The sequence below is a fragment of the Desmodus rotundus genome, chromosome 5 (genome assembly GCF_022682495.2).
Source record: "Desmodus rotundus isolate HL8 chromosome 5, HLdesRot8A.1, whole genome shotgun sequence".
Classification (NCBI taxonomy): Eukaryota; Metazoa; Chordata; class Mammalia; order Chiroptera; family Phyllostomidae; genus Desmodus; species Desmodus rotundus.
This window is the reverse complement of record NC_071391.1, coordinates 49,720,125-49,842,020: the sequence shown is the minus strand read 5'-3', so window position 1 is coordinate 49,842,020 and position 121,896 is coordinate 49,720,125. Positions and strand designations below refer to the sequence as shown.

Here is a 121,896-nt window from a genome sequence, read left to right as displayed (position 1 = left end):
CCCCAGGGCGCACTGGCAGAGCTCTCCGTGCCCTTCCCCAACGATGCTCACCCCAAACGTAAGTGGCACGGTTGTTAGACACTAGGCTGTGAGGGCCATAAGGCGGGGTGTCTGTCCTGTTCTCCAGTGTAGTCGGAGCACCTAACACTGCCATACAGTCCCCACATACAGCCCCCACAGTGCCATGTAGTCCCACGTAGCAGGGCTCAAAAAATGAATCCTCTCTTTTTATGCTTTCTCCACATATTCCTTTGAGAATCAAGCCCTGTTTGGGACGAGGCCCCCTACCAAGTGAGGCAGGCCCTTCTTTCTTACCTAGGTAGACACATCATGCTTTGCAGTCCGGGGCTGAAGCAAGAGAAAAAGGTGGAAAATACCTCTGACAGGCCGGAGCTGAGCCCAGAGTTAAGATCAATAAAACTTGCTCCATCAAATGATGCATGCCTGTGGGGGGGGGGGGGGGTGTGGCAGGCAGGGTGGCACTAGAAAAGTGTGTCTGGTTCACAGGTGGCATTGAAGCAATCCCAATTCCTTTGTAGTTGTCCAATTTATAAAGCACAATTCAAAATGCTTTGCAAATTCACTTGTGCTCCATCAGGCCAGGGTTGAGCCAGGCAAGGCTGCCCCTCTCTGAAACACAAAGGAGGGACTAGTGGAAGAATCTGCCACATAGTCAGTCAGCAGTAACGGAAACTACCCATTCCAGTGGGCTTGGGTAGAAAAGCTAATATTTAAAAGCTGAAGTTTGGGTACGGAGGGAGGAGCTCACCCAAGAAAGACGGTATGGGAGAGGGACTCAGCACAGGGGTCCTGGTGGCTGTCCCTTCAGCTCTCTCCCAGAGCCACAAACCCAGTCTCTCCTCATGTGACTCTAGTTGGCTCCCCCCACCGCCCCCCTCCGCGGTCCAAAGTGTGCGGTGAGGCTACATTGCCTTCCTTTTCTTAAACACAGGGCAACCTCTAGAGGCCTGAAGATAAACATCCAGGGGAGACAATTCTCTGTAAGAAGCTGCAACGGCACCACCATAAGCAAGGCTGGCAGAGGACTTGGCTTCAGAGGCTCAGAGGAGAGTGATGGATGGCCATCTCCCAGGAAACTGGCCAAGGTGCCAGCAGCCACTGGCTCCATCAAAACCAGCCAGAAGCACAGACCATAGAGCAGGGTTTAAGGCTGCAGTCTGAAGAGCTTGGAAGATACACTGGCAAATAATTATTGTCTCGGGTCTTGCAAAGTTCCACGTCCATGTGAAAATTCCTGATTCAGGTTGATTTGTCCAGTGACTTCTTTCCTCCCATTTCAAGACTACAGGTCCTTTAAAAGCAGCACTGCAATAATCCTCTTGGACCAAGACCACTCCTCCTGGACTTTAGATACTACGAAGTTGAGATATTTTCACTCTCCTGATTTCATCCCTTTCCTCGTATCCCAGAGTCTCCCTGATCGTCTATTTCCAGTAGACTCAATGAACCACCGGTCCTTTTGTTTTAATTTGGCTTCTCCATGAGAACCCGCCTGCAGAAATCTTTTGCTCCCTCTAGGATTTGCAGATCTCACGTCAAGGGCAGACACTCTACTGAAGTTTCTATCGCACACACGGTGCCACTCTCCTGAGAAGACGCATCTGATAAGAACCACTTTGCAGTTTCTTTCCTGAGCCTTCTGATGGCTGAACGTTCCAGACCAGGGGATAAAAGACATCCACATCTACAGTGTCCCCCTGAAGGGGACAGACACGCTTTCTCAGATGTTTGTAACCAAGAGTTAAGCTTACGTATTTCCCAATCCCCTGCTTGCACGGCTAACCTCCCAACCCTAACGCGATTCCAAGAGAATAATTTACTTACTGAGCAGGAGGAGTGTGCCTTGGGAGTTTGGAGGGGTCAGAGCACCTCACAGTCTTTTCACCTGCTCTCTTCCCTCCCTGTCTCAGCTCCAGAGCCCCTTCTAATGTCACCATTCACATACATTAGTGGCAGCTCCTTGATGGCCGGGAATGGGCTGGAGCGGGTGGATTCTTCAGGGTTTGGGCTGAAAGCATCTCTGTGGGAAAGTGAGCTAACTACACGATAGTCTCCGATACTCTCCAGGGAAGGGAGTCACACCAGGGGAGGCTTGGAGAGGGCAGGGAGAAGCCAGGCGCAACGGCCCTCTGTTGCATGATCTTATGGCCCCTTGTGGAGACTACCTGGGTGTGGTCTTTCAGGTTGTCCCTGCGAGGGGGCAGGCAGACACACCTCACCTCATCACAAAGTATTTTCTCAAAAGGATAGCCACATTAATTTGGCAAACATTTTTGTTCTTGTTATTTTTCAAAATTTATAATGAAGACAATAGTCCCTGATTAATTTTTCCTCATAGAATTTTACAGAACTTTCTCATAAACTTTCATAGAACTTTAAAAAAAGTGGCTTGGAAAACTAGGTGAACTACAGAAAATTCTGATTTGTTTTAAGTCTTGTAGATGGCACTTTGGGCACTGCTGACATATCTGACTTGTGCAGTAATTTTTGTCTGTTTCTGATCTGTCCCCGCCTAATCGTGTAAAGCTGGAAGGCTCGTGCATTTACTCCAGAGCTTCTAAAGTTGAGCACACTTGGTATTTATAGATCATACTGTTTAACTGAAAAGTTACCAGCTTTCCACTTGGGAGCTCCTTTGCTGAAGGTCTAAAGAAGGGAAGCACACTCCCAGAACCAGAGGGAATCTTTGAGACTTTGCGGTCACATCCATCTCTTTTTCATATACTTCCCTCTCTTTTGTTTGAAACCTTGTAAATTACCCAGCTTGGAGTTGAAGGTACTGCAGTATAGTCTCAGACTAGTAACAGAAAAATCCTAGCAGAATTACTGAACATGCTTTCCTATGAACAGGATGGCCGCTGGCCTGCACGGTCCCTTCACTCGGAAACTGGAATAGGGTGTGTGCTCGGGTGCAACCCTACCAAGGCACATGCCTTGACAAGCTGAGCAGAGGCTAGATTTCAGCCCCTTAACCCCCGCCCCCAACAGACTGACCTTGTGCAGTGCACGAAGTGTGCAACTATCCACAGTGCCCTGCCTTTATACAAACATACTGTGCATTAAATGTAAACCAGGGATAGGACACTGCCAGAAGTCTGATTTGAAACAGCATCCTTTAATACTGTTACCAATAGAGGGGCAACTGAATGCTGAAATATAGCCTAGATTAGAGCAGATTAGATAAATATACAAAATGCTACTATCTCCTAGAAAAATGATTGTGGCGTTGGCAAATCAAATGGAAAAAGTGAATAAGCAGATGTGAGAGCACTTGGAAACGCTTAGTTCCTTGTACCAGTTTAGGACAATCTATGTTTATTAAATAATTGCTAGTAGAACAAACATCTACACCAAAATGAAACTAGGAAACCATGTAATTAACTTGAATAGTTTATCTGCTGGTCACATTGATAAATGACTCAGAAATATTAAAAGTATGAAAATGCTTGACAATAAACAATGCCCAATCAGTACATTAAGCAGAAATTGATAATAGCTGTTTCTTAAAGTAGACTCATGTATGAATAGGCACTAAACAATTGAGCTCCTCAAAGAGCCAAAAAGAAACAGACTACTTGTGGAAAAAACTTTGAATTTTCCTTTTGAAAGGAAAGTGTGCACACGACTATGGCACAGCTCATCAGTCCCTTTGCAACCACTGCACGGCACGTTTTAAACGGCGTGAGAAAAAATGGTCTAAAGAGCTCAACTTCCTGGAAGTCAACCCAAAAGATGAACGCGACTAACATTTCTGGACTTTACAGTATGGAGTGGAATTCCCTTTCTAACAAAAACAAAATCATGTAATTTTTTCAAAGGTTTAGGCACTTCACAGCAGACTGTTGCCAATCTAGTAAAACTGATACAAAGAAATAATTTTATAGTGTAAATATTTAAACACAAATCATACAATTACATTCAACAAAGAAGTGAGAGATTTCAAATGTATGAAGTATTTCATTCTGACAAATGCACACCGAATCGCCTTGCAGAGAAGGGCAGTACGAAGTGCTGCCGGATTTCCACTGTGGAGCTCACTTGCTGAAGGTCTCCCAGAACCAGAGCGCGAGCCGTCGAGGCTTTGCGGGTCTTTGTCTTTTTGTATGTTCAAACAACACTTAGAATGTAAAAATCATTCTTGCTTTTCAGTCCGCACTGCTGCAGACTGGATTTGGCCCCGGGGGCTGTCATTGGCCTACCCCTGTTCTATGGCCATTTGGTATCATAGAACATTTGTATCATTTTCTTTGGGGCGAAGATGACCTCAGAGTGAGTACTTACAGGGATATATACATGCTTAAAGATTTCTCTAATACGCGCACCCCGCTGCAGCCTGAGTTACCACTGTAAACTCACCTTAAAAGCGATGATCTGCAGATCTAACATTGCCGTGTTTCAGAACCTTATGACGATTTGGTGAATATTCAAATTACCAAGGACTAAATATAGTTTAAGTATCAACACTGCGTTCTTTAAAGCAACGAAGCAGGTTTTGTTAACGAGGCTGACAGGAACTGTGAGCAAAGTGTGCCTGGTGGTTGATGGCGTACTAGTGCCAGCTGCTGAGCTAACCAGAGTGGGGCGATTTTAGGTCATGCGCATGCCTGTAATTGAATTTCTTGAGTTAGGTTTTAGGGTTTTCTAGTAGGAAATGTTCCTGTGATCATTTTCCACATTAGCTACCAATCAAAACAGATAGTAACTTGCTGAATTTAATGATAAATGAAGGTCTTGTGAAACAACACTAGGTATTTAAAGTGTATTAAAACGGGGGTCAGTACTGCTTCTTCCAAATGGCTGAACGTGCACGAACAGCAGGAATTCTGCAGCTAATAATTCTGTTTAAACTCTTTTCAGTGACGCCTTCTCCTGAGCTGCTCTGATGGCCTCCTGGGGGAAGGGCTGGCGTTTGAAGTTGTTACCCCTTACGTTTTCCACCTCTCCCTCCACGATGTCAAGGTTTCATGACCCAAGGTGAAGGTTTATGGTCCCAAGCCAGAGTTCTATCTTCAGTTTGAATTTCAAGTGAAGCAGTATCTGTATCTGGGTCTAGGTCACTTCCAAATAAGATAAAATACTGGGTCGTTAATTACTAAACCTCAGTTTAGTACTGCTGTTCTTTAATCTTCTATTTTCCAGATTCAAGAAACCCCTTTAACTCTTTTAAGCTATCTATAACTTACAGAATTTAGATTATATCTTTGCAAACAAAAAGAAAACATTTATCTTTTCTCCTTGCCTGATCCCTCCAAAATTTGGAAACTCTTATCGAATATTCTTATTTTTATGGCAATATAGTTATTTGAGTATGTCCAAAAAGAGTTGGTTCTCCTTGTAACAGGACACAACTGGAAGCACTGTTTTATTATGAGGGCTTTGACTAGAATGTCATATTTGAGAGGATATGTGTCGAATAAGAAATGACTAGTTTTAAAGAACTAAGGTTGACTTACAAGGAGCCAGCGCTTACAAAGCTCCCCTGGAAAACCGGCCTGGCAGCCTTGCAGGGTTCCCAGCCTTACTGGTGAGCAAGGAAGGCCACTTCACGGCAGCCCAAAATGCTCTGAATATTTTGGGGACCCTGAGAAGGAGGAATTCATCCAAATCTGCAGGTACTGCAAGTGAAGCCTGGTGGTGAGTTCTTGGCTTGGCTCCCTAGCTTTGTGGCTTTAAAATGTCCAATCTGAAACTCCTGGTAAAAGTCCCAGCAAAACAAAGATTAAAAGGCCGATGTCATCAATTGTGATTTTTGTTGCACTGAACCTACCAGGCTAAGCTTGATGAGACTAGATCTGTTTTGCAATCAAAAATAGTGACTGTCTATTACCCTGACTGTCTTTGATGAAAATGAGGGTGAGTAGAGAGAAATTTTCTTTCAGTGGAAAACTAGATTCTAGTTCATTCTCTGTGAGTTATTTTCACCTGTTTGTAAGCTGGATCCTGCCATCTTGTACATTTTTTCAGTGAACATTTCCAATTTTCTCCCACTCCTGACTTGGTATCACTAAGAATTAAAACTGCCCTTTTCCTGAAGCCGAAGCTGGACGACCTGCTGTAACTTTAAAGGATTTATCACTACGACAGCTCCTGACTCTCAGGAAGTTCACCAGAACACGGTTCTTTGAGCTCCAGGAAATAACCATGCCCGACACTGCCAGTTCCTTACTCCACCACCTAAAGGCACTTCAGGACCAGCACCTGGAGATCCTTGCGGCTGCCCCTGGACTCAAAGACTCAGTTTATGATCTGCTCCAACAACTAAGTTTTGTTTTTCCTTCTGTTTCTGTGTAAATCTATGTCTTTTCCTTTGCAGGTCTTTTACTCCCCAGCTTGTAACACACATCTCTCCACAGCCACTAACTCAGCTTTTGGTTAAACTTTCTGGAGGCTTTAGACGGGAAGAAAAGGGGTGCAGAATATACCACTGTGGCAAAAGAATTATTCTGAGCTGAAGGCATCTGGGAATGAGCAGATGCAGGAGGAAGCCTTTCTTTTTCCTGAAGTCCTTTTATCTGCCGAAAAGTAGAGCCTCCCAAAGGAACTCATCGGTCATAAATCCTCTCCCCTGGGAGTTTCGTCCCCACCTGAACGGACACTGTCATGAAGCTATCATCTCTTCCACCTATTCTCCTAAGGCCCCATTATCTTTCCTAAAAGTCATTTGTTTTCCCGTAAGTGCCCTCTGTCCCCAGCCCTTTTCCTTATTAAGCCCCAGATTCTTCCTCCTTGCGGCACGTTTTTCGCTGAACTCCCGTGGAGGTATGTGAGTAAAGGTCTGCCTTTTCCCTTGCTAACCTGTCATTTGTCAGGCCCCCAACTACTGAATCTAAGAGGACGGGAAAGATTTCCCCTCTCCAACAGGAGAAAGTAAGGCCAGGGGCACGCTCACATAAACCTCAGCAATACTGGCAACTTATTCCCACCCAGCCACTACAATTGGACACTAAAATAACAAAGTTTCCTTATTCTTGAAGGAAGTGCAACAGTTTAAAAAAAAACAGCACTGAATTTCTCCAGTCAGATGGGTCCTGACCATTCTTTTTCTTTTTCATTTTACAGCTCCCCAAAGGGGTTTAACTACTTTTAGCCAAATTTTAGTCATTATTTCCAAATGTTTACAGCACAGTGAACAAGCTGTAATTTTAGACACTAAAAAGCAAGACAAAGTTATCAAACTAGTTATACTATGGCGCTGATAGGATGGGAAATGTGGACAGAGGTAGATCTGCAAATCACCACATACTTGCAAATTCCAATTACAACTGGTTCTCTTTGACATTTCAGTTTTACACAACTGTTTATCCAGCAGCACATCGCAAACCACAGGGCTAAAAGGATTTCTTCTGTCACGTAAATGTGGAATTGAGAGCTAAAACTGTACGCTTCGCGACAAATGATTTGTTCAAGAGTAAAGTAACATGGAACCCATAAAACGTGTAAGAAAACCTTAAATTATTAAACGCTTTTAGGGACATTGGCTAAATTCAGAAACTGTTTGCATTAAAATGGAACTTTTTGCAGGTATTTAAGGACTTTCATGCATCGTGTACCTGAAATTTTTTGTCTCTTGATTTTCTTTGACTCATCCCTCCTTAGTGTAAGAAAAACCCTCTTAGTGTAAGGAAAGCCCAGATTAACAGTCCTGGCAATTCTGCAATGAGGTTTAACCATAATATCTGACCGAATTCTGCTGACCCACATACCACTATTTGGATCTCTTGTTTGCAGACTATTCAAAAATGATGTTTCTCCTGTTAGTGATCAATTTATATACTACCACAAGGATCAGAGAGATGGCTTCCGGTGGTGGCAATGTTGCACTGACGTAACAAGGTGGGGAGGCGCGGACAGAATGAACAATCTGATTAACACAACCACCTTTCACCTAGTTTTTCCTTTAAAAAAAAAAGTATAATTGTTTTTAATTTTCTGGAGTGAAAATGGCAGCACAGGAAGGATATTAAAATGTGTAAGCAAACTACCTCTTTCACATCCTCATAAAGTATTAATGTTTTCTAAAATATAATTTGCTACAGGGCTCACAGAGGCGCACCTTTCACATCAGGTGATATGCAAACAAACCATTATTTGTTTAGCCATAAAGAGGATTTTGTTTGTTGTCTTTTTTTTTTTTTTTTGTATATTCTAGTTAACAGGAAGTCTTCCAAGAAAATAAAGGGAACAGAGAGGGGAAGTAATCCAACCCTATAATGCCCACCCAGAATCCCAGAAGGAAAAAAACAAAACCATTGAAATAAAGGCCATTTAGCAATGTCCTAAAGGTTAGTGGTATTTCCAAAATACTTGCTGTGGCACAGATATAAAGTCTTGAGTGTGCTAATACTTAGGTTGCCAAAAAGAGAGCCAGGTGGGGCAAAAACTAACTTGGAAAATGAAAGAGACTGGATTTAGTCTCTGCTTTTTGCCCAACACTTGTAAAATAGTTTGATGCTGTCTGTTTTCCCTGATGGAAACAAAGGTCTTTGAAAAATTGGCCACACGCTTCTCCAGTGCGATGAGGGGCAGCTTCATTAACCAGTGGCGGCTGCCTGCTCACCTGCCAAACTGAAGGGCCTCTGCGAGGGTGTGCTCTCCACTCACTCAGTCTGACTTTAATACTGCAGAGTCTCAGTCTCCCAGGGGTTAGCAGCATTATCATGAAGGGTGGGCCTATTTCTATATATAGATTCTCTGAGCAGAAGTACATCTTGCGTGACAAGTACAAAAGACAATGGTGTGAAACAAATGGAACTCATTAAAAAAGGTAAGATGGCAGAGAGCCTAGGTAGCTGCGCATGAAATGCAGCCAGAAGTCAGAATCTTGTGGTAAAGGACAGAACAATCTCATGGGCTGTGTGTCAGAACTGTTTAGTTTCATGTTTTCCTAAGGCACGGCCACAGTTCTTTGACGTTTATGTTTGGCAAGTGCTTTTCTATCTGGAGATCACAAAGGTAGGCCGAAGTACCCGCCTAACGGCATGTTAGCATGCTAGGGTAAGGAAAATACTATTTGGACTAAAACTAAGGCAAGTAGGTGAAAAAAGAACAAAATTTGTATTGGTTTCAAATTTGTACTAAGGCTACTTACTGAATACTGGAAAAATGACAGAAATGTTTGATGCCTTTGCATAAGAAAAAATGAGCTTCCTTTTGAGGCTCATAGCAACAATCTGAAGTTTATAATAATGTATAAGCAAGAAAAGTCATAAAAATGCTAATGGTGTAAAGTTACAAATATGGTAATACACAAGCAAAGGGATCTAATTAGGTTTTTAAACCTAGACAGGTGTTATGTTTGTGAAAAGTGATATAATTTGTTACACATTCAAATCCAAATCAGCACTAGCTGCCTTACAGTGAGATTTCACTGCCATTTTTCAGCACTTTATCTTTTGGGAGTTCTGTTACAAGTTCAAGTAAGTTAGAGCTGTTCCCAACCCTTAGATCTATTTCCTTCAGAAAATGAAGGAGCAGGTATTCTAAATAGTAAGTTTTATGTAAATAGGATCCTGATAATTTAGCTCTAGTTAACCCAACACATTGTCTCTGAAAACCGGGAAATATTGCATAATTTACAATGTCAGAGTATAATGACATTCACTGGTAACTTCAAACGAGTTATGCCAGGAGGATGGAATATGAGTAGACCAGACCACGCTTCCCTAGCCATAAAAACAGTAACGACCTGAAGATCTGAGAAGATCAAAGGAAATGGAACACCCGCCTTCAATTGTCTGCAGACCCAACATTCTGCACAGGTGTCCTCACAGCCCTCGGAAAGGCTGCAAGATGCGCCCCCCACCCCACCCCCCGGCCCTGACTGGTTGTGGCCACACACAGACAAGCCAGAGCTGGGATGTGACAACCCAGTGGCGGGCCTGAGCTTGCTTACACACCCTCTGATTGGCACAGAGGCAGACAGTGAAAAACTACCAGAATCCCACTGATAGCTCTTTAAACAAAACAAAACAAAAAAACCTTGGAAAACCAACTGTCATGAGGTTACTTGGACAAAAATACAAATCAAGGCTGACACAGCTAAGTGCTAGCTCAGAGCTGGGCTTCTGGAGATGGGGTGTTGCCAGTATAGTGATTTCATTATTTAACCAAATATTAAGAAAGTATAATTCACATGCAACCCTTGTCAAAAAAAGAGGAAATGGTAAATTTCCTATGATCAGCACAAACTGTTAACCTTTTAAGAAGAGCCCAATTTTTCTAGCATTCAAGTATACATAGACATATCATGTCTGTTTCTTTTTAACATCTTAGAGTGAGGGGGAGGGGGAGGGGGAGGAGGACATAAGCTAAACATCCAACAAGCCCCATTCCTCATTCTCTGTGTGGCTGGCAGCATTAGTCAGAGTCACTCCTTAGCTGTGATGGTCATGATATACTTGAACGTGAAGATCTTTAAGGATCTTCTTATTCCTTTGACCAGGCCTATGGCAGATGCTTTTTTGTTTTCTTGTGGAATAATTTATCTGTGCTTCCTGAGAGGCTCCAACAGGATCATTGGCCAGATTCCGAAGAGAAACTGTTTGGAAACAAGTGAGGACACAATGAAAGAAGATAAAAGTGTTGCATATTATCCCTGAAAAAATGAGAAAGAACCCACGGGCTATGCCTACAGTGCTTGGCAGGTTCGCTAGTGATTGTCTGGGTAGAAGTACCCGAGCGCAGCATATTTTTTCAGATTTGTACCAGATTTCAGAAACTGTGTTTATTTAATTTATTTAAATGTATTAAGCATCTATTTGTCAAGCCTGGAGCTGGGAATTAAAATAATCTCAGATCCTTAAAACAACTCTGCAATGTAGCTATTAACAGGTCCATTTTATTGCTGAAGAAACTAAGGCTTAAAGAGAAAAGTCTTGCCCAAGGTCATAGTGCATTAAGTGGAAGAATTAAGATTCAAGAGTATCTGGTTCTGAAGCTTGTACTCACTCCCCTACCTCTCCACCCCATCCCTTTCTTCCACTCTGTCCCATCTTCCCAATACCCCCTCTCTCCCAACACACACACACACACACACACACACACACACACACACACACACCCCTGTGAAGTGGACTTACCTTCACTTTTGGTCTACATCTTAGGTAAAGTGTTCTTGTATATACACTGAAAGAAAAGGGGAGAGGAGAAAACTCTTCATACTGATTTTTAATCCATGCAAACTGGTGTACTGACAAATTTAACCATAGTGTCTATGTATATATAAAGAACAAGCAACACTGGTACATCTTTTGTTCTTTTAGCAAACATATATATATTTAATCCTCACCTGAGAACATGTTCCCATTGATTTTAGAAAGAGAGGAAGGGGGGAGAGTGGGGGAGTGGGGGAGTGGGGGAGAGAGGGAGAGAGGGAGAGAGGGAGAGAGGGAGAGAGGGAGAGGGAGAGAGAGAGAGAGAGAGAGAGAGAGAGAGAGAGAGAGAGAGAGAGAGAGGGAGAGAGGGAGAGAGACACCGAAGTGAGAAAAGAACATTGACGGGTTGCCTCCTGCATGTGCCCCAACTGGGGCTTGAACCCACAACCTAGGCATGTGCCCTGACTGGGAATTGAACCAGCAGCCCTCCAGTGCACAGTACAATGCTCCAACTGAGCCATGCAACCAAGGCTTAGCAACCTTTTTTTTTGAGCACCTACTCTGCACAGGGCACTTGGCAAGATGCTAAGGGAGACAGAGAAAGGATCAGCTCTCAGACTGTGACCTCAGGATGTTGGTAGCTCACTAGGGAGCATTTCACTCATGCTTCATAGGATTCAGGTTACGGTTGCTAGTTTCCTCTCTGAAGATATACGGCAGCAAGGATTGGAATATTCTTAGAATATTTTGGAAATGGTTATATCAGCTCTACAGGATTATAATACAGATATAAAATAAACAGAAAGTTAACAGGTTTTCATAGCATCCTTTAAAATGAATCACCTCTGAAAATATCAGATTCTAATATCAGTGCATACAGCAAAGGTAAATTTAGATTTACCCCTGAAAAATTCATTAAAATGTTCATAACATACAGCATACGTAGTTTTGTGTATAGCACACTATTTAAATGTATTTGAATAATAACCTACAGTGTATCATATCTGCGCATATGTAAGACATAATGTTAGAGTGTGAAAATTTTTCTCTTTTATTTAAGATTTTATTTATTTATTCTTAGGGAGGAAGGAAGGGAGAAAGAGGAGGAGAGAAACATCAATGTGTGGTCGCCTCTCAAATGTTCGTCACTGGGGACCTGGTCTGAATCCCTGACTGGGAATCGAACCAGTGACCCTGTGGTTCGCAGGCCAGTGCTCAATCCACTGAGCTATACCATCCAGGGCAAATTTTCTCTCTCTCTCTTTTCAAAGATTTTATTTATTTATTTATTTATTTATTTATTTATTTAGAGGGGAAGTGAAGGAGAAAGAGAGGGAGAGAAACTTCAATGTGTGGTTGCCTTTCGCATGCCCCCCACTGGGGATCTGGCCTGCAACCCAGGCATGTGTCCTGACAGGCAATCGAACCTGCAACCTTTTGGTTTGCAGGTCCGTGCTCAATCCACTGAGCTACCCCAGCCAGGGCCAAATTTTCTCTTTAAGAGAAGGAAAAGGCGAAAGAGCATGTATAGTTGAGTTTGTGCTATTTCATGTGGCTATAATGTCACTCTACCCAAAACCAGAACTGTAAAGACAAGCATCAGTATTATGAAGAATACTCTACTATCTTAAAATATAACCCCTCTGACCGTTAATCTCTAAAGGAAGTTGCCACCTTTTCCCTTTTCTTTAGGAAAGAATCCTGAACTGGGGCACAGAAGCCTGGATTCCAACTCTTGCTGTTACCTCCACTGCTCCCAACAGTACCTGCAGCAGTGGGGCAGGCACTGGCCCAGAGCTTTCTTCTACACATTTAATCCTTAAACAACCTACCAGGTGGGTATTATTGGTCCTGTTTTGCATGAGGAACGGTCTCAGAAAGGTCAAATATTCCATTCGAGGTGCCACATCTAGGAAATGCTTGAAACAGGACTTGAATTCAGGTTCTGGCTCACTGTAAACCCATATGCTATACTCTGGCCAGTGACCTTGAGCAAGTCACTTCTCTGGGCCTCAGTTTGCTTTACCATCAAATGAAGAAGTTGTATTAGCCAATTTCTAAGGTTTCCTAGACTGATTTGGGGAAACAGAAAAACTCTGGGCTCAAATCCAGGCAATGGCACTAAGACCCTGTGTGAGGTGCGGGACGGGACTACTCCGAGCTGGTCTTTCCTCACGTGTAAAACAGTACCTGCCCTACACGACTGCCATGTAAGGGCTAAAGCAGGTGATATCTCCCAGTGCCTGGCCCAGCTGGGGTTATGAGCTTAAAGGTCAGACTTTTTATTATGGAACATTTCAAACATAAATAAACGTACCTATCACATAAAGTTGTTAAAAAGTCTTATCTTCTCAAATTTGCAGCATCCGTAATGACATTTCCTTTTACATTCCTGACACTGGTTATTTATGTATGGTCTTCCTCTTCTCTTCTTGCTTAATCTTACCAGATATGTTGGTTATTAAGGTACTGTACCTCAGCCCCAAATCCGCCCTTCTAGACTCTGTTTGTGAGGCAGAAGCTGAGGATACAAACCACGTTTCTGCCCTGACAAATGCTCCCTGACAGGCTCTTCTGATAGAGGGCACTCAGGAGAGACTGTAAAGCTGGAGGAGAAAGAAGGGACTTCTTCCTTCCTGTTTTATTTGCCTTTTTTTAAGTACTTGACCAGAACTGAATCCACTACCCTTTAGTTACAGAATGATGCTCCAACCAACTGAGCCACACCAGCCAGGGTGTTCCTGTTTTATTTTCATGAGGGGCTGTTCCTGTGGTTCCTGTGAGCAGCATCCTGACAACACTTTGTCACTGTGGCAGCAGCTCTTCATTCCTGTAGCAGCAGCACCCTTCTTAAGGGGCCTGGGTTCCCTCCCATAGGGGTCTCTCCTCTGAGCTCACATACCAGCACCAGCTGAGTGGTACCTCCTTTTCAGACTTCAGTGTGGAGACCCTAAAATCTTCAGTATTCCCCCCATCATAGGATCTATGTCCCTTCTATTTAAATTTGTGACTTTGACCAAGAGTACGGAGAAAGCGACACCATATGTACTCTGAAACTAGGTTATAAAAGGCCCTGCTGCTTTCTCCTCGTTCTCTTGAGATGTTCCCTCTGGGAGAGCTCATCTGCCAGGTATGAAGGCTGATTACACTGAGGAGGAAGAGACCACGTGCAGGCAGCTCTAGTTTATAGCTACAGCTCCTAGATGACAGCCAGTGTCAAATGACACCCATATAAGTGAGTCATCTTGTACACCTATCCCACCTGGAGCCTGACATCTGACACCAACGCAATGAGAGACTCTATACGAGGACTGCCTAGCGGAGCCCTTCCAAACTCAAGACCCACACAACTGTGAGCAAAGCGACCTGGTTTATTTTAAACTGGTAAGTTTGGGGTTGCTGTATGACATTAATACCTGAAATATGCCATCCCCAAATTTTTTCCTGGAATTTCAATTATTCTCACTTTATTTTCCATTTCTCTTAACCTCAATTCCATATTTTTGTCTCTGCTGCATGTAAGTAATTTTCCTGATCTTCCACTTCACTAATTCTCTCCAATTGAGTTTAATCTGCTATTAGTCATGTATACTGAGTTTTACATTTTCGTTACTACAGTTTTTATTTCTAGAGATTCTTATTTGGTTATTTTAAAAATTTGATTGAAAAAGTTTCCTTTCCCTTGAACTTACTTTTTAAGTTTGATATATTTCTTCAAGCATAGGAATCGACATTATTTTTATAATCATTGATAATTCTAATATATGATTTTTTGCAGGTCTCTTTCTATTATACTATTTCTGTTGGGTTCTTGCTCACAATGTCTTATTTCCTTGTGTGCTTGGTTATTTTTGTGCACTAATTACTTTTCTTAAAAATAGCTTTGGAAAGTTCTTTGGACACTGTGATGAAAAAGTCTTTCTTCAGAGAGGTTTGGTGTTTGCCTTTGCCAGACACTTGGGGGAATGATGCAGGTCTAAGACAGCCTTCGCTGAAGCTCAAGGCATGAGGTTCTCCTGTTCACTTAGGTGGACGGGCTGCAAATCTTTGTAAGAGATGGATGATGGCCATGACTTCCTTCTTTTTCTTGCTCTACTCCGTACCAAAACAATTTACTTTGCAGTCAGTTGACGGTGGAGTATAAAGTAAGTTTACTCCTGTTTCACCCAGCTTGACGTGAGGAGGTCTTCCATCACTCTCTTCCTTGAGCTAGCTCCTTTCTTTTGGTTAGCCCTAGGCCTTGATTTCTGTTCCCTTTGTTCCACGAAGCCATAAAAATCAAAGCTTACATTTGATGGACTGTCAAAAATTCTGCTGGTCCAAAGCAAGTGTGGTGGACCTTTTTAGGTACTTCTTTCTCTTAGACTTTGAATTATGAATTTCTTTTAATCTTGCCAATCTTTGATGCTTTGAATATTTTATCCAACACGTAGTTGTTTTTTAGGAGAGTATTTGTCTAAATAACCTAGGCTGGACTTACTGCAAGAGGAACTCCTATTCAATGTAATAATTTGAATAATCTATGGAGTAAGCAGTATTATTCTTATTTAGTCAGTAAATTGAGGCTTAGAGCCAAACAAATAACTTTGTTAGTTCAAGATCATTACACAATTATGAAGTGATAGAGCAAAGATCTGAACTCAGATATTTTTATTCTACTGTGTTAACTGTCTGAAACAAACATTTGTACAGTAGTTAAGTCTTTTTCTAAAAAAAATATTTATTTATTTATTTTAGACAGAGGGGAAGGGAGGAAGAAAGAGAGGGAGAGAAACATCAATGTGGGGTTGCCACTCACACAGCCCCTAGGGGGGACCTGACCTGGCCTGCGACCCAGGCATGTGCCCTGAATGGGAATCGAACTGGCAACTCTTTGGTTTGCAGGATGGTGCTCAATCCACTGAGCCACACCAGCCAGCGCTAAGTCTTTTTTTCTTTTTTCTTTTAGTTGAGATATTATTTTATTTTATTTATTTTTAGACAAGAGGGACAGGGAAGGAGAAAGAGAGGGAAAGAAATACCAATGTGTGGTTGCCTCTCGTGTGCACCCCATACTGGGGACCTGGCCCGAAACCCAGGCATATGCCGGGATTAGGAACCAGGGACCCTCAGGGTCACAGGCCAGTGCTCAATCCACTGAGTCATACCAGCCAGGGCTGAGGGCTAAGTCTTAAAGGGCACATGTATTATACTATTATCAAATCATCCCATTGAAGTAAATATTATTATTCACATTCTCCATTCCACGTACCAAAATTTCCATCAAAATGACTAACATTTAACATCCATTTTTTATATTAGTTATTTAGGATGGAATATATTCTATTCTTTCCTTCCTCCTTTAAAAGTCACAGTAAAAACACTTTAACATTAATAGAAAAAAAAATTAACTCAAAACCCTGCCACCAAATCTAATCAAAATGCTTCAATTTTTCTGTATTTACTTTAACTGTTGTCAACATGCAAATTAATGTTTACACAGATGTAAAAATTACATATATAATTTTTGGTTGTTTCACTTCAAAATCAAAATATCTTTCTATGTTGCTATACACTTTCATATGTATAATTTTAAATGGCTGACTAAAGGACATACTATAGTTTATGACTGCAATATTGGGTGGTTTCTTTTATTTTTCTTCTATTATTGTTATTATTTTAAAAAAATTTTTTTTAAAGATTTTATTTTATTTTTAGAGAGAGGGGAAGGGAGGGAGAAAGAGAGGGAGAGAAACACCAAATGGTTGCCTGTCACATGCCCCCAACTGGGGACCCAGCCCACGACTCAGGCGTGTGCCCTGATGGGGAATAGAATTGGTGAGCTACACCAGCCAGGGGTATTATTGTTATCATTTTGTTAATTAAATAACATTGTGATCATTTCTTTTGTGTTTATACACACATGTTCATCATTCTGGGTTACTTCTTTAGGATAAATTTGGAAGATTATAATAACTGGGATAAAAATATAAACATTTTATTTTCATTAATACATGTAGTATCAAATTTCTTTCCAAATAGGTTGCATTAATTTACACTGACGAGTGATGTGTGATCATACCATTTGCACTGCAACTAAAGCATATCTAAGGGAACTTCGAAATACTGTGTGGATATAAAGGAATCCTGTTACCAGTTAGATGATCACTTTTCTATTTGCTCTTTTACTACAAATACCTAAAAAGAATGATCTGGAGGCCTGGCCTTATCCCCCACCTTTTTTTAATTTAAAAATAGTTTCAAACTTACAGGAAAGCTGCATGATTGTTATGAAGAATTCCTGCATCCTCTTCTGCAAGATCCCCAATTGTCATCATTTAGCTACATTTGTTTTATACACACACAAACACACACATGTGTATATATGTGTATCTATACCTTAGACAGTCTTTGTACTACCTGATGCCCACCGTCCCTGAACATTCCACTGTGTATCACAACAAAACAAGGAAACTCTGCTAAATTACCACAACACAACTGTTCCAAACAGGATACTAACGTTAACATAACACTACCCTCCAAGTCAAGACTTCATTCACATTTCGCTATCTCAACAATTTCTCTTTCTTCTTTTTGATCCAGGTTTCTATCCAGAAACATACATTGTACTTAGTTTTCAAGTCATGTCTTTAGAAGTCTTTCGTTGTCACTCATGTACAAGTACTTCATGGTCTTAAAAGAGGACAGAATTTTCATTCTGCAGAAGAACCTTCAACCTGGGTCCATTAATGTTTCCTCATGTCCAGACCCAGGCCCTGCACTTTCGGCAGGAATACTACAGAAACGATGCTGAGCTCATCTCAGTGCATTATATCAGTTCACCACTATATCGACCTGCTCCATCACAGGTAATATTAACCTCAAATTTATTGTCAAGTTGCTTGCTGCCAGTTTTCTTCACTGTAAAGTCACTGTTTTCCCTTTTGTATTAGTATGTCATGGGAAGACATTCTGAATTATGCCCGTATGTGTTCCCCATCAAGCTTCCACCCACCAGCCAGAGCATCCATTGATAACTAATGCCTATCAACTATCCCTAAGATCGTTGCCGAACGGTGATTATCTGTTTCCACTGTTCCTTCTACATTTGTGAGTTGGTGTTCTTCTTTAGGGAAGAGCTTTTGCTTCTCCTCATTTTTCATTTATCTATTTACATTAGTAAACACTCATGGATTCCCATTTTATTCAATAGGCTGTAATTAGAAACTCTTGCTATTTAATTCTGATACTCAAATTATCTTAGCTTTGGCCAATGGGCCAAAGTTTGCTGTCAGTTTCCACAGAGGACACAGCTAGGTAATATATGCATGTGTGAACACAGGTATACATACACATTTATAATACACACAACACATATACATCTTTTTCTATATCTGAGTGTGTGTGTGTGTGTATATATATACACATACACACACAGGGTGGGGTGAAAGTAGGTTTACAGTTGTTCAAATGGAAAATAACACATTAATAAATAATAACAATTATGTGTATGTATGTCACACATTCATCAGTTTATACCAATACTTTAAATTCTAATCTTACCCCCTTAGAGTTCCTTCTAGCTTTTTCTCTTTCATATTTGTAAGTCCCTTCTGAGACTGGAGAAAATTGGCTTTTGTTATCCCAAATATATTCACTTATTGTTAAACGAATTTATTTCCCATCTCCAGTCACCTCCTCCTTCTACCTCCTCCACACACCTTCTCCTCATCATCCTGTTTCCTTGCCCTACGCAGCAGCCCCTTTCCCGACACCACCAAATTTTCTTGGAAGCTCAGCATGCTGCTACCACTGACCCCTTTTCCTCATTCCCTGTTCCTTGGACGTTGAATGCTACTATGTCTGCACAACACTTCTTCCCCCTCAGTGCTTCCTTGAAGGGTTTCCACACTAGGAGGAGAGAGGAAAAAATGAACGGAAGGCAGAAAGGAGAAGGTGGAAAAGGAAAGGGGAAAGTGGAAAACTCTAGTCTTTTAAAATAGAATATAATGAGAATAATTTCATCTCGTCCTGAGTATTCATTATAGACTGTACTGTATTATACTGTGATAATGCCCTTGGGACTTCTTGGGCAGTGTTAAGGTGCTAGGTTTTTAATTCTTGGGTTTGCTTTATAGTTATTCTTGTTTTTGCTTTTCTATCCTGTCAATTTCCACAAGCATTTTCTCCTATATCCTTTCCCTTTTAAATTAGATATTTCTCATATGCTATGGGCTGAGAATCCAAATAACCAATGAAGTAAGAGGTTGCAAAAAGTGAAATAAATACGCTTAGAGCCAGAGTTTAAAGAGCTCTTCCATGATTAATAACCTTGAGCTGTTAACAGCATGAATTCAGTGATTCCTATTGAGCTGCACAGATGTTTTATTTATATAATCCCCAGGTAGTTAAATTTTAGATAATTCAGGTTGCCTAAACAAGTTATCTCCAGATAGGTGAGATGCAAATGCTATTTTGAAGAGGTGTTCTAAAAACCCCACTTAAATCAGAACTGCACCATGTTTTCATTCTGTGATCTTATCAAGATCATGTCCCTGTGTGGTCCAAGTTAAATATTTCTTAATCTAGATTACAAAATCAATTAGGGAATGCAAACATGAGATTACCATCATATCAACAGTAATACAGACGAATCAGTTTTATCAATTAGTTGATAAAATCAGCCAGGCTACTCAAGTAAATTTTCACATTGGCTCAAAGTAATAATTTCTTCCCTTTTCTACAAATATTTCAGCTCTCTCAATTTTTGAGAAGAATTTGAGATTAAGCAGCCTGATCCCCTGGTAAAGAGATCAATATGTATACATTCACTCATTAAATCATTTAACAATACATACCAAGTGCTTATTACATGACAGGCATTGTTCTATGCATTTGGGAGTGTAGCAGTGAGTAAGATAAAGTCCCAGTTGCTCTCAAGGAACTTACAGTCTAGTTGGGGGAGGTAAACGATTAAATAAATGTATAACTGATTATAAATGCTTTAAAGAAGAATACAGCCCTGGCTGGTGTGGCTCAGTGGATTAAGTGCTGGCCTGCAAACCAAAAGGTCTCTCTGGTTCAATTCCCAGTCAGGGCACAGGCCTGGGTTGCGGGCCAGGTCTCCAGCTGGGGGCGTGTGAGAGGCAACCGACAGATCTACCTCTCACACATCAATGTTTCTCTCCCTCTTGTTCTCCCTCCCTCCTTCTCTAACAATAAATAAATAAAATCTTTAAGAAGAAGAAAAATATAGCCCAATAATAGGAGAGAGTGACATGGAAGTACTGTTTGGATAGGGTGATCAGAGAGAATCCTGATTCCGTATTTGCTGTAGTGGCTGACCTCCAACAGACTCTTCATTAGGGAAGCAGGCAAAGAAAAATGGCAACCAACTTATTTCAGGGAGGGAGACAAATTAAGCGGGGGACTTCAGATACTCATACTTTTCCAGGCCCCCCTACTCAGGAGGTCTGAGTGCTTTTCTTTTCTCCCTAAGTTTATTATTTAATGCTGATCAGTAAGAAATGGAAATATTTATATCCTACTTTCATTAAAATGTAGATCATGTGTCAGAGGGGAAGGGACTTGCACAAGGTCACCCAGTGGCCGAGACAAAGCTGGAACATAAGTTCCTGATTCTGTCTCCAAGATCCTATTTGAACAATATAAAAAACAAAACAAAACAAACAAACAAACACTCAAATACTAGGGTTAAAAAGTCTATTTCCTACCTGAAAAGGATGTGAAGATAAGAACCAAGGCCAGTTAAAATATGCCACCATGCATGAAACTGTGTGGTAACACCTATGATAGGCGGTACCTTCTTTCGAAAGTTCCTGTGAGGAGAGAGGGAAAAAATCACCATTTAAATGTTTTTAAATATTTAGTAACTAATGCTGACAGTCTTAGGGCATTTTGAAATACCGTTCTCGAATATAGCAATTATTTAATTTCCTCAAGTCTGCTGTAGTCTGCTGTACTGTTTTCCAAAGTGCATTGTAAGGAATAGTATTCCCAGCAAAAGTTCCATGAAGAAATGACTCTGTGGTCAATGTAAATGTGGGAAATAGTACAGAGTTTATTGCCCTCTTGGAGATCTGTGATGCATATTAACAGATTAAAAACTTTGAAACGTCCTACCAATAACTGAAAGAGTTTATCTTCATCTTTTTTTCCCCCAGGTAACCTACTTATCCATGGAACCCATCATTTAGGTATTACCTTATTAACACCATATGGAACAACTGTTTCCTGGAGCATACTTCGGGAACCACTGGTCTACTTAGCGGTTCATGCAACTAAGGAACTAGATATATGCTTTGCCTATGCCGTGCAAACAACCTTCATGTTAGAAGTGCACCACACAGACTATAAAGTCCTGTGAAGTCCTTTTGCACTTCACAGTGAATCTCGGAGGTGGCTATTATTAGCTTTGCCTTACAGATTAAGAACCTAAAATTCAGAAAAATTAATTGAATTGTCTAAGTCACGCTGCTAGTGGCACAGCCAAGTCTAAAATGCTAGATCTTTTAAGTGTATACCATATTAATATTCTCATTTGTTAGGAGGAAAAATCAACATGAAACACTACGTTACTTTCCTAGATACCCCCATGAATTTTTGAGGTAATTACCATCTCTAAGAACCTACTCTGTTTCTCACTGGCTCTCACCCAGGGGACGATGACTTACTTACCTTAGCAGTGTAAAAGCTCTAGTGGGGTTTCTGGTGGGTATTACCAATTCAGAACCACTCAATTAGATTGCAGCTTTCTAAGCAAGCTGTATTACTTGCTTGCTTATGTAAAGTCTACATTTACTGATCTAACTTTGTATTAAGAAGAATTTCAAATGTGTAAAAGTAGGCAAAATAATAATGTACCCATTATCGAGCTTCAACAATTGTAACTTATGGCCAATATTGTATCATCTAAATTCTCAGCCACTTCTCCCCATCACCCTCTATTATTTTGAAGCAAGTCCCAAATGTATCATTTATCTCTAAATATTTTAGTATGTGTATCTCTTAAGGATTAAAACCTCTTTAAAAATAATCATAATACCATATTCATATCTAAAATATTAACAATAATACCTTAACATCACCACATATTTAATTATCAAAGTCCTAATCATCTCAAACTTTTAAAAAATATCATTGCTAACTCATTTCAATTTTAAAATTTTTTTATTTATTTACTTTTAGAAAGCAGAGAAGGGAGGGAGAAAGAGGGAGAGAAACATAGATGTAGAAGAGGAACATCAATCAGTTGCCTCTCGCACACCCCCAACCAGGGGACCTGGTCTGCAACTCAGCTCTGTGCCCTGCCTGGGAATCAAACTGGTGACCTTTTGTTTCACAGGCCAGGTGCTCAATCCACTGAGCCACAACAGCCAGGGCTCCATTTTTCTTTTCTTTCTTTCTTATTTTTTTACAGTTCGTTTGTTTGAATCAAAATCCAAAAAAGGTCTACACAGTACATTTGGTTGATATATCTCTTGTGTCTTTTAATCTGTATATTCCTTCTCCTTTTTTTTCCTCCCTTCTGCAATTTATTTGCTGAAGAGACCAGGTCATTCATCCTGTAGATTTCCCACTGTCTGAATTTTGTTCATTGCCTCTCCATGGTTCTGTTCAATATAATCCTCCGTCCCGTGTTTACGCAAAACCATTAATTCACAGAATTTTAAGTTGGAAGGACCCGCTATTTTACATGTTCATTGTAATAGAAATTCAGGCCCAGAAAGATAGTGTTTTAGTAACAGACTACAGTCCAGAGACCCAAGATGCAAACTCCAATCAATACATAATTGCTGACAAGATGAAATACGTGCCTTTCTTAGAAAATAACATTAAGCATATTAAAGTACAAAATTATATACATGTATTTCATATCCTTATTTCAAAGCATTCTAATTTCTCCAGTAAAGCAAACTGTGCAGATTTCAAAGACCCAGTCAACATTTAATTAAAAATCCCTACAGATGTTATAAATTATTCTTAGGTCTAAATTTTTAATTTAAACAAGTCTTCCCAGAATTTAACATTACTGTATTGTACATGTCTTTTTAACTTCAACAATGGCAAGAATTCACTCCGGGGCACTAATAATTCTATATGCCTATGAAACTCTGCTTAATAGATTGCTCCCAAAAATATTTCTCAAAGACTGAAAATACATCTTACCTCAGTGAATCACAAAAGATGTTATCTATGTTCCATAATAAAAATCCCAGTAAGAATATACCCAAGGATGTATAACCCAGTCCTCTCAGCCACGGATAAACCCTATGAGAAAATAAAAGAGCACAATGAAATTTTGTCAGGTCACGTAATGATCAAAGCTTGAGGTCATCACGTTCATGAGAAAGGGAAGGTTTTTGTTAGTATTAAATGCAAACCTATTTATTAAATTCTCTAATACACCTGGCTATTACATTTAGCCATTAAAAGGTATGGAGAGAGAATATACCTCTAAGACTTGGCCAGATGTATCAAGGAGGAAATCTGAAAGCCCCTGTAACTTCCAGTCCCATGGAAGTCTCATGCAACAGAATTAACACTGAGTCACCTGTTCTGTGTCAGGCACTGGTAAATTAGACACACGCCACACACACACACACAAACACACACACACACACGTAAAATCTTCAAATAAACCCTGTGAGGCAGGTATTGTTCTTTCATTTCACTGATGAGAAAACTGAAGCTTGGTGAGTTAACCAAAATATTAACAGCAGCTTTTACTTACACCCCCCCACACTTTATAGTTGCAATGAGGTTTCATTGACTTACATTAAAGTGCATACATTTAAAATGTACGTTCGATGAGTACATCCTTATGTACCCATGAAACCAACATCAAGCTCAAGATGATAAATATATCCATCACTTCCAAAAGCTGAGTTTGCATTTCTCTTACAACGTGACATAAATTGAATAATAAAGTACATCCAGTTTATTGTCTGTTTTTTTCCACTTGGTGTAATGATTTTGAAACTCATCCATGTAGTTACGTGTATCAATACTTCAGTACTTTTTATTACTGAGTAGTACTCTACTGTACAGATATACCGTAATTTGTCCAAATACTGATGGACATTTGTGTTGGTTCCAGTTTTTTTACTATAACAAATAAAGCTGCTATGACCATTCATACATATACTTTCATTTCTCTTGGGTAAAAAGCTAGGAGAAAAATGGATGGCTTGTAAAGCAGGTGAATGTTAAACTTTCCAAGACACCACTAACCTGTTTTCCTAAACAGTTTAGGAAAATTATATCATTTTACACTCCTACCAGCTGTGTGTGTTTGTTGTTCTACATCCTCACCAACACTTGGTATGACATCAGTCTTTTTAGTTGTTCAAGTAGGTGTGTGGTGTTATCTCACAGTGGTCCTAACTTGCATTTCCTTAACGACTAATATAATTGAGCATCATTTCATGTGCTAATTTGACATCCATATATCTTCTCTGATAGTTTGTTGAATCTGTGTGCATTTAAAAAATTGTTGTTTGCCTTATTATTGCATTGTAAGAGTTCTTTATATATTCTAAATATAAACCTCTTGTTGGATATATATTTTGCAAATATTTTCTCCAACTGTGTGACTTGCCTGCCATTTTCTTAAGTGTCTTTTGAAGAACAAAGTTTGCTATTTTAATGAAGTTAAGTTTATTAATATTTTCATTACAGTTTGCATTTTTGTGTCCTATTTAATAACTCTGCTAACCAAGCCTATAAAGACTTCTATATTTTCTTCTAGAAGTTTTATAATTTTAGTTTTTACATTTAGGAATATGAATCACTTCTAGAAATTTTTTTTTACCTTTTAGAGAGAGGGGAAGGGAGGGGGCAAGATAGGGACAGAAACACCAATGTGGGAGAGATACATCGATTGGTTGCCTCTTGCATGTTCCCAGCTGGGGACCTGGCCCATAGCCCAGGCATGTGCCCTGACTGAGAACTGAACTGGCAACCTTTTGGTTTGCAGGCCAGTGCTTAATCCACTGAGCCACACCAGCCAGGGCCACTTCTAGTAAATTTTTGAAATGGCATGAGTTTAAGATCGTTTTTAAGTAAGAATATCAAGCTATTCAGCACAATTTGAAAAGATTATCTTTTTCCCACAGAATTACCTTAGAATGCTTACTTAAAATCCAGTCAGTATGGATGCATGGGTCTATTTCTGGATGTTCCATTGATCTAAATTTCATTCTTACCAGCAATACCACATTGTCTTAATGTAGCACTGGGTAAAACAAGTAGTATAAATCCTCTGACCTTATTGTTCTTTTTCAAACCTGTTTGGCTATTCTAGATCCTTTGCCTTCCCATGTAAATTTCAGAATCAGTTTCTCAATTTCCCCCCAAAATCCTGCAGAGATTTTGTGATTGCGTTGAACTTATACATTAATTTGGGAAGAACTCATTATCTTAACAATATTGAGTTTCTATCCATAAAATGATACATCTCTCCATTTATCTAGGTCTTATTTAACTTCTCAGCAAAAATAAAAAACCCAAAACCTATGTTCATAATTTCCAATGTACAGGTTTGCATAAAATTGCTAATTTAACCCCCAAACATCTGACATTATTTGATGTCAGTACATAAATATATAATTTGTGAATACTGACTTGAATCTTGTGACCCTGCTGAATTCCACTTACTGCTTCTGTGTTTTGGTACATGTCCTGTGGTATTTCCTGTACATGATCACGTCATTTGCAAATACTATGTTGGATGGGACTCTCACCAGTATGTTGTTGAACAGTAGTGGTGATAATACATACCCTTGTTTTATTCATGACTTTACAGAAGTTTTTTTTAACATATAATGACTAAAGGAGTTAGATGCTGTAGAGTTTAGAGCTTAGGAAGTTCTCTTCTGTTATGAAGTGTGTAAAGGGTTTTATTTTGTTTAGTTTTAGATCATAAATAGCTGTTGAATTATAAAAATGGTTTTTTAAAATATATTGTTATCATGTAGCTTTCCTTTTTTTAATATGGTGAATGATAAGGACAAATTTTCTCAACTATTTTAACAGTAAGTGTTTGTATGTAAATTAATGGAAAAGGTAATTAAAAATCATCGGGAAAGCACAAGTCTGACTGTTTAATGAAGGTTCTCACAGAAGGTGAGGTTAGGAGAATCATAATCTGTCTTCAGCTTGTTTCAGAGGGTTTATCATAGCCCCGTTTGGGGGAGGCAAGAATGAGTTCCAGGAAACATAAGGTATTAAAACTGTGAAGGCATCTGGCAGGGTTGTAGTGTGGACCAGTGCTGAGACGTGACAGGGTATGATCAGTAAGAGCTGGATACTATTGCGGCTTCCAAGCTCACTTACCAGGGCCAATCTTCAGCTCTCAGCATTAGTTCAAAGCAAAATTCTTCTGTGGGGTGAAATGCATGTCTGGTTATCTGGGCAGCAGGGTGCGCAGGAGAGCAAGAACTTTATCAGCACATGGTTCATGCGAGCTGAGTACAGATATGATTCCGGGGACAGACAACCCATATGCTACCAGGTGTAAGGGTGTATAATACAAAAGGCCCTCAACATTTCTGCCTGGAGTTACACTGCTTCTTTCTTGACTGGCTGCTGCCTAATGTGTACCTAACACCTGACAAATCCTTTCCCTTCACCTTCACCTTCACTTTGGGAATTGGCTTCACCTATCTCTGTGTTGAATTTTCTGTCTTATATACCATGTCTTCCTCTTTTCTGGTTTATTCTCTTATTTTGCTCAAAGTTCCTCAGCAATAGTTTATGGGATACACTTTTTTGAAAACTTGAATGCATGAAAATGTATTTTTTCCCCATATTTCATTGATATTTTGGCTGGCTATTGGATTCTAGGTTAGAATTCTGTAATTCCAGCTTCCAGTTTTGCTTTGGGAAGTCCAAGGCCATTCTGATCCTGATTCTTTGTATGTACATCTACTTTCTAACTGTATAAACTTATGAAATCTTCCTTGTCTGGAATTCTGAAACTAAAATGGGTATACTTTCTCCATGATGCCGGAGAGCCAAAGGGTTCTTCCAATTTACTGACTTACATCTTTTAATTAGAGAATATTTTCTTGATTCATTTCTGGGGATAATAACATCCCTTCTATATTCTCTGCAGCCACCCTTCCCCTTCTGTTGGTACTTCTATTCTGGCCCAGTAATATTTCTACAGAGTTTCTTCTGTTCTTCATTTCTTTCTCATCACCCTGATGGCCCCAGGGTGTGTGTGTTTGTCTCTCTGTCTTTGCTTCTGTTCTTTCCACAGTGAAGCCCATGGACTTGAGGAAACACCTTGCTGTCTCTCCACAGCAGTGGTGGAGAGTGAACCCGAGGGTCCCGAAGTCTTGCTCTGTCGTGTACCATGGCTTTAATGCCTGTCCTCTGGGTGGGTGCTTGCTCGTAAATGGGGTGATGGGGGTGATGGGGGCTGGTAAATGTGGGAGGGGGTGATGGACTATAATGCATTCACAATGTGTGTTCAGAAAAAGGGATTCCAGTGGCTTCTGTAGTTGTACCTTTCAAACCCTTCACTACAGTTTGTTTTATATATTTAATATTTTGGGGGAGGGATTATCTGAATGTTCCTTTTTAATAGCATCTTACTCTTGATACAGTACATTTCTAGAAATATTAATGAATATTTGTTCGTTTTATAATTTTTGAAGTTTTTTCCTTCATGCATAAGTTGTTTCCTCTGTTGATTTTTCTTATGTGTTTTGGCCTCTATCTTTCATACTGCATGCATTCATTATATGTCTGACACTGTTGCCTTGTTCCTAAGAGTGGGAAACTGAAATGGTGACAACAAGCTTTAAGCATATGGCCAAGGAATTTGGACTAATATCCTTCACTGCAGAGTTACTTTGCTGGGCCCACGGTTAGTATCTTTAGGTCTTCCAGGATGCTCAAATTCCCTAAAATAAGAATGTTCCAATTTTCTGCATACAGGTCTTGGCATTCAGCATTCAGAATGCATAAGGTCACCCAGTTCCCCTTATTTCAGTATGGTGTTCACATGCTCAGTTGTGCCTGGTAAAATTGAATCTAGAGACATTGTTCACCCTCCAGAGAATAAACCTCCAGACTTTTGCAGTTGCTCAGTGATATTGAGTGGGTGAGGAGACCTGGTCATTTAACAGTTTCTTAAAGCTTTTAACCAATCCTCTTTATTTTAGATCTCTGCTCCATCTCCTTTTCTAAACTGCTTGTTGCTGTTAATGACTGATACTTGAGAAAATCCTCTGATGAAATCGGGGGTTCTTGGCTTGAGATTTGGCTTTCTTAGGTTAGTTAAGGTAGTTAGTAATTCATTTACTTTCCAGCTTCTGCCTTTATTGGTCTCATTCTTTATTTATCTTTGGGTTTATTCTGTTGACCTATTTTCTAATTATTTAAGCTGGATGCTTAGTTCATTATTCTCGAGCTTCTTTGTTTCTAATGTAAACAACTAAGGCTATAAATTTCCCTCTAAGGACCACTTTAGTTACATTCTACTTTGAGTGTGTAGTATTTTCATTATGGTTCCATTCTAAGCATTTTAATACTTGTATTATGATTTCTTTTTCTACTTCCATTGAAAGTGTCATTTTAAGTTTCCGAATATATGGGCTATTTTGACTAATCCTGTTTTAAGTAACTGTATGACAGTCAGAGAACATGTTATGAAAGATACCAATTCTTTAAAGTTTTTTAACCTGTTTTAAACCTAGCATCTTATACATTTATAATCACTTCATGCACACTTGTAAAGATCATGCATTCTTTAATTGTTGACTGTATTAGATCATTCTGTTACTATGTTACTCAAATTTTATCTATATTCTTGTTTATATTTTTAAAAATGTTTGATTTATTTATTTTTAGAGAGAGGGGAAGGGAGCAAGAAAAAAAGGAAGAGAAACATTTATGTGTGGCTGCCTCTCACTCGCCCCCCACCAGGAACCCAGCCCACAACCCAGGCATGTGCCCCAACTGGGAACCAAACCAGCGACCCTCTAGTTCGCAGGCTGGCACTCAATCCACTGAGCCACACCAGCCAGGGCTTGTTTATATTTTTTTATTCTGAGTTACTGTGTTAAAATATCTCAGCATAATGGAGCATTTATTTCTTTTTTAATTGTGTCAAATTTTTCTTAAAAATTTCCATACAAATTTAAGACTTCCATTTTTTCTAGTAAACTGGATTTAATAATACAACGAACACACATTTTAAATGTCTTAAATATTTTTGTCTTTTATTAAAATGGCTAGTCCTTTTTGTCAGTATTTGTGTAGTATATTTTTAATAGCATTTTCTTTTAAAATTACTGTCTATTTGTTTTAACCATGTGTCTTATGAATAGCACATTGCTGAATATTTTTTCCTGTTTAACAGTCTTTATCTTGTAATTGCTTAGCTTTGTCCATGGATATTTACTGTGATTACTGATATAACTTGAATTATTTGTACTTCTTTATTTTCTGCTTTACATCTGTCCTGACTTTTCTTTGCTTCCCTTTTCCTGCTTCTCCTGATTTCTTTTGGCTTCCGTTTTCATAATCCCATTTAATTCCTTTATATTTTTTAAAAGTTATTGTAAAATCAATCACTGGTTACCAAAAATGGGCATGTAAAATCTAAAATTAATCACTGTAGTACCCTCTTCCCAAATTAAAAAAAGACACCTTAAGAACTATGTAGCTTTAACTATGTAAGATTATCCTCTTGTTTCCCACATGTTATTATGTCCACCTTTTAGTTCCATTTTTAAAATCTTGCAAATTAGGTATTACTTTAAACAGTCACAATATTTTGTTCAGAAAGTCCAATAGGTTACTATTTTTTTTTCTTTCACCATTTTTTCTTGTATCTCAGATCTTTCTCCTAAAAAAATATCTTTTAGGTCTTTTAGTGAGGTGTATTGGAAAACTTTCATTTTTGTTTGTCTCAGAACGTTTTTATCTTACCTTTGTTCTTAAGAGACATTTGGGTATACAGTTCTAGGTTGATGGTTAATTTCTCTCAGCACTTTGAAGGTAAGTCTACTGTGTGTTGACCTCCACTGTTGCTGTTGGTAAGTCTGCAGTAGACTATTTGTTGTTCCTTTGTTGGTAATAGGACTTTTATCTCTCCACGTTTTTAAAATCTTTGACTTTGGATTCAGCGATTTCAGTAGTTTCAATTCCAACAGAAATGCTGAATGAGCAAGATTTAGGCTCTCCAGGAGTGATTTATGAACAAGACTACATAATTATCTTGCCAAGGAGCTTTTTTCCCCTCACATTTAGGAAGCTGGAGAATTGGGAAGCCTCTGGACCAACCATTGCACCGAACATCATACCCTTTTAGCTATAATTCACAGGTCAGGCAGCTGCCATCACACCTGTTTGTTCCAGAGCCATAATATGCACACACTAGGTACACAACAGTAAATGGATGCCTTTCATACTACCTCTTCTCTCCCCCAACTTGACTTGTTTCTGAATCCCAGTCTCAAGTGAATACATGTAAATGGCAGAACCTGAATGTACCTGGAAACTTACCTGCAAAGGAAATATTGGAAATAAACTTTTAGCTCACTAGCATCTACATTATAAGAAGGATGGAATGATGCTGAGGGAACTCATCTATCACATTTGCCATACCTGGGAAAGATTTCTTTTCATTTATCTTGCTTGGAAATTATTCTTGAAGCTGAAAAGTCATGTCTTTTATCAGTTCTGGAAATTTCTCACCTATTATCTCTTTATTTCTCCAATTTTGCTACTCCCTCATTTTGGAACTGCAGTTAGAGGTGTTATTTCTCTTTGATGCTTTCTAGATTATTTCCATAGACTTGTTTTCCAATTTAATTAATTCTCTCTTCAACTCTACTTTTAACTTATCTATTGAGGGTTTTAGCTCAATGATTTCTTAAATGTTAGAAGTTCTTTAATTCTTTTTCAAATCTGGAATTTCATTTTTGATAATCTACTGTTCCTTGGTCACCTTTTCATCTTCTCTTTTATTTCATTAAATATTTAAAAATACTTATGTTTCAGCATCTGATCTGGAGAGTTTATTTCTTCTGTTTTCTGTTTCTGATAACTTTTGCTTACGGTAGCTAATTTCCTCCTCCAGATTTGGAATTACTGATTGTGCGCACATGTCTGATCACCAATTTGTTAAAATCCCAAGAGGCATACATCAGGGGTACATTTCTTGGAAAATAATTTGCTTTTGCTTCTCTAAGGTATTATGGGGTTTTATGAAAGTTGGATCAGCCTGAGTTAAGTTTACACTTGGAGGTTTCCCAGACAATGAAGGTTACATTTGAATCCCAAGTTTGTCTTAATACTGAATAGTGATTATAAATTTTCAGGAAAGTCATTTTTTCCTATCTAAAACTGAGGATGAAAGACCAGTTACTAAAGGGTGTATTATTTTCTAACCCAGCCTTTCACTAACAGTTTATATCTTTGATGGTCCTGGCTTTAGGTCTGCACGTGTGGTGGTGGGGAAACAGTTCCAACTGCCCATGTGAAATATGCCAAAAGCTTTGTCTCCTATCTCTCTTGAAGCTTTTCAACCTAACACTGATTTCCTGGTATCTGCAAATGATTTCAAGTTGATCATGATCTCAGAACTCATTTGTCAGCCTAGTTTGCAGCTCCTTCTTTAGATCTGATGCTCCAGAATTTTCTTTATGTTCTTTTGAGTTCAGCTATGCATTTAAAAGCACGTTTTATAATTTATCCAAAATTTCTAGATGTTTTGTTACAAGAGAGATTTACACATATCTTATCAAACATATCGAGAAACGAAAGTTTTAGAGTTTCAATGTGACTTAAGAAATCTATACTAATAAATATTATTCTGAGTTCCAGGGGTTGCCAAGATAAACAAGACTTCAAGAAACTTACAATCCAGTTGTGCAGACAGATAAGTACTCAATGAACAGTGCTAAATGAAATAATCACCAAATGGAGATTTAAAGAAGGTGTGGCAAGGCAGATGGAAGAAAGATGTTTTTATTTAATAGGATTTACACTGTTACATACTTTCTATAGGTCTGTCATTTGTGTTTCTAAAAGTATTGGTATCTTATCTATCAGATGTGATTTTAGACAAGGACTATTTTGTTTTGTTTTTTTGCTTCTTCACATTTCCCTAAGGTGCCTAGATTCAGTACATAATAAACTGGGGACTTCTGCTTCTGCGAAGAAAAAGTTATACTTTCGCCTATTCTTCCCACGAAGTACAATTACATATAAATAAACATAAGGCTCTGAAAGACGAAGAGAAGAAGGTAGACTGGTTAGGGACTCTGGACCTGAGTAACACTACAGTAGTAAGTTTCAAGCATTTCATTTTTGCCTCATATACCTCAGAGTTAGAACTGAAGAAGCAAGAAACCCAGAAATGCCGTAAGACACAGACAAAAAACCTGTTTACTCTAGCCAAAGGACCAGGAAAGAGGCAGCTTAGCAAGACAGAAAATTTACTTGTTCTTCTATAGCGAAATGCCACAGAAAAAACTATGGCCCCACCACCATCCATGCTGCAATGTCTGATTGGGAACCCAGACTTCCCTCCTTATCAGCTATAAGAAGGTACCCCAACCTCCTTCCAGGCTAAAGCCAAGCAGGGTGGGGCTTGGGCTTTCACCCCCATCCTGCAGTAATGAGCTCCCCACTCCCTAGAGAGTCAGTGGAGACCACATGGGGAGCCTGGACTTCTATCCTTATATGGCAACAAAGGGTACTTCTCTCTCACCATTGTGGTATGTCAGGGGAGACATTCTGGAGAATCAGAACTTTTACCACTGGCCAAATGTAACACGGTCATATCACTGAGGTGTCAGTGGAGGCCACATGGTGAGCAATAATTAGGCACTCCTGCCTCTCCCAACCAGGGTGGTATCAGAAAGGCCCAATAAAGAAATGGGAATTGTACCCCAGCCCAACAGTAACAAGAAGCTCTTTCCCCCACTGTGTACCCACAGAGGCCTAGGAGGAACCTGGACAGCTATCAGTATTTGGCAGTAATGGGGTGGCACTCAGGGACCTGTGGGATTATAACAAAAGACCAAACATTCATGCTATTGGTGTCCTGGAAGGAGAGGAGAAAGAGGGTATACCTGAAAAAGTACTTGATGATATAATGGCTGAAAACTTTCAAATTTGGTCAACACCTCCCACTCCCCAAAAGAACAACTATTAAAAAAATTATAAACCCATAGATTCAAGAAGTTGAGCCAACCTCAAACAAGTTAAACTCAAAGAAATCCACATCAAGACACATCATAGTCAAATGTCTGAAAACTAAACACAAGGGAAAAAATCTTGAAAGCAGTGAGAGAGAAAAAACACCTAGCCTATGCTATAGCTGAAAAACACTTTGCATGACAGGGCTTCTTATTACAGAACTTGAAGGTCAGAAGGAAGTGGCGCACCATTTTGCAAGTACCGCAAAAAAGGAACTGTCAACATAGAATTCTATATCCAGTGAAAATATCCTTCAGGAATGAAACAGAAATCAAGACAGTCTCAGATGAAGGAAAACTAAGAGGTTATGTTGCCAACATATCTCCCCTAAAAGGATGGCTAAGGAAGTTTTCTAAAGGAAATGATGAGAGGATGAATCTTGAAATGTTCAGAAGGAAGACAAATGAAAAGAGTAAAAATATCAGTAAATACAATATATGTTCCTTCTCATTTGGAGTTTTAATATTATGATTTTTTATGGTTAGGGCAAAAATCATAATACTATCTGATGAGGTTATAAATGCATATAGAGAAAATATTTAAGATAATGTATTTTAAAGGAAACTGGGAAAAGGCACTGTTACAGGTTGAATTTTTCCCCCTCGAAAAAGATACACTGAAGTGCTAACCCGCAGTGTCTCAGAATGTGACCTTATTTGGAATTAGGATCACTGCAGATATAATTAGTTAAGATGAAGTTACACTGGAGTAGGGTCGGCTCCTTACCCAATATGACTCTTGTCCTTATAAAGACATGTGAAGACACAGAGACACAAAGAGAACACCATATCATAACAAAGGCAGAGACTGGAATTACGTAGGTAGAAGTCAAGAAATGCCAAAGACTGACGGCAATCCACCAAAAGCTAGGAAGAGGTAAGGATGGATTCTGATACAGGTTTATACAGAGGAAGCATGGCCCTAGTGACAGCTTAATTTCTGACTTCTAGCCTCCAGAACTATATGATTTGAGGAGGTATTCTATAGCTACAGTAAACGAGAGGGTGGGATTGGTGAAGAAATAGACACATAGATCAATGCAACAGAATAAAAAAACCCATAAATAGATCCACACAAATATACCCAAATAAATTGTGAGAAAGATATAAAAGCAACTCAATGGAGAGAGGATAGCCTGCCTTTTCAACCAGCAATCCTGGAGCAGTTGGGTATCCACAGGTAAAAAACACATTGACCTATGCCTCACATCTTGAACAAAAACTAACTCAAAAGAAATTATGAACTTAAATGTGGAATGTAAAACTATACAAAACTTTCAGAAAAAAACATAGGAGAAAATCTAGGATTTGGCACAGAATCCTTAGACTTGACACCAAAGGCATGATCCATTAAAAAATATTGATAAGTTAGACTTCATCAAAATTAAAAACTTCTGTTCTGTGAAAGATCCTGTGAATAGGGTGAAAAGACAAAGTACAGACTGGAAGAAAATATTTGTGAGCCACATATTTGATGAAGATTTAGTATCTAGAATATATAAAGAACACTCAAAATGGAACTGGGAAAAAAAAAAGACAGAAACAATCCTATTAGAAAATGGGTAAAGACACAAATAGACATTTCATCAAAGAGGATATTCAGATGGCAAATAAGCACATAAAAATACTTTTGACATAATTAGAAATTTAGGAAATGAGAATAAAAAGTACAATAAAGTATCAGTACATACACTTAAGAATGGTTAAAGTAAAAAACAGTAACACCACCAAATTTTGGTAAGGATGCAGAGAAACTGGGCCACTCATACACTGCTGGTGGGAATGTAAAATGAGAGAGCCGCTCTGGAAAATAGTTTGGCAGTTTTGAGAAAAACTAAACATACAGTTTCAATACAACCTAGCAATTTCATTCTGGGCATTTATTCCAAGGAAATGAAAATTTATATTCACATGAAAACATGTAAACAAATATTCATAGCAGCTTTATTTATTATAGTAAAAAACTTGAAACAATCCACGTATCATTTAACAGGTGAATGGTTAAACTGTGGTATATCCATATCATGGAACACAGCTCAGCAATAGAAAGGAATAAAGTATTGACACATTCAACAACTTATATTAATCTCCAGTGAATTATGCTATGTGCAAAGATCAATCCCAAAAGTTACACATATTATATGATTCAATTTCTATAACATTCTTGGAATGAATACAAACTAGAAATGAAGGACAGATGAGTGGTTGCCAGGGGTTAAGAATAGGGGGTGAAGAGATGGGCGGCAGGGAAGTAGATGTGACCATAAAAGGAAAACACAGGGATCCTTTTGTTGACAAAATTATTCTGTATCTTGACTATCAATTTCAAACCCTGGTTGTAATATTGCATTATAGTTTTGCAAGATGTTTACCATTGGAGGAAATTAGTAAAGGATACTAATTTCTTTAAAATGCATGTGTTTGCTTCTATAATTACTCCAAAATAAAAATTTAATTAAAAAAATAAACCCATAAATCATACTATTTAAGGAGCACCTACTGTATGCACAGGCCGTACATAAAGTACTCAAATGAATATATTATTTAATCTTCATAAACTCTATACAGATTATATCTATTTCCTAAATCATTTTTCTGGAACACTGGTTCTTTGTGACATTAACAACCTTCTTTGAGAGGTGTTCTATAAAAAGGGTTTCTTAGTCAAGTAGTTTGAGAAACAAAATTTTTTTTAGTCTAGGATTTTTTTTAAAGATTTATTTATTTTTAGACAGCAGGGGAGGGAAGGAGAAAGAAAGGAAGAGAAACATCAATGTGTGGTTGCCTTGTGTGTGGCCCATCCTAGGGACCTGGCTGGCAACCCAGGCATATGCCCTGACTGGGAATCAAACCAGTGACCCTTTGGTTCACAGGCTGGTGCTCAATCCACCAAGCCACACCAGCTAGGGCTAGTCTAGGATTTTTTAAAGCCTTTAATATACTAATGTACATTACAAACAAAAGGAGGCCATCACATATACTTTTCTTCAACTTTCTCTAATTTTAGAACTCTTGTTTTCACATGATGCTTATTAATAACTTGCTTAAAGTAGTATTCCTTGTAATTATACTATAATAAATGTTGGGTTATAGTTTTCAATCAATATCCCTGCTGGAGTTTGGTTTTATCTGTTATTTCAATTTAGGCTATAGACTGCCTGAATATACTCTAACCATAGTGTTGATGATCCAAACCACTTACCATGTAACAATATAAATAGATCGAAGTACCAATGTGAAGACCAACATTCCATACATGACCTAAATAAGAAAGAAAAAAATGGAGTTAGTAAAATCATTATTCCTTGGCAACTAAAGTATATTTTACCTACAGAAATAGCCCTCCCAATTAAATGTAAACATTATCTTCATTATGTTTTAAAGAACAGAATTTTAAAAAATATGTAATTATATAATTAAGAGTCATGCTAACCTTTGAGGAAAAATTAAGAGCCTTCTTATGAATAACTAGTATCAGAAGTTCTATGTCAATTTAAGTATCTGCTGAAACCCGAACAAATGCTAGGATTTTGCTTCACACTCCCTGAATCCTTCCCTTCTTTTTAGCTTCACTTACAGCAAATGATTGTACTTCCCATTTTATAACAATATAAATATGAACTCTCTTAAACTCTTCTTCCAAATGTTTCTGCATCACAAATGTGTCTTCTCCCTGCTCTCTTTTTCCCATTCCAAGTCTGTAAAGAAAGTGGTGTCCATTTCTTCTTAAGTTAATCTAATTTGGGTTCTTATTCCATGTATACACTCCCACATATTTCTAGACTTGGCTCCATCAACTAATCTCATTTCTCTTCTATACTGGGCCCCGTGTAAGTACTACTACCTGGAAAACTGAACCTAGTGGGAAAAAAATTAAACTTAAATGTGTGAAATAGTAAATGCAAAAAAGTGCATAGAATACAAGTTACATGTACACTTAACAAATATTTACAAAGACAATAGCTGGGAGAGTATCGTCAGGATCCTGGTTAGCACCCAGAGTGCTCCAGGTGTCTCTTCCCAGTCCAATCCTCCTACCCGCCTCTTTAGAGAAAACCATCTTCCTGCCTTTTATAATAAACATTTTCTTGCTTTTCTCTACATATTTACTAACTTAAACTTGTCTCCTAAATATGCATTCTTAGTTTGTTTTTTGAATTTCAATTGAATTTGAATTTACAATAGAATACTGTAAATAGACACATCTTTGTTGTCTTTTAAAATCCAATTATGTTGTATATGTAGCTTTAGCTCATTCATTTTTGATGCTATAGACTATTTAAGTCACTAATATAAGTCTCTCTGACATGATAAGGTTGGTGTGTCCTATAATAATTAAATGCTAGATTAAATACTAATAAGCTCAATGTAGGTATTACTTCATTTAGTAATATAACTATAAAATAAATTCTCATAAGGCAATGTGGTCTATTAGTAAAAAACATAGTTTTTATAGAAATTCAGAGCTGGTTTAAAACCCTAATTCTGCCCCAAGCATACAGCTTTCTAATTCATCCTACATAAAAGTGCCAACATTACCTGAAATAGATCTTATCATGCCATGCCCATGTCAATGGCCAAAGTGTAAGATCCAAACTTTAGCATGACATCCTCACAATTTGGGTCCAGTCTTCCTTTCTCTTCTCGTGTTCTGCAGGATTTCATATTTTAGCACAGGATTCCCCAAATAATGGTCCCCAGAATAGTACTGTGCTGGGAGATGTTGAGAGATTCTATAAAAAAGAATTCTATAGTCCAAAAAATCGTGCTCAACTGGCATCTGCTGGGTGAAGCCTTTCTGAAATCCTTCTATAGATATTACTTCATCTCTTCTTACTACCAAAGTACTTCACTCATATTTGACTTTGGGCAGTTTTTAAAGTTGATACCTGAATTCTGGTTTGCCTGCAGCACAGGTGGCAACCACAAGGCCTGCAGGCCAAATCCCGCCCCCCACCTTGTTTTATCCAGCCTGGCACCTTGTTTCTACCCAGTGGCAGTGCCGAGCTCCTCGTCCCTAGTTAAGGAGTAGTTACATCTATACAGTCCTACAATTACATTCGGCCCTTTGAAGGCAACAGCAAGGCTGCTGTGGCCCCTGGTGAAAATGAGTTTGACACCCCTGAGTCCTAAAGTAAAGCATAGCTACACTTCAGTTTTACATATTCAGTCTTTACATTTTTTTCTAATAAATTCATCATCGCACTAAAATCTACAATAAATATGCACTAAATTTTAAATAATGTTTTTTATTCTTTCTAATAACATATCTTTCTGATAATAAATTAGATTCCACAGTATACTGCTACAGGGACATCATCACATCACTGAAGACATATGGGCTTTGAAATTAAAAAGACCTGAGTGCAACTCCCAGCTCTGCTGCTAATTAGGTGAGAAACATGGGCAGATTACTTAACCTTTCTGACTCTCAGTTCTCACCTACAAAATGGAGATGATAATTTTATACAGTTTGTTGATAGTTTTAAGATAATAGGTAAGTCAATCTATATAAATTATATGAAAGAATATATAATACTTAGCACATAACATATTTAAAAATGTCAGCTTCTTTTGCTTTTATTCCAAGTGTGCTTATGTATTAATTTCCTTACATCTCTAATCTGTAATAAAATGGCACAAATGAAACATAATAAAATTTAAATAAGTCTGCTTACGTTTCTGCTTTTCAAACTGTTTACATAGCGTGTCCTTCCTTAAAAACCATGAGGGCCAAATTAGAAGGGAGAGTTATAAAATACTGATCTGTCCCGTCTAGAAACAATCTTTAGGAGACATCTACTCTGGCAGGAAGATTTTAAGCCATACCACTCTTTGAAACATTGCATCTGAGATATTCAAGTACTGATTTGTCAATTAGCTGCTCAAAGAGGGTTCACTAACTTCTTAAAAGCTCAAATGCCCTTTTAATCTAGTCTCATATATGCTTTTTTTGTTTCCTTAAGATACATTGCTATTTCAATTGAATGTGGCATATTTGTGTATTGTACCCTTGGCAGGGCTATCAAATTAAATAAACAGCATTTGGCTCTCTTTGGGAGATGTCTGGATCACCTTATATTTAATATAGTAAAGCAGAACTGTTATCAGTATCTTCTCCCTCTGGGAAGCTAATCTGATTAGCAAGGCAATCATCCTGGTTGTGGCAGATCCTTTATTAACTCTTTCCTTCTAATAGCTTGTCACTGCTTATCTCTCTAGGCCCAACTCTAAAATCTCCTTTCAAAAGCTTTCCATGATTATCACAGGCAAAACTTCATGCATGTCATCTTACGTCTCAATATGTACTTTTAGCATCACACTGTATTGTTTATTTTTGTGCTTTTGTTATCTTATATTAATTATTTTTGTATTACCCTTGTGAAATAACACTTCTTTTTTTTTAACATTTTTATAGATGAGGAAATTGAAGTATAGGCACAGTGAAATTTGTTCATGGATAACAAAGTAGCAAGAAATCAAAAGGATAAGAAATCAAGATTCCTTCAATGTCTCTGGTTATATTTTGTTTGCTTTTTTTCTTCTGTTGGGTGGAGGGATGGGGAGAAAAGGCATACAACTGTAATTGAATAACAATAAAAATAAATAAATAAATAAATAAATAATTATAATTGCAAAAAAAAAAAGAAAGAAATCAAGATTCCAAACTCTCGAGACAGAGCTCCTTTAGACAATATTGCTTTCCCCTCCTTTTCCATTATTTTCAAGATCTTGAAATCTTGTCACAAACTCCAAAACAATTTTCCACTTAAGAATTCCAAAATAACTTTTCTCAGTTTCTGTACATAAGAACATCAGCAGTTAGAAGCCTGTCAGCTTAGTCTCCAAGCAGCCTCCCTTCCTCCTGCCATCCTGGCCCAGCCCCACAAACATTTTCTATGTTTGTTGCTGCCTCTCTGCCTACTCTTCTCCCAGATGGTCTCAGGCACTGGCCTTCTTATGGGTCTATTCCACAGGTATCCAGAATACCAATGCGCTGAAAAGGGAGGGAGGGACCTGCCACTTTCCCCCATGCTCACTCTACACTGGGATTGAAGGCACCTGTTACAAAGGGAAGGCCAAGCGTTGCCTCTGAGCTGGGAGCCATGGGATAAGACCAGAAACCATGTGAATTATTTGTAAGCATTGTTTTAATTTTAAAAAAGACATTTAAAATAAAAGAATACCAACAGTTATATGAAAGAATAAAATCCATACTCCAAACTTTGACACATAGAAAAATCTCAGAAAATGCAATTTTCTTTTAAGAACAATACCTTTGGTTTTTTTTTAACACTAGAGTAAGTAATAATTTAGTTATATGCAATAGATGTACCTTGTAATTCTCTCTTGGGTCATCTAAACAGACAGATCATGCCCTTGTCTATATCAGCACTGCTTTTACATATTTACTACAATACAAATATACCACAAATATTACTTTACAAGCCTGTTTTCCTAACGAGGTAGTGAGCACCTTGAGACCAGCAGCTATATCTTATTTGCCTTTGTATATCAGTATTACTTAATGTTTTCTGAGTGTTTACTAGGTGCATTATTATCTCATTTAATCCTCAGACAACTTCAGGAGATTATTATACCAATTTTAGGTTGTATAATAAGCTCCTTAAGAGCAGAGACCTCTTTATTTCATTTAGTAATATATCTCCTGTGCCTAGTACAGCACCAGACACTTAAAAAGCTCAAAGTTCTGTAACTTATCGGAGGTTATACAGATAGTAAGAGAAGAAACTAGATGGGAATCCAGGTCTGCCTGACTTTAAAGTCTTACTTTGATTTCAACTTTCAGCTCAGAATTTGGTACTGAGAAGGTACGCAGTGGACATTCGATGAATGAATGAATGTGTTCTACCTTCCGGTTGCTTATCCACTTCACCGTAGCATTCCCCTACTTCTTCACTTCTCTACCCTAATTTTTAATCTCTAAGCCCAGGATATAAGTCATAGCTATAAGCTTTCATTCTGCCTCCTTCCCTGTCAGCAAACATTACCATTCTACACAGAGAAGAAAATATTTACTACTAGAAAAACACATGGGAATTGCAGCATAGGAAATTATATGAACAGCTTGTTACTTTTATTATATATTTTATGTCAAATAGGTTTAAACACAAAATGGAAGACTGATGATCATAAACTTACAAAAACTAACCTCAAATTTCCAAAAATTTTTTTGGTAGTTGATTTTCCTTTCTTATAAAGGCAATTAAAAATTTATAAACACTGAGCTATTTTTTTAAATAAATAAACTTACTTGATTTTTTTACACTGTATCAATAAATCTTTCTAAATAATGACATCACTTCAAACTATAATAAACAGGGAAGTGAGCTGGGGGTATCCTCTCCTGTAATATCTACTTTAGTATGTCTATTTTCAGCTGGGCAAAGCACAATAATGTGGTTTTGGTATTTATTTAAAAAAAACGATTTCAGCCCTGACTGGGTAGCTCAGTTGGCGGAGCATTGTCCTGATACACCAAGGTTATGGGTTCAATCCCCACTCAGGTCACAAACAAGAATGAATCAATGAATGCATAAATAAGTAAAACAACAAATCTCTCCCCCCTCTCAAAAATATAATCAATAAATAAATGTATACATTATATCTGTTTTAAAAAAGAAATAAAAGTTATAGAAACATTTACTTATTATATAAGCACAAAATATTCTAAAAACTACAAGGCCTCTGATAATCCTGAAGTGCGTTGTAGGGTAAGTGGAGGCAGTCTGGCTTCCTCACCCAGGTGTCTGGGTAACTAAGGGGAGCAGAGTTCCCATAGTTTGGGAGGCGCCTGATAACCAGTGTTCTCACAGCCTTGAGACTGGGTGCGATAAACTGTTCCTACAACAGGAAGTGGGCTCACATGTGCAGGTATGTTATGTTATGAAACTTTCTGGCATCTTGCTGGCTTTGTTCCCCTCTGGTACTTAAACAGGTAGGGACTCCCTGCTGGGGGCGATGATGATGAGAGACACGCACGGGGACAGGTACCACGCTGGGGAGCAGGGGCCACAACATGAGACGTGAAGATAGACACACAGCTTGCAGCGTGCGTGGCTCGTCCACCCACGAATAAGGCATGCCAGACATCCCAACGGCTCCGTGAATATTTTCCCATCTTTAGGAATACCATGAACCTGCCTGGCCTTTAAGGGTGGCAACACATGGGCGCTTATTTATTTCTTTATTTTTATTTCCTAGTTTGTTAAAAGAATGGTGACAGGAATTGAACAAATCTAGATTACAATCCTCTTGGCTCTGCCTCTGCCTCTTAATAACTGTGCAACCCTGGGGCAAATTACTTAATATTTTTAAGCGCATTTTCCTTATAATGTGGACAATCCCTAATTCGCAGGACTGCTGGGAAGATTAGTCTGTGTAGAAATGAGCATAGTGCCAGGCACACGGTGGCACTCAACAGACAGATAGCTGCTCTCTTTAGTTAGAGTCTGCTACTCTATTTCATTCTGCTTTCATTATGGGATGCATTTAAATCATTATTTCCTACAGCAAAGTTTCCTGTGTTTGCTCCCCTCAATTTAAATAACCTTCCACCTCAAAAAACTTATTAAAATATGTATTAGGGGGAAAATATTCAAAGACTTTTCAGTCTATCTTTCCTATAAAAGAATGTCACAAAAAAGACTTTATATATATATATATATATATATACATATATATATATATATATATATATAATATGCATATATGCATAAGGCTTCCTGGTTTTTTTCCTGCTTATAAGAGCAACGCTGCACCTGCATTACTGACTCCCAATAGCCGGGTGGGCCTGGGCATTGATGGGCCCAGGTGGATTCCTGTTTCCTACAGCTGGCTCCTATAGGCACTGAGTTTTCTTTGGATATCTACCATTTCATTTTCAAAATTTATATTATTTACCAGAAAAGGAAAACACAAGGGAGGCAAGTATGGTTAACCAATCAAATTTGTAATAATTTTTAAGAATTACCTGATGGAATACAGGCTCCTTTACCTTAAGGTAAACCTGTAAAATATTAAAACACATGTAAATGAAGCGCATTATGGAGGGGAAAGAAATCCTACTGCAACAATTCTGCCTATCCCAAACCTCTCCTGCTCTCCTAGTCCTGTCACTTAGACCTGACCCCAGCCGTATAAAACCAATCAGATTAGGTGGCATGCCACAGGAGGGCTAGTACCTACAGGTGAGTCTCCCCCAGTACTAGCTCTACCATGGTAAACTACGTGTTTCTAAACTGTTGTGGATGACTCGGGCCTCTTGGCCTCTGCATCAGCATCAAGGAAGGACAAAAATGCAGATACTCATGACGGCTAAAGGGGTTATGTCTAACAACCCTGTTCTACAATAGAAAGAACAATGGCCTTAGAGTTAGAGACATAAATTAAATTTCAGACTCTGCCACTCACTTGCTGTGTGCTTTTGCAAGTGTAAGTAGCATCACAGCCAAAAGACTAATTTTCCCTTATCTGGATAATGGGAATAATAATGGTAAGAAATAAGAAGGTAAAATACATGAAAAATGTCTAGCATAAGGTGCTCTATAAAGTGAAAACATCTAAAACAAATTTCTTGTACTTCTGCTTCCCAAAACCTCTAACTCAACCCACCTAGATGTGTTCCCAGTTACACAGACCCTCGTTTTAGGCTGCAGTGTCATGTGAGTGGTTAAGATCAATGCCTATTCAAGATTTAGCATGCATTTATTGCATTACAGGAGTGAGCCTTTCAAATGACGTGTTAAAGAATCAAAATTCAAATCATAATGTTGAAATGACGCCCATCACTTACAAGACAAAAGTCTAACTTTCAAAGCCTTCCATGGTCTCATTCCTGCTTTCTGTTTCACTTCACTGCTTTCTTCTTGTTTCTTTTTCATCCTAGGCGCCAGGAAGCACAGTGCTTCCCCAAATGTGCTATATTCATGTTTCTGTATCTTTAAACACATTGTTCTTCACTTTGTTCAGAAATCCTCCCCTGCTGGCAAACACTCATCTTTCAAGATTCAATTCAAACTGCACCTCTTTCTTGAAGCCTTTTCTGGCCCTCGCTCAATTCAACAAAAGCAACCACTCGTTTTCCTCTGTACCCTCACTGTGCAAGTATGCACGGTTCTATGCCAATAGACAATGCCATACAGTCTATTTAGAAATGTTTCACCACACTCTTGCCCAAGAGCCTGGCGAACTTCCAACTATCAGTTAAAACCCAGCTTAAGTGCCTTTCTCTGGAGCATTCCTTGACCCACTCAAGCACTCTTCATTGAATACTCCTTCATTTCATCCTTATATAACTCGTTTTTGCCTCTATTATTGTAATTTATCATCTTTTGAAGCAATTCATCATTTACATGTTTGACTTCCCTATTAGAATGTACTATTAGAATGCTCAAACAAAGCAACTGCTTCTTAGACATCTTTGTATTTTCTACTGCCTGGTACAGTAGGTCTGCAATGAAAGTTTGTTGAAATGAGTCTCTCTCTATACAAAATGCAATTCACTTGAAGGGGAAAAGAAGCTATCTTAACTTATTAGGAAAATGTTAAAAAATAGACATATTAGGCTTAATAGAGCAGATCTAATCTCTCTTTTTAACAAATAAGAGGTAATATATCTATGAGAAAAAGTTTGTTTTTCCATTGCTACTGAACATTAGCCTTTTGATTTTTTCCCCATTTTTTTTAAAAACCAGAGTTTAAAAAAGTTGTTTCAACTTTTTTTGAGAACTAACACCTAAACAGGAAATAAAAAAGCAGTATCTGTGAGTTTTCTGTAGAAACATTTCAGTTTGAACAGCATGAAGCAAACACTGGAAGCAAAATGTGGCAAACTTCATAAATGCCTAGTTCACATGCTTAATCTGTTAGATGAAACATGACTTACTGTGGTTACTATTAAACTGAATAGAACTAAGGTAAAAAGCAGGTGGTAGTTTACTGAGTTCTTGATCTTGAAACATTCAAACCTTAAAAACAGAAAAAAAAGAAAATGTCTTTAGAATATATAACTATGAAAATAAACAAAACACTGTTTTACCACCTGCACATGAGCCTCTGAGTCTACTGATGCCATCATTTCTTCCATCCATACTCTCATCTTAGAGACTTGTACTGTCTATGGCATCCAAGAGCTGGGGGGACCAGGAGAAGGCACCTCCCTTAAACACGGCCAATGAGAGGCTCTCCCCTGAAAATTTGGAGTTTGGTAGCGGGACTAAGGCATACTATTATAGAAAATATCATTCTACTATAATTGTCTCTTTATTTACCTGTCTCCCCAACCAGACCATGAATTCCTTGTGTGCAGGGATAAAATCTTTTTTCCATATATCTAGTCACTAGGATAGTATATTCAGTAAATAAGTATGAACAAATACATGGCCATCAGTAAAGCATCCCATATTTGAACCTAATTTTCAGTACAAGCAGCAGGAGAGTCCTCTCAGTTTACTAATTAATTGGCTGTGGGAATTGGACCCAGCTCCTATTTCCTTACCTGTAAAGAAAGGTGGTGGCCCAGATGATTTCTAAGATCTCTTTTATCTTTAAATTCTAGAACTTGATGACTTAGTAACAAGAGCTCATCTGAAAGTATTTTTTCTAGATTAGGGTAGCAAACTACAGCCTGAGGGCAATTTCTCAGCCTAAACCTGTTTTTTCATAAATATAATTTTATTAGAACAGTCACACCCATTTGTTCACACATCTCCCATGCTAGACAGCAAAGTTGAAGAGTTGCAACAGAGATCATAGGCACACAAAGGCAAAAATAATTACTATCTCACCCTTTACTGAGAAACATTTCAGAACTCTTTTTTAACCATATATTCTTTGAACTATTCTGAACTTTACATATCTTTAGAAGATATTCTTGAGCTAGCAATGATAATCATGTTGAAAATAATCAGATTGCTATCACATAAGGGCCTCAGAGATGTCTTATGGATTAGTGCTAGGGAACAGAACATACACTTAGAAGGTAAAGCTACTAAACTTGTAGCTCAATTTCCAAATCTGACACTTACTAACTACATGACCTTAGGTAAGTCATCTAAGGATAAGTTCTGCTTACATCTGTGAATGAAAAAGGGGTCCTATGGAAAGTAAGTTCATGGGGGATCTAGTCATAAATTCCTAAGTGGTCAGGTCATGGTGGATAGCAATGCCCTAGGCACATAACTTTTTAGCAAAAGGTTTATTTTTGCCATAAGCAAGCCCTGTCCATTGTTTCTGTGTTAACCTGCATCTAGGTTAACATACCTTCGAAATAAGCTTAACCACACTTAAGAAAGCACATAATCTTGTAAACTATCCAATCCCTGCCTTGCTTTCTCCAATCTTCACGTAATCTTCCTTAGTTCTCTCTTTAATTACAAATGGCTAAAAGGAACTGCAAAACTGTCATTCTTGGAGCACTTGAGATCTTGCTTTCCAGCAATTGTCATCAGTTTGGGCTCAAATAAACTCTTAAAGAACCTCTTTACAGGTTTGGACGTTTCTTATATCAATATATCCTTAGACCTAAATTACTAAATCTGTCTGTGCTTTACTTTGTCACCTATAATATGGGAACAATACGCATTGATCTTACACAACTGTGAGAATTAGAGATGACTTGGTATCACTAGAACAATTACAGGTACAAAGTACATAAATATTATTTTTATGGTATAGTATATAAAATATTTATTTAAACATGTATACATTCATAACTCAAGGAAGGGCAAATGATATAAGTCAAACTTAAGTAAGAGTCTATCTAAATTGGCTGTAGGGTATTGAGAACAAAAGTTAATAAACAACATTGTAACTTCCCAGAGACTATACTCTCTATATCAAGGTCACAAATATCATAATCTACATTATTACAATCTCTCAGTAACATTAACTAAGTTAGTTATATAATTTAATTTGCTAAGAGGGCAATATGAATTTTAAAATATATCAAACAACAGAATTTTAAACTTAAATACTTACATGCAGTACACAAATATACAACAGCTGTAAATCATCGGGAGTTCATCCAATAGCTGTAAGAAACAAAGGCAAATAACAGGACACGAATATTGTAGAGCTGTAGTTATATAAATCAAAATAACATGATTAAAATGGTCACCTCATTATCTATTACATTTTACTATTTCTTTTATATATTTATTATTGTCTAATTTACACTGTTTTAGTTCATTGTTTTTAAACATACAAGCTTATCCACCCATCTACCTGCCCTAATATACATACCCAGGTATAAAGCGGGACTCACGGGGCAGCTCAGATCATTTGGTATCACAAACTATAATATCATACTTTCAGGAAAGAATGATGTCCACCGCCTAGAGGTCTGTGGGTCCAACCAGTATTCCTTTGCATTTCTGCCCTTTCCTGTAGCACTTAAAATTGGTAAAATGTCCACTAACATACATAAGAAGAGGTATGGATGGGCAGGGAAGTCACTTAATTAATCTAAGTAACCTATGTCTCAGAAAAATATTATTATTATTGGCAATAATAATTGTAGCTATGATGTATTAAACTAGTGTGAGACACTAAGCTAAGTGTTATAGATAAGTTATTGCTAATCCTTAAACCGATCCTGAACCCAGTCGTATGTGTGGGGCATGCTCTGAAGGGAGAAAGCATAGACGCGGGAGGAGCAGCCACGCAGTTACAGCAGTCCAGGCTAAGGAAAGCTGCTACTTGAATTAAGGTAGCAGAATTGGGAACAGATGTAAGCGACAGGCTTGAGAAATATTTAGGAAGTAAAATAAACAGGGAGTTGTGGTTGATTCTATACAAAGGTGAGGGATGCCAACGATGACTCCCTAGTATTTTGCCTACCATCTCAGATGATGGTAGTCCAGTTTACTCAGATTGTGAAAACAAAGAAAATTATAAGAACAATTTTCAATATGTTGAGTTTGAGGTGCCTGTGAGGCAGCCAGGTGATAGTGCCTATCAGGCAACTAGAGACACAAATCTGTAGTGGAAAAGAAAGGTCTGGACTCCAGATTTTGACTGCTTGTTTATTTGTTTAAATTGAACTGAGTATATATGTTTAGTATGTTCAAAGAGCACAGATTTTATTTTCATTTTTTAAAAGATGTTATTTATTTATTTTAGACAGAGGGGAAGGGAGGGAGAAAGGGAGGCAGAGAAACTTTATGTGAGAGACCAACTTGGATCAGTTGCCTCTTGTCCACATTCTAACCCGGGATAGAACCTGCAACCCAGGCATGTGCTCTGACCGGGAATCACACTGGCAACCTTTTGCTTTGAGGGATGACGTTCAACCCCCCTGAGCCACACTAGTCAGGGCAAAACAGCACAGATTTTAAGATATGGATGATACAAGTAGAATAGTCTTATTTCAAATCCATAAATAGCAAAATTACGACTGGTAAAAGAATACAGAGTTCCAGAGTAGGATGAGGTATGGATCTGAACATGAATCTGGAGAGATAGGCAGGGGCCAGATCACAAAGCCTGAGGTTCAAATTTATAAGCTTGAACTTTTTAAAAGTGACATGATGGGAGAGCAGAGACTATATTTTACATATCGCATCCCCAGCATTTAGACAAAGCCTAGCAAATATTGCTCAAAGAATGAAAACAGTTAAGTTTGGTTTGCAGGAAGAGTTACTTCTGTTGTAGTGTGACAAATGGATAAGGAAAAGTGGGAACACCAATGATAGGAATCTGGGTTGGATGAGGGATTCAGGTAGCGGCAACACAGAGAGCCAGAGGCAGATGTATCCGAGAGCTATGCGAATTCAATCAAGAGGTTTTAGTGGTTGTAGAGGTGAGAAAGTAGGAGAAATTAAAGATGAATCATAGGTATTTGGCTTGGGCTTTCAGTGTGAGTTGGTTTCATTCACTAAGATAGGGAACAAAGGAAAAAGATAGGTAGTATTTATAACTAGAACATCTGTTGTTTATAAAGTCTGAATTAGCTTACATTACTACCTAACATTTAAACTATTTTTATTTTTGTATTATAAATAAAATTATAGGTGAGCAAGCATTTTCCTTTGGTTTTATTTTCTAGGATAAGTAAATTTTTTTAGTTATGAGAAACAGCTAAATGCATTCATTTTTTTACTAGCATTTATTTTTTCTAATATCAAACATATTACATGTTCATTATAGAATACTTGGAAAAGGCAGAAAAACACAAAGAAAAAATTAAGAAACTGCCTTTAATTTTACCCTCCCCAAGATTATCAATAACTGTTTATTTTGATTAGTGAGTGAAAGCAAAAAAGAATGAGTTGAATGAGTAAGTAAATGAAAAAGGTCTGGGAGAAGACTTCAAAAACTTAAGATCTTTATGCTCCTACCACACTCAATACAAGACACCGTCCTAAGGCAGATAAAGGAAAAAAGAATACAAAACGGAAGTTGGACCCTAATCTTGCCTTTAACTTCCTGTGTAACTTTAGTCAAGTCGCTTTCCTGTTCTTAGAAGACTATTTTTCATTTATAAAATTTGTAGATTGGACTAAATTTTAAAAATCTTTTCTAATATTAAAGCTCAGTGATTTTAAATTGTCCTTTGGTACCTTTACCCCTTGATTGAAGGCTGTCTATTCACTCTACCCCATCTCCAATGTTTTCCTCAACCTCATCTCCAAATGCATTGCTATTGGCTGGCTGCCCCAAGAACGTAACCCATGAATACTGTGGATGGAGTCAGTCATGCTTAAAATGTTACCTTTCACAAGGGCACACGTAACTTAATAGTACTCAAAGGAGTGAATCACTAACAATGGATCAGTAATGGTGGTGTTCAGACTGGCTGAAGAAAACTGAAGGAAACTATTATTTATTAAACATTTATTTACCAGATCCTATGCTGGTATTGTACTTTCACACATGCCAATCAATTGATCCTCTTAATACTCTTACCAGGTATTATTAGACCCATTAGATAGATGAGGAAACTAAGGTCCAGTAAGATTAAGTGGCACATCTACACTCAAACAGCTAGCAGAGGGGTAGAATCAGAACTGGAACCTAAGCAGCCCCCTAGACATCTGAAGAAAATACCATCCATGCTCTAAATCATTCTCAAGACAGAACTGTCAATATTTGCTTGAGTTCACTTCAGGCAGAGCTGGGCCCCCAATATCTCTACAGCTACAACAAGCTAAGTCCAGGCTGGCAGAATGGTTTACTGATCCCCAGAGCCAGGTAAGTGGCAGCCCTGTCATTTCTTACTCTTCTTCAGTGACTGTGCATAACAAATGACGGCCTAACATAGCCGAGTCAAATTTATTCTGAAAGGAGGCAGCACAGGGAGCTATTAAAGAGATGGAGAAGCCTTTTGATATTGATGATTCTACCCTACTCCTCAGTCACTGGGAAAATGGGTCATGTCATTTCTGCCCAGTCAGACAAGCACATAAAACCATAACTTTGTAGTCCAAAAGGCGAAGAAAATAAGGCATTTGTATAATTTGCCCATGATAAAGTAGTATTATAGTGATGACAGAGCACAGAATCAAAGATCTCAGGATCCAAGGCCATCTTGTCCATCCAAACGTGTGTTATCTTGCTAACAGCCTTGCCAACAATCAAGTTTATATGCCAAAGTGTGTCCCACCTCTGCTCAAAATCCATTAATGGCTCACAGAGGATAAAGTCCAAGAGGCTTAGATCTGCCCTCCGGTTAGTTTCCCAAACTGCACCTCCACGTAGTTCAGTGCCTGTCCCAGAGCAGGTACTCGATAATTTAATACACATTAGCTATTACTACTGGCAGCACTACCATCATCATCACCATATACTTCCAATTCCATGGCTACAACCATGATGTACTACTTGCAGCAGCCTGACGTAGCAGCCACGCTCTCACATCTGTGCGTTCTAGTTGGCCTGGCAAATTCCCATCCATCTTTGACAACGCAACTCAAAACATGTGTCTGAGTCATCTGTGTGAAACGCATTCTCTGATCTTCCTACCCTAAATAATTCATTTCTTTTCTATTTCCATAGGATTTGTATGGCCCTTTATCACTGCATTCTATCTTCACTCCTAGACAAACGGCTCCCTGAGGAAAAAACATCATCTTTACCTGTGCGCACCTATTGTCCAGGTACCAAATACAAAATTTTGAACTAATTAAAGTGTTTGTTCAGCCTGTGCTTGGGCACCTCCAAGGACAGAGGACTCAAGCTCTCCCAAGGCAGTCTTTGCCATTCTACCAGCTCAGACAATTCTTCCCTATGCTGAGCAAGACATTTCTTTATTTTTAATGCCCCTAGGACCACACGGAATAGACTTACTACTCTTCAATGAGTCAACTCTTAAACGCTGATTCCTAAAACATTTATGCAGGGCTATATGGCAACCCTGTGATATAAACAGGGGATACATCAAGGTCAACCAGAGAGTCCCTGCTCTTAGATAACTCGCATTTTGATAGAGAAGTCAGACACATACATAGTGTATTTATAAAACAACACTGATAAGAGCAGTAATAGAGATGCACAGAGTGTTATGGAAGAACAGATGAAGAGTACATATCCTTCCCTGGGGCCATGGAAGGCTCCCTTGGAGGGGCTGCCACCATGCCTGAGACTTTGAAGAATGAACAGGAATTGTCCATGGGAGAGAAGAAAATGTAATAGGGCCAGGCATGAACAAATGCGCAGAATAGAGAGGCTAGTGATTAGTGTGGGTCACTGAGCATGTCTTCTCTTCTTCTAGCTAAGTATAGTCATTGCTGACCACATAGTGACATTTCCCTCCATCATGGAATGAATATACAACAGCGGTCCCATAAGATTATAATGAAAGATTAAAAATTCCTATGACCTAGTGATGTTGTAGCCAAAGTTAAGTCTTAGCACATACATTACTCCTATGCTTGTGGTCATGCTGGTATAAACAAAACCACTGCACTGCCAGATGTATAAAAGTATAGTTCACACAATTACAGTAGTAGGCTATACCGTCTAGGTTTGTGCAAGTACCCTATGATGTTTGCACAAAAATGAAACTAGCGCATTTCTCAGAACATATTCTGAAGTTAAGCAGCACAGGCGTGTATTCCCAGTTCCTTCCCTCAGGCATCACGACTAGGCTTTCAGTGCTTTCACCATTCTGGTGTCTTTCAGCTGAACAAACGCTAGGGTAGTCCTCAGAACTAATGCAATATTCTTGCCACGATCTGATCAGCACAGAGTAGGCGAGACTTTCCCTTTGCTCACTCAGATGCCTAGTCTTGCCTGACGTCTTGTCTTAGCGTATTTATCCAGGTGTTTCTTCATATATATGAGATAAATAAAGAGATAAAATGGGCTTCAGCAAAACTGAAAACTTTTTTGCTTCAAAGGATGCTAGTAAGAAAAAAACAACACACAGAATGGAGTATTTGTAAACTATATATTTCATAATGGTCTAGTATCCAGAACAGACAAAAAACTCTTACAAATCAATGAAAAAAAGCAAGTATCCCAATTTTTAAAAATCAGCCAAGGGTCATCTGAATAGATATTTCTCTTAAGAAGACATAGAGATAGCCAATAAGCACATGAAAAGATGCTCAACATCTTTAGTCATTATGGAAATGCAAACCAAAACCACAATAAGATACCACTTCACACCCATGAAAACAGTATAATTAAAAGGACAGACAATAACAAGTATTGCTAAGGATTTAAAGAAATGGCTGGTGGGAATGTAAAATGGTACAGACACTTTGAAAAACAGTCTGGCAGCTCCTGAAAAGGTTAAATGTAGTGTTACTATGTGACCTAGCAATTCTACTGCTAAGTATCGTACACCCAGGAGAATTGAAACATACATCCAAAAAACTTGCACATGAATGTTCATAGCAGCATTATGCGTGAAAGCCAAAAAATGTAAATAACCCAAATGCCCATTAATTGCCAAATGGATAAACAAAATGCGGTATATCTAGACAATGGAATATTAGCTAGCCTATAAAAAGAAGGTAGACACAAAAGGTCACATTTTGTAAGATTCATGGCTAAGAAATGTTCAGAATAGGCAAATCCATAGAGACAGAGAGTAGACTAGTAGTTGTCAGGGGCTAGGCGGAAGGACTAGCAGGGAGTGACGTCTAGTGGGTTTCTCTTTGGGGTGACGAAAATGTCCTGGAATTAGATTCTTTTCCAATGTCTTCAACTTTTATAGATTCTTCCCAAGCTCCTCATGTTGCCATATTTGTACTTCTTTAAAAATAATTTTAGTATTTATAGTGTGTTTTCCTAGCCAGAAAACATAAGATTTTTCTGTGCTTCATTAGGTCAGACCAGTGTCTTATCATTTGCATATTCTCCAAGCCCAGCGTGGCATGCACAACAGACATGACGCTTTCTTATAAGTATGTGTTGAATATTAAAATGAATCTAAGAATTCTTACACATTTAATATAGCTATAATTAATAATACATAGACTGCTGTATATACAGACCCTTCCAGAATTAACACTGTCCAATATGAGCCTTATGCTGCTACTGAGCACTTGAAATAAACCTAATCCAACATCCACTGAAACTATGAAATATAGATCTGATTTTAAGGTGCAAAGCATTTCATTAATGCATTTTTATATTAACTACAGGTGGAAGTAATCCTTTGGGTATATTAGTTTAAATACATTATGAAAATTAATTTCACTTAATTTTTTAATGTGTTTTTTATTCGTGTGGCTACTCAAAAAATTTAAATTATGTATGTAGCGCACATTATATTTCTACTGGACAGTGCTGTTCTAGACGTTTCTGGGTTAGCAATGGGGAAAAGAGAGGTCAAAGACTGAGGACTAGGGCCCCCTTAGAGCAAGGGCAGTAAATAAAAGTGCTTGCGTGGCTCTAAAACCTTGCTAGCTAGAAGAACCCGACCATTCAAACAGAGTCCGTAAGAGTGAAACGTGAGGGAACGCAGGCATCTAAGAATAAAAATATATTACTTTGACGAACCGATTATGTCTTTTTCAGATGTCTCTATGGGACTCTACTCTTTGATCCTGCTCTAAAACTGCACACCTACACAGAGGTGATCAAACATTTATACCCTTCACTTGTGGACCACTTATTTGCTTGCCTCTTTACTTCACTTAGTCAATCTGGATCCTTTGGCCTGAAGTGAAAACTCCAGAGATTACTAATTTAATTTTTTTTTCCAGTCTCTTGTCTCAATCATCCTCTAGTAACATGATCTTTTCTCAAATTAGAAGTGTCCCTGGATTAAGAGAAATAAACATTTAGTCAATTTTGTCGTTACTGACCTGCATTTCATATTTCAGAGTCATGTGGAAGCACCAGGATCCCATGCCTACCACTGAAATTAAAACAAACAAACAAATACAACAATTAGCATTAAATTCTTTGGAGGTGGCCAGAGTGACTTCAGAAGACAATAAGACAATTCAAAGCACTAAGCTGTGTTTTTTTTCAATTTTATTTATTTTTAGAGAGAGGGAAAGGGAGAGAGAAAAAGGGAGAGACACATCCATGTGTGAGAAAAACATGGATCGGTTGGTTGCCTCTTGCACGTCCGCAACCAGGGACCTGGCCCATGTGTGTCCTGACCAGGAATTGGATCTGCAACCTTTCGGTTTGTGAGAGGACATCCAACCCACTGAGCCACACCAGCCAGGCTCAAAGCACTGAGTTTTAGGGAGAACAAAGTTTATGAAATCTGTGGCAAGATACAGTAGGCTGTGTATAAGCTCTATAATTAATGAAATTCTGGCATAGAAAAAAATACAGTGTAAGTTCTCTTAAATTCCCTCCAATACATGATTTACTAGTTTAATCAATATTCTCCATTCTTTCTTTAAAGTATATTACCCGATGCTCAGGGTACGCTTTAATGCCATGAATGGTTAGCTACTCTTCAGTACTTTGCACGTCTGATCCAAATAGCTGAAATGTATGCTTACTAAGAGCCAGTCAGCTATGTTCATTCCCAAACCTGTTTAATGCCACTGTATTTAGTTATCAGAACTATGATTGCAAAAAGAGAGCTAGTGTTTCTACAAAAACTATTTTAAATGCTTAAAATACATTCAATAAAAGTTGCTAATAAAAATTGCTGTTGAAATTAGGTGTGGGTAAGATATCTGTTACAGATTAGGAAAAATAGTAAAAATCTAAGATTCTTTATTCATGTCTCTATTTTAAATAAACTGCTTTCATTTTAGGGTTAAAAAATTGTTTTTTAAAAGACTAAGTAGAACTATAATTAGAATCTTATATTCAAAGGTCATGCCCCATATCATATAATTGTCAAAGTATGATACAACTATGTTTTAATTAAAATAAACCTTGAAGATGGGTGTATATATATAATTTCAATAATTATACGCTTTGAAGTTTTAAAAATCAACTTACCAAATATCGGCCCCTATCACACGTGATAATTGAGCTTCCAGCCTGATTCCTTAGCTTCTGTTAACAAGCATTTACTAAGTACCTCTTTTTGCCAAAGTCAGTTACAGATGCTGAGGTACAAAGATAAGGCCCAGTCCTTGGCCTTAATGCAGCATATAGTCTAATGGAGGGTACAGGCTGGTAACCGGAAGAGGCCAGTACATGGAGATATGATACGGAGATATGCAGAGAGTACCATGAGAGCACAGAAGAGGGGCACTCATGAAGGAAGTCAGACAAGTGTGGCTACCAGGAGACTTAGCCTTAAAGATGTACAGGAGTTAGCCCAACAAACATAGTAAATGTGGTGTCACCAATAATTTGTACAAAGGCACTTGAAAAAATTTTCAAAATCTATTACTCTCACTTTTTTCAAAAAGAAAATCACACAGGTAATGAGATTATTTTTACTGCTCAAAATGAGACAAGAGAAGTACAGTGTTATTGTACTTGCTTTATTAAAGAAATGGGGAGGCAGGATGGTTGGTGTCTTTTTGCAACAAGAGAAATTGGAAGGTGCAAAGGGAGGTAAATTAATGGAAGGGGAAAAAATAAACCCTGTGAATTATTTAAAGTCACACAATATACTATGAAGTAAAAAAATGGAAATAAAGTGGGATGACTGCTCATCCCAAAAGGGAGACTGGCCACTTAATCATGCCTCACTCAAGAAATATTTTTATCCGAACCTTTTCAAATGTTTTTTTGGTACTGTTTATATATAGTGCAAAAGTCTGATTTTTTTAGAGCTCTATAAAATTTCTTTCTTTTCAATAACCCACTTAAAATGCAAAGTAATGTAATAAAATAGTATCACCTTCCTCCACACAATATTTTATATTTTGATACTTTAAAGCAAACCACCAATATTTGCTAAAGTTTATCAGCTTGATGGAGATACAATTTACATACTATACAATTTACATAGTACAAAATTAATTTATTGAAAGTGCACAATTCGATTGTTTTTAGTATGTTCATAAAGTTGTGCAGCCATCTTACCTAATTTTAGAACATTTTCATCACCCCAAAGTGAAACCTAATACCTATTAGTAGTCACTATTTCTCCTGATTATCCCCTTCTCAGCCCTAGAAAACCACTAACTTACTTTCTGTCTCTACAGATCTGAACTTTTCATATAAATGGAATCATACAATAGGTAGTCTTTTCTGTCTACTTTCTTTCACTTAGAATAATATTTTCAAGGTTCATTCATGTTAGAGCATGTATCGATAACTCATTCCTTTTATGGATGAATAATATCCCATTGCATGGACATACTACATTTATTTATCCATTCAGTAGTTTATGGACATTGTTATCAATTATATGTTTGCATCCCCCCTAATTCCTATGTTGAAGGCCCTAACCCCCAACATGATAGGGTTAGGGGGTAGGACCTTTGGGAGGTAATTGGGTTCAGATGAGGTCATGAGAGTGGGGCCCCATAAGGATTAGTGTCCTTGTAAAAGGAAGAGAAAGGACTTCAGTCTCTCGCACCTGCATGCAACAAAAACAGGCCACGTGAAGACACAGGAAAAATGTTCATCTGCAAGCTAAGAAGAGGGCTCTCAATAGGAACTGACTAGACCAGCACTTGTAACAAAATAAATGTCTACTGTTCAAGCCACCTCGTCTATGGTATTTTGTTATGACAGCTTCAGCTAAGACAGACATTTAGGATTCCACATTGTGGCTATCATGAATAATGCTGCTGTTAACATTCATATACAGGCACACCTCGTTTTACTGTACTTCACTTTATTGCCCTTCACAGACATTGCATTTTTTACAAATTGAAGGTAAGGCCCTCCACCAGTGAAGACTACAAGTCACTGAAGGCTCAGATGATGTTGGGTTTTTTTTAGCAATCAAGTATTTATAAATTAAGGTATGTACATTTTTTTTAGACATAATGTTATTGCACACTTGATAGACTACAGCACAGTGTAAACAAAGTTTTTATATAATGCACTGAGAAACCAAAAAATTTGTGTGACTTGCTTTAATATGATACTTGATTTACTGTGGTGGTCTGGAACCAAACCCATAGTACCTTTGAGGTATGACTGTAATCTAGAGATGATTTAAAGTATACAGGAGAACTGGGGTAAAGACAGTTTATCCCATAATTGTTGCTGGAAAAACTGAGCAAAAACATGAAACTAGACTACCTTGCACCATATACAAAAACAAACTTCAAAATGGATTAAAGACTTAAATGTAAGACTTGAAACCATAAAGCTCCTAGAAGAAAACATAGGCGTAAAATCTCTGACATTTTTCTTAGCATTACTTTTCTGCTATACATCCTTGGCAAGGGAAACAAAAGAAAAAAGAATAAATGGGACTACATCAAACTAAGGTTTTGCACAGCAAAGGAGTCCATCAACAGAACGAAAAGAAAACTTTCTGAATGGCAGAAGACATTCATCAACGATATATACCTGATAAGGGGTTAATACCAAAATTTATTAAAAACTGATACTACTCAACATCAAACAAACAATCCAATTAAAAAATGGACGGAGGACTCAATAGACACTGACCTAAATAGGCATACAGATGGTCAACAGACACATGAAAAGATGTTCAACGTCACTATCAGAGAAATGAAAATTAAAGCCACAATGAGACTTCACCTCACACCTGTCAGAATGGCCACTGTAAAATAACCATAAGGCTATAGCCCTGATGTGGCTCGTTGGGTTGAGTGTCATTCTGCAAAGCAAAAGGTTGCCTGTTGGTTCCCCTTCAGAACACATGCCTGGGTTGCAGGCCAGGTCCACGGTTGGGGGGATGGGGGAGGCAGCTGATTGATGTTTCTCTCAGTTACATATAGTTGTTTCTCTCCCTTTCTCCCTCCCTTCCCCTTTCTGTAAAAATAAGTAAATAAATAAATCTTTAAAAACAACCATAAAAACATTGTATAATAAATACATAAACCAGCAACAGTCATTTATTACCAAGTACGACAGCCGTGTGCTGTATTATACAACTGGCTGCACAGTAGGTGTGTTTATGCCAACATCAACACAGACATGTGAGCAATGTTTGCGCTGCGTTCTGATGGTTACAGTGTCATTAGGCCTAGACGACAGGAATTCTCCAACTCCACTGTAATCTTATGGGACCACTGTCATACACGCAGCCTGTGTTGACTAAAACATTATGTAGAGCATGGCTGTAAAAGCATATAGATCCAGGTTCAAGGTATGTCTTCATCATTTATTAGCTGTGTAATCTTGGTCAAGGTACTTCTCAAATACTGTATTTATAAAGTGAGATTAAAGAGTTCCTCATAGGTTATGAAGAGTTAATATAAATTAATGTACTTTCCACAGAGCCTGATATATAATAAATGTTCTATGAATGATAACTACTGTTGTCTTTTCAAACTCCAACAAATGTTAATAGCAAATTTTATGGCCTCATAAAAATTAAGGACTAAGCCAATATCACACGAAGCTTGCAAAATTCTAAGAGTCCAAAGTCAAACACTAAATGTTAAACATGAAGATCCAATATGGAGTCACTTGTGCTAAAGTAAAGCCCCACCAAGACTTAATACCTAACCTAAATGCAATTTCAGCCTCTCCCAGGAGTGGAATTTTAAACCTATCAGTCTTGAATTTCCAGGTCAGCACCACTGAGGTAATCTGCCCCATAAAACACCCCCTGCCTTCCCTTTTGGGAAGGTGACTTTGCCTGAGGTAATATATTCTTTTAACTTTCTTGTCCTCCCCATGACCATTTCTGTCTACAAAGCCTTCATTTTGTGCAGCTCCTCAGAACACCTCTGTATTTACTAGATGGGATGCTGCCTGATTCATGAATTGTTCAATAAAGCCAATGAGATACTTAAATTTACTTGGCTGAAGTTTTGTTCTTTAATTACCGTAACCAGAAAGGCAGAATTTAGCTCCAAATCACTTGTCTCTGCTTTCGATTTATTGTCCCAGTTTTATTATGGACCAAGGAATAATAAACTCATTTGAATTCTTCATCATATTTCTCTATATATAAGCAGGAATAATTTTTGCTGGTTTTAAAATGTTTACTTAGCCCTGGCTGGTGTGGCTCAGTGAGCTGAGTACCAGCTTGTGAACTGAAGGGTCGCGGGTTGGATTTCTAGTCAGGGCACATGGCTGGGTTACAGGCCAGGCCCCCAGTAGGGGTCATTCGAGGGGCAACCACACATTGATGCTTCTCTCCCTCTCTTACTCCTTGCCTTCTCTTCTGCCTAAAAATAAACAAATAAAATCTTTAAAAAATGTTTACTTAAAACAAATATTAGGTTCTTATTCCTTCTTCAATTTAATAGCAAACTACTGAGACCTATTAGAAAAATAATCCGAGAAGATATCTTTGATTCTTCTATTGATCTTTTATGAGGATCTCTTTCTTTTATAAAGTGTGCATATCTGGGATATAACACAGTAGAAAAATAAACGAAGAAGAAGAGAAAGACAAAAGGATGAGGTGGTTTCAAAGCAGCTATAACGGATGGTGAATGAAGCTGAAATCATGCTTGCTGGAAGAACCGGCAACTGCTCTGGGACACAGGGTGGGGAAAAATGCGGAAAAATGTTTTTAACTCTTAATTTCCCTAATTCTTCCTCATTCCTCAAATTGAACCATTTGAGAATAAGTTTCAGGGATTTTGACCTTTTTACCCCTAAACACTTTATAGCATGTGTCTCCTAAACAGGGACATTCTCTTATATAATCACAGTACAATGATCAAATTGAGGAAATTTATCATTAATGCAATATTATTATTTTATATACAAACAGGTCACTTGTTTCATAGTGCCCTCAACTTGGGTCTCTCTGAGTTTTTTCTCTTCGTCTGATTCAGGCCATGCACTTTCAGTAGGAATACTGCACAAATGATGTTTCCTTTTCAGTGCCTCACTCCAGGAAGAACCAGCTAGTTTACACCATTATTAATGATGTTCAATTTAATTACTTAAATAAAGTGTTATTGGCCAGATTTCTGCATTGTTACCATTTTTTCATTTGTAATTGATGAGTCATCTGTCAGGAGATACTTTCAGGATATGTAATTATCATGTAATTATCAATCCACATACTTTCACCCCAAATTTTTAACATTCACTGATGACTTATCTGAATCAATTACTACGATGGTAGTTGCAAAATGGTGATTTAAAAAAAAAAACACCCTGTCATTCTGTTTATATTTCTTACTTGGTAATTCTCTTTAAAACATGCTTTTCCTTCTCACACTATTTGTTTGTCGATAGTTAAAATTAAATTGTGGGGGATTTTTATACCATGTGTTATAACTTGATACTGTCATTTTTCATTCGGAAGCTCAAATTATCCCAGTTTTGTCAAACAGCCTTCTGTGTCATTTTAACACCACACCCTCATTTTTTGAGCAATTATGTACTTTCTGGCATGACAAAATGTTCTAGGCTCATCTTGTACTTTCCCTGCCTCATCCCAAGAATCAGCCATTTCTCCAAGAAAACTTGATTCTTTTTAGTGAGGGAAAATGTTTAGAAACCAAGGCCTGGACACTAGATGTGTTCATTGCTACTTAAGCCTCATTGCTTCTAGGTCCTTTCAGAGTACAGAATATGTGAAGTCTTCTTTTTTTTAATCATCTGATATCTCTAATTCCAATTTAATACCACAGAGTTCTTCCTGACCTTCCTCCAACCAAATTTATCTCCTTTCTTCCTCATGAGAAACAGCCTTCAACAGTGTCAGTACATTTCCTCATTTGCTTAATCCTAAAGTGCATACAAAAATAACTTTAGAATTACTATACTCATACCACCAACAACAATAACTGTACAGTAAATAAAGTTAGAAAAGTAAAGTTCAAGACTTCACTGAATTTCCTTTTGTATTCAAACTGGAGACAAGTAATGAGACTACCATTCCAAAGTTAATTGAATTAATACTTTCACTTTCTCCCATGTGGTTATGTTTTCCATTTGATAAACAATACAGTACATTTTTATCAAGATTTTATATTTTTAGAGTTGTTTTTAGGTTCATAGCAAAATTGAGCGAAAGATACAGATTTTTCCTTATAATCCTTGCACCCCTCACATGCATAGCCTTCCCTATTATCAACACCCCCCACCACAGTGGTACATTTGTTACGGTTGTTGAACCTATATTAATACATCCTTGGCCCCTAAAGCCCACAGTTTGCATTATGGTTCACTCTTGGTGGTGTACATTCTGTAAGTTTAGACAAATGCATAATGACATGTATCTACCATTATAGCACCATAAATAATAGTTTCACTGTCCTAAAAATCCTCTGTCTCTACCGCCCCACTAACTCCTGGCAATCACTGATCTTTTCACTCTCTGCATAGTTTTGCCTTTTCTAGAATATCATATAGTTGGAATCATACAGTATGTAGCCTTTTCAGAGTGTCTTCTTTCACTTGGTAACATGCCTTTAAGGTTCTTCCTTGGTTTTTTCATGGCCTGATAGCTCACTTCTTTTTGGTGCTGAATAACATTCCATTGTCTGGAGGTACCACAGTTTATTTACACATTCACCTACTACTGGAAGCAATTACTTGGTTGCTTCCAGGGTTTGACAATCACAAATAAAGCTACTATAGACATCTGTGTGAAGGTTTTTGTGTGCACATAAGTTTTCAACTCTTTTGGATAAATACCAAGGGGCATGCTTGCGGAATCATATGGTGACTATAAGTTTAGTTTTTTCAGAAACTGCCAATGCGGCCACATCACTTTGCATTCCCACCAGCAATGAATGAGAGTTCCTGTTACTCCACATCCTCACCTGCATTTGGTGTTTTCGGTGTTCTTGATTCTGGCAATTCTAATAGATATGCAGTAGAATCTCACTGTTATTTTAATTTGCATTTCCCTGATGACAGTTGATGTGGAGTATCTTTTCATATTATTTGTTACTCATATATCTTCCTTGGTGAGGTGTCTGTTACTCAGATTGTTTGTTTCACTATTGTTGACTTTTACATTTATATTTTATACACAAAAAGTTTTGTGCATATTTGGGATAATAGTCCTTTATCAGGTGTGCCTTTTGCAATTTGTTTTTCTTTGTATCCAAGTTTCAGATCCCTCCCTTAATTTCCCCTACTCCTATTCTGGTTGTTCTAATTAAATTTTTTGAATACATAAAATCGTAACATGGTTCCAAAAAGAAAAATAATACAAATGTATACACAGAGAAGTGTGACTCCCTCCTCTATCCTCTCTATACAGCCCCTACAGTAACCAATTTCATGATTTTGTGGTTCACCTTTTCTATGTCTCTTTTTGAAAAACTAAGAAATTAAATATATTGAATATTTAATAAGGGCTATTTAAGAAAGGCAGAAACACAAGATAATCAAAATGAGATAAAGGAATAAAAAGGGTCAGAGAGAAAGGGACTGAAATGGAAGACAAGCAAAGACTTAATATACATATAACTGGAGTCTCTGAAGAAGCAAAACAATGAAACAGAATTTATATTTAAAACTAATTCTAGAAAATTTTCTGAAAATGAAAAAAGACCAGAATCTACATATTGAAAGGTCCGTTTCTGCCTTATAAAACTGACTTGGAACGGTCAACTCTGAAACGCAGCCTAATAAAACTACTAGATTTTAAAAGTGAAAAAGTCCTCAAAGCTCTGGGGAAAAAAGATCGGATTACTTCAGAGTAGGAAGATTAGGCTCCCTGTAGGCCTCAACTGGCAACATACAAAGAAAGGTACCCGTGGAACAGCATTTTTAATGCAAGCCAAGGACTTTATATTCCAACCAAGTTTAATCAATTCTAATTTTACTTATTCAGGGGAGGGGGATGATATATCTGTTATTAGTTTCTACATTTTTGATTTATTTCTTTGTTTGAGGCTATTTAATTCAGAAGTATTGTGATATAGTTTCTTTTTGCTTTATAATTAGTTGTGGAGGAAGAATGTCCATGAGTCAAAAGGTTTTGATTCTCATTTTCTCTCTCTCTTTTTAAAAATTTTGTATGGATGTAAACTGCTTTATTGGGGTCCATTTTGTGGAAAGAATGAAGGTTTGGGTGGCTTTAAAAAATCTGTAGTTTAAGACTGCCCCCTTCTGTCAGAATAGTGAGGTTCAGTATCCTTTTTCATATCTGTATTTATCGGTTCAGGGTGTGCGTAGGGGAAGGGTCTGATGTATTTTGTAGTTCTTTTGTTTCAGTAGGATCTTAACTCCTCCCTCTGACTTCCTTCTTTCCCTTCACTAACCCATCTCCAAAGGGTAACTCCCCTTTTCTATTTATCTCTTCCCCAGATGTAATATATTTCCCCAATTGTCACTGTAGGTCTCACATACTTTCAGGACTCTTGCCTTTAGCCAGTACTGTGATCTATCAGGTCTTAGACTGTTTTCAGAAATTTCATATTTATTGTGAAGCTTTATCTTTCTGTTGGTGTTTTTGTCAGACTTAGGCCCTGAACTCCTCTCTCCTCTTTTCCATGTAGTTTTCAAATCTCCCTAAGTCTAAAATATCAAATATAGTTCTGTTAAAATGTGGTGTTTATTTCTTACTCAAAAACATTTGAAGTTCATAGTCTTCTTTTTCTCCTAGGAAGGCTGGAAGTGTGGGTTAAGTATGGTTTAATTTACATTATTTCTCTTTTTTTTAATTTATATTATTTCTTAACCTGTATGGTTCTTGGGGAAAATGAGTGGACAAATTCTAACTTAGGAGGTCACCATTATCCTATGACAACCTGGAAATCTGTCAGATCTTTTTATTCCTATTGTTGTTACTGATTGTGATTGTGGTATTTTATAAACATCCTTAACATACCCCAGGATTTAAAGCAAAGGGCTAAATTTGTGGACAACTCTTCCTTTTGAAGAAAAATCAAGTAACTTTCTTAAAACACCATGCATAGACAAACAGATTCAGACATCAAAGACTCTCATATCACCCTGACCAGCATGGCTCACTTAGTTGGGCACCCTCTGGCAAAACAAAAGGACACAGGTTCAATTCCCAGTCAGGGCACATAAAACAGGCAACCAGTCAATGCTTCTCTCTCACATAGATGATTCTCTCCCTCTCTTTCTCCCTCCCTTCCCTCTCTCTAAAAATAAATAATAAAACCTAAAAAAAGTCTCTCATATCCAATTACTAATCTAGTATAGTAGAATCTGATATGATATACTATAGCTTACAACTTTGTGGTAGTTAGAAGTCCTGAATGCTCATGTGTAAATAAAACCTAATTTGAGCTTGTTTAAAACAAAAGAAATTGTGTTTAATTTAGAAAGTTATATAAAAGAAATAAACTAGAATCAATTTCTAGTGCTAGTTCTTTGCTATTTTTGTCTTTATGATGATAAGGCAATAACATGACAATGATTTTCCCATCTGGGGCTCTAATAAAGTTTATTCGTCCATCTATCCAACATTTATTGAGGACCACGAAATTGCCAAATAACAGGGATACAAAGGTAACTAAGACAAGCCCTTGTCTCACAGGAAATAGAGGAATATATAGAAGTTGCAGAAGATTAGATACAGTACAGTGTTCTTTACAAAAAGTCTAAAAATACATGAACCATACTATATATACTTTTAACAATATATATACACCATATTTTTCAGACTGTAAGATACACTAGACCATAAGGCGCACATAGGTTTTAGAGGAGGAAAATAGGTAAAAAACCCAGCTCCACTGCCACTGCACCACCCTCCTCCCCGGCAAGCCAGGTAAGGTACATTTGGACTGTAAGACACATCCCCATTTTCCTCCCAAATGCGGGGGGGAGGAGTGCATCTTATAGTATGAAAAATACAATATGTAGTAGAAATACAAAGATGAGGGAAAATGATAATTAAATTCAGTATAAAAGTTCATTCTGGGAGGTCGAAGTGGGAGAATGAGGGGAATAAAATCAGGTAGGAAAATAAAGAAAGCTCCAATTTTATCTATAGTTTGTTTCTTTGAAAAAGAAAAAGTAAGATCTGAAACAACTGCAAAGAGCTAAGATACAACAAAGTCAATAATAAGATACATGGGTTACCTGTTACATTACCTCTAGTGTTTTCTGTATGCTTAAAATAGTTTCTGATTGAACAAATGTGTTCAACTGGTTCTGGGCAAAATACATTCAAAATTCCAAATAAATGATTTTTCAACATGGGAGCTTAAGTCAAGACAAATAGCAAGATTTGTGAAGTTTTAATTCAGAAATTTCAGAACATGTTCAAGTTGTATAATAACACAAAATTGAGAACCAATATTAGGAATGAGAAAAACAGCCTGAATATTGTACATCATTTTTTAAATGAAGCGCTATACATACCTGTGAGTGCTAAATAAGAAGCAATGTACCGCTTTTCCAGTCCATCTCGAACACTTTGAATTGCACCAAAAATTGGAGGTATAATCATAATCAGGTTACTCACTGTATTCCCTGTAGGAGAAAACCACAAGGAGATAATTATGTTAATCAATACTGCTTTAAATAAAGATATATACACTTGGCCCTCAAAAATAATCAAAGAGGTAACTTCTCAGAAAGATAGTGGAATCATATTTACAAGGTGGTAAAAGAAAATTTCTTAAAAGAATGCAAGTAAAATAAAGATACCTTCAGACAAAGGAAACTATGAATTGTCAACCTGATCATCCACTAAAGGAAATTCTAAATTCTAAAGGTATAAAGAAAAAATATCTCAGAAAAAACCCCCTCAAAGATACAGCAGAAAACTGTATGGAGAAGAGTTGGAGAAGGTCGTCTACATCAATGCCAGTGAGAGTGGTCCCTGAATACAGTATAACAAGATAAAACACAGGATTGAGTTAGTTTTGTCTACCAAATTAAACAGCAACAAATCAGGGTTTGCATTTTGCATTTCTTTTTAAAATGTCATTTTTGTGGTAATGTTTTTAGTTTCTAATTTGTTTCTAGTAAAGCATGAAAGGCAATGAATCTTAATCTGATCTTTGTTCTTGTCTTTACAAAAACAGAGCTCAACCATGAATAGCAAAGAAACAATTAAAAAAAAAACCCAATGCCAAAATAAATAGTAAAATGGGGAAGGAAATGGCTAATCCATTTTATAAATTGATTCTGGGCAGAATAAGTGGCACAATACATTCAAAATTCCAAATAAATGATTTTTCAGCATTGGACCTGAGGTCAAGACCAATAGCAATTAATGGACATATACAAAACACTCTACCTGAGAGTAGAGCTTATAATCTAGAGCTTATAATAATTTGTTAGTGAATACACAATAAAAAACAGGTAAACTGTGATATCGAAAACCTAAAAGGCTTGAGTTTTAGTATGGAAAGTTCAGTTATCAGCATAAAAGAGACCGTTACATGTCAGCAACAAGGTAACCACAAAGCAACAAAAACCTATAGTAGATACACAAAAAATTAAGAGAAGGAATCAAAGCATGACACTACAGAAATCAACTCACAAGGCATCAGGTGAAGAGAGGTGTAAGGGAACTACAAAACAACCAGAAAGGCATTAGCAGTCCTCAGTAGGCATTAGTAAATCCTAACCTATTAATAATTACTCTAAATGGCCCTGGTTGGTGTGACTCAGTGGGTTGAGTGCCGGCCTGCAAACCAAAGGGTCACCAGTTTGATCCCCAGTCAGGTAACATGCCTGGGTTGCAGGCCAGGTCCCCAGTAGGGGGTGCACAAGAGGCAACCACAGATTGATGTTTTTCATCTTCTTTCTCCTTTCCTTTCCCCCTCTCTAAAAATAAATAAATAAAATCTCCAAAAAAAGAGAAAACTTGGAGGTGATACATATGTTCACTATGTTGATTATGGTAATGGTTTCACATCATATGTCAAACTTAATTTGTACACTTTAAATATACACATTCTATTGTATGTCAACTATACCTCAAAAAGCTGTTGTTTTTTTTTTTTTTAAGTTTTACTTCTAGAGAGTAGAAATGGAGGGTAGAAAGAAAACAGTCATGGAAAGCACAGCTTTCTGGATGTACCAAGTCTTAACACTAGCTGGATTTTTATCTACTTTTTAATATCTTACTTTGATAAACTAATTAAATAAATCTTTATGAAAGGGCATAAAATAGTTGCAGGTAGTTTCAGAGATGTGAGAAGATTTGAGCTAGACCCTGAAAGGAGTGAAAGGAACTAAAATCTACTGAGAGCCTATTAAGTGCCAGGTACTAGACCTCACATTATACCTGTGCTAACTTATTTGCTCTTCACGACAACCTCGTGACATAGTATTATCCCATTATACAATAAATAAAGTCAGGCTAAGAGATTATATAATTTACCCAAGTTCTCACAATAAGCAAATGGCGGAGCCGAGCTTTCATTCCAGGTCTATCTGTCCTTACAGCCAACGTTGCTCCCCCTAAATGCACTAGCACAATGTTTACACAAAAATGTCCTTATTAGTATGTTTTAAATTACATCAAAGAGTATTCCAAATTGTACAAATAGCAAAGTGATTTGCCTAGGTGGAGTGTGAAAACATAAGGTGTGGACCCAGATAGATTAAAAGGTACGTATACAGCCCTGACCAGTGCGGCTCTTTGGCTGGGCTTTGTCCCACAAAGTGAAAGGTCGCTGGTTAGATCCCCAGACAGGGCACATGCCTGGGGTGTAGGTTTGGTCCCGAGTTGGGTGCAAGAAGCACCCAAACGATCTCTCTCTCTCACATCAATGTTTCTCTACCTCTCTTTCTCTCTCCCTTCCCCTCACTCCAAAAGTAAATAAATAAAATCTTTTAAAAAAAGTTATATATCCAAACAATAGTTATCAATGGCTTTAAGTAAACCTGTAGAACACAGGTGGCAAACAAAGGCTCCTAGGCCGAATCTGGCCCTCCACTTGTTTTATCCGGCCCAGCACCTTGTTTACCTGGTGGCAGCTCCGAGCTCTCGCTTAACTATTAAAGAGTAGTTACATTTATACAGTCCAAAAATTACATTCAGCCCTTAGAAGGCAACCTCGAGGCTAATGTGGCCCCCGGTGAAAATGAGTTTGACACCCCTGCTGCACAAGACGTTGAATACTGTGTCATTCAGGAGAACCCCAGGAATCAAACTAATAAAAATCTGCCCTGGCTGGTGTAGCTCAGTGGATTGAGAGCGGACCTACAAACCAAAGGGTCGCTACCCGGTTCGATTCCCAATCAGGGCACATGCCTGGGTTGCGGGCTGGGTCCCCAAATGGGGGCACATGAGAACAACCACAGATTGATGTTTCTCTCCTCTTTCTCCTTCCCTTCTCCTCCCTCTAAAAATAAATAAATAAAATCTTTTTAAAAATCTTCATTGATGAATGAGATAAAGAAATTGAAACCTGCCCAATAGTACATATAATATTAAATTCAGCTGAGATATCAATAGTATGGATGTCAGAAATACATTTCAAATGACCTGGAAGCAGGGAATTTGGATAACTGTTGGGCATCCAGGTCAGATAAAGATGCTACAACCTCTGTATCTCTGTTTAAAGCTAAGTAAACATAGTGTTAAAGACATTTTTGACTCCTGAGTCAGACCTCAGCTTATACCCGTAACTGCAGCTGTGGAGCTACAGAAATTATTTACAATAGCATCGACACATGTCACACAGCTAAGTACAAACCTAACACATGATGTACAAGACTAATAGAACTCCCAGCAGGTTTTTTGGATACAGATTGATAAGCTGATTCTACACTTTATACGAAAATTTAAAAGGCCAAGAAGAGCGAAGACAACAATAAAACTGGAGTGTTTACACTATTAGATTCAGGCCTATCTGCAAGGATAGACAAATAGAACAATAGAACAGTAAGATTTCAAGAACAAACTAACATTCATAGTCACCTGATTTATGACAAACCTGGCCCTGCTGTGCAGTGTAAAGAGCATGGTTTTACCCTGACCAACGTGGCGCAGCCATTTGGGTGGCGTCCCACAAAGGAAAATGCTGCTGGTTGGATCCCTGGTCAGGGCACATACAAGAGGCAACCAATTGATGTTTCTCTCTCACATCAATGCTTTTCTCCCTCTTCTTCTCCTTCTCTTCCCCTCCCTCTAAAAATAAAGAAAATCTTAAAAAAAAAAAAAAAAAAGACTGTATTTTCAGTAAAGGATATGGGATCAGTTGGGTATTTACATGGAAAAAAATGAATCTGGATACCAAGCTCACATTTCTTACACAAAAATAATTTCCAGATGTACTGCAGATATAAATGTAAAAGGTAAAATAATATAACTTTTAGAGGAAAACATGGGAGAACATCTTTATGACCTTGGAGTTGCAATGAGTTTTTAAATACCCCATCAAAAACAATTAACCACAGAGTCAAAAAGACTACAAGGTCAAGAAACTAAGTCTACACAGTTAAATAAGACTATCAGGTCAGGAAGAAAAAAATAAAATATTTTTTAAAAGCTAATTAAAGAATAATAGATATAAACCTGCTTTGTAAGTAAGGGGCTATATAAATGTTAGCTAATTTAATTTTACTGAATAGTGTACATAAAATTATTATAGACTAAAAAACTTTGGTTAATAAGTATTGGTCAGGGTCCAATCAGGAGAGAGAAACCATAGAGTAATTTAACAGGAAGTCATTTAAGGAGTCATTAACTATAAGAGGGAATTGGAGTAAAGAGGGATCACATAGAAGAGTAAAGAGAACTCTATGGAATATAGGAACGGCAGATGCATGAAACAGCCACTCCCATAGGATGGAGATAGAACACTCACTAAAAAAGGTCCCAGCCAGGGTTGAGATCCAGGCCTTGTTGGACAGTGCGTGACCATGGCTCACCAAACACCAGGGAAACTGCTGTGACACTATGTCTACACACTGAAAATCTACCCTTTGGAATTTATCCTTTGACTACTTTCCCAGCTTCCAAGGAAAGCTGGTCACATGGAGGGAGGGGAAACTGCCCACTAGGTGCTGCTGACTGCAGTGCTCTGCAGGAGCTGGCTCTGGAGAAGCTGTCCAAGCTTCAGGATCTGGGTACTGAGAGAAGGAAGCGTCAGGCACCACACAAGACAGACACTGGATAAGCCACTTGCACACTGCGAGGCCCAGGCACTGCCACCAAGCCAGCACACCAGAATCAGGAAGAAAACCTTTCCTTTCTGCCCCCCACTGACTAAGTTTAATATCCTACCAGCTGTCAAAGGAACATTTAAGAAGGACCCAGGTCCATTTTCAAAGAGCAATAAGTAGTGAATTTGGAGCTATGTTTTCACCAATCATGGCTGGGTAAAACTATGGTTGGTGAAGGTTCCCCAAGCAACAAAATGACAAGAATGGATGTTTTAAGATGGTGAAACAATGCATTTTTTCCCTCTTCTTTCTTCTACTGATTATATAATTTAAAGTTAAAATGTTAATAATGTACATGAATGGTATAAAATAACAACTAAATTACTTCTACTAAGAGTTAATTGGGTTTGGGGTGCCCCCAGAAAATTCAATTAAAACTATTTTTCTGGAAATAAAAACGAGAGATCCATTCATATACTAAAACATTAAAGTTAAAAAATATTTTGCAAGGGAGAAATCCTATTTGTATAATAGACTTAAGGAGTAGTCAAAAATCTGAAAATTATGGTTTTTATACTCCAAACACAATTCCTTTATATTCTTTCCCAAAATAATAATTATAAATGAGGTTGACAACATTTCAGTAACTTCGGGATTTATAAATAGGTAAAGTCATCTCTTGCAAGCAAAAAGAAAACTCAAATATCAAAAGTATAGGGGACGCAGAAGTGAATGGAGGTGAACATGAGACATGCTCAGGATTGACTTACCAACACTCACCTTACCTGAGAAAGAAGCCTAAAGGAAGAGGAAAGAAAGAAGAACCAAAAATGACTCTTTACTAGGGTTGTGGTCATCGAATTCTCTCAGGAGGAGTGGGGATGCCTAACCCTGCTTAGAGAACCCTGTGGGGTGGGGGGCAGGCATATTGGAGAAACAGGAAGCTTCTCTCTCTGGGTGAGGATAACTTCTCTCGAGAAATTGAATGACATTCTTCAGTTAACACTTGAAGGATGCTTTGAATCTTATCTTTTAAACTGGATTCCACGAAAGCTTCACATGGTTCCCGTTGACCCTTATCACGGTATCCCCTGTTCTCTGGCTATGGTAACTTGCTTACATTGCTGACTGCCTCTCTGCACATGGACCTCCTCCACAGCAGTGACAAAAGTAGTTTCCACAACCACCTGCTACTAACACTGCCCTTCAGTAGAATCCACTCCCCACTGTGTGTCATTAAGTTATTCTGCCCTCGACGTGCCCTTTGTTCTGATGATTGTTATAAAGCCAGAATTTATTAATTTTGGTAAGTACATATTAATTTCTACTTATCCATAATAACATTATATATCCACTATTCTATGGAGTAAAAGCATCCCTCACTTCATTTCTCTTCATGCTAGCAATTGTGTTAAGAGATAGATACATGATTTCAGATAACAAGCCTCAAAAAAGTTAACATGCCAAAATTGATACATTTCTATTTTTAAAATATATCATAAAATTGACACTTCAGTTGGAATGTTATTTGTTTTTAGCTAATATAATCGTATCTCCACCAAAGCTGAGACCTTGACAAAGGCCTGCTGCTAACAAACTCCCTCCAACAAATCCTTTGTCCTCCCTAGCAGGGGCTCATCGTCGTGCACCCATGGTAACCCTCCACTGCTGCATTCTTGACAGTTTCATTGCATCTGCACATGTGTAGACAATAAATTCACCCATTCTCCTCTTGATTGCTATTTCCAGAATTATGCTTTTAATACCATGGAATATGTATGTAAAACTCTCTTTAGTGTATGCCTACAAACAGAAATTCAAGGATACTAAATTTGATAAATTCAGGGCAAATATTACAACAGAGTTAAACAAACCTATATTCCCTCTACCATATCACACTGACTCTTTTTTAAATCTCTTCCATCCCCCACCCCCATGGTACATTTCCTTCAGAATGGACTGCTATTGTGTCACATTCTAAATTAGTTTATCTTTTTTCTAAGATAAGACTTCACCTGTCCTAGCACACTTACATTTTTATAAATGTGCAAGCTATCCGCCATCCCTCCTCAGATTGTTTCTCAGTTGGGGTGCAGCACACTGTTACATTTTTAGCACCCTAGATTTTAGCTCCTGGACATCCAAGTTTTCTCAGAGCTCCTACACTCACGCCTTCCCTCACAGTGTATGAAGACCTTTGCTCTTCCAGAGCACAGTTTGCTCAAGACAGCACCACGGTCTCACCACGGTGTAAATCAAATACTCAAGGAATGGTGATCCAGATGCCATTATACAGGAGGAGCAGCTTACTAACACTGTTAGTGACATAGTGCCACTTCTGAAATTTTTTGGAAGCATTTCTCTGTTTGCCCCGGGTTTTGCTGTGATCTTTTTACTCACTTCTTGAGTGGATAGTGGCGCTTAGTACTTAAGAACATGTGATATGACCCTGTAGGTTCTCAAATTTACTTTCTGTTTGAACTAGTGTTTCACATAAACTATCTGGGCCTACTGTTTTTATCTGAAAGACTGATAATTTACCTGAAGAATATTTCAATATGTTAATGATGTTAGGAGGTTTAGAACAATGTGTGGCAGGCGTATAGTAAGAATTGAAAAGTTACCTTTGTTTACTAAGATTTTAAAAATTTCTCTTATGTTTAATATGTCACTGGCCTTTGGTTGCATTATATTTTTCTGAATTCATTTTGTAATTTGTGGTTGTCCCCGACCTCAGTTAATAAATGTTCAAAGCACACACTCTCTAGTACGTGTACTTTGTAACTTCAGAACTGCATAAAAGCTGCTCCACGGTTAGGAAATTGAGCTCTTTATGGCTATTACTTAACTGTAGGCATGAAATCATAATTCTGATTTTTGGACTGCCTTCCCCAATTCTTAGGCTTTAATATATTATGTGTTTACCTGAACTAAATATTTCAAAGTTCAATGTTTCTTAATGTATTTTCTAATTCTCATGTTACATATTCCTTCTGGAATAAAAGTCCTTTCATTTCTTCTGAAGGAAGAAGTCTTTAAGATTTCACAGGTTATAAGTGTTTATAATTCTGTTCAGTTATTTACCTGCTGGATTGTTACGGGTTTCTAAAATGTCTGGTTTATTTATATTATAATTTACAGATAATGGTGTTTGAATATCTATTACATGTTATGACTCTTACACATCAATGGTTAATGTTGCAAAATGCCCTTCTACACAAGTATAGTTCCATTACAGGAATTCAGAATAATATTTTGTTATTCTGACAATGGTGTTTTGTCAAGTTCTTTCTTATTTTCTCCGTACATGTTTCACTTTGTAATTGCATGTTGACACTTATTTATATTTGGTGTGTTTGTAGAGATTATTTTCCCTTACAGTATTTAGTGCTGTGTTTTTGTTTTCATGTGGGTATAATAATTATACAGTAAATATGCATTAATAAAATATTGCTTTCCCTCAAAAAAAGTAGAGGAAAGAAAGGGGGGAAATGGCAATGTGCAAAAGAGTAAACTTCCAAACAACTCAGAATGAAGATACAGTGGGAAGATGTTTGCCTCAGCCTGACAGCAGGTGGGGCCAGTGTGTTCAACACTCCGCTCTCCTACGCTTGGCAGAGTGTACAGAGCCCTGGGCAAGTGGGTAGGCAATTGAGAGCTCAGTTGTATTTACAGTTGTATAACCCCCATCCAGAGCTAAGGATTAAAAAAAAAATAGAAGCATTAAAACCTGGTGAAGCTAAAAAAGTGATCCATATACTGTTTCATGAGGAGCCCTCCTGCACACAGCCAGCAAATGATCTAGATGAAGGAAGTACCTGGTTTGAGTCTTAAAGAAATGTGGCACTTTCTCCAAAAGCATCTTGTCAAATATTTTACTTTATAGACAAATGTTCAAATAATGTTAAAAATACCAGAATTTCAGAAGACAGATTCAGAAGAACTTCAGAAAATCATCTTACTTAATCTCCTCAGTTTATAGTAGGCAATATTTTGTTCATACCTACTACCACTTTCTAGCTATGTGACCTTGAGCAACTTTATGCTTAAGCTTTAGTTTCCTGATCTGTAAAATGGAAAAAGAAACCCAATGATATTTAAATTATTTAAATAATTAAATATGATGAAAGCAATATACATGACCAAATAATGCATATAAAGATAATTTCTGATATGAGAAGAACCACTGAATATTATACAGGAACTTCCACAATCTTGCTATGTTAAGAATTAAGTGCTGCCTGGAAAGTGCTGCCTGGGAAAAGTTCTTGTGCTTGAACTAGCTCAAGAGCAGTGTCACAAGGGAGAAAGTTTGCCTTCCAATCCGGACAATAACAAAGAAAGTAGCACAGCACTCTGGTTCATCCAAAGTTAAAAAAAAAATCACATAAATGAGTGTTATAGTACTAGGTACCCTTCAGCAGCTTTTAAGGAAAACTGGTATCAGAATAAAAACAGGAAACCAACACCAGTACGATGAGTCCTCACTTAACATCACTGATAGGTTCTTGGAAACTGCGATTTTAAGTGAAACAACAAATAATGGAACCAATATTATCATAGGCCAGTTGATATAAATAAGAGCTAAGTTCCTATTGCATATTTCTGGTCACAAAAACATTACCACATTTCTAAGTAAAGACGCCAAAACACTTCTAATATTAAAATTGAAATAAATGTGAGCTATACATACATCTAAGAAAGATGAATAAAACCAAGTAAGATAGTTCTTTTCCAACCCACTTATTCCAGTTCGGGGTCATGGTGGCTGGAGCCTCTCATGGCAGCTCCTGGAGCAAGGTGGGAACCAACTCTGGAGAGGACCCCCTTCCATCGCAGGGCCACTCACACCCGCCCCACACTCACTCAGACCAGGACAATGTGGACACAGTGTTAACCGAATGTGCACATTTTTGGGATGTGGGAGGAAGACAGTCTACAAAGAGAAAACTCACACAGACATCGGAAGAAATGCAAACTGCACACAGACCAGTGGACCTGGAATTGATTTTTTCCCACCGTCAAGATTATAATGAAACAATATTGAATGAAGCAACATTATTTCCGAATCTGCTGCCTTACTTTAAAAAGTGATAAACACAAATTCAGTTCAATTTGAGAAATATTTATTAAATATTTTCTATGGGCAAGGTACTTCCCATGAGAGATGGGAAGAAAGGTTAGTAAGTAAATAACTCTGGCTCCTGTCCCACGAAAGTGTATATACAGTTTCATAGGAAAGATAGGTAAACAACTAGCAAGGGAGCATGATGGGACCAAACAGTATAAAAACACACTTAGGGGGAGGGAGGGAACCCAAAGGGGCTTCAGTAAGGAGGTAGCACTTGAGCTATGCCTTAAGATAACAAGAATTTTTTATCACTACTAATACAGGAGTCATTCTATTTTCTTTGGCACACATATATTGGCGGCAAAAAATTATTTAATATATGAAAGCTGTTTTGTTACATGATTTTTTAAAACATACATTATATTTTCACTTTATTGTAAGTTATAACAAAAAATATTTTAAATCCACATATTATAAAAATGGAAATGCTCACATTAAATTCAAGATGATGGACAATTTTAGGTTTGGGAAGAAAGACCAAGTACACAGTGGTGAAGAGGTAAGAGAACTTGGGAGGCCATTATCAGTTAGAGCCCAGGTAAACTCTAGCCTAACAAGATGGAGATTACATAGGAGGGAAAAGACAGCAAAAAGAGCATTATGTGAATCTAATGATGTTTTAAATAAGGTTCAAGGATGAGAGCTGAACAGTGAGAAAAACAGTTAACAAACAGATAAGCATGATGGAGAAGACAAGAGTTGGAAGAAAAAGGGAAGTAAGATGGTTTTGAACTCCCTGGAGAAATATCTGGTGAAATGAAGATTTTAGATTTATCCAAAGGTCAAAAGGGGGAAGTTTCAAAACCATGCTCAGGATGAAGAGGCATTAGTAAAATAACAAAATCTGAAAATGATTATTTTGATAAGCCCTACTTCCTCTCCATTTTTATTAAAACTTTTTCAGGGCCCAATTCAGTTAGGTAAGTTTTGCCTAGTCACCCTACTGAAAATGATCACTCCCTCTTCTGACAGCACTTAATGTTCTAACCTCTCATCTGGCACTCAGCACAGATAGCACTTTTTTCACTAAATAAGAATATAGACAAATGTCTCACCTACCCAAGTTAAACAATATGAAAGAGGCAACCATAGAAACAAAGATATAATCACACCAACAGAATGTCTACTAGGAACAAATTAGCTAAATAACACAGGTCTCACAATAAATTCATTTGATATTGCGTTTAGTGAGTTATAACCTATGGAAGACTTATAAGTGCAGAAGCAATAACCAGATAGCACAACAAAAACTGCTACACCGTTTCTTGTAAGAACCGGTTTCTGGCCCAATCTATCATAAAGATACATAGATTCCTGAATAAGCACTTCAGAATATAACATCAATGGGGGGGGGGGGTCTTTAAAGTTGCTGGAGAAGTTTTAAATAACTAGGATATTAAACTGGCTATGTAATATAAAGCTACTGATCCACTCGTCCTGCAGAAATGGGTAAAGAAAACAGGGAGAAATTCATTAAATTTCTATTTTGTACCAAATGCTATACAACATGACTGTTGTTCTAGTTTCAGAAACTGTAAGAATAATGTAACAAACATCTACCCCTTAGAATTGATCATTGTTTACGTTTTATGCCTGCATCAAGCACTTTATTTTAATAAAGGAAATAAATTATTACAGATAAAGTCAAGGTCACCCCTATCTCCAGTCCAATTCCCCTTCACACATTTCCAGAGGTAATGGTTAGTGTTAATTTGGTGTGTATCACTGTAATTCATTTAAAAATTATTTTACATATATGTGTCCATAAACAAAGTTCTGCTATGCTATGTTTTTTATTTTTTATCTAAATAGGATAACTCTGTATCTATCATTCTTCAAATAGTTTTATCAATAAAAAATATGAGAGATCCATCAGAAAGTGTAGTTCATTCCTTTCAACTGTTCTCAAAAGAATATAGTAAATTATATTTATTTATTCCCATGTTAATGGACATTCTAGGTTGTTTCCTATATTTTTCTATTAAAAATCATTTCAGTGAACATCCTTCTTTATGTACTTTATACAAGTGTCTTGCTTTGCGCTTTGTAGGCATATAGAAGAGTCTTCCTAGGGGAAAAAGAAAAGTAAAAGAGGAAAGTGATGGAAAGGGATCCTGAGCTACCACAGGAGGGAGGAGGTCAATGGACAAGGGATGGGAATGCTCACTGAAGCAGAGTCCCCTACATTCATCCTCACTATCACTTTGTGTGATAAAAAGTAAAGTGAAAAGTAAAAGAATAGTGTATGCCAAGTGTATCATTTTACATGAGGGCTATCAATAGACACTATTTTACTCCTAACAGATAAATGCATAATAATTTTTTTTTAATTTACAGGTAAGTTCTTATATAGAACTTTTTTAAAGTTTATCTTCTAAATCACTTTTTAAAGCCATGGAAGTGTTCATTGTATTTATTAAGTGAGAAAACAGGTCACAAAATACCACATAAGGCATAATCACATATTATTTTAAAATATAAATGTATGAATATAGAAAGAGAACAGTCTGGGGGATATATAGCAAATAATTAACTGGCCATAAGAAGCTTTCCAGGAGGCCGCAGGTATGGGCTGAGGGTGAAGTGGTGATACAGTAAGAGCTGGTACCAAGGAATCTAAGTCACCTATATTTGTGCTGTTCAATTGTGTCTCATGGACCTACCTGGGCCGGATCCCATTGTTACCAATTTCATTTTATAATCGAATGCTGGGGAGAGTGATAACTGGTGCTTTTCATTTCTTCTTCTGCTTCTTTGTATTTTCTCTATTTTTTCTTCACAACATTTTAAAGAGTTGAATTATGTAAGTACTTCCCCAAGTCTAAATTATGACCTCCATGAAGATTTTACCACTGTTTACTCCAGGCTTAGTTTTGTGCCTGGCATACTGAAAGTACACAATTAATATCTGCTGACTAATTCACAATGTTCTACAATAGGAAAGTAATTACTTTCTATAGGAAAAATGAGAAAAGTTGTTTTCACAAGGGAAACCCATATAAATATAGTATCAGTTAAAAAAAATACAACCTGCTTCCTTCCCATAAGAGGGAATAACTTTAAATATGCAGGGACATCATCATAAATATTCCCTAAACAGATTTTTCATTATAATTAAACAGATGCTTAGCATGGTGGCTGGCACACAGTAAGTACCAAAAAATATGAGCTGCTATATTAATACTACTGTTTTTAATACTATCTAAAAGGATATCTGTATATTTTTTACAGATACATACAAAATATACATGGAAATTTGTATATTTTTTAACTAACAAATAGTCAGTGGGTCTCCTTGAAATCTTGGCATGAGTTCTCAGAATTTAAATCTTCCCAGCTGCCTCGGGCATAAGGAATTTCATCAGATCTAATTGTTGAAAGAGTTGTTAAATAGAAGAGGAAGTTCATAAAACCTTTTAGCAGTGGTAGGGAGGTCACCAATGAGGATTTTAAAAACATCTGTGCTCCCCATGGAGCAGGGCCCATTATCTGAACCAACTAATAAATTATATCTTCTTACTTCCTGCTAAAATGTACTCCATTGAAATCCCTCTACAAAGTAGCAGATTCCCAAAAGCTAAATGTTAAATACTATGTGCAAGTGGACAAATCTTTTTTTAGTAGGTTAGAGCAACAGTTCTCAAACTGTGATCTGTGGACCCTTTAGGGGAACTTGGGTTCAAAACTACTTTCATAATACTGAGAGTTATTTACCTTGTTCCCGGCGTTGACATTTGCACTGATGGCACGAAAGCAACGGTGGGTACAAATGCTGGCACCTCTGCACCAATCGGGGCAGTACCAACCAAACTATACTACAGCCATTGTATTCTTCCCCACCGCCATACAGTCACAGTTTGTTTGTTTTTAAATCCAATTAACAATGCCTTTGATGAAGCCTTCTATTTTGAAGCCTTTTAACAATGCCTTCCATTTTGATGAAAATAAAAATTACTAATTGTATTAAATCTCAACTCTTGAGTACACATCTTTTTAATATTCTCTGTAATGGAATGGGAATTTTCACAAAGAACTTCTATATACTTAAGTATGATGCCTGTTTCAAGGAAAAGAATTTGTGTGACTATTTTGAGTTGTGATCTCAACTAGTTGTTTTTCCCATGAAATGCTATTTCATGGAAATAAGTTAAGTGGGACTGCCACTTTTAAGAAAAATAACTGGCAATATTTTTACCAACATTAAAATTCAAGCTTCTGAGCAAAAATTAGAATTTTAAAAATCTTGCATCTACCACTGTGAGTTTGACGCTTCCCAATCCTTAAAAGATTTCTCTAATGAAATCAGAGCCGCTATATTAACATATGTAGAGGTGCTATATTAATATATGTGATCTTTTGATATTATGTCAACATCTAAAAGACTACCTCAATAGTGAACCAATATTTTCCACATGACTGATGCATGATACCATAAAATCACACATGCATAAAAGTCCATTCTAAGTGCAAGATAGACCAAAGGATTTTAATGTATACATAGTACGAAAAGTTTAATAATATGGTCTCAGATTCCGCATTTCAATTAACCCTAAGACTTCCACTTGTAAATTTCTGGTACACTGTCAAAGAAGAAATCAACAATTTTCTGAAAATATGATTATTTAAATAATTCTCCCTTTTCCAACTACATATATAACTGTGTAAAACCTGACTTTCTTTATACACTTCAATCAAACTAACATATCAGAACAGATTAAATGCAGAAGCAGATGTGAGAATCCAGATGATTTCTATTAAGCCAGACAAAGAGACTTCCAAAAGGTAAACTATGCCACTCTTATTATTAAATTTTGTTTGTTTGGGTTATTTTCCATAAAATTATATTATCTATGTTAACATATAATAGAATTATTATTTTAAATGAATTAAAACAAATATTTAAAATCTTTTTGTCAGCTTTAATTTCTAATATGGTAAATATCAAACAGGTAAAACACATGAATAAAAGCTCTTTGAGAGTTCTCAATTTTTGAGAGTGGAAAGGGGTCCTGAAGACAAAATGTTTGCAAACAGGAGAGTACAGTCTATCACAGGGTCAAGCCAATGTTCTATTCAGAAAAAGTCAGAATTAGAGGGTGAGAGGGGTCTACTTTAGCAAAGTTACCATAATGCACCTCTGTCTCAAGATTTATACTTAGTGGGACAGTACTGAGAAAGCCTGAAGGGGGATTCCATGAGTCTTTTTTTATGCCTTTTAACCATGGTATGGAGGGACAAAAAGGAAGGATAACCCCCAGATACAGCTCCAGAATCTTGGGGTTTGGTACAATAGTAAGGATCCAACGGACAAGTGAATTTTCTGGTTTTGCGGCTTGGCTTAAAGGCAAGCCACAGTCATAATAGTGCAGCTAACCTCCAGAAATAAAATCTTTTTGGCCCGAGGAATCAGGGAGTGGAGCCCAGGGCAACCACTGCCATCAGAAAGTGAGGAGAGAAACACAGATGAGGGGGGTCAAAAAAGGCAGTCCCTAAATTCTCTGTATGATCTCTGCTCGAGTCTCTGGCAGACCCTTGAACCAAGCGTGCAGAGAGCTAACTCAAAGTGGCTTGAAGCTATGGTTGGAGAAGTGAGCGGGTATGTTTGTTTCTAATATGGCAAACAGTGACAGACACAAACTACATAAACAAAAGCTCTTTGAAGTCTTCAATTAAGTTTTCAGAGTATAAGGGGTTCCAAAACCAAATTGTCTAAAACAGGTCTACAGGATATCCTATTGTCTATAGCAGGGATCTCCAACCCCTGGCCATGAAAGTGGCCTGTTAGGAACCCTGCTGCACAGCAGGAGGTGAGCAGCGCTGGTGAGTGAGCAAAGCTTCATCCCAGGCTCCCCATCGCTGGCGTTATCGCCTGAGCTCTATCCCACCCCCCACACAGGTCCCAGTTCATGGAAAAATTGTCTTCCAAGAAACTGGTCCCTGGTGCCAAAAAGGTTGGAGACCGCTGATCTATAGGTAAAATTGAGACTCACTAAGATGTCATGTAAGAGCTTTAGTAATCTGTCCCTAAATCATTGTTCCATTACCACCAAGCATTCTAAGCACAATGGCAACAGATTAATCCATCCCCCAGGAAAGCTTTGTATCTTATAATCTATAAATTTGAACATACTGTTTCCTACTTTAGATGTCTGATAATTAAATCTATCAAAAAAAATTTTTTTAATTGAATGCCTACTTGGCCAGGCACTTGTGCTAGACGTTGGCAAAATTCTAATCATTTAACACTATCTAACTTTACTTCATCAGTGAAGTTTTAAATAAATAGGGAAGAAGTCACCCAGATACCTTTACATAGTTACATGCTTACTGCTCTAAATGCCAGTACTACCACTTTGTTGATTTTCTATTTTTTTCTGCACTGATCTCTGATCTCTCTAGTTGTCTAGGATGATGTTTCACTCCTCCTGGTATTCCAAAAGCATACCATATACTTTGTGCACAGTACGTGCTTCAAATGTAATTGTGTAGGAGAGAGTCAATTTACAACTGAAAGGGAAAGGTCTATCCTTATTTCTGGGGACATGTGGGTATGAGCTAAGCTCAGCTGGATTTATGATACACTGTTTACAATCCAGTTTGTGAACCACTTTGTTTATGGATGGTTTTCACCAGATACAACTGGTTAGCCAGCTGAGCTTGACTATGCATGTCCAGAGCCACATAAGAATACTCTACTGGGAACTCCTGCTTCAGGCGGTTCAATCCAGAGATGAAGTGCACCTGGTGCGAATTAGGATCCTAGGGAGTTTTCCCTTCATGTCCCCCACACCCTCAATGCTTGTCTGCCCTCTCTTTCTTTTGTGGCATCACATCCTTGTCCGCCCTGCCTGGTGCGGCTCCATGGGTGGAACAACAGCCTGTGAACTGAACGGTCACTTGGGTTATCAGGAGGCACTGATAGATGTTCCTTTCCCTCTCTCTCTCCCTCCCTTCCCCTCTCTCTAGAAATGAATAAATTAATATTTAAAAATAAATAAATAAAAGCCTTAAATGAATAATGCTCTTATGGAGACTTGGGAGTCCTTTCAAATACCCAAACTTGTGAAATCTTTGCAATAACATGTTCTATACATTTTCATGAATGTAAAAATAAGCCATATGGTTCACCTCAATCTTAGTCAATCTTAGTCAGTCCTAGTAAATCTTGGTCAGTCTTAGTAAAATAAAAAATTTTATACTGTTTTATGGTTTATAAATACTATCACATCCACTAACACTAAATTCCCAAAGTAACCCAGTAAAGGGTATACACCATTTACTAGAGAAACTCAGGCTCAAAAGACCAAATGACTTGTCCACAGTTGCAAAATCAGTAAGGGAGAGATATGGGCCCCAGCCTAACAATTGTATAAGCTGCCTCCAAAGTTTGCGGCAACTACACGCCTCTGCTGTAAGTACTGGGCTGAATGCAGTATCTCTGTATCCTGATGAGGCTTATTGAAACAAGTCACAAAGGCATCTGCATTCACCTATTTATTAAAGAGGTTAATTGTAATATATAATGTTGATGCCACATTCATTTCTTCACAATTATATGAGGGACTTATTAAGGGTCTTAGGCACTGTGTTAGGGAAAGCTTACAGTTTTGTGAAAACATGAGACATTTTAAAGCAAAAAAATGGATGTTTTTTCAGTTCATGGATGAAAAAAGTCTGAATTTAATTGTATGATATGATATTTTAAATTCTGAAGAAAGTCATTAACCAGTATTTTTATGGTACTTTAGAGTATACAAGGTCATTACTTAAACCTATTTCAAAAACCAACTTGACAACCAAGGAAAGTAAAAATCAAAATTAAGTAACTTGGCCTAATACACACAAGTCACACAGCTTGTACAAGGCAAAGTTAGGATTCAAGTACAAGGTACTAATCTACTGTCTTCCCACTTTGTAAATTACTGCTCTTATTCTTGTATTGACTTCGATTCAAATGTCCTGTTTCAATTTTTTTTGTTTAAAAAACCCACAAAATAAAAATAAGTAACACATTTGTTTATTTCATCATAATAATAATTTAGAACTTTAAAGTTAAATAATTTAAATGTCTTAGTGGTGATTTTATTCTCTTCCTAACTGATGGTTATAAATGTTTCTTAAATATTTATTGAATTACATATTTTTAACCTGGTAATTTCAAACAGCTTTTTGGCAAATAAAAATCATTCATTTCTTTTAGTCAGACTCCAGATCAATATGAATAATGAAAACAAATAATTAAATTTAGAATTGTATTTTCTAAACAAGAAAAGCTATCTGAGTTGTGGAATTCTATTTGAAAATGTTTAATTAGTTGTTAATGTTTAGCAGTATCTCATTCTTTAACAGTGTAAACAACTAAATATTTGTTTCAATAGAGCACATTAAATAAAAAATAGGTTTCTGAATATATTTCATTTAACTTTAATTCTCAAACAGTGTGCAATTTAAATCAAATTCCTAGTTCTACCCAAATCCTTTGGAACAAGTTCCACTGGATCAAGACTTTTATCCTGGGTATTCACTGCCTAAGTGTCAGCTTTGAAAGGTCTGATAAAAAGCCTGCTTAAAGAAAACCAGAGAAAATGACATAGGTCAGCAAAGACAAGTGTAGCAAACAGAGGTTTCTCTGTGATCCAACTAAAATAGCAGCTGTTACACCCACACACACATATATAACTGAAATATTTCCATGGTCTTTCCCATTAACCTTTAACCAAAATAATGAATTTTTAATGTTTAAACTTAATTTTGATTTTATTTAAAAAGAGAATGAAAGCAAAAAAATTACACAAATTAAATAATTTTTTTAAAAAACAGAAGAGTCCTCATGTCTATTGAGTTTATATGCCCGAAACCATGCTACTGACTTTATTTATTTTATTACATGGATAGGAAGAATTAACATCATTAAAATGTCCATACTACCCAAAGCATCTATAGATTCAACACAATTCCTACCAAGATATCAGCAGTGTATTTCACAGAACTAGAACAAATATTCCAAAAATGTATATGGAACCACAAAAGAACCCAAATAGCCACAGCAATCCTGAGAAAGAAGAACAAAGTTGGAGGAATCATGCTACCTGACATCAAACTATACCACAAGGCCACGGAAATCAAAACAGCATGGTACTAGCATAAAAACTGACCTATAGATCAATGAAATAGAATAGAGAGCCGAGAAATAAACCCATGCTTTTATGGTCAATTAATATTTGACAAATGAAGCAAGAAAATACAATGGGGTAAAGATAGTCTATTCCATAAATGGTGTTGGGAAAGTTGGACAGACATGTGCAAAAAATGAACCTAGACCACCTTTGTATACCATATACAAGAAATCCCAAAATAGATTAAAGACTTAAATGTAAGACTTGAAACAATAAAAATCCTAGAAGAAAAGACAGGCAATAAAATCTCAGACATTTCTCATAGCAGTATTTTTTCTGATATGTCTTCTCAGGCAAGGGAAACAAAAGAAAAAAATAAATAAACAGGACTAAAAAGTTATTGCACAGCAAAGGAAACCAGCAACAAAATGAAAAGACAAACCACTGAATGGGAGAACATATTCACCAATTATACATCTGATAAGAAGTTAATATCTAAAATTTATAAAGAACTTATAAACTCAACACCAAAAAATCCAAACAATCCAATTTAAAACTGGGCAAAGGACCTGAATAGATACTTCTCCAAAGAGGACATACAGATGGCTAATAGACATATGGAAAGGTGCTCAATGTCACTAATCAGCAGAGAAAGCAAATTAAAACCACAATGAGATATCACCTCACACCTGTCAGAATGGCTATCATCAATAAATCAACAAACAGCCCTGGCTGGTGTGGCTCAGTGGATTGAGCGCAGGCCTGTGAACCAAGAGGTCACTGGTTTGATTCCTGGTCAGGGCACAGGCCTGGGTTGTGGGCCAGGTCCCCTGTTGGGGTGCATGTGAGAGGCAGCTGATCAATGTTTCTCTCTAACATTGATGTTTCTCTCCCTCTCTTTCTCCCTACCTTCCCCTCTCTCTAAAATAAATAAATAGAATCTTAAATAAATAACTAGGATGAAGATGAAAAATTAAACATATTAAATAATTTTTAAAATAAAGCAAAAGAGTATAAACATCTATTAAGTTTATATGCCTTAAACCAAACTAGTGACTTTATTTACATAATCTCTTTTAATATCAAAAAAATCACTGCATGCCCTGGCTGTCATGGCTGAGTGGATTGAGCGCCAGCCTGAAATCCAAAAGGTTGCTGGTTCAATTCCCAGTCATGGCACATGCCTGGGTTGCAGACCAGGTCCCCAGATGGGGGTGTGCAAGAGGCAACTGATTGATGTTTCTCTTGCACATTGATGTTTCTTTCCCTCTCTTCCCCGCTCTCTTCCCCTCTCTCCAAAATAAATAAATAAAATCTTTTTTTAAAAAAAATCACTTTGTGAGGTGGGTTTATCATTCTTATTCTATGTACCAGGAAATTGAGGCACAGCAAGATTACAAAACTTGCCCAATTATCATATAGCTCCTAAGCAGGAATATCTAGGTTCAATCTCATGTCATTTCCCTTTAACAACAAGCGGTGTGCCTCCTACCACATCATGCAAAAAGAAAAAGCAAGAGAGAAGAAAGAAGACAAAAGAGGCACAATCATTAATGTTGTTAGTATAGATACTAATAATTCTTAAGAGGCAAGCAAACCATGTAATTCTGGCAACTATACTAAATACATCTGAACCTCTATAGAATGTATTCATTTGTCATCTGTATGATTAAAGAAATGATACTGTCTAAAGATAGTTCCTTCACTGCTATAATGAACCCCTTTTCTTTTGTTATTTACATTTTCTAATGTTTATACTTATACCCTAGGTAGAACATGACCTACTGGGGAAAAAGGCCAGCATACAACTTTGCAAAGTAATATACATATATTAGGTATTAGTAAATATTTGTTGGTTAGATACTTTGTAGTCAGTAAGTACTTGAATAGTTGATGATATGATTAGCCTTCAGTGACAATGGACTTAAAGTTCTGGTTTTGAGGTTCAGTCTGGAAAAGTATTCTGCTTTAATGGATCACGACCAAAACACACTCCTGGTTATCTGAATTGATTCACCATTTATTTTGTATTCTCCATGTTATCAAAATGGCTGCAGAATGACAGTCTGGTGAAAATAAACCTTTTTTTATTCTATAAATTACAATGGGCAGAATATGCCAAGCCATTCCCCACTAGTTTAAGAAACATTTATTGAGAACTTAATCTACACTGTGCTAAGTGTTGTGGATACAGAAGTAAAGCTAAAAAACTTTTTAACTGAGGCACTATCAACATACCGGACAGTAAAGACATGTATATAAGTACAATACTGTGTGAAGTATATACACATCATTCATTCAATGAATACTTATTGAAAGCTTCATATACTTACAAGCACTGGGACATAACAATGAACAAGACCCTCGGGCTCTTGACCTCATAGACGTTGTAATCTAACATGGTCTCGAAGATTTCCCAAGTATCCAGAAAAATAAATCCATGGTTAAAAATCACAAGAATACATGAGAAAATATGCAGCCATAAAGCAACAATTGGTAAAACAACAAGCAACAAAGACAGACAAGCAAAGATGAAAGATACTGAAATTAATGGATACAGAATATTAAATAAGTATGTTTGATATGTTTAAAGTAATAAAAGAAAGGAACAAAAAATAAATAAGGAAGAAAAATTATCAAAAATTATCAGGCAACTTTGAAAAAGAAACAATTGAACCTTTAGAAATGAAAAATATAATAATTAAAAATACTCAGGAGAAACGGTGAATTTAGAAGGGAAAAAAAGGCTTAATTAACCACATAAAGAGAAATGAGAGGGATAAAGCACGACATTCCAGCCAGAAAAGGTAATGTATGCAAACACACGAGACCACGAAGCTGCACTATGTTCAAGAAATGAAAGCTGAATCATACTGCTAAAGTACAAAGTGCGTATGTTTACAAAGGCAGCGATTACATCAGAAAAGTCGTCAAGGGCTAGACTGCGAAAGTCTTCATACACTATACTCTATATTCCATGTGTGCCAATATTGATTATCTGAAGTTCTTATTTTATATACCTGCAAGTACACATATTTATATTTTACATAGCAAACAGTATTTCCAGTTTTGAAATATATCAGTCCTTAGCTAAAAGAAAGTAAAGAAATGGCAGACAACCCCCAAATCCTCTTTAGAAATGCCTAGACATGCTGGATAAAATTTGATAAATAAGTTTTCAAATGTACAAATGGGCTCCCAAAAGACTGAAGGTAATTCCCAGAGGGTTAATCTACAGCAGGAAGAGGCAGGGCAGTGACTTACCTGTCACAGTACCACAAGACGTTGAGTTTCAATGCCCAGACAAGAAGAGGCCTTGGCCCATGCAAGGATGGGAATTGGATCTGAGATCATAAAGCTGAGATGCCTGAGGGGCTATCTGAGTAGTAGCTGAGTGAAACAGAAAAGTAACCACCCAGATTTCCAGTCAAGATGGAGGCAAAGGCAAACACACTCTGCTTCCTCACACAACCACAGAAAAAATTACAATTCAGCTAATGGAGTCTTCCCTATTCAAACTCAGATGATATCGCAGCTCCAGTTAACACTGTGACTGCAGCCCATGACTGCGGTCTTGTGAGACCCTAAGCAAAGAATCCAGATAAAATGGAGGAAAAAGGGTTAGGGTTTTCAGGAACAACTATAAAAGACACATGGACAAAACCAAGGGGGGGTGTGTGGAATTGGGGGAGGGAGGTGGGGATGGCTGGGGAGGGAGAGGTGGGCAGAAGGCAGAAAACTGTACTTGAACAATAAAATTAAAAAGAAATGAAAAAATTAAGATAGTAAAAAAACAACAAATTCACATGCTTAAAAAAAAAAAAAAAACAATAGAACCCAGATAAGCCAGGCACACACTCCTAACCTATAGAAAGTGTGAGATTATAAATGTGTGTTAACTAAAGCCACTAAATTTTTGGTAATATGTTATGCAGCAAAGACGACCAATACATGGGAGAAATAAATGCTGCACAACAATAGTATATAAGTTAGGAGGGGCATATTCAAAGTTAAAGTAGGTTCTTTGTCTAAAAGGAGAGAAAAGATCAGTGTGGACTTTAAGTCAAATATGCCTTTTAAAAAATTCTAAGTAACCTTTAGAAGAACAGAACTAGAAAAGCAAAGGATTTGTGCACATCTTTTAAAACCACCACAGTTGATAAGCTGATTCTAAAATGTATATGGAAATGCTTAAGACCTAGAATATCCAAAACAATCTTTAAAAAGAACCAAGTTGAAAGACTTACAGTATTTCACTTCAAGATACCCTATTAAGCTGTATTTATCAGACTGTGTGGTAATGGCATACATATTTACAAAGAGACCAGCAGATTAGGGAGCCCAGAAGTAGATCACTACGTGCTGTCCTCCGATTTATGAGAAAGGAGTGAAAGCAAATGTCTTTCAGCAGAAGATGCTGTAACAACTAGATGTTTATATGGGAAATAAATAAACCCCAATCCCTACTTCACATCACCTGTGACAATGAAGTTGAGATGCATACAGACCAAAATATAAAACTATAACAATATATCTTCTAGAAGAGAAGGTGGAATATATCTTCACAATCTGAGTGTAGACAGGTTTGTAGACAGGATAAGGAAGGAAATAACCATAAAAGAAAAAGCTGACAAATTATAGACTCCATCAAAATTTAAAACTTCTTTTCATTAAAAGACACCTCTAACCCTAATTGGCGTGGTTCTGTGGGTTGAGTGTCATCCCACAAACCAAAAGGTCGGGGGTTAGATTTGCGGTCAGGGTGTATGCATGGGTTGCAGGCCAGGTCCCTCGTTTGGAGCATGCGAGAGACAGCCAATAGATGTTTCTCTAGTACACAGGTGTTTCTCTCCCTCTTTTCCTCTCTCCCTCCCCTCTCTCAATAAATAAATATATGAATAAATGGATAAATAAATAAAATCTTTTTTTAAGGCACCTCTAAGAAGATGAATAGACAAAACAGACAGGGAGAAAATAGTCACAAAACATCCATCTGATAAAAGGACTTATGTCCAGAATATTTAAGGAGCTCCTACAACTCAATAATGAAAAAACAACTTTTTTTAGGCAACAGATTTGAAAAGACATGTCACAAAAAAAGATATTCTAATGGTCAAGAAGAACATGAAAATGTGCTCAACATCTTTAGTCATCAGGTAAAAGCTAATTGAAACGATGAGTTCAGAATGAATAAAATTAAAAATGAAGACAACACCAAATGTTGCTGAGGATACAGAGTACCTAAGACTTCCATGATAAAAATGAAAAATGGTACATCACTTTGGGAAAAAGTCTCACAGTCCCTTATAAAACTAAATATAAACTAACCCTATGACCTGGCAATTCCATTCCTAGGAATTTACCCAAAAAAGATGAAAACATGTGTTTACAGAAAGACTTGTAGAATAATGTTCATAGTAGCTTTATTCATAATAGCCAAAACTAGAAACAGCCTAGGTGTCCATCAATAGGAGAATGGATAAACAATCTATGGTAATATTCGTACAATGAAACATTATTCAACAACTAAAAGGAACAAACTACTGATACAACAGCATAGATAAATCTCATTTCTCACAAGCATGGATCTTAAATGGATTAATAAAGATTTAAAATGTTTTCAATTTTAACTTCTATTACATTAAACACCAACTGATTTATCACAAAGTTCTTCAGTGTCTTCAATAAATTTTAAATGTGTAAAGGGGTCATGAATCCAAAAAGCTACTTCTGATCTAGTAAAAATTGAGTACAGGCGTGCACTATAACCTAACAATTACACTCCTAAGTACACACTGAAATTCTTAAACATTTGTGTGTACCACAAGAGGTATAAGTATGTTCATAGCATTATCTGTTATAGCAAAACTGGAAACAAAACATCCAATAACTGAGGAATGGATAAATATATTAATACAGTAAAACTCTAAACAACATAGAAATAAATATACACATAAAAATAAATATATAAATACCCATACCCATCAACACAGACAATTCTTAGGAACATGTGTAATACTAAAGACCACAATCTGAGTGAAAAAGCAACTTGCAGAATATATATAAGGGACAGTTTCACTTAAAATATAAAATATAAAACCAGCAAACCTAAAGTGTATTTTTAAGAGTACATAAGTGGTAAAAATCTAGGAAATGATAAATACGAAAGTAAGGATAGCTAAATGTTTATTTAATGACTGCTCTTAACCAAAGTATAGTTCTTCTTTATCAACGTCATAATTCTCTTCAATTGTCAAGTTTTAGGTCTGACATTGCCAGAGTAGTGAAAGAACACAGAACATATAATATCTGATTAGCAAGACTAATTGCATCAACTCCAGTGATCAAAGGGACATCAGACAACAAAGTAGACATGCCCTCCTGTCTGCTTAAAAAAAAAAAAAAAAGGTGGGGGTAGGGGGGCACAACCGCTACCCAGCAGGTAATATTGCATTTTGGGAACACTATCTTATCTAGAATCTCTCCTTATCATTGTGTATTAATGAATAAATGAGTGAACGTCAGTCATAAAAACAGTTCTTGGAGCAGTACCTAGATCTTAACACCCATAATTTTGGAGTTCTGCTTTGTTCTGGCTCTATCCAGTCTAGCCACTTGCTGTTAAAATCAGCATGCTCTGCAAAGTTAAAGAACTTTTAAGAGCATGAGTGTACACCTACAATAAGCCAAAGATTTTTCTAGCTCTGCAACTGAATTATTTCAACCCGAAGTACTTACTTTCATTGACTAAAACACCTCTTTTGAGTCTCATGAGTAAATTACAGAGATAAGTAAAACACATACAAAAGTCTTCAGATAGAAGGGCCATAAAACTATTAAACCTTATTATATTTAAACTCTTATCCTCTAAAAATAAAAGGTATTGTGTAATTTGGTATACTCTTGAGTTTACACAACAGGAAATCAAAATTGTTCGAAACTCAACCTCAGACACTGTTTCAATTACCTACTGCTGAATAACAACTACCCCATAACTGCATGGCTTTAAAAAACAATTTGTTACTACCTCTCACAGCAACAGCATGAACAATGAAAGGTGCATAAGAGTATAGGTGTATATGTAAACTGCCTGTTTTGGCAAGAATACAGACAGTATAAGTAGAGAACTTAGGGAGTACAAGGAAAAGGAGGAAGAAAGACTAAAGAGTTCAGAATACATTGGATACCATAAAGCTGTTCATAGCAGCTTTACTTATAATTGCCAAAACTTGAAAACAGCCTGGTGTCCATCAAAAGGAAAATACAAAACTGTGGAACACTACTTACCAATAAAAAGGAATCACCAATACATGCAATAACATACATGAATCTCAAAAACATTATGCTGAGTGAAAGAAGCCTTACACCAAATAGTTAATACTATGTAATTCCACGTACATGCAGTTCTAGAACTGGCAAATCTAATTTACGGTGGGGGAAAAAATCAGAACATTTTTGCCCTGAGGAAAAGGGGGAAGGTGGAGGTGGGGATTAACAGGAAAAGGGTGTAAGGACCTTTCCTGCTTGATGGTGAAATTCCACCTCTTAGTAGGGGTTTTGGTTACACAGATGTACTTATTTCTCAAAATTGAGCAAATATACACTTAAGATTTGTGCATTACAGTGAATATTAATTTTACACCAAAAGGAAAAAAACAAAGAATTGAACTTTAGTGATATGTTGAAGTACTTAAGGGAAAGTGTACAGATGTCTGCAAATTTACTTTGAAATGTGTCAAAAAATAATGTGAAGTGATAGATGGAGAGAGGAATAGATAAATGGATAGAAAAGTGATAAAACAATTATAGTAAAATGTTAATAGTAGAATCCAGGTAGTAAGTAGGTGAACAGATAGATATTCACTGGAAAATTCTTCCAACTTTGTTGTATGTGTAAAAATACTCATTTTTTAAAAAAGAGATTTTCATGCCATGTTTAGAATTTGGCCTCTATCCTTTAGTCAACAGAAAGTCTTTAAAGAGAAACAGAAGAATCTAATCCTTAAGGAGTAACAAGTCAAGGTATGAAGAGGTATCCACTGACTGAGAGAATGTAGTTACAGATGACAAAGGGAATCAACCGGGCAAAAGCAATTTGATTAAAGCCGTATGGCACATGCGATACTCAAGCTGACCTTCCCACTCAAAACGCCTAAAAATTCTGGTATATTCACAACATATTCACACAAATGAAAGAGAGAATGAAGGAGAAAGGAAGAAAGATCCGCTAAGGTGAGGAATCAAGTAAGAGGCCTTGCCAAATAAAGATTTAATCTCCCCACTCCACCCGCCTGAAACCCAGCATTTGATCCTAAGGCCTTTCAACTGACTGGACGAAGACAACCACATTATTGAGAGTAATCTTTACTTAAAGTCAAGTGATTATAGATGTTAAGCACATTGACAAAATACCTTCACAAAACACAGAGATTAGTATTTGATTAAATGATTGGACACTAGAGCCTAGCCAAGTTCACATATAACCATCACAGATAAGGAGGCCACAACTGTATCAAAGCATGATTTATTTTTAAAAAATTATTTTGATTCCAATTCAACTAATATTTACTAAGCACCTAGTATTTACCAGGCACTGCACTGTGTGCTTACACATGTATCATGCCCTTTAATTCTCATAACCCTACCAAATAACATTATTCTCATTTTATAGAAAATAAACTGATACAAAAAATAATTAAGTGATTTGCCCAAAGTCACAAGATTCAATAAAAAGTTCAGGCAGAGGTAGTTAGACACACTGTGTCCCTCCCACAACCAAAAGAAGGACAACAACAAATTTAAAAACAAAAAAACAACCAGAACTGACAAAATCTAACTGTATGGAAGTCTGACAACCAAGTAGTTAAACAAGAAACACTCATCCAGACCTGTAGGGGAGGCGGAAATGGGCAGTGGGGTGGGGAGGACTCGGGGCAAGGCAGCTGCTGGAGGACCGGGGCGGGGAAGGAGGCGGCTGGTGGACCCCTCAAGGTAGCGGATTACGCACTGGGTGGTACCACATTAGCATGCAGATAAACCGGGAGGAACAACTGGGGAGCAAGCCAGACTGCGCAACCCAGAGTTCCAATGCAGGAAAATAAAGCCTCAAAGGCTCTGACTGAAAACACCCATGGGGGTTGAGGCAGCAGGGGGAGAAACTCCCAGCCTCACAGGACAGTTCGTTGGAGAGACCCACAGACTCCTAGAACATACACAAGCCCACCCACCTGGGAATCAGCACCAGAAGGGCCCAATTTGATTGTGAGTAGTGGGAGAAGTGACTGAAAACTGGCAGAGAGCAGAGCAAGCAGCACTGTTCCCTCTAGGACCCCTCCCCCACATACAGCATCACAGCACAGTGACATGCTTGCCCCGCCCTAGGGAATACCTAAGGCTCCGCCCCTCACTAGTAACCGGCAGGGGCAGGTACAAAAAAAAAAAAAAAATGGCCCAAATGAAAGAACAGATCAAAGCTCCAGAAATAATACAACTATGCGATGAAGAGATAGCCAACCTATCAGATGCATAATTCAAGACACTGGTAATTGGGATGCTCACAGAATTGGTTGAATATGGTTGCAAATTAGATGAAAAAATGAAGGCTATGCTAAGTGCAATAAAGGAAAATGTACAGGGAACCAACAGTGACAGAAAGGAAACCGGGACTCAAATCAATGGTTTGGACCAGAAGAAAGAAATAAGCATTCAACCAGAACAGAATGAAGAAACTAGAATTCAAAAAAAATGAGGAGAGACTTAGGAACCTCCGGGACATATTTAAACATTGCAACATCCGAATCATAGGGGTACTAGAAGGAGAAGAGGAACAGCAGGAAATTGAAAACTTATTTGAAAACATAATAAAGGAGAACTTCCCCAATCTGGCAAAGAAAATAGACTTCCAGGAAGTCCAGGAAGCTCAGAGACTCCCAAAGAAGTTGGACCCAAACCAAGGCATATCATAATTACATTAGCCAAGATTAAAGATAAGAAGAGAATCTTAAAAGCAGCAAGAGAAAAGGACACAGTAACCTACAAAGGAGTGCCCATAAGACTGTCAGCTGATTTCTCAAAAGAAACCTTGTAGGCAAAAAGGGGCTGGAAAGAAGTATTCCAAGTCATGAAAGGCCAGAAGGACCCACACCCAAGATTACTCTATCCAGCAAAGCTTTCATTTAGAATGGAAGGGCAGATAAAAGTGCTTCCCAGATAAGGTCAAGTTAAAGGAGTTCATTATCACCAAGTCCTTATTATATGAAATATTAAAGGGACTTATCTAAGAAAAAGAAGATCAAAAATATGAAAAGTAAAATGACAACGAACTCACAGTTATTAACGACCAAACCTAAAACAAAAACAAAAACAAAAACTAAGCAAACAACTAGAACAGGAACAGAATCACAGAAATGGAGATCACATAAAGGGTTATCAATAGGGGGGTGGAAGGGGGAGAGAGTAGGAAAGGTACAGAGAATAAGTAGCATAAATGGTAGGTAGAAAATAGACAAGGGGAGGGTAAGAATAGTGTAGGAAATGTAGAAGCCAAAGAACTTACATGTATGAACCATGGACATGAACTAAAGGGGGGGAATGTGGGTAGGAGAGGGTGTGCAGGGTGGAGGGGAATAAAGGGGGGAGAATGGGACAACTGTAATAGCATAATCAATAAAATACATTAAAAAAAAGTTCAGGTAGAAATCTTGATGTTGAATTCAAGTAAAACAGGTAGGACTTTCACGTCACCATAAACTGCTTTTGCTGTCTCTTTTGGGCACCATCATTTTTCAGGGTCCAAAATGTTTCTTTAATGCCTTTACTTCTTTTTAAAATATTTTTTAAAATTTATTTACTGATATTTAGAGAGAAGGGGAGGAAGAGAGAGAGAAACATTGATCGGTAGCTTCCCATACGAGCCCAGACCAGGAACAGAACCTACAAACCTGGGTATGTGCCCCAACCAGTAATGAAATGGGACAACATTCCAACCAACTGAGCCACTCGGCCAGGGTAACATTTTTACTTCTTTGAAAATGAAAGAAGGTGAAAGGATTAGCAAAAGAACATATATGCATGACCCAAGGACACAAACAACCATGTGGTAATGGCCTGAATGAGGGGAGAAGGGGGCATGGGTGGGGGGTGGGTGGAGGTGAGCAAGGGGGAGGGGAAGTGGGACAACTATAATAGCATAAAGAATAAAATACAATAAAAAAATAAAAAATAAAAATAAATGCTGTGTATACTACCTAAATCTTCAGGTGAGGGGTTTTTTTTTCCACTGACTGATAAACAGTTGACAAAGGGACAAGGGTAGAACCAAAAATCAAAGAAATGACTTAAAATTTTAACCTGAAATAATAATGTACTGGGTCAGACTTTCATTTAAATGTTTACTATTCTATGTATTCCAGCTCAGTAGAGTTCCCCAAATTACCACAAGATTATTTGTTCCCCTTATTTACCCACACATGAATTACTGTTCCATTAAAAAAAAAAAGTCAATCTTTTCTTCTAACATGGGCTGCCAAATAACAAGTCTTTCTAGTTAATATCTTGGATGACCTGAGTAAATGCTAAGTCAAGATTAGACTTCAAAATGTAATTAGCCTTCAAGTATTACTAAACTCCAATTAGTAAACTATAGACTTAAGTCTAAAAGGTGTTTGGTTTGAGCCTGGCTAAGGTATTAGAAGCAAATGAGAATGAAACCTTTCTGAAATGAAAACGTAGTTAGTTCAATTTTAAGTTCCAGTTTTGCTGATACCAAGAACAATCATTTTCAAACTTTCCTTCAGATGCAGTGTTTTCAGCCTGTGGCTGGGGGTGGACACCTAACTTGGTTTAAAAGGTATTAGAAGCAAATGAGAATGAAACCTTTCTGAAATGAAAACGTAGTTAGTTCAATTTTAAGTTCCAGTTTTGCTGATACCAAGAACAATCATTTTCAAACTTTCCTTCAGATGCAGTGTTTTCAGCCTGTGGCTGGGGGTGGACACCTAACTTGGTTTTCAAAATTAGAAACCTAGGTTCCAACACCAGCCCTGTGATCCTGAGCAAGGCATTATCCTTTAGAATGTGGTTTCCTTACATACAAACAGGGATAACGTCTACACCTCATGAGGAAAAGGAATTAAAAATGCTTTTTGAACTGTAAAGCCTTGATTCTTGTACATATTCTCTAGGCCAGTAGCACTGGAATCACCTGATAGCTTATAAGAAATGCAGAATCTAAGGCCACTGAATCCAGAGCTACTGAATCGGAATTTACATTTTAACAAGATCTCTAGGTAATTCACATGCACATTAAAGTCATTAACAAGATAGTATCAACAACATTTGACATCCTCCTCTTCAGCTTAACCATTTCTCATACTGAGAAACTACTAAATGTGGATTCTGGCCTAGGTTCCACCACTAATTTGCAACATAATCTTGGGCAAATCGCTTCAATTCTCAAGATCTTTCTCCTTATGTTTAGAATGAGGTTAGACCACTAGTTCCCAACCCGAGGTTCCAGGACCCTTTGGAGTCTGAAATAGTGGTAATGGAGGGAGGCAAGATAGTAAGGTAGTTAAAGAACATAGCTTTGGAACCAAATGGCCCCTGGAATCGCTTAGGCTCTGCCACTTAACAGTGTGTGACCTAGAAGAAGTTACTTAACCTTCCTAAACATCAATGTCTTCAACTGCAAAATCAGGATTATAACAGTACCTACAACTCAGAGATCCAGCAGTATACCACATGGTTACAAATGAGTGCTCCGCTAGGTGATCTTTCAGGGTGATAGAAATAGTCTACAACTTGATTGGGATGGTTGCACAGATGTGTATACACCTGTCAAAACTTTGCAAACTGTACACTTAAAATGGGTGTATTTTATTTTAAGTAAATGATACCTAACAAAGCTAATTTGAAAAGTAAGTAAGAGAAAGGTAAGAGAATGTGCTCTGGAGTCAGATTCTGTGAATTCAAATCCTTGCTTTGCCTCTTGCGAAGTGGAAAACTTTGCACAAATTATTTAACCCCTCTGTGACCTAAATTCCCACATCTATAAAATAGTACTAGCAGAATCTAACTTAACAGGGTTGTTATAAGGATTATAATAAAGGCTCTTAAGAGATAATATATATACTCGAGAGCTTTGCACATTAAGTGCCCACAATATTGGCTATTTTCAATATTTCAAAAATCACATTTATTCACAGTAAGGATGCAGTGAAGATATTATGCAGTTCTGCTTTGAACTTATACCAATTATGCCAATACATTAAGGGAATCAGTGACTGTATCTTATAAATCGATACAGTGTGATAATAGTGACTAGATCTCCTCTGACTCACAGTTACATGTGCCTTTGATTAATTAAAATGGGGTAATAATTATGATTTATGTAGAAACAATAATAAATTAGAAGAGGCAACTCAACTACATGCTTTGCTACCTGTACAAGAACTGAACGACAGTTGTGCAGTGACTAATCACCAACAGACTTTGCTCTGATGTTTTATCCATAGTTAGCAGCTTAGGCAGAGAAAAGATAGTGGGAAGGGACCTAAAAAAATAAAAAAGGAAAGAAAAAGAAAGGCAGCAATGAACTACAAGCAGCTAGATGCCCTGAATGGCATTATGTGCATGGCAGAGGCAGCTGGCTGAAGCCTCTCTGGTCTCGGCGGCAGTGGCAAGGAAAAAAAGACCCCTTTGCCCCATCTAAATGAATCTCATAATAAAGATCGAAAGAGTAAGGGTTGCCCTGCTTTTCTTCTACCCAATTCCTGAGAAAGGGATGGGAAGAGGGGCAGCAAGCCTGTGAAAAAAGACAGCAACTACCTAGCTTTTGTAACCCCTATAAGACTCATAGTTAGGAATTTTAAAATATATTTTAGCTTTCCGATAAATAAACCCTCTGTAATATGTCAATTCTTGGACATTCTTCTTTCACATGCATTTTTAGTAATGCATGTCCCTTGAAAACAGGAAAGCCTATTTGAACTTACCTGTTTATACTCCTACTAATCTGTTAGCTACCTTAGAGAGTGTCTTCACATAGTTTTGTGCTGAGCCAATGACTAAAAAGGTGTTCAACAACTATTTGCTGAACAAACAAGACATTCTGAAAATTTTTTCGCTAGGTAATTCTCCTCAAAGGCCGTAATTAAAGCATAGCATTTACTTCCACTTCCCTTTAGGTAATCTTTCTTCCATGAAACCAACTACACCTGAAATTCCACTTCCTGTAGACAGTATGTCTTGCTAGAAAGAGCCGTCAGACCTATATTTGAATATTTCTGCCACTTAATAGCTGTATGGTGCTGAGCAGGTTACTTCTGTAAGACTCAGTATCCTCATCTAAAAAAAAAGGGAATAACATCATCTGCTTATTACTTCCTAGGAATGTTCTGAGTAATAGAAATACACAAGCAGATGTGGGGGAAAGGTGGAAAACTGTACTTGAACAACAATAAGAAAAAAATTGAAAAAAATAAATGAATATGTAAAAAAAAGAAATACACAAGCAGCCTTCACTTTGCATGGTTCTAATATGCACAAATTTCAGTTACCACAGTACATTAACTGTGAGTAATTAAACATAGTACTACAAACTTTGCTACCAGATCTTCAGTCTGCAAATCCTATGTAAGTAATAGCACATCACCATCAGTGATTAACCAAGTCACTTCTTTCAAAGTCTGTTGGTGGACTTGACAAAATAAACTGCAAAGGAACAACAATTGGGCTGTTGGAGAACTTCGCATCAGCAACAATAAAAGCCAGGACACAATGGAATAATATTTTCAAAATGCTGAGAGAAAAATATCTCTCTGCCTGAACTGCTAACTGTGGATAAAACATATCTCTCTACCTAAACGGCTAACTGTGGATAAAACATATCTCTCTGCCTAAACTGCTAACTGTGGATAAAACATATCTCTCTGCCTAAACTGCTAACTGTGGATAAAACATATCTCTCTGCCTAAACTGCTAACTGTGGATAAAACATATCTCTCTGACTAAACTGCTAACTATGGATAAAACATCAGGGCAAAGCCCCTTGGTGATTAGGCACTGTTAGTCAGTTCTCATGCAGATAGCAAAGCGTGTAGTTGAGTCGCCGCCTTGTTTCCTGGTGATGAATGTATGTGACATTTTGCAAAAATGAACAATCAAAAGAGAACAGGCCAACAATGACGAAAGTACAGCAAGGAGACAAAAGTGACAATGTTAGGAGTGAAATTCCAATCATCCATAAATAGGTGACAGCAGAAGTAGATGACCATGACAATGTTGACCCCACTGCCGTTTGAGAGACTCCAGGTGCACAGGCAGAGAAACTTAGCGAGGGCAAACTACTGACACAAATGAACGACAAGAAAACGGCTGCGAGAAGAGTATGAAGATGGACCAGAAGTGACACCAGCAAAAAACTTAATGTTAAAGGAACTCTCGGATATATTTCACAATGTGAGAAGTACAAAGAATAAAATGCTGGAAGCTGATTCAAACTTAGAAAGGAGTATGACAATCCAACAAGGCGTAGTAAAATACTCCTTCCACATCACATGTTATAAGACAAGAAGGCAGTCCCTGTTCAAACTACTCTTAAGTTCTTTAGCAAAAAAAAAAAACTAACCATTTTAATTCTCAATGTACTAAATATTAGTTTTACTATCTTTTCCATTTCTCTCTATATTTTTAACCAACAAAAAAAGGGTTTACAATATATGACAAAAAATTTTAAAGGTCACAGAACAATCATAACTTTTCCCATTAATTAAGATCACCTTGCCAGTTTTAACTTGCACGAACAATCATGCAAGTTTATGTTGTCATTTACGTTGCACAATGTGTTGCAAAGTGTGGACTACCTGTACCTATAACTGCTGGCACATCAAGGTGCTTATTATTTCACAACTAAAGAGAAATCTTCTACCCTTTCCCCTGGTCCTTACAATCTGCTCAAACAGAAAAGAAATTTGAATTCAACTTGGCTGATGTTATAGAGATAGCTTCTGACTAAGAACCATTGCCCTATCTGAATATGCAATTTCCCAAACTCATCTTTACGTGAACCAAAATACATCCACCCTAATGCTGAAAGGCTTCTTGAACAGTTATTCACTTTTTCCTTTGTGTAGTATACTATTTCATGCTTGTCCTCATCCCTTTCTTGGAGGATATTAATTAACAATGAATCTGATAGAAGTAATATGGCATAGTAGCTCTGGAGTCAGACCTCAACTTGAATACTACCTCCCCACCACTCTTTGCAACCTCACTTCTTAGAGTACAACCTTACTACTTACTTTAATTTCCCAATCTGTGAAATGAGGATAACAATACCTTCTTTCTGGAGTTATGGTAAAGATCAAAAGAGGTAAGATATATGAAGCACTTAGGAATGTGTGGTACATAGGAGGCACTTAGATACAGTTATTGTCACTATTATTACTATCCTCAGTGTTTCTATCATTAATTTAAATATTAGAATGATGATAAAGTTGCATTTGTTTTAAAGACATCATTATTAATCAGCATATTTTTCACTTGCTGGGTAAGAAGACTTTACCTCAACTTCCTCCAGATCGCTTTTTCCTGCCAAGGTACATGTGAAAAGGGTGGCCCACATTCACTCATCACCTTCTTGCAACCCCCGACTCCTATGTCAAAACCCTCCCTGCAGTCTGCTCAGAGCTTCCTCTTCTAAGGACATTAATAACTAAAGCCATTTCCCATTTCTCAGAGCTATCTGCCAGAACAGTAGTATCTAGTTCACATGACTTAACTGTCAGTTTTCTCTTTTAATTCTAACCCTTGGTTCTAAACTAACAGTCATTATTACCTATGTTGACCCATAAAGATGCAAAGAACCTAAAGGTCAACTAAAGCCAACCCACCTTTTCCCTTACTAAACAAGTAATTCCCCCTAAAATATTCACGTTTTGAGTTAGTTGAGCAATGTCTGTTTTAACACTTTGTGTCAAAAAGTCCTCTCTACCTCACAAGTCAACCCATTCCAAGATCCCATCCTTAGATAAAAAGTTGCCTACGATGAAGCAAAATCTCTCTCCTTACAGTTAGTGTCCACCCATAGGCACTAATTCCAGATGACAGGAAACACTGAAAGTTTAACGCTCTATACGACAGCCCATTAACTTTTGAAGACCCTTCAGTTTCTCTTCCATCCCCAGTTCAGGGAGCACGGTTTCAGGTCCCTTCCCTCTGGACCTCCTCTGGACCAGGGGTAGGCCTGCCAATATGACCAAACAAACTGGTACAGCGCTTCCTTTGCCAACATTTACACTGCCAAGTACTTACCCTACAATGATTCCTTTGCCCATATTCTTTCACCATTATTTTAAAAATATTAATTAAAACCAGTAGTTCAGGAAACATCTCAGTCTAAATCCTGGTATAAAGGGAATGGTACTAAAGTCCTAAAACTTCAGCACAAGTTCTGTTTTCCTTCTTTTTTTTTTTTTTTTTAAACTTAGCCAATTACTGGAAACAGAAATAAATAGGATCAGCTGGTATGAAACCCTTGCCTCTCTTCTACAAGTCAAAAACACCTGTCCGGGAGAAGGACCCGACGATGGGAAGGCCAGCTAAAACGTGTGCTCCATGTCCTGGGAAAGCGCAGCAAACGAAAAGGAGGAGGCAGTGGCCAAAAACCATTCTCTACCCCTCGCCAGAAGCAGGTGCCTGGAGAGGCATTAAACGCTGTGCTCTCAAAACATGACCAAAGTAAACACCAGAAAAAGCGGTGTCAGATTTTTCCTGTGCTCTCGGAGGCTGGCAGGACGGTCCCCTGGGGAAACACACACACACACCACACACAGCCCGGGGGGCCAGTGGCGCCCGCCGGGGGCGGCAGCTGAAGGAAGTGCAGTCGGAGATAGCGGTGTCCTCGGATGACCCCTAACCCCGGACAGCTGGAGAGGCGGCAGAGCAGAAGGCACTCGGTCCCCTGTGCTCCTGGGACCCTGCACCAGCCGGAGGGTGGAGACTAACGAGGTGCCCTGCCGTCTACCTCTGGTGCCAGCAGAGGGTTCGACAGCTGTGCTCGGGTACTCGAAGGCATCCGGGGCGGGGGGGGGGAATGGAGGTAGGGGGTTGAGATCTGAGACTGGGAAACCGTTTCCTGGAGGGGAGCGAAGAGGTCTAATATTCACGGGGAGAGAGGAAAGCAAAGACCTTAGAGTTCTCACGTATGGGGGAGGGGAGATTGAACGGAGATCTGCTCCCTTCTGTGCCCTTAGGGTGGTGGCAGCAACAGTAGGAGCAGGTGTCCCCCCTCCCCTCCCCCAGCCCGTCCGGACCCCGGCGCTCCCCGGAGACACTCTACATTCCTCTCCGGTCCCTCCATCTGCAGCCTTGCCGTTCCTGCCTCCCGGCCAGGGCTCCCACTCCACTCCCCGCGGCCGGGCCTGCTGCCTCCCGGGCTGCCAGGTCCGCCCTCAGCCTTCCCCACACGGCGTCTCCCCCTCAGCGAGGCGCCCTCTCCGCCTCCCGCCCGCCTCAGGCCGGGGCCCGGGCCGGCGGTCGCACTCACAGAACTCGGCGATGTACCAGGTCACCGCGTAGTTCTCCTCGCACCAGTCCAGCGTGGACGTCGTGCGGCCCCAGTAGCCCTCACGGTCCCCGGCCGGAGCCATCACGCGCGCCGCCGCCGCCCAAGGCGCTCCGCTCGCTGCGCTCGGTTCCGCGGGCTCCCAGGCGGGCTCCGGCCCTGCTCGCGCGCTCGCCTCGCGCGCCGCCCCGCCTTCCCGGAGGGGCGGGGCCTGGCGCCGTCACCGACAAAGTCCTGCGGGGAGGCCCCGCCCCCTAGCGCCTGGAAGCCGTCCCGCCCCCGCCCGCGCAGGGTCCCCTACTAGAGGTCGCTGGGGTTGTCCTGCCCCCTCCTTCCCCAGGAAAGGGTGTGATCCCGAAAGGCAGTTTGCGGCGACTTGGGCGGCCTGCCCCGCCTCGACACGCCCTTGGCTGTGGGTTCGGGGTTCCTGATATCCCGAGGCGGTTTTCTGGCAGGATGTGTCTGAACCTCCATCTGCGTGTGTAGTTCCATTTAATTGGGACGGGGGTGGGATGAAGCCTTCAACCAAGCCCTGGCTTGACAAAACCTGTGCAGAAATGCACCTCAGCGTCTTCCTGTGGCCGCATGTTTCAAAGGAGGCCAGAAACAGAACACACCGAGCCCCCGGGATTCCATTGAAGGTATAAGTGTTTCTTATACCTTCAATGGAAGACAAAGGGAAAGGGCAACAAAAACCTTGGATCGAGAAAAATTAAAAATGGGCTTTGAGATTCTAAAAAGAATGCAGCCAGAGCATGAAGAGTTTACCTGCTTACATTTGGGCTTCCAAGGCCAGAGGTATCTACCCTCTCATTATAATTGTGCCCTACTCTCCCGGCAACCAGCAGCCTCCCCGACATCCAGCCTCAAGACTCAATACTCCACAGAGCTGCTGGAGGGATCTTATAAAACACAAATGCAACTGCCCCTGCCCCTTGGGTTCAGCTGCACCAAACTCTCCCCTAGCTTTCAGTGCGCTAGGTCCACTCCCATCTTCCTGCCTTTGCTCCTGCGGTTCAGCTGGGACCTCCTTCCTCCCTTCCCCATTTAGCTAACTTCCACCGGCCCTTCAAAATCCAGCTTCTTGAAGCCCACCCTGACTCTCAACCTCAAGAGGTCCCTCGCCCTTTGTTCACATCCACCCGTGATACATCCAAATTAGAGAGCTCGCTTCCTATTCTTTATGAAGAGTGTAGTGAAGGATGATATGAATGCTATTTTCCAAAGAAGTAAGTCAGCAAAGGTGTAATCAAAGGTAAAAGAGAAAACAAGGAGAGATGAGTTCACAGCCTCTTCATAAATTGACCCTAGCAGATGACAGATGCAGAACCTTTGTAACAGAGTGCAAAACCTAGAAATAGAGGTTGTGGGTATTAATAGAAATAGTAGGATATCTGAAATTTTTCTTTTGCACCTCAGACATCGAGCTTCTGCTATGTACCCAGCCCTTGGCTGAGTGTTAGGAACAGAGGAGGTAAATAGGAAAGATCTAAGAGGCAATCTCTAGACAGATAAAAGCCTATGAAATGTAGGAAAACTATTTGTAATCATTTTTATCTCATCTTCTAAAATTTCTGTTTTGCTTATATTTTTAATATATAATAACCATAAGTGTATACATTTTATAAATGAATGAATATACAATATTTGTATACTCAAAATGAAAATGCAAAAATACACACTCAAAAGTGATTTGCTGATGATGAGATTGCAATAAAAACAGTGTAGAGGCCACAACAATAGAGTGTGATAATATTTTGCTAGTGGTAAACCCTAAATTAGGATGTTGTGGGATCCCCTTTGTGGAAAGAACCCCTTACCCAGCCAAGTGATTCAAGGCAGGAAATGAGGCCTTAGCTAAATCTATACCCTGCACATTGTTCGTCAACAGTGAAAAAAAAATCCAAGACCAGGACAAAATTCAGGAGGGAGAAGTTCCCCTGCCCAAGAGAAAAGGTGTGCTGCACAGCACCTCTCAGAAAACACAGAGTAGGCTTCCCAGTTCCCTCAGCAACATCTGTCTTCCTTTCTCTCTTTGCTAAAAATCTTGTCCCCTTTGAGTATAAAGGCAACGCATGGCAATGTAAGGGCCCAGAATAACAAAAACTATCTTGAAAGTGAAGTTCCAAGTTGAAGACCTCACACTTCCAGATTCAATACTTAAAACAAAAGCTACACTAATCAGGACAGTGTGGCACTGGCAGAAGGATAGATCAATGGAGTGGAATTGAGACTCCAGTAATAAACTCTTATATTTATAGTCAGTTGAGTTTCAACAAGGATTCCAAGACCATTCAATAGGAATTGCCTTTTCAACACATGGTGCTGCGACAACTGGATATGCACATACCAAAGAATGAAATTAGGCTCCTTCCTGACACAATAAACAAAATTTAACTCAAAATGGATCACAGACTTCCATGTAAGAGTTCAAACAATAAAACTCTTTGAAGTTTAGATAAAAGTAAATTGTTGCTTATATAGAATACCAAAAGCATGGGTAACAAAACAATTGGATAAGTTGGACTTCATCAAAAATAAAAAGGTTTTTGTTTAATTGGTACCATCAAGAAAGTGAAAGGACAACCTCAAAATGGGAGAAAATACTTGCAAATCATATGTCTGATAAGGAGACTTGTATTCAGAATATATAAAGAACTCTTACAATTCAATAAAAACACAACACAATGAAAAAGTGGGCAAAGCATCTGAATAAACATTTCTCCAAGGAAGACATACAAATGGCCAATAATCACAAGAAAAGATATTCATGTTTGCCATTAGAGAAATACAAACCAAAACCACAATGAGATGCCACTTCTCACACACCAGGATAACTATAATCAAAAAATAAATAATAGCAAGTGTTGACAAAGGTGCGGAGAAATGGAAACCTTGGACATTGCTGGTGTGTCATATGCTGCAGTCACTTTGGGAAACAGTTTGACAGTTCCTCAAAATGCTGAGCAAACTTACCATATGACCTAACAATTCTACCCCTAGGTATTTATGTCCACAAAAAGTTATGTAAAGATGTTCATAGCAGCATCATTCATCATAGCCAAAGAGTGGAAACAAACCAAATTCCATCAACTGATGAATGAATTCATAAAATGTGGAATATTCATACAATGGAATATTATTTGGCAATAAAAAGAAATAAAATACTGACACATGATACAACATGGATGAACCTTGAAATGTTATGCTGCACCAAAGAAGCCAAACACGAAAAGGTACATGTTGTATGACTCCATTTATACACCATCCTGATTGGGCAGATCTGTAGAGATAGAAGGTAAATTAGTGATTGCCTAGAGAGGGAGTGGGAATGACCACTGAAGCATGCCAGGTTCCTTTTGGGATGATGAAAGTGTCCTGAAACTAGACTGTTGTAATGGTTGTACATGAATATGCAAAAAAAAGAAACCCCCAAACAAACCCCAAAACCTTGAATTGTGTAATTTAAATTGAACACAGAATGTTTTAAATGGTTGCACTATATAGCATATGAATTATATCTTAATAAAGTGTTATTTTTAAAAAAGCAATACATTCTTATGATGGAAAATTTAGACAACACTCAAAAAAGTGTAAAACAAAGGAAATCACTCATAATCCCACAAACTAGCAATAACTATTGTTAACATTTAAGTGTATTTTCTTTCAGCATTTTATCTATGGATTTGTTACATGATAATGTTTATATTGCCCTCACATTTCACATTCTTTCATAAGCACTTCACATTCCATTTAAAAATCCTTGTAAATATATAAAGTTATGTCATATTCAATTTTATAAGTGTACCACAATTTAATTATTATATATCATGTTACTATTCCCTTACTAGTGGGTATTTAGGTTATTTCCAATACCTATATTTATTTTTCAACTAACAAATGAGAACCCAATTTTGAAAGCTTTTAACCACATTCCTACAGAAAACCCTTTTTACTAGTTCCCACAACAAAAGAAACGGATATGTGTTTTCAAATTTTTGCTATTACAATCAATGCTGGCCTGAACATTCATTTTTACAAATCTGATAAGTATGTGCAAGAGTTTCTTTAGCATATTGCCTATAGATGGAAGGATCTGCACATTTTCAAGTTTGTTAGGTAATGCCCAGTAGTTTTCTAAAATAGTTTTTACCAGTTTACATTTCCACAATGAAATTATGCTTCACAATATAAAATCTATTTACACAATGAAAGCATAATCCACAATAAAAATACATAAAGAGTCCTGAGATTTTATCACTCAGAGGTAACCACTAATAATATTTTTATGTATAACTGGCCAAACATTTTTCTGTGTGTGTTTTATTAAAACACATACATGTATTTTTTATTTAAATCAAGTTTTAAAATACAGGTTATTTTTGGATCTCCCTATTTTCACTTTCTCTACATGATAAGCATTAAGGAATAAATGTCTTAGCATCTGCTGATGCTTCTGCTTCCGATATATCAGCAATCACCACTCCCAGTCATAGACCTCGAGATTCGGCTGCCACCTCTGTAGCTGGACCCCGGGCCCTACTCTTCAGGCAGTTAGTGCTTCCTTCTCCTTCTCCCAGTGCCTTGTGCATTTCCCACACTCTGCCTCACTGCCTGCTGACTAGTTTGTACCCACAGGCAGCTCTGAGTTCCTGGAGAAAAAGGATCACCCATATATTTTTTAAATTTATTTTTTTCTTTTTATTGAAGTTGCTGAAGTGACCCTGGTTAACAAAATTATACCGGTTTCAGGTGCACAATTCAATAACACGTCATCTGGACACTGTGTTGTGTGTTCGCACCCCAAGTCAAGTCTCCTTCCATCACCATTTATCTCCCCTAAAACCTCCTTCCCCCTCCTCCCAGCAATCACCACACTGCTGTTTGAGGACCACTCATATTCATTCTACGTTTCCAAGGCCCAGCACTGGACCTCACATGTGAGCAAACCCATTGATATTTCTCTGATTAAGTAACACATCCACTTTTATAATGTAATCTGGAACAGCAGTTAATATTATCAGCTCTGATAGTTATTGCACAATAAAACCTCTTAATAAGCTGTGATTTAGGTCCTATTAACCTCTCTCAGCCTCAATTTCCCCACATATAAAATGCGGAAGCAGTAGTACCCACTTCACGTATGGATTAAATGAAAAGCTTAGCTGCTAAATATAGTGCCTGAGAGATGGAATCAGGTCAATACGTCTCATGGTGTTGTGGTATTATTACTTTGAAGGAAGGAGAAAGACCCCTAGGTGAAGCATAGGAAATCATAGTGACCACCATGCACAGGGGAGATGGTGGGGACAATTCGGGCCTGATTTTCCTACCAGCCAAGTTTTCTAACTAAAATGAAACGGGTTACAGAGAACAAAAATACCAAATTCACACTTCCTGAGGTATCTAAGTGTCCTTGGTCCCTAGTCTCCTAGCATTTCCCCTCAAACCCTCCCCCGCCCCCCATGACTTAGTCACAACCCATCTGTTGCCCTGTCTCCTGCATTGTGCTAGACAATAGAAGAGGACAACAGAGACCAATTTTAAGGATGAAAATGAAATGTAACAGTCAATTATAACACTTATACAATATTTACTCTGCTCCCGACACTGTTCTGAGTACTCTTCAGTACTACCTTCTGAGATAGGATGGTAAAAAACTAGGAAAATTCCTTGGCAAGTGGAATAGGGAAACTGAGACAAACAGCTGAGCAAACTGGCCGAGCAATTTACAGTCAGATACGAAAGGTCACCTCCCCAGAGATGACATCAAGGCCTCAGTTTTGTTTCAGCTCCAGGCCCAGGAAAGCAGCAAACCCAGGTGGGCGATGCCAGCACCAGCTGCAGTGACGAAGGACCCCCTTGCCCTGGCACTGAACAACCAGAGGAGGCCAGGACCCTGAAAGGGCACACCTGGAAAACTGATGAGGTCTGCTGAAACCCTCCCCTAAGCCTTCCCCTAAGGTTCCCACCTTCAAGAGAGAGATAAAAGCCTCATGACGAAGGACCCAGTTTTCACTCCTCCTCTCAGGAGCAGCCTGCTGCACTCCCTTTCCGCTCTTCTACCCTCACCTCTTTGCCCAAAGGCATCCATCTCCTAAGCTGGTCCCAGGCTATGCCCTGAACCTGTCCCCAAGGCCCCCTTTTCTCTGACTTCCCAGTGAGCTAAGGCAGCCCAACCTGGGCTCTCCTATTACTTCTTCTATGCTGATCCCTTCCTTGTTTCACTGTGCCCAGCTTTAATACACATACCCCAATGGTCACCTGGACTCATGTTGTGAAATCTTTCCGACGAGACATCAAGAACCCAAGCACTACAGCTGGCCCTAGGCAGCCCCACTCAGGGCCAGGCCACTATCCAGTAACACTTCTACAACCTACCAACCCTATGAATGAGGGCTAACTGTAGCCCTCATTTACCAATGGTGAAACTGACACAGTAGGATTAAATGTTTCACTCAACTAATAAGCAGCTGAGCAGAGGCTAGAATCCAGGCAATCTGGTGCCAGAGGCCATGTTCTTAACTACTGTTCCAAGCTAGCCCTGCACAAGCTCTGAAGAAGAGGCTGGTGGGCCAGAGAGGACTGTGGGCCAACACTGGATTTGCTTTCTCTCTGCACCTGAGCTGTAGGAAATAAAGCTTGAGAAGTCTGCAAGGACAATACCATTAGGGGCCTAAAAGGTTTTAAGGAAGAGGTCAACATGGGTAAATTTGCAGAAAGGAGGACAAATTGATTGAATTGGGAAAGACTAAAGACATAAAGCTACTGAAGAGATTTGCAGTGTTGTTAGTAAAAGTTGTGATGGAGAGGAGGGGCCAGAGTTACAGATGTTAAGAGGGAAGAATCAACAGGATTTGGAAAGAGATGTGGGGTGGGGAGGGGAATTAAGGGGAAAAGAGGAAGTGGACCACTCCTAGGTTTCCAGCTATTTCCAGCTGCTGGAAGACCAGAAAATTAATCTAGCTGCACTGGATGGATGGGGGTAGGTAGTCAATGTAGGAGGCAGAGAAAGCATTTTTGAGCAAGAAAACAGCCTATAAGGGCTTGAAAGGGAAATGTGGGCAGAAGGAGGCATTCAGCGTGGCTGACTGAGTGTGCAGGGATGGGGGAGAGGTGAGGACAATTATCAAGGACCAAGAATGGAAAGATTGGGGCCTGATATGTTGTGATGGGCATTTGGGCTTTATCCTACAGACGACAAGAATGTTCACGAAGGAGAATGACATGTTTCGGTTGTCAGTGGAAATCAGGCTCTGCCAGGTGATCACAAAGAAAGCACTCCAAGGACCCATGCCCAGGAGATTGTGGGGTGGCAAGATGGTTTATCAGTGTGGAAATAGAAGCCGACCCTCATTTTCCAATGTCCCTCCTCCCTCCATCCCACCACAGAACATCAGAGCCAGAGAGTCAACGTCCAGAAATTCTGTGCCGTATCAAAATACAGTCCAGTCCAGCACCCAGCTAGCTGAACGTGTGTTTCCTGCTTCAGTCCACTGCTGTGCTGCAGTATTCGGCCTCCCTTCTAGAGGCTGCGTGTGGAGTCCCCACAGCCACGGGCATGTGGCTGCTACGTCCACATGGCTATGGAGAGAGAACATGTGAATGCGCCAGGCAGATGCGGGTCACCCAGGAGAGAGAGAGAGGGTAGGGGGGAGAGAGAGAGGGAGCATACTTCATTGTTCCCCTGGGATTATAATTAGCTTGGGCTTGGGATGGACCAGGTATCCATTCAAAAGAACCAATTAACTCCCCAAACTTTCATAGACTTTTGGATAGGGTCCATCCCCTAGTTAGACTGCCAGGCCTCTGTGGCCCAGCACCTCCACCCGTGGTGCTGGAGGAGGGAAGGAAGGAGCGTTACCCCCTGAGAAGGAGGAGCGGTGCTGTAATCCCCTGAGGAGTGAAGCTGCAGCTTCCTGGCTAGCAAGAGGGCTTATGTCCCCCATTTTGTTAAACTCAGTGTCTGGTTCCCTTTTGCTCCCCTTCTCAATATCTAGCTAAACACTGATGGTAACATTTCCATGTACCAAGGAAAATAGATTTTTGATTTTTTTTTTTTCTAAGAGGTTGGGTGGAGAGAAGAGAGGAATCAGGAAAATTGCCAGGCATATACTCTTAGCAAAAGATAGGTCAGTCATGGGGATACAAACTGTGGCATAAGGAATATAGTCAATAATATTGCAATAACTATGTGTGGCATCAGACGGGTGCTAAACTTATTGGGGTGATCACTTTGTAAGTTATATAGATGTCTAATCACTGTGTTGTACACCTGAAACTAATATAATATTGTGTGTCAACTATAATTGAAAATAAAAAATAAAAGAAAAATCTTATGTAAAAAGTAATGCAAAGGAAAAATAAAAAAGAATACAATATTTTAAAAATGGGACAGACTGGTTAAATTGCAGCTCAGGTCCTGCGGAAGTCCTTGCACTAGCATTCCTGAAAGGAACCCCCGCGGACACTTCCCTCGTGAAAACCAGGAAAACTGAGGTTTACCAAGTCAGCTCCTGAGCCCCCAGCAAGCCACACCCTGGGAGGTAAGTCTCCATCTGTATGACCAGAGTCATCAGCCCTTGGTTAAGCACCTGGAGATTTGTAATAAAATAAATGTCATGGGGTTGAGGATTAACTAAATAGTCCCAAATGGGTTGTTTTGTATGGAATAAGGCTATGGAAACATCAACAAGAAAAAAGAAACCTACAGCCACTTGCCCTGTGCACAGGAATTCCTCCTTTCAACAGTGCCTAAAAATGAGCCCTCTCTGTCCTTGCACCCACAAGAATTGTTTGCATTTGCACATATTTGGGTGCCTGGTTTTCTCGTATCCACCCAAATGCTTTCAGTTACTGTCTGGATGCGGACCTAAATCCCTATCTCTAACCCAGATCTGTCTCCAGAGCTTTAGCCCTTGAATCAATTAAGATCATGTTTTGCTGCAGGTGACAGAAAACCAATCCCAGTGGCTTAATTAAATTAGGATTTATTTTTCTCAGATGGTAGACAGCCCAGGGCCATACCAGCTCCACAATGCCAGAATCCTTCTCTCTTTCCACTCTGCACCTCTTAGCATTGGGCTTATATCCTCATGGTCACAAAATAGCTGCATCTTATCTAAGCATCACAACTCTCTTTAGGCAGAAATAAAGAAAGAAGGATAGGGTAAAAGTCAAATTCCAGTTGGGCCTGTTCATTGTTATCAGGAAAACAATAGCTTCTCTGGAACCTCTACCTAGTGATATCTACTTAGAGCTTATTGGTCAGAACTAGATCTCATGCCCAACCATAGAGATTCTGGGAAGACTGGCAAGAGAGCCTAGGAGGGTGGATATTTTAACCGAGTGCAGCACTGTCCCAAAGTTGGCTTCTATTAGGAAAGAAGGGAGAGGGCATATTGAATGTGTAACTAGCAGAATATTCCATAGACCTGCATTTCCAACTATCTTCTGGACAGTTCTACTTGGATATTTCATTAGGATCTCAAATTCAGTATGTCCCGAAGTGATCTCATCATTTTCTCTCCACATTGGTTTCTCTTCCAGTGGTTTTTTTTACTATGGTGAAATTCACAACCATTGACCGAGTTTGCTGAAGAAAGAACCCTTGACTCCTTCCCATCCCCACCCATCCATAACCAATCAGCGCCAGTCTCTGCAGATCCTCCTGTCCATTTCCTTCCGTCCCTCACTGCCATTGCCTCAGTCCGGGTCATCACTGCCTGTGCCCGACCTCGGAGTCCTAAGGAAACTCTTGCCTTTTCCAACCCCACAGCCTATTCTTCACACTGTGACTGCCAGGGAGCTCTTTCTTCAGTTTGAAACTATCAACACCCTCCTCCGAGTGTAAACAAATCTCAGTGATTTTCCACTATTTGTAGGATAAAGTCCAAACTCCCTGACATGACCGACAAGGCTCTTTGTGACCTGGCCTCTCTCCCCTGCTGACCTCTGAAGGAGCCACTTGAGTCACTGCTGGGCTTGTGTGAATCTTTTCCCTTCAACTGGAATCTCCTCTTCTGTTTCTGCTTCCTTGGCTGACTTTTCTTTATCTTTCAGGTCTCAGATCAGTCCAGGCTTCCTCCAGAAACTCTTTCCGGACCTGCCATTGTAACTTATCATTCTGCATTGTAGCCATCTGCTTACTTGGCTTCCTCACCAAGATTAGTAGTTCTCAAACTTACAAGAATGTCAGAAACACTGCTTGGGGGGCCAGGAATCTGCATGCTGATGAGCAGCTTGGATGATTGTGAGGCAGATGGTCCAGGTACCAGATCTTGAGAAACACTGAACCAGACTGGGCCCTGACTACATGTAAGGCCGTTTATATACACATTTTTTTTCATTGAATCCTCATAATTTTGTGAGGTAAGTGTTACTGCCCCATGTGCAGATGAAACCCTCAGCATTAACCGAATTAATGACCTGATGGACATCACGCAGTGACTGAGTAATGGAGCTTGAACTCAGACTCAGAGGCTTACTTGCCCCAAGCTGATATGCTTTCTCATTACACCACGCTGCCTTGTCAACTTCCCTTGCCATGATGAAGGCTTCTTGCAGGAGATGGCTTCATGTAGTGGAAAGGCAGGAGCGCTCAAGTTAGGAAAGTTGGATTCAGTTTTGGAGACTTTCTGTGTGAACCAGGACCAATCACATGATACCTCTGGACCTTGGTTTTCTTCCTTGCAAAATGGGGATCATGACACCTATGCCACTGAGTGGCTGGACGGAGCAAATGGGTCTGACAGTCCCCTTAAACTTGAAAGAGCTGTGTAGTTGTTAGTGTCTGTTAGGGGCTAGAATTTTAGGATGTCTCTGAAGAAGACTGCTCACCAAGGTACCAGATGCAGAGTAGGACCTCTGCTTGAGCCTGGAGGAATGACATGGGGGAGTGGCTTGGCTTACCCAGAGCAGGAAGGCTTTCTTTGCACAGTATTTGGTACTTTAAAGCAAATCAGTAAACATGAACTGGATTAAGCCAAGCACAGCACAGGGAGAGGCTTGGGTGAAAATTGATCTTTTAAGTACATACTTGTTGCTTACTCGGTGTAAGGGCCTGAGCTGGGCCCTATCGAGATAAAGGAGAATAAAACAGGTCCTTTATAACATGAATTAGAAGGTGCTAAATACCTCTAGAGAAGTTCTCTGGAACTGCTGTGGAAGTAGACACGATTGACTCAGACTCTTGCTCAAAGAGCTCCCACCTGGGAGAGCCATATGCTGCAGCCTGGGCAGAGGAATGAGGGCCATCAGAGCAGGCGGAGCTGCGGGTGCTCAGGGTGAGAAGGACAATGCCTGCCTGAATGCAGAGGCTGAGAGCTAGGGAAGGTGGGAAGCAGCTGTAGGTGGGAGATTAAGGTCCTCAGCTCTTGGTTCTAATCCAGTGGATGGTTAGCATCAACTTGAAACATGGAGAAGGGTGGGTTTTAGGGAGAGAGGAAGTGGACAGGGACGAATGAGGTTGGGAGAGGGAAACTGGTAGGATGCTGTGAGGAGCAGGACAGAGGGGGAAGGGGAGACGGGAGGCGGGTAGGAGTTGTCCTAAGAGGAACTCTTTGCTTAGGGAACGGGTCAGAGGGTGGGTTTCTCCTCTGAGAGAATATGTCATGCCAGGTGGAGACTCAATGTATAAAAGGCTTACATTTCTAATTAAACTCATATCTTTACTTGCTTACATTTTCTGAACCTCAATTACTTTTCTATACAATGAAGTTAATTATACATCTGTACCTCATATGATTGTTGTAAGGAACGAACTAAATCAAACCTGTAGCAATGTGCCCTAGGAGACTATCCGAGAGTGTTCCTAGCAGCACTGTGTGTATTGGAAAAACACTGGGATCATCTTAAGTGTCCCTCGACTCAATGGATAGATAAATTATAATGTGTTCATAAAACAGAATACTACACAGCCAAGAAAAATGACTGAATTAGAAGTCTGTGTATCAACAACAACGAATCTCAGGAACAAAATGTTGAATAAAAAAATATGTCACAGAAAAATTTATAAATTCTAATTCCTTTTATTTAAAATTCAAAACAGCCCTGACCGGTGTGGCTCAGTGGGTTGAAGCATCGTCCTGTTCACCAAAAGTTTGGAAGTTTGATCCCTGGTCAGGGCACACACCTGGGTTGCAGGTTCAATTTCTGGTTGGGGCACATATGGGAGGCACCCAATCAGTGTTTCGCTCTCTCTTTAACATCAATAAACCTATTTAAAAAATAAATAAAATTCAAAAACCTACAAAACTAAAATAACTCTTTGAGTATACAAATATGTAACTCCAAAGAAAAACAAGGGAGAAAGGCAGAAAATTTAGGATTGTGACCGTCTCTGGGGTGAGGAGGGAGGCAAAGGGATGAGGAAGGGGCACGCAGGGTACTCCAAGGTCACGGCAATGGTAATGTTTAAAGGCTGGTTGGGTGCAGGAGTTTTGTTGTGTCACTGTTTTTTATACCTTAGGCATACTTTGTAAGTATTCTTTTTTTACCTACTTAATGTCAATAAAACCAGTTTTAAAAACCTATCTCATCTAATACCAACTACTATAAAATGTGTAATAGTGTTTTTAAAAAAACAGGCAAATTTAGGGAATTAACTTTGCATAATTTGTCTTTTGAGAATTGTCTTCTGGCTTATTAACCATTTGGCAAAGTGATAGTTTGAAGAATTATTTGTTTGGGCAGCTGGCATTCTGTGATTTGCTTGTTGAAAAATTGAACTAGAGTCTGGTGTTGGTAAGACCAGGGCTATTCGAAGGAAGGCATTCATGGGCAAGCCTGGAGCGGGGGAGGTTTGTGGGGGCCCTGGGCTCAGTACTGAAGAATGAATAAATGCTAAGCAGTTCTGCCAACTCTCCCCTGAATAGCTCTCCAATACACCCACTTCTGTCCACCCCCACAGCCACCCATCAAGTCCAGGCTCCTGGCATCTGGCCCCAGGCCACTACTGTGGAGACCTCCTGGTGGGTCTCGCACCATCCACTCTGACCCCCTGCAGCGCTCCACACCAGAGCCAGAGGGAAGACGCTCACACATAAGTCTGATCTCTTTTCCCAGCTGGACATCCTTCAGTGACTTCTCATGGTCCCTAGGACAATAATCACAGTAGTTAACCTCACAGGTTATTGGGACAATTAAAGGAGTGTGTCCACCTAGAAGAGGGCCTGGCCCATTGTGAGTGCCACACAAACCATAGCAGGTATTGTCATTATGAGGCTGTGCCCCACCCCCGCCTCCACCTTGCAAGCCCTCTGCAGCTTCACCGTGGGGTCTCTCCCCTAATGTCCGTGTACTCTCCACCTGTCCTCTTCCATTCCTAGAATGCACCATGCTCCCTCGGCTTTCAGGCACTCGTTCTTTGGGACTTAGCCATGTGGTGACTTATTCTTTGATGGACACGTCTTGGAGCACATGGCCTGCTTTCCCAGACAAGTCACTTCTCTAGGGCAGGAACGGCCGAATCTCTCTCTGTTCTCAGTGCCAAACATCTTTGTTAAAGAGAAGAATGGACACATTTGAGGGTCTGAAGAGTTGTTGCTAAGACCGTAAGTTACTTATTTTCTGCCACCTGTAAGGTAAGAAAGCCACATTTCACACTGTGCGGGGCTATCGGCAGCCTATATAACCTGTTCACCAGCCCAGCATTTTGGGGGTTACAAGGAATTTTCTGAAGACTTTGCCACTGAGCACCACTCACTGGAAGCCTGAACAGGAGCCCCAGGACAGTCAAAGCTGAAATACATTTTTGCTATTGATAAGCAGAATCTGAACTCTAAAATAAGATGCAAGAGACCCTGTCCGCCTTGGGTAGGACCTTCACAGTTACCTTGCTCTGTTCCCCACTTGACTCTCTCCCCTCTGCTCCCCCGCCCCCCCCACGCAGTGCCGCTGGTTTGCGGTCGCCAGTGTGTGCTGGCCCTGTGAGTGCTCAGTGACCAGAGGTACTCCGTGACTAGAGCCAGGCGCAGCCCGGACCTCCGTGTTCCAGGGAAACAAAAGCAGGTACGAGCACAGTTCAAGTCAACGCAGGGCGATGACTGCAATCACAGGAATCTGACCGGGACAGCGGCGGCCAAGAGGGCGTGTCTGCTGCACGGTGAATGCCCGGGATTTGTGGGGTGAATGGTTAGTGGGGGCGTGCATGCAGTCAGATATCTCCTCCACAGAAGAGGCTTTCATCAGACCTCGGTGTTAAGTCACGGGAAGATGTTATCGGGTGACCCGGGACGGGGAGTGGAGATGAGGTGTCATTTGAAGACAAAGAAATAGCAGATGCCAAGACGCGGAGGCCTGAAAAACACAGGGTTGCCATGATATTACAAGGAGCTCTGCAGGAACGCAAGGAAGTATGTGTGGGGAAGCGGGAGAAGGGGAGCAGAGGATTAGACTGAAGAGGAATGCAGCTGAGGCTTTGTTCTGTGGCCAGGGGGAGCTAATGAAAGATTTTCAGTAGGGAAAGGCACGATGAGATTTTTGCTGTAGAAAGGTCACGTGCGTAGTCTGCGAGGGGCTCAGAAGGGGAAAGAGAGACTGCTGGGAGGCTGTCGCAGCAGTGCCAGTGAGATGATGTGGTCTGGCTTCTGGGAACTGAGGAACAAGAGACTGATCTGCGCACGAGAGTGGACGAGGCTAGGCGACTCATCTAGTTACTTATGTATTATGCACCCGCTGTGTTCAAGAAAACATGAACCTGCGTGAGACGAGAGGTACAGAGACGAGTGAGATACTTCCCTGCCCTGATGGTGGGAGGCCAACACGCATTTGTCCGGCACATTGACTGAGCGCCCCCTGGGCTTAAGCACACAGATACAATGCAAGGTCCACAATGGCCAGTGTGCAAGGAGCAGTACCGTGGAGCACTGTGGGAACTTCGGTGCTTCTACCTTGTGGCATTGGAGAGGCTAAGTGGAGAGGCAGCATTGGAGTGGGACCTTGCGGTATGGGGTGTGTGGTGCTTTTTTGGGAGGCCACTGCACGTGGGGGGAACAGTGTGAGCAAGGGCACAACAATGTCAAGGTGCAAGGAGCTGTGATTCATTCTGGTGCTTGTGCACACGTGTGTATGTGTAAGATTAGAGGGGGAGAGAGGGCATGCAAGGGCAGCCAGGGGTGGGCTGTGGTGAGCCACAAACACCAGCCTCCGGAGCAGGGGTGGGTTGGGCCACCCCTAGAGGGTCACAAAGGCTTCTGGGCAAGGTATAGGGCATAGTCTGAGCTGGGCTTTAGAAAGACAAATCCACTACCACGTCCAGCACAGCCGGAGGGATAAGCCCCTCCCTGAGTGGGGAGATCAGTACACAGTCATTGGCATAGCCACCATGAGAGAAGACGATACTCTGGACAAGATTTCTGACAGAACAAAATGAAACCGAGATGACAGATGTGTGAAATATTGCAGTCGCACCCTACTTAAGGGTCCCCAAATGTTCACAGGGGGGAACCCTAGTCTGCTCACAGGGCCGGGTTCTGTGCTAGGTACTGAGGGTATGGGCAGATTCAGGCACAGTTAACGAGGATCTCGTGTTTGGCCAACTCACAGGCTACCTGGGAGAAGAGAGAAAGGAAACATTGGCTGCCTTTGGATTAGGTGCCAGGTGTTATGCCAGAAACTTGATATACATGATCTCCCTTAAGCTCAAAGCTACAATCAAATGGAGTTAAAAATTACCCATCTCCATTTTTCAGACACGAAAACAGTCTGAAGGGTGATGTGAACTTGCCCAAGGTTGTAGCACCAGCAAATCAGGGGGACCCTCAAAGACAGCGCTTTGTCTCCTAAACCAAGACTCTCCATTGACGCCACTCAGACCTTTCTTGGATTCATTTTCCTCATTGCACATGTAGATATCAGTAATGATATCAATAACTAATAGTTCAGAGGTAACAAGAATTGTTCTAGGCACTTTATATATGTGAACTAATTTAACACTTGCAACAAACTGTGAGTTAGATACTATTATTATCCCCATTATATAGACAAGAAAACTAAGACGCCAAGGGACTAATAATTTATCCAAAGTCAAACCACTGGTAAGTGGAAGAGACAGGATTTGAACATAGGCAGTCTGATTCAAAGCCCATGCTCTTAACCAATGTTTTATACATAAATAATAGCCAGAGAGACTCTCCTACAAAGATATAAATTAAATCACGTAATCTGCTTGTTTTGCAGGATTTTATATCTATACATGTTTATCTTTTTTTCATTCAGCAGTTATTGATCTCCTTTTATGTGACAAATCCTAATTTGGCAGAGCGAGGGGCCGAGAATATCCAAGACAAGGGCCCACCCTCAAGCCTGGTAGGGAGACAAAAAAAAAAAAAAAAAAAAAGAACAAGTACAATGAAGCACAGGGAAGCCATCAGAGGGTTTGAGCAGAGGAGCGACGTGATCCTAGTGAAGTTTTACCATGAGCCTGCTTCCTGCTGTGCGGACAATAAACCTTAGGACAGGAAAGGTGGGAGTCAGAAGACCGGGGGGTGTCGGTGCAGCTGGCCCGGAGAAGGACACAGTGGTGGCCTGGGTGGTTGCATTACAGCCTGTTGTCACCGGTTTGGCTAAGAGCTCTGTTTTAACACCCTGGGGAGTAGGGACACCAGTGTTCCACCGAGGCTTGGCTTTACCACTAACTGACCTGGTTGGGCCTCTGGACAGGTCATTTCAGCTGGACCAGTGTGAGGTGCTTGGGTCAGCGTGTCTCTAAGGTTCCTGTCATCTCTGAGGGTGGATGTCATTACTGTGCTTACCTTCCGCCCATGACTTTCTCTAGCTATCTAAACCCCTTACCTCATAGCCCATCTCCCACATCAGTTAATAAAGGTTTCTTACCTTTAATCACTCTGCCCATGCTGGCTTCCTTTCTGTTCCTCAGTTAGTTGAGCCAGTCCCTACCTCAGTGCCATTTTACCTGCTCTGTAGGAGGCACGTGCCCTAGATAATCACATGGCTTGATCCTTCTCAACCTGATCGCAGCTCACATTTCATCTCCTCAGAAAGGCCATTTCTGAGGATCTTAACTTAGACAGATCCCTCCTTCAAACCTGCCATACCTATTCTCCTAGTTTACTCGTAGAACTCACAATAAACTGAAATCGTTTTATTTAGCTGTTCCCGTCTTCATGGACTGTCTGCCCAGTGCAACGTCAGTTCCATGTGACAGATCTTGTGAGTGTGATTTCAGTGCTTAGAACAGTGCATGGTCTGTATGTGGTAGACCCTCAAAAAGTATCTGTTGAATGAATGAGTGAATGAATGAACAGACGAATGAGTCATCATTCAGTTTTTTGTAACACACAGTCCAGAACAGGATAATTTCCACTTCCTAAAAAAAAAAAAAAAAAAAGTACACGGTTAATAGCACAGACCTAAAGGGAAAATAAACATGCATTTCCCTGAATTAACCTTTTTTATTTTTCTTAACATCACAGAGTCATAGACTGTCCCGTTGGGTAGGAGCCATCTTAGCTGTTTTAGAGTCAGGCAGACCTGGATTCAAATGCCAGTGCCGTGGCTTACTAGCTCCACCTCTTGAGCCCCAGTTCCCACAATGTACAACTGGGGTAATAATGCCTACCTTGGAGGAGGCATTAACTTAGATAGGAGTTATGACGTGCCAGGGACACAGCTGGTGCTCAGTAAATGTTCGCTTCTCCTTCCTCCATGGGAGGACCATGTGGGTGTAAACCTGTTTTGCTCTCCGGGCTGTGACTTCCTGAGGGCAGTCTTGTCCTATATGTGATGAGCAAATGGAGGAACCCACGCCAAGGCCCTCAGTCAGGCAGATGAGAAACTAGCTCAGAGAGGCAGTGACTCTCCGAGTCACACAGCATGTGAATGGCAAAGTGTGGCTTTACTTGGAACCTTTAGCACCCAATCAATGTAATTTTTAAAAATCTTTATTTATTGATTTTAGAGAGAGGAAAGTGGGAGAGAGAGAAATAGTTGATTTGTTGTTTCACTTATTTATGCATTCATTGATTGATTCTTGTACATGCCCTGACTGGGGATTGAACCCACAACCTTGGCGTATAGGGATGATGCCCTAATCAACTGAGCTACAGGATCAGGGCTTGAGCCCAGAGCTTTTTTGTCCCCCCCCAATCTGCTGCTCTGGTTTTATTCATTTTTCAGCATTCTGGGTCCTGTCCTAGGTTTTGTATGCATTCACACAGCTCCTCAAGTCTCAAGGGGGTTTTCAGGCTGTGAGGAAGCCTGTGCCAGAGTTAATAAACAAAGCTGAAAAACTTCATAAGCTTTATTGAAAAGTGTT

The 121,896-nt window shown here is 38.8% G+C and overlaps 1 protein-coding gene across 1 annotated transcript; it reads right to left on the bottom strand.

Moving 5' to 3' along the window:
* Nucleotides 1-3,377: 3,377 nt before the first annotated feature.
* Nucleotides 3,378-103,806, bottom strand: ACER3 (alkaline ceramidase 3). Its single transcript, XM_053924193.1, has 11 exons — nucleotides 103,602-103,806; nucleotides 66,101-66,211; nucleotides 54,619-54,671; nucleotides 47,339-47,391; nucleotides 45,246-45,327; nucleotides 43,332-43,367; nucleotides 36,540-36,598; nucleotides 23,283-23,384; nucleotides 20,828-20,932; nucleotides 11,100-11,145; nucleotides 3,378-10,558 (listed from the first exon to the last, which is right to left on the bottom strand). The coding sequence occupies exons 1-11, from the start codon at nucleotides 103,702-103,704 to the stop codon at nucleotides 10,502-10,504; spliced, it is 807 nt and encodes a 268-aa protein (XP_053780168.1). The 5' UTR covers nucleotides 103,705-103,806; the 3' UTR covers nucleotides 3,378-10,501.
* Nucleotides 103,807-121,896: the final 18,090 nt, after the last annotated feature.

Excerpts from the sequence above, each read along its gene's own strand:
- ACER3 (XM_053924193.1), bottom strand. The coding sequence starts at position 103,704 with ATGGCTCCGGCCGGGGACCGTGAGGGCTACTGGGGCCGCACGACGTCC. Across the intron at positions 54,672-66,100 it reads TTCTTATTTAGCACTCACAG|TGGTAGGCATGGGATCCTGG; the intron begins GTATGTATAGCG and ends TTTTAATTTCAG. Across the intron at positions 45,328-47,338 it reads TGTATATTTGTGTACTGCAT|GTTTGAATGTTTCAAGATCA; the intron begins GTAAGTATTTAA and ends TCTGTTTTTAAG.